The 125,153-nt window shown below is 43.9% G+C and overlaps 4 protein-coding genes and 1 long non-coding RNA gene across 8 annotated transcripts; all 5 read right to left on the minus strand.

The window, feature by feature from the left end:
- Positions 1 to 758: 758 nt before the first annotated feature.
- Positions 759 to 27,607, minus strand: SLC9A2 (solute carrier family 9 member A2). Its single transcript, XM_035116120.3, has 12 exons — positions 26,856 to 27,607; positions 21,227 to 21,690; positions 17,004 to 17,254; positions 14,192 to 14,409; positions 13,066 to 13,268; positions 11,305 to 11,394; positions 9,871 to 9,941; positions 8,278 to 8,439; positions 7,177 to 7,279; positions 5,274 to 5,399; positions 4,861 to 4,951; positions 759 to 1,986 (listed from the first exon to the last, which is right to left on the minus strand). The coding sequence occupies exons 1-12, from the start codon at positions 27,142 to 27,144 to the stop codon at positions 1,655 to 1,657; spliced, it is 2,400 nt and encodes a 799-aa protein (XP_034972011.2). The 5' UTR covers positions 27,145 to 27,607; the 3' UTR covers positions 759 to 1,654.
- Positions 27,608 to 31,146: 3,539 nt separating this feature from the next.
- LOC148685879 (uncharacterized) lies at positions 31,147 to 36,719 on the minus strand. Its single transcript, XR_015949492.1, has 3 exons — positions 35,754 to 36,719; positions 33,555 to 33,612; positions 31,147 to 32,729 (listed from the first exon to the last, which is right to left on the minus strand). It is a non-coding gene; the product is annotated as an uncharacterized LOC148685879 (long non-coding RNA).
- Positions 36,720 to 44,603: 7,884 nt separating this feature from the next.
- On the minus strand, positions 44,604 to 69,943 carry SLC9A4 (solute carrier family 9 member A4). Of its 2 annotated transcripts, none has more exons than XM_035116541.3 (12): positions 69,284 to 69,942; positions 67,697 to 68,160; positions 65,966 to 66,225; positions 64,615 to 64,832; positions 62,672 to 62,874; positions 61,975 to 62,061; positions 60,070 to 60,140; positions 57,470 to 57,631; positions 54,314 to 54,410; positions 52,595 to 52,726; positions 49,246 to 49,327; positions 44,604 to 46,299 (listed from the first exon to the last, which is right to left on the minus strand). In XM_035116541.3, exons 1-12 carry the CDS (start codon positions 69,573 to 69,575, stop codon positions 45,923 to 45,925), a joined length of 2,445 nt encoding a protein of 814 aa, XP_034972432.3. In that variant the 5' UTR covers positions 69,576 to 69,942; the 3' UTR covers positions 44,604 to 45,922. The 2 variants fall into 2 exon arrangements, with proteins under 2 accessions (XP_034972432.3, XP_088523718.1); XM_088667592.1 differs by lacking the exon at positions 44,604 to 46,299 and adding an exon at positions 46,330 to 47,482 and having other exon boundaries at positions 69,284 to 69,943.
- Positions 69,944 to 72,863: 2,920 nt separating this feature from the next.
- On the minus strand, positions 72,864 to 92,616 carry IL18RAP (interleukin 18 receptor accessory protein). The gene is made up of 10 exons (XM_035116818.3): positions 92,475 to 92,616; positions 91,454 to 91,724; positions 89,508 to 89,679; positions 87,964 to 88,141; positions 87,084 to 87,152; positions 85,322 to 85,436; positions 83,971 to 84,128; positions 83,447 to 83,587; positions 74,864 to 75,034; positions 72,864 to 73,772 (listed from the first exon to the last, which is right to left on the minus strand). Exons 1-10 carry the CDS (start codon positions 92,536 to 92,538, stop codon positions 73,330 to 73,332), a joined length of 1,782 nt encoding a protein of 593 aa, XP_034972709.3. The 5' UTR covers positions 92,539 to 92,616; the 3' UTR covers positions 72,864 to 73,329.
- Positions 92,617 to 102,008: 9,392 nt separating this feature from the next.
- Positions 102,009 to 124,479, minus strand: IL18R1 (interleukin 18 receptor 1). Of its 3 annotated transcripts, XM_060273407.2 has the most exons (12): positions 123,849 to 124,349; positions 123,561 to 123,643; positions 121,697 to 121,785; positions 118,960 to 119,188; positions 114,534 to 114,711; positions 113,532 to 113,682; positions 112,483 to 112,548; positions 110,885 to 111,029; positions 107,612 to 107,748; positions 106,103 to 106,264; positions 105,640 to 105,798; positions 102,009 to 103,028 (listed from the first exon to the last, which is right to left on the minus strand). In XM_060273407.2, the coding sequence occupies exons 3-12, from the start codon at positions 121,752 to 121,754 to the stop codon at positions 102,697 to 102,699; spliced, it is 1,617 nt and encodes a 538-aa protein (XP_060129390.2). In that variant the 5' UTR covers positions 121,755 to 121,785; positions 123,561 to 123,643; positions 123,849 to 124,349; the 3' UTR covers positions 102,009 to 102,696. The 3 variants fall into 3 exon arrangements, with proteins under 3 accessions (XP_060129390.2, XP_060129391.2, XP_088523739.1); XM_060273408.2 differs by lacking the exon at positions 123,561 to 123,643 and having other exon boundaries at positions 123,849 to 124,479; XM_088667613.1 differs by lacking the exons at positions 123,561 to 123,643; positions 123,849 to 124,349 and adding an exon at positions 123,346 to 123,485.
- Positions 124,480 to 125,153: the final 674 nt, after the last annotated feature.

Raw genomic sequence — 125,153 nt, forward strand, 5'->3', positions numbered from 1 at the left:
CACGTTACTCTGCAATCTTCAGTGGGGCTTACTCCAGGGTAAATATGTCTAGGACTGGGTCTCCAAACGATCAGCTCTTCTCACAGAGCTTTTAATCACCGTTAGCTGATGATTGATATTTTTGTATAAACATGGAGTATTCTGTGTTGGTAGAGAGCAAACTGAAAAGAAATTTGTGTTTTATACCTTCCAACAGATGGCACTAGAGATTAGGCATTACGGTACTTTGGCAGTTCTGCTTTCAAAGCATCCGTAAACTTACTGCAGCACAAACCCAGAAAAGAAACTAGCCATTTTACCGCCCAATAAAGATGTATTGTGCTATTAGAACTGCTTGGGAAATGTTAGTCAAAATCATATATTTTTTCATAAAGGTAATGGGTAAAGGGACCCCTGACCATTAGGCCCAGTCGCGGACGACTCGGGTTGCGGCGCTCCTCTCGCTTTACTGGCCGAGGGAGCGGGCGTACAGCTTCCGGGTCATGCGGCCAGCATGACTAAGCCGCTTCTGGCAAACCAGAGCAGCACATGGAAACGCCGTTTACCTTCCCACCGGAGCAGTACCTATTTATCTACTTGCACTTCGTGCTTTCAAACCACTAGGTTGGCAGGAGCAGGGACCGAGCAACGGGAGCTCACCCCGTCACGGGGATTTGAACCGCCGACCTGATCGGCAAGCCCTAGGCTCTGTGGTTTAACCCACAGGGCCACCCGTGTCATATCCCAATCCAATTTATGCTTCATTTCACACTTTGCCATTCTGTATATGTATCTTTTTCATTTATTAAGCAAATGTAACTCTGTATTTTCCATGAAATAAAACCCAGATCCATAAAACCTACTGACAGGATCGAATTCAATTTTGAAGTCAATAAATGAAACAGTTTTGGACTGAAAACAACGTATTGAGGTGACTATCCAATCATAAGCTCATTTACTTATTTGTTCAAACTTCGTAGGTTTAAGACAAAAATGGCAAAATGCTCCTGAAAAGTGCATATATATTTATAAATTAATATATTTCAAGTGATAAGTTTCAACAACTAAATCCAAAGAGTTATTGGAATTATCAAGTAGAGGGGCATTTCTGACAATGCAGAAGAGCAGCAAGCATGGCAATAGAAACGAGCTTTTCTATTTACATCTTCACATAGTACAGTAATAGAATTTCGGTTTCAGAAGCAACTTCCATATTACATGGGCAAAAGGCTGTACTGTGGCCTTAATCTCTTGCATTTGTTCAGTTTCACAGTTTGCAACACCTAATTTTGTTTCAGTGCATCAGGCACTCTTAGAATTGCTTTCTGAGGATGAATTCTTTTTAAAAGAAGTGCATTGTGCAATTTCTCAGTGCAACTTATAACTGCAAACCTGCCATTGGCAAACACGCAAAACACAATTTACATTCAAAAGTACAGTATCTAACTGATAAAACTTATCTTCATCACAGAAGTTTAAAAACAAAATATAAAACAAAATAGTTGCATTGTTTGGTTCTGCAGAAGGTGAAGAGTTCTTTTCTCCACGTAGTGAAAGAACATGATTTCTTTCCCTCCCATCCCCAACCAGTACCCATGACCCTTAAATGGCTTGATCTGTCCCTTTAAAGTACCTCCCTCTGCTGTTCATTGTTAATGGCTCCACTTAGCAGCTTTCAATATGGTTTATTTTCGGATTTATCACTAGGCCTTTTTGAAGCCTGTCGGATTAAACGAGGCGGTGGCAGTGGTTTGGCGGGTCCGTCATCTTCCGCTGACTCTTCCTCATTCAGTGCGCCAAATGCTGGTCTTGGCAAAAGTGGTTGCCTGAAGCCTCTGTTTCCCTGGGGGTGGCTTGCCGTCTCTCTGTTGCTCCTGTCCGTTTCGTTTTTCCATTCCACCCTACACTGCTGCTGTCGAAGCCTCTGGTCTCTCAGAATTTTCCCTGCTTGGGATTTCAAATTCAGCACTGTGCTTTGATCAGATTCAGAATCGCTGTCGTCCGTTACTGTAAATTAAAGTATACATTAATATATGCATCACAGGAAGGAGAAGAAATGGAGACAAACAAAATCTCAGCATGCCCAGTGCTTCACTACGCAAAGTACAATGATGTAACGATGGCCCTATTCGGGTGGTTTCTCTAACACCATTAACAATTATATGAATCAGGAGAGCAGTGTTATGCTTTCTGGTGCAATTGCGGTTCCACACCATGAGGTAGGGGGAAATCATACTTGCATAAAGCAAGTGCCCTCCTACACATGTCTGCTTCCCCATATGTAGATCGGGGGCAGCAACGAAGTGAGTTCTCCCTACCTCCCCCCCCCCCACATGTATTTAATCATGCCCAGGTGCTAATGCATTACTAGTTTCCTAAATCTGTGGTGCATTTCGTTACCTAAGGTCCAGCTTCCTGCCATCGCCAAACGCACTGGCTATTCCTTACACTCTCATTTTTTGCCAGTTTTTATTCGGAATTTAAGGTTTGCTGCTGCCAGGGGGGGGCATGTCTAATGAAAACCAAAGTTCACGCTGGCACTGCTAATACCAAGTCTTACCACATGAGGGCACAGTCAGTCTCAGTACAGAAAAATGATGGGAGAAGGATATTTTGCAGAGGATTTTTAACAGTGCTTATTCACTTTTAAGTAAGAGTTACATAATTTTTAAAGCTATCTGTAAGGAATTCTCTGCAGGAGAAGCAGTTGCAAGGTTACACCTGCAAACAGGAGATATTAAATTAAAGGCACAGAAGCCCTGAGGTGTATATTTGCCTGCCCACACTGGACAGGCTGGGTGCTGCAATTACATTGTGCAGAAAAAGAATTGCCACACTTCAGGTCTGAGAAAAAACACAGAAAACATTGGCTAGTGGTGATTGTATAGGGAAGTTTTAAATGTTTGATGTTTTACTGTGTTTGATGTTTTAATTTGTTGGAAGTCACCTAGAGTGGCTGGGGCAACCCAGTCAGATGGGTGGCATAAAAATAAATACATGATGGTGATAATGATGACGCTTGGGAAATCACAACAGGCAGATAAACAACAACACTGTCGTTATTTTCCTGTTCCAGAGAGAACATGACATCTGAGGACAGACTTTTGAGATGAAAAAAAAAAGCTGTTTTGCAAAGGCATGTAACTAACAAGCAAGGTCTTAAGCACGGGTCAGCAAACCTTTTCAGCAGGGGGCCGGTCCACTGTCCCTCAGACTTTGTGGGGGGCCGGACTATATTTTTATGGGGGGGGGAATGAACGAATTCCTATGCCCCAAAAATAACCTAAGGGACCCAGGCGGCGCTGTGGGTTAAACCACAGAGTCTAGGGCTTGCTGATCAGAAGGTCGGCGGTTCGAATCCCTGTGACGGGGTGAGCTCCCGTTGCTTGGTCCCAGCTCCTGCCAACCTAGCAGTTCGAAAGCACGTTAAGTGCAAGTAGATAAATAGGGACCGCTCCGGCGGGAAGGTAAACAGCGTTTCCATGTGCTGCTCTGGTTCGCCAGAAGCAGCTTTGTCATGCTGGCCACATGACCTGGAAGCTGTCTGCGGACAAACGCTGGCTCCCTCGGCCTTTAGAGCGAGATGAGCGCCGCAACCCCAGAGTTGGACATGACTGGACCTGATGGTCAGGGGCCCCTTTACCCTTACCTTTACCTTTAAAAATAACTCAGAGATGCATTTTAAATAAAAGCACACATTCTACTCATGTAAAAACACGCTGATTCCCAGAGCGTCTGAGGGCAGGATTGAGAAGGCGATTGGGCTGCATCCGGCCCCCGGGACTTACTTTGCCTACCCATGGTCTTAAGAGTCTAAGACATTAGACACAGTTGCAAGAATTTGGTGAAAATCTGGCTAAGTGTCCTAGTCACCACAGCAACCATTCAAAAGTTGTTGCCATTTGCTTGAAGCTGATGTTCACATAACAATTTATTTGTTTATTATTTTTCCTTCCCATGCGTGTGCTGAGTAAGATATGTTCCGTTTAAAGTAGAGGGTATGAAAGGAACAGGTGAATACACAACAGAGTGCTATTGGGAGCTCAACATTGTGGTGAATCTATGACTGAGATCCAAAGAATCACACAACTAGCTCCTCACACCCCGGGGCCTTAGGGCTTGTGGTTCTACAAGCAGGCACCTCCCTTACTGCTTTGGCAACAATGAAGCCGTTCCAAAGCAGTTCATGGGTGGAAATCTGCAGCTCAAAGGAGGAAAGCCAAGAATGGTACTGTACGTTCAACCCTTTGGGTGTGTCTAAAGTAGCTTTGGATCCTGGCCTAGGGCTATAAAGTCAGAGGCAGACAATAAGTTTTTCTTTTCCCCCTCCTTGAAAATTAAAGGTGCAGTGATAGAGCCACTCCATCCCGTGCTCCACTTTTGTCCCTGGCCAAACAAGTTTGGTAGGTTTTTGTGGAGATAAGATCTACAATATAAGGCCTAAGGGATGGGTATGTGCCACAGAGGCAAATATGGCTCCATCATACCTCTTTCCAGGACTGGGGCTTCAGCCAGATAATGTCCTTTCCTCCTAGGTGCACCACCCTGCTAGAGACTCCTTCCTTCCTCTCCCTTTTTCTCTAGATAGAATGCAGGCAGCAACAGTTGCTGCTCCTTGCCACTGTTGGTCACTCATCTGAGCAGGTAAGCTCATCCCAATGGCTAGCATGCTACCCCCTGAATAAATACAAACATACTATATACACAAAGCATACATGCAATTGCATGCACCAACACACACAAAATCACCAAGAGCGCCTCCTCGGCATATGCTGCAAGTGAAAGAAATGGACCTGCTTGTTTTCCAGGTAACCATTTCATTAAAACAAAACAAAACAAAAGCCAAATTCACTCTTCTTTTTTACTCAAAAACTGTATTACCTTTATAAGAAGACTGATTTCTTTTCCGTACTCTCTCAGGGAGTTTGGTGTTTTTAGGCAGCGACAAATAACGGGGCGGTTTGGCTGCCACCTGCAGAAAGAAACATGAAATGTGTTCTGTACAAGCAAAGTGAAATATACACATGATTAGTATTACGGCAACTTCTGATATGTTTTGTACCTGGGGACAAATGCAAGAGGATAAAATACATATTACACTGTGAGTTGTGATGGGGCCACTATTTTTTTCAACTCCCTTGTGCAGTTGGTAGAGCATGAGACTCTTAATCTCAGGGTTGTGGGTTTGAGCTCCACATTGGGCAATAGAGTCCTGCATTGCAGGGGGCTAGACTACACGGCTCCCGTGGTCCCTTCCAACTCTACAATTCTACGGTTCTGTGTTATACAAGTACCTGTCTTGACAAGCTGCTGCCCCTCTTCACGGTCTCCCTCAGGCTGTGTCGGCGACGAATCAAAATTTCTTTTGCCTGCTTTTCGCTTGCATCTTCAGCGAGACTGTATCTGTTGTATGATGGGGTCTGAAACAAGAATAAAAGCAATGGCCATATTAATGTCATGAGTGGTACAGGGCTGCAAACTGAAGCTACGGTATAATTCAGTGCTTTAAGAAATCTCACAAACAACACTCAAACTAGCATAATGTTTACAATCAATAACAGTATATGCAACCAAGGTGTGTAATTTAATGCTTGTTCAGCCTTTGGACCTTTGGTTGTTGTTTGGTTGTTATGCATACAAGAAATAAGAATTGTAAGCATTGCAAGTCGTGTTCATAACATTTATGCAACTGCAATATCCCTCTACCCCCATTCTGAGTGATTTCCCTCTTGCCCTAGAGCCCCATAGGACTCCCTGTTCAGGAGGATCCCCAATCCTCTGGAGAAGGCTTTCAGAGGTTGCAAGGATGGTAAGAAAGAGGAGGAGGAGGATAAGCTGAACAGGTTACTTTTCACTTGCACTAACCATTTGCTCGCCTTCAAAAATATAAATTCCCTGCTTTGATGGGATCTATGTCTATAAAGATTTTAAGGACAGATGCCATTATGGGCTTCGTACAAACAGAAATGTGAAGGGGATGGCCCATTTAGACATTTCTATATTATCACACAGGGAGCCGGGGGCGCTGTGGTCTAAACCACAGAGCCTAGGGCTTGCCGATCGGAAGGTCGGCAGTTCAAATCCCTGCAATGGGGTGAGCTCCTGTTGTTTGGTCCCAGCACCTGCCCACCTAGCAGTTCGAAAGCATGTCAAGTGCAAGTAGATATATAGATACGACTCCGGCGGGAAGGTAAACGGCATTTCCATGCACTGCTCTGGTTCGCCAGAAGCGGCTTAGTCATGCTGGCCACATGACCCAGAAGCTGTCTGTGGACAAACGCCGGCTCCCTCAGCCTATAGAGCAAGATGAGCACCGCAACCCCAGAGTCGTCTGCGACTGGACCTAATGGTCAGGGGTACCTTTACCTTTATTAGCACACTGTACAGTGGACCCTCTAGTTACGTACCACTCTGGATACATAACTTTCAGGTTATGAACGCAGCAAACCTAGAAGTGTATACTTCTGGGTTTCGCCCTGCGCGCATGCGCAGAAGTGCTCAATCGTGCCGTGCGCGTGCGCAGAAGCAGCACCTCTGCCTATAGCAGACTTTTCGGGGTGCAGATGGACCCCAGGAACAAATTTAATTTGTATCCAGGGGGGTCCACTGTAAAATGCAGGGGAATCCATTATGTGGAGTTCTATTTAATAATCAGAAACCCTGGGTGATCAAATTCCAGCTTAAACAATAGGATCGTGAACATTAACAGCCACAATAACCTTCAACATCCTATTTACATAGAGGTCGGCCACACAGGGTTCTCTTAATGACCAGTGGATAAGGAACTATTTTAAGCTACTGTGAAACTTACCTATGCACAGCACCTTAAATTAAGTGTGTGTTTGTGTGTAGCTCAGAATATTAAGAATTTATGCTCGTGCCTAGTGTTGAGTGGCACATCTTTGTGTTCTAGAAAACTGCCACAAACTCCTCTTCTTAAGACATTTTATAAAGCCTGGAGTACAACTTCTCATACTTCTTTTTCTATACCCTGTTTATTTATCAGCTTTCCCATACACTAATCCTAAATACATTTTCCCAGAGGCGAGTCCCACTAATGGAAATGGCTTCCAAGTAAGTTTGCTTAGGATGGTGTCCTGGCGATTTTATTAAGGGAGGAAAAAAGATTGCCAGCTGAGAAACTAGATACATTCACCAGGGGGGTGTTCCATTAATGCTGTACAGTATTCTACTTACTCTTTGTCGTATCTGATAGAGATTTTTTGTTAAAATGTATCTTATATCATCCATCTTGGCAGGATAGGAAGGCCTTATTTCTTCTTCTTCTTCTTTAAGTTCACTGTAAGAAGGTGAAACAAAATATAAAGGAAAATATGTAATAACTTGCAATACTATAAATAAGGCCACCAGGGCCGGCTCTATGGCCAGGCTGGGTGGCGCAGGGCGCCACGGTGCTGGCCCGCCGGGGGGGGGCACGCAGCTGCGCCCGCCCAACGTGCAGCAGCGCCTGCGGCAGCCGCACTACACACTGCGCCCGCCCGCCCGCCCAGCTGGGAAATGGGGTGGGGGGCACCGGAGGGATCTGTCGCACCAGGGCGCCAGAGGTGCTTAAGACGGCCGTCTTAAGGCCACAGCTACCTGGAAGTAATTGCCACTGAATTCAGCAGGGCCTACTTCTGAGTATACAGAATTTCACTGCTACTCACATTTCTCCATAAATGGGGTAGCGGGGTGGGGGTGGGGAATGCGTATCCTTACAATTTCTATAACAAAAGTCCTAGCTGGTCTAACTCGCCCGAGCAGGAAGAAGCAGAGCACGACACGGAGCAGTTTGCCAACGCCACCCAACAACCCGCTCCGTAGCACGCTCTGCTTCAGAGCGCGCCGGCCGAGCAGAGCAGCAGCGCCAACCTGGACGGACTGAGCATGTGCGGACATGTGCAGTCTGTCCTGGCTCATCCTGGCACACACACCCCCCCAGGGGGTGCAGCCCCGGGCAGCCAAGCGGCACCGTTCACCCCTGGATGTCAGTTTCCATTCCATATTACAGTAGCACATGTTGTTTGTGGAAGGGCTGTAATTTACTGGTAGAGTATCTGCTATGCTTGCATTAGGACTGTTTTTTCTTCTATTGCAAGCCATCTGGGTTTTTTAAATGTTTTGGACACAACATAATTCTTTGAAATAAATATACAGATTAGTTAATCCTAAACACAGAAAATACTGTTTAATTCACTTTTGGCTATGATTTGGCAACTGTAGAATGCACACTTCAAAATGCAACATAGTCAAGATCCAAACTAGCAATGATATTGCACCCTACTGCCCTCAACTTACCTTATAGAAGCCAGCGATGGTACTGTGCTTATCATTCCACACTCTGCCATCTCTATCGCATGCTTTATTTCAAGTTTCTTGTACAGGGAAACTATACTTGATTTAGGCTCACTTTCCCTAATCAGAAGCCTTCGCAAGTATTTCTTGTCAAACTTTATAAACCTGTGAGGAGCAGAAGCAATGCTGCAGATTAAATTCTAAAATGCTGCAGTGTCTTCTAAACACTGTTACGAGATCAACTTTCAGTTTTTGATATGGATTGCCTGCACAGGGAATGGCAGCTAAAATTCTGCTCACAGGCAGGACTAGGAGCGGCTTGAGCTATAACCAAAATGCAGGTGGGAGACATACTCTGAAATGCTTCCTAAGTGACACACACAGTCAGCACCCCGAGTTATGCCCACTGTTATAGTTTCCAGCTTAATCCTTTTGCTTCCTCTGCTCCTTTTTGGAACTGCCTGGAAAATTGGAAAATTCCCAGCTTAGAAGTAACCAAAGGGGATGGTGCCAGTTACTGTTAATTTTCACCTTCCGTTTTTTAGCCCAGGAAGGGACAAGACCTTTAACCAATACTGTAACCTCTTAATCTAAGTGTAGTACCCATCCTGATTTCAATGAGAAAGGAAAGGGGGGTTGTTAGTCTTTGTTAGTCTCTCTCTTTCTTATGCCTCCAGCTATTTTTCCTGGTGTTGAAGGGCCTCCATGCCATTTTCCTTCCATCGAACTCCAGCTTCACAGAACTAAAGGGTGGGTATCAAATACTCTGTCTCCTCGCAAGTCCTTCAGCTGTCAGACTTTTCATTCCCTTCTAGTCTCCTTTATAAGCCACCTTTTCTCAGGTATTAAGCCAACCCCTCCCCCTTTCACATTCCCAGGCAGCTTACTGCTTGGTCTTGTCTCCATGCCTCTGTCGTCCAGCCCACAAGCTTCTTCTAGCCTCAGCTACCTTACACACGGGAGACATTCTCTGACCAACTTTCCCACATCTTAACTTTCCGATGTACCTGTATGGATGCTGACTGAATGGGCAGCTTGAATCATTAGGGGTTAAGGCTACTGATACCGTGCTGTTCGAATCCTGCTTAACACCTTTTTAAAGAAATATGCTAATTCCTTATTATTCCAATAAGATGCTTGAATGATACTCAGTGGTATTCTTTGACTCCATGAAGTACCACTTTCAAGACACACTTGGGCCACAAAGTCAAAAGATTTTTTTTTAAAAAAAAAAGGAGTGTCAGGTTTGCATGGAAGAACAGCAGGTTTGGACACAAGTTATACCCTTCATAACAACACATTTGAACTAGAATGGTCCAATAGCTAAACTGAAGTCCCAGCAGATTACCTCATGAATATTAACAAACACTTGTATTTTGAATGTAGGATTTTTGTTTCATGTAGTTTGATAAGTGCAAATCCTTAAACTAATTAATTATCTTCAGGTTTGCTAAAATCATCTCATCCACAAAGCCACACAAAACAATGCTTTATAGAAATCATTGGCAGATTTCAGAATGTAATTATTAAACTGAGGAATCAAGCTGGGCTTCTCACTTTCTCCCCACTCCAGTAACGTTTCAGTACACTACTTACTTATCTCTCCAAAAGTTGTGACTCCAGTGTCCACACACATCTTCAATTCCAGCTTTCACGTGATCAAAGAACTAAAATGCGGAAAGAGACTCATTACTTGCTTTTGTAGGTGCACAGACTTAAGACACATGCAAACACTGGGGAAAATTTCAGCTAATATAAATACTGTTTATCTAAGCTTCTCTTGAAGTCATTCCACGTTTGTAACCTAATGACCCATTGGCTGAGAGTAAATGGCATTTCTTTCTTCTCTCTAAATCTATATTCGCACCGTACATTAAAAGCATATGGCTTACCCCAAAGAATTCTGGGAACTATAGTCTGTTAAAGGTGCTGAGAGGTATAAGCTACAGTTCCCAGGAGTCTTTTGAGGAAGTCATGTACTTTAAATGTATGGTGTGCATGCAACCATATCACCCTAGTTAACCCTTGGCCACTATCACACAGGGGAGCAGGTGGCGCTATGGTCTAAACCACTGAGCCTCTTGGGCTTGCCGGTTGAAAGGTCGGCAGTTCGAATCCGTGAGCTCCCATTGCTCTGTCCTAGCTCCTGCCAACCTTGCAGTTTGAAAGCACGCCAAAAAGTGCAAGTAGATAAATAGGTATTGCTGCAGCAGGAAGGTAAACAGCATTTCCGTGCGCTCTGGTTTCCACCAGGGTGTTCCATTGTGCCAGAAGCAGTTAAGTCATGCTGGCCACATGACCTAGGACAAACGCCGGCTCCCTCGGCCTGAAAGCGAGATGAGCGCCACAACCCCATAGTCGCCTTTGACTGGACTTAACCATCCAGGGGTCCTTTATATTTTACCATTACTATCGCACACTGCACCTAACCAGCCATTAGTTTCAAAGGGTGGCTCGTCTATGGTATGTATCAGAAGCCATAGTGTCTCGTCTATATATCAGAAGCCATACTTCTATTCTCCAGCATCCTGGTGGCTCCAGGGGAAAGAGGGAAGCAAAGTAAACAGCTTGCCCTGAGCCACATGTGCACAGCTGTGTCTATAGAGGGTAGATCAAACCCCTGCTTTCATTATGTGCTGAATTTAACTGATTTTCAATACTTACTTGGGAGTTAACAACCAGTGAGCTCAGTTGAAACGTACTTCCAAGCAAACAACGAAGAACTGAGCTATAAAGGTTAAACCGAATTTAATTGTTGTGTCTAACTAGAGTGTTTTAAAGTCACGATCTTAAGATTGTCAGTGGGGGGGGGGGAATGTGATACGAGACACTAGGCCAGAACTGCAGGCTGAAAAGGTGTTCACGAACTCAAAGACACACTGGTATGTGACACATGCAGTACCAAAATGAATTAATTCATGTAACAAGCACATGTTATAAATGGCACATTATTTCCCACCAAAGAAGAAACATTGAGCCACATTAAAACCACATTTCAGTACATGTTGTTCACCCCAAACTCCAACATACCCGACAATAAATTTCCTCGCTAACAGCTGGTTGCTTCTTATTTGCTCTTTTAACATCCAGAAATTCCACCAGTGGACGAATTGTTGTTCCCTGTTTTCAGGAAACACAAAAACATGCCTGAAAATCACAAAATTTCCTTTCCACTGTGTCACTCTCATATTCTGTCCAGCGTGCAGTTCGGTAAATGAATGTTCAGAAACAGTAGGAGAGTTGCATGTTGCCTCAGATAACAGCACAATAAAGTCCCCCAAAATGTACCTGGCTTTCTTTCTTTTTCTTATTTTCGAAACCAGACAGCACAGACTTTAAAGATCTACTGCTGATGCCTGAATCTAGATGCCCAAGAAATATAGGTTGTAGGTGATTGTGGAAAACTGTCCGTGGCCCTAGAAATCTGTTGTCTTTCACAGGAAACCATGCTGGACTAGGTGGAGAACCAGTCTGACCTGGGGCTGGATATACGTAAACACACACACCCCAAGAATCCTGGGAACTGTCTTTTGTTAAGGGTGCTGAGAATTATAGCTCTATGAGGAATAAACAACAGTGGCCAGGATTCTAATGGGAGGTACTTGAAATGTGTGGTGTATACACAGCTCTGGAATAAGCTAGCTTCCTAGATTTCTATCTGTGACACTAACAGGGCAAAAATCAAAGTATGTTCTCTGTGAGCCACTACATTTCTGGATAAAATGAGGCTGGTAGTCAACAAGCTGTAAAATGCATTGGGTCAAATTTATAAATGACTTCAGGCTGCCACCCCGGCTCGTTCCGATTCCTCCACACCTGGCCAACCCCTTCTTCCTTTACACTTCACCCACCTCCTCGCAGCTCAGCCAAACCTCCCCTCCCCGTCCTCTCTCAGGTTGCCCCACCTTTTGTGAGTGAAGCACCTCCCTTCTCCATTACACGTTGCTGCAGCCATGTTTAACAGAGGGAGACAGCCAATTTACAAAGCGGTTTGTCAAAAAGCTCTGTGAAGTTGTCGCCTTCATGAAACAGTTCACCTGAGTCACCTGCCAACCACACTGTGGCTTCACCTGACAGACTGCCACCACACTGGAGCTGGTGTGGCCTCCTACTGGCAGCCACATGGACTGCAGCATAATGAAAGCCTCACATTTTTATGTACCGGGTATATAGGAAGATATTACTGCCAAGTCACAAATTGCAATTTTTGTTTTTAAAACTGATTTTGCAATTTGCCTGTAAAGCTGGAGACAAGATGTGTTAACTAGTTCAGAATATGATTTACTAAGTTGTGTATACGTCCTTCTTGTGAGATATCTCTTCCAAATTAAAAAATATTCCTTACAGAATTAAAATATGATCATATAAGACATTAAGAGGACAAGAGGAGGAAATTACTCTTGGGAGTAAATTTGCTTAGTAGAAGTTTCAGGTGACATTTGTCCTGGGCTACTTGCAGACTGTCATTGCCAATACTATATTAGTCCCATGGCCAAAAATAAGTAGTAGGAACATTGACTGGACTCTTTGCAGGTTTGTGTGCAAATAACTATTTACAGCAGCGGAGCTTCATGCTCCGCCACCGGGGGCAGGGCACGGCGTGCGCAGGGGCAGGGTGCACATTTTGGGGGCGGGGCACGCCGCACGCAGGGGCGCGTGTTTTGGGGGTGGGGCGGGCAGCCGCGATGGCACCCCTGGGATTGTGCCGCCCAGGGGGCCCCCGCCCCCACCGCTCCCATCTTACTATGCCCCTGACTATTTAGTCCCAGCACAAAAGAGGAATATTCTTACCTGAATGAAGACTGTGAAGAATATCACCACAATAACAGCAGTAATGAAAAGCTTCTTTCTAGGGAAGTCGGCAGAAGGAAGCAAGAAAACAAGAGAGAAACATATGGCTCCCCGGAGGCCTCCATAGGCAATAATAAACTGGTCCTTAAATGTTATAGGAATTGTCCGGAATACATTAATGATTTGAGTCAATGCAAAAACTCCTAAGGAAAATATAGAAAGACAAGCATGGTTCAGAACCTTAAATTTAAGACAAATATAATAATGTTTCCAAAATAAATGTAAGAATGTTATCTTCCATTTTATGTCATATGAAAAAAGAGGTGCATAAGTTTTATATACATGTGACACTTTCCCAAGGGCTTCTGATGCACAAAAACCTGAATGTCCCTCCCTGCACTTCTCCCCCCACTTCCTACACAGCGCTCTCTCTCTCTCGCTCTCTCTCTCTCACACACACACACACACACAGAGAGAGAGAGAGAGAGAGAGAGAGAGAGAGACCGACAGACCGACAGACCGACAGACCGACAGACCGACAGACCGACTTTTCTGTAGTTGGTGGGGGATTGAACCAAGGACACTTTCTTAATGGAAGTATCATGATGACCGAAATCAAGAGGAAGAATTTTAAAAGGGTCCCCTACCAGGGCCAGCCCAAAACATTTCACTGCCTGAAATGAACAGCAACATTCCCACCACCGAAAGCAGATTGACGGGAGTCCAATTGATTTGGTCACACTGGAAGCAAAGCTTCAGGGGCGCTGCAACTGTAATGTAGAATGGAAGCTGAGAAGTGGAAGGAGGCCCTGGATTTTGGTGTTGCAGACTGGCTGCCGTTGAAATGTGAGACACCACACTACTCCCAAGCACAGAAGCCAACCAAATTGACTCAGCTTATAGACTAGGGGACTGATTTACTTTAGCACTCGAAATAACATTGAAGGATCATCTGGAAAGACCCACAGTCTTCCGTGTCCAGAACATGTCTTTCTTTCAAGCAGTTTTTGCTTTTTCTCTTGAGGGCAGCTTTCTTTTCTTTCTTTCTTGGTTCCATAAAAGGTAAGCATGTTTCAGGTGTACAGTATGTTGAAGTGCAATCTATACCGTTTTAAGTGTCTCTTACCTAGCGCACGCCAAATCAAACAAAACAGGAGGGTAAAGCAAACAAAGGCCCAGTTCCACTCATGGTTTTTTCCAACTGTGGACACTCCCATGAAAATAAAGATCAGGGTCTCGCTGACACTGCTCAGCATCTTCATGAAGTACTTTATTGTGGTGTAGGACTTTTGAGAAACATTCGCCTCCACGTATTTACTCATGGTCATAGCACAAGCTGTAATCCTGCAGAAGAAAGCAACTTTTAATTCAGCTTCCAAAATGCTTACATTAAAGTTTACACAGCCCAATGCGAAAAGCATAGGAAGGTTTTAAGGCAGTTCCTCAGATTAGCAAAATTCTGCTTGAGTTTTCATTTCAGCAATCCAGCTGCTGTTGAAGCATTAAATACACGGAGAGGTTCGAAAAGCAACTGACTGAAAGATGGAACCAACTTTAGCTAGAACAAGAAGGAAGACCTCTGAGAATTTAGGCTGCAATCCTATACACATGCTGGAGTACATCCAATTGAACTCGTTGGGGCTTACTTCCAACCAGACATTTGATAGGATCACACTGTCAGTTGATTGTGCAGGTCAGGGTTAGTAAATACAAGGGAACTGCATGGACTTCAATGGGACTGAGAGAGCTGTGTGCGTCACGGGACATTGTTTCACTGTTCCCGAACAGCAAGTCTCTTGCATAACTTCATATTACAAACTGATGTTTAAATGCAAGGAAGCTTAAAAACCTGTTCAGTGCCAGGGAGTCATGTTAAATTAACATGCACACATTGCTTCATTCCTAACCTTTTTTTAAAGGGAAGGTTTCGATTTACTTGCAGAAAACGAAGTGATCATTCTTTGAGGAAACTCTCCTTCCTTTGCTGTTCTGTAAGGACATTACATGCTGCCACAGTGCACCAGCTGACTGCTATAATTAAGTGTCTCTTTTTTAGTTACTCAGCGTTGGGGGATTCAGCGTGTCATGATTTCACTTTTCACAAGATGCCATTTCATGACAGAGGATGAACTTCAAACAGATATCTTGTGTGGGTGGACCTAGGGCCATGCTTCCTGTTTTAATTCTGAACTCTAAGGTATTTTCCATGATCTTGAACAGCCGCACCTATCAAATGTCTTCCATTGCCAACCAAGGCCAGATTCACACACGAATCAGCCATTTAAAACATCATGTACTGTAGAAGCAAACCTGTATGAAGCAAACCTCTATGGTTACATTTATATGCCACATTTTGGGGGTGCATACTTAAATCAGCCAGGTAACTTAAAAAAACATAAAGGGTGAGATACAAATAATGCTTTGAGTGAGTGGAAGGCACATTTGTTGGGGACAGGCGGCAAACAGGAAGTTTATATGGTTTTCAATTATTTCTGCTTCAGCTACAGTTGCACGCACCATAAACCTGCAGAGGACACATGAGTCTGCAAGCTCGATTGTGTGGCACGGCCGTGGGCCTATGCTCCACACACTCTGGTTCCCAACTCAAGTGTGAAGAGCGCAACAGACAGCACTGTGACTGCAGGTCTAGTAAACGGCATGGAGGTTGCTCCACTGGGGGAGGACAGTGATGTGAAGCAATTCACCAAGCAGTTCTGGGAGAATTCATCACATCACCACCCATTCATGTTTGCAGTTTTCAATGGAATGTTGAAAGTCAGCCATGCACACGAAAGCTCATACCAAAATAAAAACTTAGTTGGTCTTTAAGGTGCTACTGAAGGAATTTTTTTATTTTACTTCGATCCAGACCAACACGGCTACCTACCTGTAACCAGAAAGTCAGCCACATAGCCAATGGGCATCAGCAGAAGTTGCAGGGCAACTGGTCATGCACATGCCCCATATCCCAAGGATGTGTGGTATCTGACCGTGGTAATGCTAGCTAGTCATGGTATAACTGTGAACTGCAGGTATAATGGCTAGAATATATCATTATTACTCAAGATTTGCGCCAGATTCAGAGCATTTAATAATATCATATGTCCAAGAAGATGCCACTTCTCTCCTATTTTTTATTTTATTTCTCTACCCACTTATCAAACAAAGAGTCGGGCATACTTTATTCTATTGATTTCAGTTGGGTTAAGCACACTCAAAGCAATAATATTCACTTATCTAAAACCATCTTTACAGCAGGAAAGGGAAAGAAAAAAGTTTGATGATAATACAAACTGCATTTCATCATGGTTATACCAGTACTGCAAGTCACCTTGCACAAACAAGGCAGTTTCTGTCTGGTGACTGGAAAAATCTAGATCGCTGGATGCAGTCATCAAGTTTCGTTGACCTACTACTAAACTTTGCAAAAGTTTCAATGTGCTTCTAAATTTCACTTCACTAGAGTCACTTTACTAGAGATCAAAATGAAAAATAAATTAAATGGGAAATTTTTAACATGAGTAAATGGGGGAGGGGGGACGGGGACGGAATGTTCTTCTTGTTCCATACAGTGAGTGCATACAAAATGTTGTTTTCAAAAGCAAAAAAGGTTCGTGTGCTGACCAATTCTCATTGCTTTATCAGTAAACATTAGGCACTAGAAGTTCAGATACTGATCTGGATAGAAAGATGCTCAAACACACAGCTTTGAATTTGAACTTGGGCATGAGCCTACCCCCTCCAGTTGCAATCTTGACTAATGACAAGTTGTTAGTCAACCAACAGTGAAATTATATGCATGTCTATGCAGAATAAAGCTCTATCATTGTCTTCTTCCCATTGAGTCAGCATAGGACTATGGTCTTATAAGAGCAGAGGCTAATGTTTCTAATATATCCACAGTATTCTTAGTGCAGTATATTTTCATGGATACTTACGCCATAATGCTTGAGAGATGAAACATTTCAGCTGTTATGTATGCCAGGTAACTGTATAAGAAGACAAACAGGGGTTCAATCACTCGAATTTTATGGGTGTAACGTGTCGTAAAAGCTGCTACAAAGCCCATAACAATTCCAATCAAAACTCCGCCGATGCCAACTACAAAGAAATTAGCAATTCCAGCAAATATGCTAACAGCCGCAACTGTACGCATCTTGCAGAAAGACTTGAAGAGGTTGTACAGGACCTATGAAAGGGAGAAAAAAAGTTAACTTCTTTTAGAATCCTCACTATAGCTTTAGTTGGAAAATTTAAATTATGTAATATTGCTACTATGTAATTTTAAACAATAGTACAGTTTGATGTAACTGAAGACCATGATACTATTCCCAGTGAAAATGATCTGTCGCTCATCGCATTAGACAAGCAATTGCCCTGAAATAATGCAAAGTATGTTTGCGTTCTTTCCAGCCATATACAAGGTATTACACCAGACATCTCTGTTTACAGACTAGATTATCTTCATCTAGTCAGCACAGTGTAGCACAGTAGCTGCTTAAAAAACGTGCCTGACGATGCTGCTTCATATAGGAAAAATGTGCATACATCAGACTCTTATTCCATTCATTTTTTTATCTTGCCGGCCCAACCTAGTTTCAGAACTAGGACAAACTGTGGTTAGCGTTAACTGTAGTTTATCCCAACAGGATAATTAGCCATGGTTGAAGTTGGCTTGTTCAGACAAACCATAGTTAAAACTACCCACAATTTGTCCTCATTCAGACATGATGAACCACATGCAGTCAACTGAAAACAGAAGCTATCACTTCTGATCTCCCCCTCATGACCACACCAGAGGATAGAGGAATGCATGAGCCCAAGGACCATGCTACAGGTAGGGTAAGCTATGGCTCATTGCATGGAACAATGTCCACGTTGCTGCTTTAAAAAAAAAAAAAACAGTAATCACAGTACTGTGAATTGGGACACAGAAAAAGCAGAAAGCCTGGAAAGGATGCAACAGCAGGATGCATTCACCTGAACAGATTTAATTTGATAGACGCTTGCATAATTGAAAGACTGCCCACCACATTTCAGCCCCAGAACAGCATTCCTTTTGAAATATATTAGCATGCAATGTAAATTTACAATATAGAAGATAGGAATGGAACTCTCAGCAGTGCATTCCCATCTCACATTAAAGCAGCTAGCTCACTTCCTTGTTCCATTCCCCGGGCGTTCCTTGATGCTATCAAATGACATCCATTAAACCTAGGCATCAGTCCAGTTTATACTCAGCAGAATGAAGCAGCAAGGCTTTTCCTGGACAGTAGCACTTTAGTTCGCAGAAGGTAGACCTTGCATGTTTGAATACCTACACTTTAAAGGCAATTTTATCAGTCTTGTACTTTCCAAAACAATATGAGGACCAAAACACAGCCATCCTCAAAATTCACAGTTATCTAAATTTAGTTTAGCGGTAGTTCTCTATCCAATGTTTACAGAAATGCATGTATTAGGGGGAAATGTGTAAAAAAAATGAATATATTAGTGAAAATAGCACAAACGTGCATCATAATGAGAGAGGCAATCCCATCTCAAAAAGGATACAACAGAAAACATGGAGAAAAGGGCACCCACAATGATCAAGGGGATGGAGGAATTGCCTGAAGCATGGGTGGCGCATCACATTGTGCTGCCTGAGGTGAAACAGGAATGTACCACTGTGACCCATGCTGCCACACTGCCCTGCCGCCACCACAGCTTCCCTTGCTTGGGTTGCATGGTAGCACCTGTGGAGCAGTGGCAATGATGGCAGCTTCTGGCAGAGGCAGTGGGATGCCCAAGGAAGCGCCACCTCTTGGCCTTCTGCTACCTGAGGCAGCTGCCTCGCCCTGTCTCATGTGTGAGCCGGCCCTGGCCTGAAGCAAATGACATTTCAGGAGGGGGGGGAGAAAACTGGGGGTGGAGGATGACAGGCCGATAAGATTATGTCTGATTAATTTATGGAATTCATAACCATGAATTTATATGCATTCAGAAAGAGTTCAGATCAAATTAATCACTGGTAGGTTTGTCAGCAGCTATTGGTCATGATACTTAGATGGAATCTTCCAAATCCATAAGGAGCATGTTTCCAAACAGGCAAACATTGGGGAAGGGCAACTGCCTGGTTACTGTAGGAAACAGAAGGTTGGATTAGACAAATTTATGGTCTTATCTTGCACAGCTCATTTTATGCTCTTATGTCCCTGTAATAATACTAGCACATTTTATAAATATTCCGTAAATCTCCAGAGCTTGGCTGGTGAAATATGCTTTTCATATTATTAGATCAGATTCATTATATGGGGGAGAAGGGAACCAAGTTTTTTTTAGTCCTTTTCATTTATTTTATTTATTTTACTTTGAAGAAAGTACAGTCAAGAAGGACTCACATTAGCATGCTACATTGGTCTGAAACGTAGTAAGGCACCACAGGGTGTTGATTTTACAGAATGCCTGGACCAAACAGGTTTTATTGATCATCTCCAATACCGCCAATATTGCCATGGCCACAGCAATTTCACTCAGCAACATGAAGAAGGTGAGGTAATTTCGTGTTAAACATAGAAAAAAAGGATCGGCTTGGAGTGTATTTGTTGCTGGGGTGGGTAAACTTTTCACCAACACTGAAAAAGCCCCATAGGTGGGATTACCTCATGATGTCTTCCCCTGGGCCTTGACTGAAGCCTGGGCACCCAGGAAGGCCTCAGAGCGCAGACCACTGGTTAGAATAATAGAATTGTAGAATTGGAAGGGACCACGAGGGTCATCTAGTCCAACTCCCTGCAATGCAGGTTAGATCATTTGTAGAATGAAAAACACCCCTCGGCCATCTCAAATTTAAGACAATTGCATCAAACAAAAACCTGTACCTCACCACTGAGAACTTTGTCAAAGTTTTCTCTTCCCTTTGATTATTTTCAGATGCAATTTCTTATCTCACTTATTGGTAGAGAACGGTCTGGAAAACGTATGAGAAATTTCCAGAACAGCACCGCTTCAGACTGTTGAATCCAGCTGAATGCTGGAGCCTTCAATATCTTGGGAGACCAGTTGTAAGCACTTTAAGGGCAAAGTTACTCAGATTCACTCTGAAGTAGACTTCACTATCGGGGCAGTTCTAGGGGAGCGTCCAGTGCACTGTCTAGTTAAAACCATTTTGGAGCCGTTTCCATTACTGTGGTGTCAGGATGTGGACAAGATGCTTCACAACATTCAGTCTGCCACATGTGCTCTCAGTAGTTGTGTATCTTGGGTTGTAAGAGCTAGCTGGAAAGAGGTTGACCAAACTGGGCCTCAGAGGGCTAAGGTGGCCTGTGAGGGGGTGCGCTAGGGACTGGCTTGCTTTGTTTTGTTTTGTTTATAACAAGACTCCCACCCCAGGCCTCAGACAAGCTCTGCATGAGCCTGCCCTGAGGTATACGACAACTACCACCCATTCACACACATCCCCTTCTTATGTGTGCCTGTTCAGGTGTGTGAATGCATGCATTGTTTGTGGTGTGCATGCGCTTATATAGGTGCGAGTCATTACACTACCCATTGGCAATTAAAACAATTATCGCAGGAAGCGATCAGTGCAGCAATACTTTTCCTAAAGAAAACTGAGGTAAGTACAAAGTCTAGCAATGTTCCTGGTGTGATTATTCATTCATATGGAAATAGATAGCTTGGGGAATTGGTAGATGGATGAGGTCTATGATCGTTTAAAAAACCAATCCAGTTAATGATTAAACATTGCTCCCATGTGACGGCTACAAAGTGTGCTGCATAAAATAAACTGGCAATCTCAGTCCACCTACAAGCAGGTAGGCATATCCACAACGAGGTAGTGCAAACCGAATCATCTGTTTGTAAAAGCCATTCGATTAGCAGACCTACTCGTCCTATTACTCATTCAGTGCTCAAGACCTCTTCTGGACCCTTTCATGAAGACACTTGTGCTTCCTGATTAAAATGACCCAAAATGTTATAAAGTGCACAAATCACTTAAAAGATCCAATACTAAATCCATTAGCGTGTATCGCAGGCATTTTTCTGCTCTAATTGGTTTTCCCCTAAAACACAATAGAGCCCCAGCTTCTTCACTTTCACTCTGTTATATAGCTGAAAGAAATGTGGGAAGTCGGAAGAGTTTGAAACAATGGGAAAACACTTAAGCCAAGTGACTTACCACCGTTACAGCATCGTTCAACAGCGACTCCCCAAAAACTAGGATGTACAGCTGCTCGTTGACATGAATGTTTTCAAAAACCGCCAGCACTGCCACGGGATCCACGGCCGAAATCAAGCTGCCGAAAAGCAGGCTCTGCAGCAGAGTGATATCGCGCAGGCCGAATACTTCAATCTGGCAAATGGCAAAGAGGGAAATGCCGATGCCAAACGAGTTCCACAGAGTCCCTACAACCGCGTACCAGAAAATGGTGCCGAAGTTCTCAAAGAAGAGGCGCGTTGGCATGAAGTAGCCGGCATCGAGGACAATTGGGGGCAGAAGGTACAAGAAAAAAGCATCGCTGTTCATCACCGTTATAGACTTTTCTTGTACTCCAAACATAATCCCACCTAGAATCAATCCAACCAGGATAAGGAGGCAGCTCTCTGGCACTACATGGGGCAGCTTGTGGTATAGGTGGAAACCTTCAAAATGGAAGCACAGAGGGGAGGTTGGGAGAGAGAGAGAGATGGTTAACTTGTGCACAGAATGAAAGCCAGTGCCAGGCTGTCCTTAAATTATCTACTTATGCATCTATTGGTAACCCACCCCTCCCACGAATTTACACCTCCGTGGAGGGATGCTGAAGGCACCTAACAACATACAGGTGAGAGAAAAAAGCATTATACAATAAACCAAGAGCGAAAATCCAGATAACATGGTATGCAATGGGGCTTGGGTGTAGTCAGGGTTTTTGTTGTAGTCAAGGGGATGGAGCAGGACTTTTCTTAGGAGGGGCAGAACCAACATGATTGGTCAGTTAGTTAAGTATTTCTATTGTTTTACTTGATCGGGGGGGGGGGAGCTGCCCCCGTTGCTACGCCCATGCAGTGGAGTGATGTTCACCAGCAAAATTTAAGTGCCAAACCAAAACCATGACTGTCAAAAATGGAGAAAAATGGTCCTGTATCTGAAGGACACAAAGAAAGGGAACAGTCTGATCTTCCACAACAGTGAGTTCTGCAGACCCTCTCCCAGATCCCCACCACCAACCAATCCTCAGAAACACAGCAGACCCCCCCCCCCCAGCTTCTGTGAGTAGATGGACAGGATAATGTTGAAGGAAATGGTCCTTCAGATATCTCTGTCCCAAGCAACTGTAATGGATGTAAATGGATGTAAGATTGCACTGAACATTATCTATTTAAGAAAGCTTTATCACAATCTTCACAATTCCTGTCCCCTGGGCAAGGTAAAAATGATAGAAAACCAATAAAATACATGTTACAAGAGGAACAGATAAAACCGATATGAATCAAGTTAATATTCATAAAACCAGCAAATACTGAGGCCTTTAAATGTAGTGACTAGCTTGGTATTTGTCCAGTAACTTAGTTCCACCCCCCTTGTTTTAATACAAATGTGCTGAGGAACTAGGAGATGCAGGCTTTAATATTTTGCAAAATACAACATTGGCTAAGGTACAATATTTTGGGGACACTGTAGATTGAGCAGCAGTAGGGGATTATCTGTACCATAGCTATGAATGTGTCATGGCCTTAGTTCAATGTCAGATTCAGAAGAGGATAGTCAGCTAATATTCCTGTACCACCAACTGAGATACAGTCATACCTCGGGTTAAGTATGCTTCAAGTTGAGTACTTTCAATTTAAGTACTCCGCGGACCTGTCTGGAACGGATTAATCCACATTCCATTACTTTCAATGGGAAAGTTCGCTTCAGGTTAAGTACGGACTTCCAAAACCAATTAAGTACTTAACCTGAGGTATCACTGTAATGGACTAAGAACCTAATACTGAACCAGAGGCCAGAAGTGGACAGGTCAGGAGCCTGCAGAACTCTCACCTTCCATCCCATCACAATTCACCTGAACACTCATAACTCCCCTGTCCAACAGCATGTTGAGTGTGCCAGGTTGAAGGCTACATAGAGAAGGAGAAGCGTTCATCTTAAGGCCAGAAGGTTTCCTCTATAGGATTCACACACTTTAGGCAAAAGGATGAGAGTTTAGGAGGGGTAAACTGGATACAAGGACTCATAAGGCCCACTCGTTGCTTTTTATTGCTTGTGTCCTAACAAAGGAAGAAGTTGGTTCACAGGCAGTCATTGTTTCTTAGACTCTGAAGGACCTTGGTTAAATTTTCTAAAACATAATCCTATCCATGTCTGCATCCAGGTAAAACTCATTGTGTCAAATGGGGCTTGCTCCCAAGTCAATGTGCTCTTAGTCCTAAGAGCACTTTACTAGGGTGCTGGCCCCATTGAACCCAATGGGATTAAGTCCTGAGCAAACATGCTTAGGAGAATGTTGCCCAATGGTGAATCCCATTGCAGTATTTCTTGTATGGCTCATTTTCTTTTTCCATGTCGAAATGGTTCCCCCCCAGGCACCAAAGGTCACATTTCACATTTGACCCATACCTCTCCTTTTCTATATATAACCCATATAATTACACAGCTTGATGAACTGAAAACACAGCTACCCAATGGAAAAAGAAAATAAACCGCTCCCAAATAGCTTTATGGTTCTTGTTCACGGAAGGAGAATCAGCCATTGGCAGTTCACCACTGAATTCAACTAAAAGTCATAAGTTGCTATGTTCTGAAGTACATCCTACAATGACACTTAAGTGCCCTTGACTTTTGGCAAGCTCCTAAATTTCACAGCAGCCTTTCCTGGGTGACTAGGAAGAAAAGTTAAAAATGTAGCTTTCCTTGTCTTGTGAACTGCTTTTTACAACTCTTCTGCACTTTTATAGCTTACAATGATGAGTGAAATGCAGTACTTATAAAAATTCTTTGGAAGAGCAATTGAAACTGATCAGGTGCATGTATCGGGAAACTTTCAATGTCTGATGTTTTACAATCTTTTATGTGCTTTAAGCTGCCCAGAGTGGCTGGGGAAACCCAGCCAGATGAGCGGGGTATAAATAATGAAATAATAATAATAATAATAATAATAATAATAATAATAATAATAATAATTGGAATCTACATAGTGCTGCTCAAACTTTAATTCCACATACAGTATAATTACTTTCAAACCATAATCTTTTATATTTTTAAGCTATGTATGTTTTCAAGAAGAAGGGGATGACACAGGGCAAGATGGTTGAACAGTGTTCTCGAAGCTACGCACATGAGTTTGACCAAGCTGCGGGAGGCAGTGGAAGAAAAGAGTGCCTCTGATCCATGGGGTCACGAAGAGTCGGACACAACTAAACAACTAAACAACTACAACAAATGTTTTATCTGGGACATGGGTGGCACTATGGTCTAAACTACTGAGCCTTGGGCTTGCTGATCGGAAGGTTGGTGGTTCAAATCCCCGCGATGGGGTGAGCTCCCGTTGCTCGGTCCCAGCTCCTCCCAACCTAGCAGTTCGAAAGCACGTCAAAGTGCAAGTAGATAAATAGGTACTGCTCCATCGGGAAGGTAAACGGCGTTTCCATGCGCTGTTCTGGTTCCGCCAGAAGCGGCTTAGTCATGCTGGCCACATGACCCGGAAAAACTGTCTGCGGACAAATGCTGGCTCCCTTGGCCAGTAAAGCGAGATGAGCACCACAACCCCAGAGTCGTTCGCGACTGAACTTAACTGTCAGGGGTCCTTTACCTTTATGTTTTATCTGCATTTCTTTTATTTTCTGTGAGCCTCCTTGAGTCCTGGTTCTAAGTGAAATAAATAAAAAAGCAAGCCAGCATTTGAGAGCCATCCCACTCATTCTGCTGAGTGAGGTTCTGGATCTCTGCCCCCAAAATCCTATCCTGGTGAGGCCACTGTCACCGTCAATTCAATGAGATTACTCCCAAGTAAGTGCAACACCCTTTGTACTTTAAAACAGTTGTGGGATGGCATTCAAAATTATGCACTTTTAAATCTCATTTAAATTTCATTGGGAGAATTAAACACATTCTGAGCTTGGACAGTTACAGGTAGGTAGCCGTGTTGGTCTGCCGTAGTCGAAAAATCTTTTAAAAATTCATTCCAGCAGCACCTTAGAGACCAACTAACTTTGTCATTGGTATGAGCTTTCGTGTGCATGCACAACTAAGAGAATAATGCCGCCATGGGATTACACTGGAACTGGACTACTAAAGGGGCTATATCAAAACTGTTGAAATGCTGCAAGGATTTCTACTGATTATGGAATAAGGAATATTGCACATACATTCACTGCAAGATGGCATGCCCTTCCCTCTGCCACATGTGAAGAATCACATATTATATCACAAAGACGAAAAGATCCATCAGTATCAACAATGAAAGAATGGTTGTTGAAATTAAGATTTAGCTGAGATAGCAAAACTGACGTTTACTAAAGATTGGAAAACTCTCATAGACTTTTTGCGTGAAAAAGAAATAACAACATTTGGGTTTGAAGGCTGAAGATTTTTGTTTATAGAAAGTGGTTTTGTTAGGTGTTATAGTAGAGTCGAGGACGTGATTATTGTTTACATATAGTGGGCAGACGAAGAATGAGAAGTTCTTAAATCTCTGAATTTTATCTTTTCTATTTCCTCTTGAACGCTCTTTTCTATTTCTTCTTTCTTATCTTTCCTCTCTCTTTCATTGTGTTTTTATCTTACTTAGCTTAATGCTGGACGAAAAAAGATATTTGAGATTAAGTTTTGTATTTCTCTTTATAAACTCTGATGAAATTTATTTTAAAACAATATATATTTTACCTCCCTCTCCCTCCACCTTTCTCTTTCTTTCTCTCATTTTGTTTGAAGAAACACAAACAGAACCTGCCAGCAAAAATGCATAAAGGCTTCAGGTTACACACACCATCAAGTTATTATGCAAGAATCCTCCCAAGAGATGCTTATCTCTACTCTAGACCTTTGTCAGGTCAGGAAAGCAAAGAGATGCCTGTTACTTCACTGCTTCTTCAGTGACAGGCATCCACCTTGATTCCCTTATGCATAACAACTGCAGCGCAAAGACATCTTCACCACAAGAAGAAGCACTGGAGGAGGCAGCAAAGTTGAGCCAGCTCAGGATTTCCTTCTCCTGCTTCTTGTATTATTCCTGCTTCAATATTCCATTATTACATCCATCAAAACTTTTTAACACTGTTGAATTTATCTTAATGCTGCCAGCATTTTCAGCCCATATAAACCTTTCCAATCTAAAAGTATGTTCTTCTCGTTCTCTTATTCTACAGTATATGCTAAGTCTGCAAGTTGTGCATATTCTGCCAATTTAAGTTGCCATTCTTCTTTGGTTGGGACCTCACTAGTTTTCCATTTTTTTGGCTAAGGAAACATGGAATGCCACAGTAGTGGCATACATAAATAACCTTTTTTGACACCTGGGAATTTCAACCTGAATTCAGATTTCCTTGGAGGTTTCTAAGCAGAGAATGGGGTAGCCACCAGCTTTAGTGAAGCTTCCTGCATTGATGGGGTTGGACTGGATGACCCCCCCCCGGGACGCTTTCCAACTCTACAATTCTATTATTCTGTCTCCCCCACAGAACAGAGCTTGGGCTGAAAAAAGGGGGACTACTTGGAGATCAACCGCAAGCTGGATGGGGGCAACACGCCTGTTCCTCTTCCCCTCTTTAACCAAGCAAGAAAAACTCGAAATCGACCTGGTGGGGTGTCCCCTTCTCCCGCCACTTACCGATCTTAGCCAAAGAAGCCAGCAGGATCCACAGGGTGATCTCGAAGGGTACCCTCACGTGCAGGTAATCCAAGGTGAAGACGTGCAGCCTGGTCTCCTCGAAGGGGGTCCCGCTCGGCGGCGCAGGCGACGGGGTCTCCGCCCCGGGAGTGGGGCTGACGCCCAGCATCGCCGCCGGCTCGGGCGCTCCGCTTTCCGACAGGGCGGAGACGTCGCCTGGCAGCAGCAGAAGCCAAGCCAGCAGCGCCAGCGACGGGGCCAGCCAGCGGGGACCCCGAGAAGCGCCCATCCCGTGGAGCTGTCAGTGCCACCGCTTTCTCTCCCTCAGGCGCGGCTAGAAAATGGAGCGGAGGAGCGCGCGGCTGCCGGCTCGCCTCAGCTGCGCCATGACCGGCGCTGCGTGCCGTCGGGGGGTCCTGCCCTCGCCGCCTGCAGAGGGAGACAGGAGTCACGCGGCCGGGAGGCGGGCAGCTCGCGCGCACCTGCTGCTTGCTGGCCCCGCCCCTTTCTCGAGGGTCCGCCTCGCCCAACCCCTCTCGCCTGGCGAGGCGCTTTTCAGTGCCCGGCAGGGCGCGCGCGAGGCTGGTTGCTCCGGCGCAAGGAGAAAGCAGGGCCGGGCAGGGTCCAAGGAGAGACGCGGCCGGTGGTGGCTCCCAGCTTTGCCTCAGAGTGTTCCCCAGAGTGTTCCTCGCTCTTTCCCCTCCCTCAGCCGGGACAGGTGGTGCCGCGAGCAGACCCGCCTCGGGTTCATCGAAGGTCACCCGCCACCCACACAAGGCAGGCAGGGCTGCAAATAGACACGCGCCCGCCCAGCCGGTCGGAAACACACCGGCGACTGCTGCTGTTGCTTTCCCGGCGCGCGCCAAATCTCTGGGGCGAAGGAGGAATGGAGCGCCTGGCACGTCACCCCCTCCCTCAGTTGCCGTTTCCTGGGGAGGCAGGCAAAGCACCCGAGGTGTGAGGAGCAGGCACGATAGCGAGGAAAGCCCGCGCGAGGCCACATGGCAGACTCCACATCTTGATTTCCTGGAGCTAAGCTTACCTGGAAGCTGGCGCCTATTAGGCTGGGACAGTCCCTCTGGTGCGTTCCTCAGCCTTGCCCATTAAATGTTGGCAGCTTTGTGCCAATAAAAGCATGCAGATCTGTGACATTTGAAGAGAAACCTTCGTGCTTACGTGATGCAAAAGGTAAAGGTAAAGAACCCCTGGACGGTTAAGTCCAGTCCAAGGCGACTATGGGGTGCAGTGCTCATCTCGATTTGGGCCAAGGGAGCCGGCGTTCGTCCACAGACAGCTTTTCCAGGTCATGTGGCTAGCATGACTAAACCGTTTCTGGTGCAACAGGACACTGTGACAGAAACCAGAGCGCAAGGAAACACCGTTTACCTTCCTGTCACAGCGGTACCTATTTATCTACTCACACTGGCATGCTTTCCAACTGCTAGGTTGGCAGGTGCTGGGACAGAGCAACGGGAGCTCATCCCGTTGCAGGGATTCGAACTGCCTGTAACCATCTGATCGGCAAGCCCAAGAGTTTCAGTGGTTTAGACCACAGTGCCACTTGCGTCCTACCAGTCAACAGTGTGATGCAGCAGCAAAAAAGCTAATGCTATTCTAGACTACATTAACGGAAGTTTAGTGTCCAGATCAAGGGAAGTCATAGTACCACTCCATTATGTCTTGGTCAGACCCCACCTGGAATACTGTGTCCAATTCTGGGCCACAATTTAAGAAGAACATATTTAAGAAGGACACAAGCTGGGACATATGCAGAGGAGGGCAACCAAGATGATCAAGGGTCTGGAAACCAAACCTTATGAGGAACAGTTGAAGGAGCTGGGTATGTTTAGCTTGGAAAAGTGGAGACTGAGAAGAGAGATGATAGCCATCTTCAAATATCTCAAGGGTCGTCACATGGAAGCTTGTTTTCTCCTGCTCCACAGGCTAGGACCCGAGACAATGGCTTCAAGTTACAAGAAAGGAGATTCTGACTGAACATTTAGAAGAACTTTCTGACAGCAAGAGCTGTTCAACAGTGGAACGGACTCCCTCAGGAGATTGCAAGCTCTGCTTCCGGGGAGGTTTTTAAGAAGAGGTTGGATGGCATAAATACTTTAGCTGACATTCCTGCATTGCAGGGGTTGGACTAGATGATGCTTGGGGTCCCTTCCAACTCTACAATTCTATGATTCTATGAAGTGAGTGACAGCCTACCAAAGCTTGTGCCACTATACAGTGAGGGGGGAAAGTTCAGCTGTGGAGGCAGCTGAAGGTTCAAGTAGCTACACATCAGCCTCAAAATCTTACTGACTTGGAGAGGATCTGCAAAGAGCAGTGGGACAAAATACTGTATATTCCTGCGTACAAGACTACTTTTTAACCCAGGAAAACCTTCTGAAAAGTCGGGGGTCGTCTTATGCGCCGGGTCGTATTTCTTATATGGCGAGTATATCCCAAACTCTATACAATATTTTAACTGGAAAAGTTGGGGGTCATCTTATATGCCCAGTCGTCTTATACGCCGGGAGATGTGTGCAAACCTGTTGGCCACCTACAAGAAATGTCTGACCTCTGTAACTGCCACCAAGGGTTTTGCCACCAAGTACTAAGTCGTCTTTTGCAAAGGGATCAAATACGTATTTCACTCATTAGAATGGACATCAATCTCTGACTTTTGTCTCCTGGGTTTCTAGGGGTTTTCCTGTTGTTATTCTGTCTCTCACAGCTACAATAAACCTACCATTAAAATTATGGACTGGTCATTTCTTCGAAGTCAGAGGGCAAACTGCCAAATTTAGCAGGGGATCAAATACTCCCCCCCTCACTGTAAGTGTAAATAACTGTGGCTATTCTTGCTGCAACAGAATAAGAAGGCTAGCCCCTCTGTAGGGTGTGGGGAAGCTGCACTTTGCCAGGTGTTGTTGAACTCCAGCTCCCATCAGCCCATCAGGGAGCATGGTCAGTGGTCAGGGATGATGGGAGTTGTAGTCCAGCAACAGCTAGAAGGTCACATGTTCGGGAATATAGGACGCTGCCTTGTAGAGCCAGAACACTGGTCCATCCAGGCTCCAGCCCAGAATGGTTGGCAATGGCTGCCCAGGATGTCAGTCAGGGACTCTTTCCCAGCCCTATACTTTGAGATGGTGGAAATTGAACATGGGGTGCTTTGCATGAAAATCATGGGCTTTACGACTGAGCTATGGATCTCTCACTCAGCAGCATGCATGCACACATATATCTCAAGCTTAATATTTCAAAAGTCCTTGGAAAGGACATGTCACTGATTCCCTTGAGAGCTTTGTACTTGTTTGCACTTACGATCATATTAGTGTTTCCGTCTTGGATGCTGCCAACCCCAGGGTTCTGTGAATAAATAGAATTCTGCTTCCAATAATATCCATGACTAGGTGCCTATAGTTTTGTGTCAGTGCAAAATTAGATACTAGGAGGCCAAGCTTCTCATAACCTGGATAATTGAGGCTGGATTACTCTGATTAATTGGAAGCACTGGAACAGTCCTGTGGAATCAGGTCTTTTTCTATCATGGCACTCGATTATTCATGGCTTTTTATTTATTTTGATCTTTTAGAAAAAGTGGTATGGAGTTGCCACTTATGGAATAATATTAGGCTATCCCATAAACTTTGTACACAGACAGGCTATCATGTTGTTTCTGTGGCCAATTAACTCTTTGTGGCAAATAATATAATAAGAGCTGCTGAATGGGCTGTGAGACAAATCAGGAAGCCCCAGGTTTTAACAGTGAATTTGCTGGGTGGTATTAAGGAAAGCTCTTATTCTAACACCCAGCTCCACATCTTTGAAATGGGTATAACAGTGTCCTGCCCTTCAGAGTTGTTCTAAGAATTGTAACAAGATAATGTGTGATTTGAACACTCAAAAGAAGGGAACAAGAAATTCCAGTTAAAACCCAACTCATAATCAATGATTAAATGACCATGTGTGACAGCATGACATTAATGAAGGCACATAAATAAATAAAACTCTCCCTCTCCATTTGAAACAGTCACTTGCCTCGCCCTCGGTACTTGTTCTCATGACAATTGTCTCATGAGCATCAGTCCACACCCTTGTAGAACTTGGGTAGGCAAACTAAGACCCGGGGGCCAGATCTGGTCCAATCACCTTCTAAATCTGGCCCATGGACGGTCTGGGAATCAGCGTGTTTTTACATGAGTAGAATGTGTGCTTTTATTTAAAATGCATCTCTGAGTTATTTGTGGGGCATAAGAATTCACACACACCCCTCAAAATATAGTCTGCCCCCCCAAGGTCTGAGGGACAGTGGACCAGCCCCCTGCTGAAAAAGTTTGTTGACCCTTGTTGTAGAAGGTAAGCCTCCTAGGCATGGAGATTCTATGTGGATTCGAGAACTGTAGCAACATTCCACTGAATGAATAGAAAACCTCACGCCCAAGAAGTGTGGGTGTGTTTGAAGTTCTGGCTATTGCCACAATGTATTTTCTTAGCCACAGAAATAACTAGGAATTCATCATTCTTTCCCCTTTGGGGCACTAATGTGTTTTATTAATGGACTTGTTGGATGTTCCCCATTTGGAACACTGATGTGTGGTAAAAGGCGATCACAGATAATGTGACAATGTAGAGCCAAATTAGAGAAGGCACAGGCATCTCGACCACGTTTAATAACCTTTTAGGCTCATACAGAAGTACCTGCTTAATATTTAAACAAAGGTTATTTCAAAATGGAAAAGCAAACGCCAAATTGCAGCACAACAATCGATTGGACTCTAAAATCAACATCAGACAATGTAGCATAAAAAAATGTTTTTATTTTCGTTTGGTTTAAGAAACACGACTTTGGGTTTCTATATACACTATGTAAAGCAGGCATGTCCAACAGGTAGATCATGATCTACCAGTAGATCACAGGACATCTGCAGTAGATCACTGGTAGATCTTTGGCTCCCCCCAATGAAGCTGGAACAACTGTGGCTCCCCTAAAAAAAGCTCTATATTTTACCTCCTCCCTGAAAAAACTCAACAACTTTGACCCAAGCCCCCCAAAATGGGCCTTCCTCCTTCCTAAAAAAAAGCTCAACAACTTTCACCTGAACCCCCCAAAAGGGGGTAGATCACTGCCAGTTTTTAACTCTGTGAGTAGATCGCAGTCTCTTGGGAGTTGGCCACCCCTGATGTAAAGGATGCATTCAAAATCACATTGGGGCACAATAGGGCATTTTCCAAATGTGAGCATAATTTTCATAAATATTTAAAACCCACTCTGGAGATTTCCGAGACTGAAACTGCATTAGGGAAGCAGTTGCGTTTATCTTTCCCCTGTTTCATTTTAAACGAAAAGCCGGCTCAGGAGGCTGCACTATTGAGTGGTCCAACTGCGGAAAGAAAGGGACTGCTTACAGGCATGTCCAAAGTCCGTTTCGGGGGCCTAACCTGGCCCTCTGGTTTGGACACCGCTCCTTTCCCTTATGCCATTTTCCTGGTTGAGATTGGCCATCCCAACCTGCCTTTCCTTCTGGAAAGCAGGAAAATGCAGGTACTGAGATATTTTCCACTATAGGTACAAAAGGCAGAGTGAGATGGTTAACTTGGGCCACAGGTCCTGAGGGGCAGTAGCAGCTTCCCTGTGGCTGTGGGCATCTGAAGTATTCAACCAACTCTCTCTGTTGGAAGAATGTGCCGCACCAGCTTGGTCCAAGCTCCCTAAACTAGCATGATGTTCCAGGTAAGCGCAGCATGCAATCCTGTCACCAGTATCGGAGTAAGATTCAGCTCTCCATGCAGTCAGCTTCTGTACATGGAATGGGGAGGGTTGTCAACTTGACCTCAGGCAGCCATGCATGCAGCCAGTGTTACAAATAATTTACTCCCCTAGGAAAGAAGAAAAGTATCAGCAGTAACATTAACAATATTTACCATTCTTTACACAAACCAGTTCAATCCTATGCAAACATGTCAGTTTAAGAGGATTGTTGGCCACAATGTTTAATACGCAGTAGTAGACTTCTTGCAGGCTTTTGTTACATGTACTAAATATATTTGAGCTAGGCTGCAATCCAGTGCAGAATTAAACAAGAAAGAGAATTGCCCCCAAGTGGCATTTACACTCAGCAGCTGCCCACAGATGGAACTGATGTGCCATCGTAGCAAGATGCATAGACCATCTTACTTTGGTTAAACAATACTTAACAAGTGAATGTGGCACTGAAAAATCAAGGCTTGCTTGATTCCGAGCATGTCCACACAACACATTTAATCCAATTCAAGGCCTGTTGAACTATTGCTATGGCTCCTTAGGAAGGAAGGAACCCTAAAGGAACCCTAAAAATGATACTTCTGTGGTGGTTCTTTGATATGCACCAAAAGGGCAAAGGGACCAGGAAGTATTAAGGTTCAGCAGTTGGGATTTGAAGCTGAGTTCCCCCGGCTGCAGAGTGGGACCTTAACATGGGCGTAGCTAGGATTTGTGTTAGAGGGGGCAGACTTTGTTTTTTGGGGGGGCAGATCCTCTGATTTGTATTGGTTTTGATTGATTTAGGGGGTCAGCTTCCCCTCCCCTGATCCCCTTGGCTATGCCCATGGACCCTAACCATTGTAGAACACTGCCTCATTTGATTTCAAAGGTGTGTTTTTTTAACATGGTCTCTGTGGACAGCTTATACTGAAGCAGGACAGATCTGTAACGGGTAACGTCACCTTGTTGAATTTGTAGCAGCTGGAACAGATTCATTTCTTCTGGGGAACATTGTATCTCCTGTATTGAAACAATCCAATTGGTTAAACAAGAAATCTTGGACTGAGCATATCTCATTACACAATCTTATTTGTCTACGTCAGTCGTGGAATTAATCTTGAGTAGGGTTCGCAGTACGATAGAATACATTGTTCATGGATATAACTGGAGGACAGAAGTGATCTTGGAGATTGTGCCACTCCATTCTGAGTCCTTTGTCTTTAGGAGCAAATGCACAGCTGATTATTCTGTGTGTTTGCTTCCTAGCAAGGGTGAGGCCTAAGCATATGCATTATTTATTCAATTGCCCTGAATTCTGCAAAAAAGAAAAAAGAAAAGTTCATAAAATGGACCAGAAAGATGTGATTGCTTTCCAGAAATTACAACAGTCTTCAGTCCCTTAGATCAATATTGTTGCAAGTAGAATATTATTTTAAGTGGGGAAAGCAATACTGAAGGAAATAGTAGGGCAATAGTTGTGTGTGGGGGAGAGAGCAGTGTGATAATATATGTAAAGACAACCTTACAACTTCAAATAACTGTATATTCCTCACATCCTTTTTTAAAGAAATGAGACCACTTGTTTTGGCGAAACCTTATCTTTCTTAGGAGGTACATCTATGTGAAAAACATGTCAAGGACATATTGTGATTGTGCAAAAGTAATGGCTGTTTTTGAAACCTATTCAGCCCATGATTGGGTTTACCATAAAAGATCATTATTAAAAAACATAAAATGATAAGCCTCTATAAATAACAAAGCAAAACTGATTTATTGAAATATTTATAGGCTGTGCTTTCATAAAAATACAGTAAGGCGGCATAGAGCTGTAATTCTATACTTCTGCAGTTCCCTCACAGTCCAGTAGCCATTTTTATGCTATGAAACGAATATTTTTCTATTTAACCCATTTATGTGAATAAGCAGGATCTCCAGAAGCTGGATGTCATAGGAATATGATGGGATGAGGCACAAATCTGTTCCCAAGTAGAAACAGCTTTGAATTTTGATGCCTATAACCAATTAAAGGATTTGCATTTTGATCCAAAGTATGGCTAAGCTGCCCATTTGGAAGTGCATCAAGTTCTTTCAAGAGATATCTAGCATTATGTAATGTTACCACAAGCTTGATATGACTATTCATTCTACTGTCATGCATTTGCTAACAACAACAACAACAATGTTGGTGGTCTGGTTGAATGGGTATTCATAATTCTTTCCTTCCCTTCTTTATCATTGATCACAATACCTCTGCCTGATGAATTTTTTGTAAAACAGATATGTACCTTCCCACATTTTTTTATCCCTGCAAACCAGCCACATTTGTGCTCAGATAAGGGGGGAATTTGTGCTCAGATAAGGGGGGATGAGTCCTGGCAGTCAAGTCCACAAATGAAACACATGACATCTCATATTTTCTTCTGTGGGAACTTCTGGACTTCCTGTTTTGCACTACAGATATAAACAAGGGACAAGGGACTCTTGTTGGACGAATGATAAAGCTCCCTTTTAAGGTGAGATCTCTACTGTACCATGTGTCAAAGGCAGCTGGGCGAGGGGTAAACTGGGTTCCCATGGGCAAAAATCTTGAACAAAATCTTGCCTGCCTTCATTAGTTGGGAAAGTGTCATATTTGGAAGTAAAGGCTTGTTTCTCTTTGTTCATGACTTACATTTGTGTATTTCCAATGCAGTGTTCATATCATGTATTAAGTAGAATTCTCTACTCCAGTTGTAATGAAAACTGCTTCACAGAGAAATCAGAAAAGGTCTCACCTCTAAATTTACATCCTTTATCTTAATGAAACATACACTGCCCCATGGCCTGCACTTCATTTCAGCCATCTTTTCCGAAAGTGACTGATCACTCAGTGATAAGGCAAAATACAACCTGCTCAAAACAGATCACAAAATGTACATGCAAAACAGCAAGCTTGAAATCACCCCCAAGCAGTAAAGCCTTAGTGAAAGTTTCTGCCTCACATGCTCATTAATCCCAAGAGTTTGTAGTTTCGAAGTGACACACTGCCTATGAATTTAGCTTTTCAGGTGAATCTTTTCAGCAATAGCTTTTAGAGAGCAAGGTGGCTTTAAAGACTAAAGCAGGCTTTGTGAGCACATTCAGCATAGCCCTCTGTAAGTAACGAAACAAAGTATACTCACTGATGGCTTACTGAGGCTGAATTCACTTTACTTCTAAGTGCCCGACTAGAAGGGACCCAGGTGGTGCTGTGGGTTAAACCACAGAGCCTAGGGCTTGCTGATCAGAAGGTCGGCGGTTCGAATCCCTGCAACGGGGTGAGCTCCCCTTCCTCGGTCCCAGCTCCTGCCCACCTAGCAGTTCGAAAGCACATCAAAGTGCAAGTAGATAAATAGGGATCGCTCCGGCAGGAAGGTAAACAGCATTTCCGTGTGCTGCTCTGGTTCGCCAGAAGCAGCTTTGTCATGCTGCCCACATGACCCAGAAGCTGTCTGCGGACAAACACCAGCTCCCTTGGCCTATAGAGCGAGATGAGCGCCGCAACCCCAGAATCGGACACGACTGGACCTGATGGTCAGGGGCCCCTTTACCTTTTATAAGGTGGAATAAGCAGAAATGGTCTGCACAGCTCGTAATCTCTCCAAGCTGAGTGTGCCCTCCAGCAGACCTGCTGGCTGCTTGACAACTTACCCCATGCTGTTTAGGCAATTCAAGACAAGCAGTAAAAACAGGTGGTTCATCATATTGCTGACGATGGCTGCAGGCTGCACAATCACTTTTGTGCATGCAGGCCTGAGGCAGGAAAGCTCAGGTCTTCAAAAGCTCTGGGTCTTTCCACGCTTGCCATTTAAAGTGGCATAATCACTGATTGATCTGACATTTGTAAGAGTGGGTTTGAGGCTGATTGTGGGCACCTTCGGTCACACGTTGCTGCTATTAGAGAGAGAGTAAGGTTTTAATTCCCACACTAACAGTGGGTTGTGCCTGAATTGAAAAAAGTCCCATGGTTATAGTCACACCCTCAATGTTCCTTCAGCCAGTAAATGTCAGAGTTAAGTGCATGTGTACGGGGAGAGTCCATATAGGACCCTGACCATTAGGTCCAGTTGTGACCGACTCTGGGGTTGCGCGCTCATCTCTCATTATTGGCCGAGGGAGCCAGTGTACAGCTTCCAGGTCATGTGGCCAGCATGACAAAGCCGCTTCTGGCGAACCAGAGCAGCACATGGAAACGCCGTTTGCCTTCCCGCTGTAGCGGTTCCTATTTATCTACTTGCATTTTGACGTGCTTTCAAACTGCTAGGTTGGCAGGAGCTGGGACCAAGCAATGGGAGCTCACCCCATCACAGGGATTCGAACCGCCGACCTTCTGATCAGCAAGCCCTAGGCTCAGTGGTTTAACCCATAGCGCCACCTGGGTACACACACACACACACACATACACATACAGAGAGAGTATTCCAGAAATCTCACCTTGTGGATTTATAGGAGGTAAGAAGAGGTTAGCTGTAGTTCTCATCCCAGAACACCCATTGCAATCAGGCATTTTCTTCTCAGACACTGTCATGCGGGGATTAGTTGCGGGGGGGGGGGGGGGAGAAGAGAGCCAGTGTGGTGTAGTGGTTAAGAGCGGTAGACTCATAATCTGGGGAACCGGGTTCGCGTCCCCGCTCCTCCACATGCAGCTGCTGGGTGACCTTGGGCTAGTCACACTTCTCTGAAGTCTCTCAGCCCCACCCAACTCACAGGGAGTCTGTTGTGGGGGAGGAGGGGAAAGGAGATAGTTAGCCGCTTTGAGACTCCTTCGGGTAGTGACAAAGCGGGATATCAAATCCAAACTCCTCCTCCTCCCCCTCCTCCTCCTCCTCCTCCTCCTCCTCCTCCTCCTCCTCCTCCTCCTCTTCTTCTTCTTCTGACCACAGTAATTCTTGCAGGATGCAATTGCTGAGACGATAAATTTATTGACTCTAATGTAATTCAAGAATACTACATATTAATTAAAAGAAATCGAAAGGAATGACGCTGCATGTTTAGGTAACTACTGATGCCAACTTAACCTCTGGAATGTATCTCCTGAAATCTCCATGAAGCCTTATGGAGGTTTCATTTTGTCTGATGATCTTGCAGGTCAACAAGTCAGAGGCCCAATCACCTTCTAAATCTGGCCTGTGGACGGTCCGGGAATCAGCATGTTTTTACATGAGTAGAATGTGTCCATTTATTTAAAATGCATTGCTGGGTTATTTGTTCTCCCCCCCCAAAAAAAAATGTCTGGCCCCCTACAAGGTCTGAGGGACAGTGGACCGGCCCCCTGCTGAAAACATTTGTTGACCCCTGAAACTGTCCCACTAAGCTGTAAATTAGGATTTGCTAAGTTTTCTCCGCACATCTAAATGGTAATATATAGTGTTCATAATTTCCACAAAATTGATGCAGAGCAAAGAGGTCATTGCCCAATCAATTTATAAACCTATCAAATTGGTTGGTCCACAGGTATTGCCCACCTGTGGGTTTTGGAGTTCATTACAACCTGTTATCAACAGAGGTCACTGCTGCACTTTGAGAGTATACTAAAAAACATTCCATTACAAACAGATGGAATGAGAATCATTACACACAGAGAGAAAGAGAGAGAGAAGCAATTGGAAATTGGAATGGTTTTGTTTGAAAGCTCAGGATTTGGGGGTTTATAGGTGGAGGAGATTACAGAGTGCAAAAAGCGGCACATTTTCCTATCCCTGCATTTAGCCTCCAGAGAGTGGACTCTATGGGTGGAATCCATAGGAGTGGAATCTATAGGAAGGGATAGTGTAGGAAGAGAGAAAACGTCTATGTGATTCCCCCCCCCCCCAGTGACACGTTCAATTTAATTTCAGTGATGCATGGTTCCTATTAGGAACTTTAAGCGCTCCTGCCTGCTATTTCTTCTGTGTATGCAGAGAGAAAGCATCTGAGAGCAAGGCAAACCCCTAGACGATCATCTGTCTTTCTGGCAAGGAATAAACATCACATTAGATTTTGCGGGAGGCAGGCATATGAAACGCATCAGTCAGAGTGTTATCTCATTTTGAAGCTAAGGATGAATGGGGGGGGGATTACTTTCATTACATTTTTAATGAAGGAATGACTCAGACTTGGATTCAAACATTTAAAAGTTGAGGGTGAACTATGAATTGGTACTGGTGTCGAGAAAATTGTCTTATTTGTGATGAATAGGAAGGAGATGAATTACAGTAGATATTGATAAATAATAGAATAATCCAAGGGTTGGTAAACTTTTTCAGCAGGGGGCCAGTCCACTGTCCCTCAGACCTTGTGGGGGGGGGCTAGACTATATTTTTTTTGGAGGGGGGAAGGAACGAATTCCTATGCACACTGAATTTTAAATAAAAGGACACAGCATGCAAGAGCACCAGGCAGGCCCCACAAATAACCCAGAGATGCATTTTAAATAAAAGGACACAGCACACAAGAGCACCAGGTAGGCCCCACAAATAACCCAGAGATGGATTTTACATAAAAGGACACATTCTACTCAGGTAAGCTACCCCCCGACTCTCCCTTCCCTTCTTCACAGCACAGGACAAGCCCCGGTGACTGCTTAGCTGTGTCTTGTGAGCGGCAGAGGCTGGCAGCAGCGGGACGATGAGAGGCACGCACGAAAGGGCTCCAGAGAGGGGCTGGCAGCAACAAAGCCCGAATTGAGCCTGCTTAAAATGGCGGCCGCTTGAGCGATCATGTTGCTGCTGCTGGCACCAGCAAAGCCCAGCCCCCTTCCTCTCGGCTCTAGGCAGGGTGGGGAGAAGCCAGGAGGAGGAGCCGCCAAACGTGCGCACTGGCGATCCACGCGGCAATTCCCGGACCGTCCGTGGGCCAGATCCAGAAGCCAACTGGGCCGGATCCAGCCCCCGGGCCTTAGTTTGCAGACCCATGGAATAATCATACTGCAGGATGGTTATACATTTCAGCTCCCTGCCATAATTTAAGGGTCTTTACACACAAGAGCAAAATTTGTAGGAGGGTTTTTTTTTTTGGTACAAGTTAGAAATAAGAGAGCAGGTAGGTCCACCATCACTATGATCCACATGTGTTCACTCAACCCAAGTCGGTTGTTAGCACCAGTCACAAAATGTACATTTTGGTAAACCCCAAAGAACCATAGCCTTGCTGTTCAGAGGCTAACGAATTGAATCATCGTTTAAAAAGAAATAGATGCTGGTACTCTTTAAAATAGCCTGACGTCCACCACCACCACCCCTGAAAGTGAATAGGCAGGCACTTCTAGAATACACGCCTAAAGAGGGAGAGTGTTGCCAGAAGGAGGAGTATCTTCTTCTCTGGTTTATCTCCATTGAAAATATGGCACTAAGGACAGGGCCTTCTTAGTGGTGACACCACAACTATGGAACATGCTCCTAGGTCAGACCTCTCAGGTTCCATTTCTTCCTGTTTTCAGATGGTCTTTAAAGACATTGATGACAGGCATCACATCAATAACTTGTTTTATGCTGCTTTTGACTGCTTTTGCACATTGCTACTGCTGTAATTTTAAAATAAAAATAAAAAAATTGTTTTAAATATTTGTATTTCATAATTCTATTGTGTACTGCGTTTCTTTTCATTTCCCCTGTATTAGAGTTTCTGCTGGGTGGTGGCTGTTTGCACGACATATATGGTGGTGCATGGTATCTCAGTTAATCACAGATAAGAGTAGACACCTTTCTTAAAATTCAAAGGAAATCCATTACCTCAAATGTACTTTGACTCATTTGATTACTTTGACTCACTAGCTCTCCAAACATGCAGCATGCAAGAAAGGCCATTAATATATAAACAGTATTATTTCAGCCAACTGATCATTTAAAAGTGCCACCTTCCTCTCTAGATCTACAGTACAAATAATAGGAGGACCCTGTTCTGCCACATTAGCAGGTTGGAAAGGGTTGTTTTTTTTCTACTCCAAGCTAAAATTCCAATGTAAAATGTCCAAAACCTGCAGTGCAGGTGACAATGAAGACTTCTGTTTAAATTCTGCAATGAAAAGTGAACCAGGGATATAATTTTACCCACTTGTTTTGCACCAGAAGAAGAGTATTTAGGTTTGTTTCCCTGGTTCAGGTTTCGTTTGAAAAATCCAGGGACATTTTTATTATTATTATTCCAACACTTTAACATGGGTTAGAACAAGGAGAACCCAAGTGACAAAAATCAACAGATTTCTCAGTTGTTGTTGTTGTTGTTTTGTCCCAGGCTATTTTTCATTTTCGAAAAGAAAACTCTGGGTACTTAAAACCTATATAACTTAGATCCATTTTTTGTTGGGATGAAATTACCAGAACAAAATGATCTATCATTCTTTCTAACAGTGGAACTCACCTAGCTGGACTGTAGTGGTGTCAGAAAGCTTGAGGGAAACCCAAAGCTTTCAGAACTACCAAAATATATACTTAGGAAACGAAAACCTAATGGGAAAAACCTTCACAAACCGAAACAGGCAAAGAAGAACTGAATGGCCACACAAGGCTGAGTTGGGTGGAAAGCAGGAGGCATGGTATGTGTTATCCTGAAAGTGGCCATGACTGACTAGCTGGAACCCTGAACAGGACCACTCCACACTGCAACATTTTGTTGTGGTAGTACCTCCACTTCTCAACACCTGATAGATATTAAATATATATATAAACTAGATACCGGAGTCATACAACAGAGAAATACCATTGCTTGTTTAGTGCCTGATTTTGAATATCTATAGGTTTCTGGCTGACTGTTGTTGGAAGAAGAATGAAGGGTTAATAACATAGACCTGCTGGTTAAGACCTCCTTGTCCAGCATCCTATTATCGCAGTGGCCGGGACACAGGTGACGCTGTGGTCTAAACCATTGAGCCTCTTGAGCTTGCTGATTGGAAGGTCGGCAGTTCGAATCCCTGTGACAGGGTGAGCTCCCGTTGCTCTGCCCCAGCTCCTGCCAGGCTAGCAGTTCAAAAGCACGCCAGTGCAAGTAGATAAATAGGTACCACTGTGGCGGGAAGGTAAATGGTGTTTCCATGCGCTCTGGCTTCCGTCACGGTGTTCCGAAGTGGTTTAGTCATGCTGGCCAGATGACCCGGAAAGCTGTCTGTGGGCAAACGCCGGCTCCCTTGGCCTGAAGCGAGATGAGTGCAGCACCCCTTAGTCCCCTTTGACTGGACTTAACAGTCCAGGGGTCCTTTACCTTTACCTTACCTATCACTGTGGCCAACCAGATGTTCACGAGAAGCCTGCAAACAGGATATATTAGGTGGATCTTGCCCTGATCCAGGAAGGCAATTGTTACTTTCTTTCTTTCTTTTTTAAATCAACCACATAACCTTTACTTTAATGCATAAGTTGTAAACAGATCCCAAAGGAGGCAAAGCCCTCATAAAAAGCAGACCTGGAGGTGTGTTTGCCTAACTCAGAATTAACTTTCTGTTCAAGTTCTTCCACTTTCACTGCCTCGAGAGTTCAAGTTTCAACCTTTTTTCTCTGCTTTACTTGAAAGGAAGTTTCAGGTACGTAACCTGTTTGCTCAGTTGGGAAAAGAAAGAATGATGTCAAATGAGGGTGGGTGTCAAAGCGCAGGCATCTCACTCACAAGAGAATTTGCTGGATTCAGCCTGGTCCAGCACAAAGCCTAAGCCTCAGAAACGCAAGTTAAAACCACAGTTTACCTGGAGACTCTTGTGCTAGGCAGCTGAGGCCGATTCCTAACTCTACAGTCATGCTGATCTCAGCATGATTATGAATGACCTGCTTCACACTATTGAAGATATGAATGAGAACAAAATGGCAAAGCACCCTGCATATTTAAAATAAAATAATAATGGGAACAAAAAAATCCAGATGAATTTAGGACACCCCTGCTGAAAGCAAGAGGATATAAGCGTAGCTGTCAGGTTTTCCCTTTTCTCGTGAGAAAGCCTATTCAGCATGAGGGAATTTCCCTTTTAAAAAGGGAGAACTTGACAGCTATGGATATAAGTGTTTAAATGTATGTCTAGGATGGGATGCCAGGGATGCCTCATGAAAGTTCAAAATCATCATGTTCTCTGAAATCACATGCCCTACTCATACATAAAATACATACACCCTTAATTCACTGATGTGCTAAGGATTTTTTTAAAATATAATGTTGGTACATGGAAGTGCTACCACTATAGTTCTTTGGGCAACGAACTGAGCAATCAGAAACAAACTTGGCCTGCAAACCACGTGGAGAATATTTTCTTTTTGATCAAGCGACTTACAAATGTTTACTTATTACTAAATAAGTAATAAATTAAATAATTAGACTTCTACACACTATGTGCTGGGACTGAGCCCCCAAGACATTTTTGATGCCGAGGGCATAAACCCAAAGTAAGCTCATGTAATAATAACAATGGCATCTGAACACCCCCGGCAAATTGCATCTAGAAAGTGTCACAAAGAGAATGGGTTGCCTGCACACACACACACAAACCCTAACAGATCTATTTGTTAATTGCGAGGTTTATACTTCACAAGTATCAGTAGATATATAAAAAAAGTCTGAGCAAAACAGGGTCGGAGGTGACACATTGTATAACTCTACATATGATAATAATTCTGATAAAGAACTTACACTTACTAAATTATTCCAAAGCAGCTTGGCCACTTGCAAAGCACTTAGCAATATTTAGTGAATCAGTTACAGTTGGTGCAAATTTATACAGGGAACAAAAGAATTCTATGTTGCCACTGACCTCGGCACACTGCTCCAAAATCATTTCCCCACCCACTTGTTTCTCTTTGAAAGAAACAAGGAAACTAGGTGTTCTGTGAGAAGGATCGGCCACAATAAACAAGAGGCAGTGTTGACTCTTGAAACTTTACACGGGTGAAACTGACTGAAAAGTTTCATTTGCAATTAAGGATCAGGAAAAAATGTCTCAGCAGAAAGCAAGGTGTTAGGCCTCCGGGCACTCTCGATTTCCAGCGATTCTAAAGCTGAGAGTCCAAATCTTCTGATTACAAAGCTGCTCACTATACAGAATGTTTTGGAGCAACAAGTATCAGCCCCGGTTCTGCCTTCTCTTTTGTCATCTTTTGATTTAGAACAAGGTTGAGACCCAGCATAGTCCCCAAATGCCAGAATTCTTCCTCACTTTTGAGGTGGGATGTTGGAATATTTATTTGATTGCTGGCGCCAATCTTGGAATCCATTTCTGAATTTGACCCAGTGGTTCTCAAAGGTTCTGTAGGGTTACGGTATCTGCATGAGCAAATTGCCCTTTATTTTTAAAACTTGCATACTGCTGCTGTTAGCATAATGAACCAACCATAAGAAACTGCTCCACATATCATGACTTCTGTGATACAATCGGATTGAATTCCAGGTCTAGCCTGAACAAGAAGTCATTTAACAGAACACCTGACTTGACTTGACTATCAATTATGCTTCATACTGTAGTCTGGGCAAAACGTCTGGCTGGCATATGCCCCTGAAATCATTCAAAATGTGTGGTTTGCCTCTGAGAGGCAGATCTGAAGTATGTGTACAACCACACTAAGCAACAATGAATAGTTAATCCATTATTCGCACATCGGGTATGAGTCTAATTTTCGATGCATGATTAACAATTACACTAACTATTCCGCAAAGCAGGGGTAGGCAGATAGACTGCAGATTTACAGGTTCTACTTGAGGGTTTCTCCTCCTCCTTTTTTGCAAAAAGCCCCAGTGAAAAATTGTGGCCTAAGGGGTACACAAATCATTAGGTACAACTGAAATAAGTTCAGCAAAAATGGATGATTTCACAAGAGTGGTAGCACTGAACACGCAGGGCCCCAAATATTGGCAAACACATACCCTCCAACATTCCTCAGATGAAAATACGGACATGTCTCACTCATTCCTTGACACCCCTCCATTTTTATTTGTCCCCACTACCACAGAGCATTTCCTATCAGAAGAAGGCTGAGTGCCACCACCTCTATGGCAACAGGAGACAGAACACGTGCCCTCCACTGTCCTGAGAAAAACCCTTAATCTCAGTGTTATTTTATTTTATTCTTTTGGCAGATTTACAAAAAGAAAAACATGCCAATAAATACACTTTAGAATGGGGCAAGATTAGACACAGACCCACAGAGCTTTTTTTTTTTAAAAAAAAAAATCAAGACTCCTTATGCTCCGCTCTTTCTTCCCACCCAGGACGGCTCTGCCCTCGGCCTACCCCTCAGAGCCTGTGCATCACCTGCCTTGGCGGAGGCAGCCTCTCCTCGTCACCCACTCTTCAGCAGCCTCTACAAGCTGCCCAAGAGAAGAGGCCAGCAGCAGTGGCCATGGAGGTCTAGACCATGCAGAGGCTACAGGGTGCTCCCTCACAGCTGCCACTGCCATTGCTCAGGACAACTGTTGACTCATCCTCCTCCCCGAGCTCAGTGGTGGCGGCACTGGCGGAGGAAATAGGGACATTCTGGGATCAAATCAGAAGCCGGGGTGGCTTTTGTAATTCCGGGACTGTTGTCTCTGGAAAACAGGGAGACTTGGAGGGTATGCAAACAGACCTATAAGTGGGCCTCCGTGATGGGAAAGAGTTATATCGAAATCAGGTCACAAAAGCTGAGGTCATCCTCGATCCACGTGGCCTCCCAAGTAAGGCCTGTGCATGCTGTATTCTTTACAGGGCAGCCAGTAGTAGGCAATTGCTTGCATAAGCAAATCATTGTGCTTGCACCAACCATGAGGTAGAATGAGACCATTTTTGCGGGTGCCTGGGAGTGATGAATTGGCAGCCCCCTCCAACCTGCCTGTCTCATTTCTCATTTTTCTGGCCATCTCACTTGCCTGCTGGCCCTCCTGCTGGCCCTCCAGCTGGCAAGACACAGCTCTTTCTTGGCCCTCTGCACCTCTTCCCTATCTTTCCCCAAGGAAAAGGCCTTGAGCACGTGACCAAGCCCATTTCATAGCAATGTGTGTAGAATCACACCTAAAGCCAACCCCCAGTGATTATTTGCATTACTGAAACACTTGCCAATACTTCGGTTAACACCGCCTATCCAGCTTTCTCTGTTCATTGTGGACATTTACAACGGCTAGGTTTTTCCACCTCCAAAAGTAGAAACATAAATTAATTTTATAATGAGACTTCCGCATGAACAGCCAGAGCTTTCTGCAGATTTCAGCGCTGGCCAATGGATACCTCGTTGCCAATCAGGTCTCGCACATTTTGTTATGCAGCGACCTCTTCCATCAGTTAAACTGGAATCAGGATGAGTACAGAGGGTGTTTTTTTAAAAAATCAAATTCCAAAACAAATCACGCCATTGCTCAAACGGCAGTTATGCTCCACAAAGAAGAAGAAAAATCACTCTTTTCTTCTAGTAAAGGGGCTTTTTCGCCCATAAAATTCACCTTTCGGTTCTGCTGTCCATTTGTTAGAAGATGCTGATGGTATCGATGCCCTGTTCCCCTCATCCTCCGACTCAAGTTCCTGAATAATATCAGTTTCAGGCACTGCAGTTAGCTGAGGTTTCGACCCTAGCAGTGGCCTTTGTATTCTGGCTCTTTCAACGCATTCATTTGTTCTTCTTCTCTGACCTGTAAAACCTGCTGGCTCGACTCTTGAATGTAGCTGCTTCATTGGAAGTGATTCCTGCTGTTGCCACTTTCTTCGCTGTGACCCTGGCCGAGGTTCTGAATTGAGCCTGATGAACACAGACTCGGAATCGCTGCTACAGTCCCCTGGATTCAGAAACAAGTGAATAATATCAGCAGGGTTCAGTCCCTACATTTCTGCCTCCTTCTGCACCTCCTTCTCCTTTCAGACACAAAGAGATTGTTGATAAATGGACATAACACAGCGTAATATGGAAACTTGTTCTCTCTGAGGGCATTTGCTGAACATGCTGTGCTGCAATCCTATACATGCTTACCTAGGACTCAGCTAGATTGGTAAACAGTACGTTGTATATGCGATATAACATTGTGCCACCAGAAGGTGCTGTGGAGTCCCGTTTTTCTCTACCTGTTTTCTCTGTTTAAATTTACAACGTGTTTAACTGAAACACTTCTTTGGTCTATATCCAGGCTTAGAAGCAGTGCTGTTTTGTGGTGGTTCTCACCAGTACATAAACTCTTGTTCTTTTTTGCTGCCCGTGGCAGCCATTTTGTTCTGACACCCACAGCACTTCTATCACGATACAAGTACCTGCGCTTCATTTTTTTACTCCCCCAAAAGAGCACTGCTTAGGAGTACATCTCATTGAACCTAATGGGACTTAAGCAAACATGGAAAGGATTGAGTGGTTAGAGATGTACATCTTCTGCGAATCCGTGTAGGTCAAGGTCAATATTTGGAGAATAGAGGCCATTTCATAGATTTTGCAAAGGCAAGGCCTGGGTTTTAGACATGCAAGGCTTTAGTCATCATGACTGGGGGAAAGCATATTCACTGTACAAAAATCAGAACTGTTTCTAGACTACTTGATCTCTTCTTCACCTGATTTTTCTAATGCCATTCTCATTCCTATGAGCGGTGTTTTTTCCTAAAAAAAATGTTTAGGGGTACTCTCATTTTGACTCGACAAAAACACCATTTTATAGTTCGAATCAGGAAAAATAAATACAGTAAATGGACAAAAGTACAAAGATTCACAAAATGTTTAGGGGTATGCGAACCCCTGCATTCCCCCAGAAAAAAGCACTGCCTATGAGCATATACTTTATGAGAAATGTCAGCCCAACTTGGCTGCCATGCTTCCCTTCCTGCCCCTGCCTTCACTTATCCTTCTCTAAATTATTTCACCGACACCCACCTCAGCATTTTTCTTTTAGTTCACCAGATCTTCAACCCCCTTTCCTGTGGCTACACAGCTCACATGGCTCCATTGCCACCTATATTCTTTTATGTTGCAATTTCTGCTCACTAAATGACGCAAGACCAAAAAATCCAAGTTAGGCAAGTCTCTAATTATCCTGTATTGAAAAACTGGATGGGGTTCAGGGCACCAGGGTTTAAATGCCCCAGGACCAAAGAATTTTAGCTTCAGGGGCCTTTGATAAGCCTTAGGTTGCAGAGGGCAAGTCTTTCATCGGCATCATATGATCATAACACAGTCCCATAAAGAAGCACAGGCCCTTTGGCACACATTGGGTGCTTTAGGGCTTGAAAGCGTTTGTGGCTACTTATACTATACCTCTTTTTCCCCCAAATCATGATTTGAACTATTGATTATAAAAAAAAATGAGTTCATTGGGGGAGCATATTAGATACAATCTTATAGATGGTGTCACAACCTACTCTAAAGTCGGTCACACCACCAGCACTGCAACCATACATATGTGACTAACAAAAAAAAAAGTTGGTTCCTTAAGATGTGTATGTGTGGGTTATTGTCGGAAAAGGCTGGAGACTGTTTCAGACATAGCACAAGAGCCAGAATGTGCATATAGCTTAAATAGTTAACTTAGATCCTACAGGAGCGTCTCCACCCCCATCATTCAGCCCAGACACTGCAAGGTCCAATTCCAAGGGCCTTCAGGCAGTTCGCTCACTGCGAGAAGTGAAGTTACAGGGAACCAGGCAGAGGGCCTTCTCAGTAGTGGCTCCCGCCCTGTGAAACACCCTCCCATCAGATGTCAAGGAAATAAAGAACTACCTGACTTTTAGAAGACATCTGAAGGCAGCTTTTAAGATTTGATGTTCTATTCTGTTTTAAATATTTTGTTGGAAGCTGCCCAAAGTGACTGGGGAAACACAGTCAGATGGGCGAGGTATAAATAAATAAATAACATAATATAATAATAATAATAATAATAATAATAATAATAATAATAATATATGTAATATTTAATTTGTTATTAAATTTTTTATTATTACTATATTATTATTATTATTATCATCATCATCATCATTACAACAAAATATTAATTGCAATACCCCACATACTCTCAACACTAGCACACTCTTTTGAGATGCATTGTTATTCTCCGGAATGAAAAGTCTTGTTTTTGCACAAGGCACATTAATGGATGATGATCCCAGGCCATAGTTATGAATTAGGGATCTGTAGCTGTGCACCATAAAATAAGCACTGAGCTACCACAAATGAAACATTCACACCACTGGGGGAATGTCCCCTACGACATGCCTTAGCTTTGAGCCCAGCACTAGACTCTGTCAAACACACTGCCCCATGACAGTAACGGCCACAGTTGCCATAAATGAATAAGGAGTCTGCAGCTGTGCACCCCATAACAAGCACTGAACTACCCCAAATGACATCTACAACACCAGGGGAACACCTGCTAGGACATGCCACAGAACTGAGCCCAGCCCACTGCTTTCTTTTTGCACAAGGCGCTGTTGGTTTCTGCATTTTTCTAACCTTTGCAAATGGCGGCATTCCTATCTCCAATCTTGTTTGGTCAGAGGACTAAGTCAAAAAATGATCAATTCTGTTTACTATTCTTTGTGATATCTTTACAGTAATGTCGTCGCAAAGGATGAGTGTGTCTCTCCAAGGGAAAACAAATATTCTGGTGGACACCATTTCATCCATCCTTTGTCCCAACTTCCACTTAGCAGGAATACCGTATGTGGTTTATGGCTAATTGCAAATTCATAAATAATGTGAATTGGCAGCAATTCACCATTTTTCCTGTGTTATTTTAATGAAAGAGAATTACCTGTTAGATCCTCATAATCTCTTCTGGTTGCTTGGGCGTTACCAAAGGGTAATGATAAGTAACGCATACTTCTGCTGGCAGCCTATGGGCAAATAAGTGTGAGACAAGGTGATTCAAATGTGCAGTGTGTGTCATGTGTTATACTTTCAACCGATTTGAATTCTGGTGACTCTGAAAAAAGAGTATGTCAGTGAGAATGGATGGTTACATTTGAAATGAGTGATTAATGTATTGCTCTATTGTAAATGAAAAAAAAATCTTCAAAAAGTAGCTTAAACAAACCTGAAACATCTAGAGCACCAGTTCAAAGCACAATTTACAAGGCAGCAGATAACAGAGGGAACTCATGCTAAACCTTGCAAAGTAGCTCTTTATGCTATCAAATTTATTTATGTCATTTTTATCTGTAAAAGTATTTATATACTGCCCACGCATATAAAATATCAAGGTGGTGCAAAACATAGAATCACATATTTTAGAATATGTTACAGGTAGGTAGCCATGTTGGTCTGACGTAGTCGAAACAAAAAACAAAATAAAAAAATCCTTCCAGTAGCACCTTAGAGACCAACTAAGTTTGTCATAGGTATGAATGAGCTTTCGTGTGCATGCACACTTTATCTTGGTATCTGAAGAAGTGTGCATGCACACGAAAGCTCATACCTATGACAAACTTAGTTGGTCTCTAAGGGGCTACTGGAAGGAATTTTATATATATATATATATATATAATGCTTCCTGTGGGAAGTAGCTTTTCAGAGGTTGGAATATAGCTGTGGTGTTGATGAAATCAGGGCAAATAATTAGTGGGACCTCCAAGAAGAGAAGACAGGAGTGGGAGGTAACTTGTCTGTAGCAGATGAAAGGATTGAGCAGTGGAAATTCTATATAAGTTGCATCCTCATGAAGAGAGGCAGGGGTAGAGAAGAAGCTCCCTAAGGAATGGCAAATGATTGTACCTCGTTGCAGTTCACAGCCAGTGAACATTGAATACCCTAAACATTTCCAAAAAGGGACCAACATTGGTCATGCCAACTTTACAGGTAAGGGTGGTTTTTCCTCTAAATAAATTCCAATTGACTACACAGATACAGCATTAAGGTTTCAAAACTGGACTCTGTTTCAGAGGCAGATTTCCCACAATATTTTCAATACTGCAAATTTGAGGGACCCAATGTTGCCACTATTAACCTTTTTGTGTGTGTGGTGGGGGGGGGGAGGTTTTAACTTTTCTGTCCCTCCAATTCACGTTATGCTGCTCAGCTGAATGAAGAAGAGCTGGGAGTTGTGAAATGGCTGGAGGGCAGAAAACCACTTTATCTAGAGGCCCCACTCCTTTTTCTGCTGCTTAGCTGATCAGTGAGAAGGCATACTGTGGACCATATAAGAATAGGCTGTGGGAAGAAGCCCGGGGAGCGCAGATTACACTCCTATGAACAAAAAAAAGTGGGGATGTGTTTTCTTAGAAACTATGCATACTGCCCTGAGAACATGCCTGCTGTATTGCCTGGAGTATGTACCGATTGCAGTCAAGATATGCACATTGCCATGGGCCCGTTGGGGAATTATACATAAAGGCTGGAAGATGTACAAGATAAAGTGGAGATATGCACATTCCCCAAGGCCTGTTTGGGATTATGCATAATAACTGGAGAACGCATAAAATTCAGTTGATACATGGACATTCCCCAAGGTCTGCTGGAGATTAGGCGTATTGACCAAGAAATGTGCATAATTCCCTCTTTGTGGAAAGCTTATGTACATGAGGCCTGGTGAATGTGCACAATGAGAAGGTCCCAGTGGCACAATGGATCAGTGCGTCTTGCTGTTAATCAGAAGGTTGATAGTTTGAGCCCACCCAGGGACGGCCATGGCATGTTTTAACCAACCAGCATCATAATAAACCACAGTTTTCCCGGCTCAGACATAACAGGAAACTGCAGCTTTTATTTTAAAGTGAGAGTGGATGTTTCAATCCCTTACAGCAGGCATGTCCAACAGGTAGATCGTGATCTACCGGTAGATCACTGGACGTCTGTGGTAGATCACCGGTAGATCAGTGGCTCCCCCAAAGAAGCTAAAAAACTTTGGCTTCCCTAAAAAAAGCTCAACATCTTTGCCCTGCACCCCTAAAATGATCGGAACCACCCAAAACAGGGCTTTCCTTCCTTAAAAAAAAAGCTCAACGTCGCTTTTCTCTTCCCTAAAGAGGTTCAACAACTTTTACGTGAACCCCCCAAAACAGGGCTTTCCTTCCTAAAAAAACTCAACAACTTTGACCTGAACCCACAAAAAGGGGGTAGATCACTGCCAGTTTTTATCTCTGTGAGTAGATCACGGTCTCTTGGAAGTTGGCCATCCCTGCCTTACAGCATGCATTAGGAGGGAGGGAAGGCGGTGTCTACAAGCCTAAGGCTCACTCAGACTGACGCTCATTTTGTTTGTTATGCTTGAAAAATCTGGCCGGCACAACTGTGGGCAAAACAAGCATGTATACATGTCACATGTAATTTATACCGCAGCTCTAGTCTACTAACCCCACTGTAAAACTGGGCTGAGTGAAGTACTCATATGCCAAAATATTTGGAACCTGTAATTAAAGCAGATACTTGTAGATAAAGGAAGCAAATTGTACCATCCTAAATCAGATACAGCAGATAGATTTTTGGCAATAAGCAATGCCTCTAGCTTGGGGAAACAAATGTCAAGGAGGACTACCTACTGGGACCTGCGCACATCTCTATTTAAAAAACAAAACTTGGCAACTACATTTTTTACTGCTTTATTTTCCTGAGCAGCTGTGTTTCTAGCTTCCACACTCTTTTCTTATGGCTGTCTAACCCACAGCCTATCCTTATATGGTCCACAGTATGCCCGCATGGAGATTGTGGCACATGGCCGTTATTGTTTGTTGGTATGCGCCTTTGTAAAACAACAGATACTCTTAGTGAGGAAAAGAGTGCCTGGGCCGCAGCTATTTGTAAACCTTGATTCCACACAAATACCACCTCTTGTGTAAGACCAGGGGTCAGCAACCTTTTTCAGCTGTGGGCCGGTCCACCGTCCCTCAGACCATGTGGTGGGCTGGACTATATTTTTTAAAAAAGAGAGAACAAATTCCTATTTCCCACAAATAACCCAGAGATGCATTTTCAATAAAAGCACGCATTCTACTTATGTAAAAACACCTGGCAGGCCCCACAAATAACCCAGAGATGCATTTTAAGGACACATTCTACGCATGTAAAAACGCACTGATTCCCGGACCATCCACGGGCCGGATTGAGAAGGCGATTGGGCCGCATCTGGCCCCCGGGGCTTAGGTTGCCTACCCCTGTGTAAGACGTACCTGCCCTCCCCAAGGAAGGCTGTATCCTTTCCTCACGGTCTGCTTCAGGCTCTGCTGGCGACGAATGAGGATTTCTTTGGCTTGCTCCTCATTTGCGTCTGCGGCAAGGCTGTACCTGTTGTATGACAGCGTCTGAAAACAAGCAAATCACAACTCAATATTCTTTCCATGTGATTTTCTAGAGCAGGTGGCTTTTGGGTTTTGACCCAAGTCAACGCACTTCGTCCTGCCTTCATTTCCACCAACATAGATCAAACAACGCACATTTAAACATAGACTGTATGCCATGGGTAGGAACAATGGTTTAGCCTGAGGACCATTTTGCTTGTGGACAAATGTTCAGAGCCTACATGCCAGTGGTGGGTGAGGACACAACAACAAGTGAACAGAATGACAAATGTGACTCTGACTTTCTTTTTTACAGTGCATTCCAGCTATGCAGAAGTGAGAGCTACATGCAATCTCTCCATCCTCAAGGACACAAACCAGTCCAAAGTACTTGAGAGGGGAACAGAGGAGGGCCAGTGAGGGGCTGTGGTCTGAGGGAGAGCCATCACTGGGGAAGAGTCTTGCAGGCTGGGTAGAAAGGCCACATTTTGGGTCCCATCCAACTCTACAATTCTATGAGTCTATGATTTGGTCCCTAGGCTTGAGATTTCCCACCCCTGCCTAAAGGGGCTACAGTTATGTAACAACAGTATTAAGCAACTCTAGATTTAATAAAGCAACAATGGAGACTTCTGGTGCTGTATTTACGGTGGCATACACTTTCATGAATTTTGGCCCACTAATCCGTGAAAGCTTGTAACATTAAAATACAAAACTGTTTGTCTTCAAGGTGTCGCAAGATTCCTTGCTGTTTTGCTGCAGCAGACAACTGCTACTATCCCTCTGGAAATTGTTTTGCAAAGATAAATTTTAGTCCATGAAAGCTTTTGCGATAATAAATGTGTTAGTCTTTAGAGTGCCACAGAGCCTTTGGTGGCTTGGCTACAACAGATTAAGACAATTACCCCTTTGTTTAGAAACAACCAGAGAGATGCTTTTACTATTTGCGTTGTTAAAGCAAGGGATGTCTGCCCCCTGGTGCCAGTCTCTGGAATCTCCTGCTATCTGGCAGCGTTGATGGCAACCAAAAGTGAATATTCGCAAAGAAAAAGACAGGGGTTTCTTTTCTTTTGTGTTTTGGGGAAACAGCACAGTGAGTGAAGATACTGAGTTTCCAGGAAACACCATAGCCTTAGCGAAACGCAAACACACAAAACAAGTACATAGGAACATAAGAAGATGGGTGCAGGATCAGGCCAAAGGCCCAAATAGCATTCCTGTTCTCATAGCGGCCAACCAGATGCCTATGGAAAGCCAAAAAATTAAAACCTGAGTGCAGCTGTTTCCCCTCTACTTGTGATTTCCAACAACGTGGCTATCATAGATATTAAGCCATTGTATCTAACCTTCTGTGAATTTGTCTAATCTCCTTTTAAAGCCATCCACATTGGAGACCATCATTGCATCCTGAAGCAGGGAATTCCACTGTTTAACTACATATTAGCTGCGGGTCTGAATCTATATTTTCCATAACGTTGTCCCGTGGCTCAGCTGCAACCAGTAACGCTAACATTTCTGCTCTTGCTGACTGTTGCTAAGGCTTCAAAGACTGTGCAAACATGATCTTTTGTTCTATAGATATGAAACATGCTACCAGAAAGGGAAACGGACCCTTTGCCTCACTTGATACAGATTGTGAGCCAGTATATTCTGTATGGAATCCACCTCTGCGGGCGAAAGTCTCTGCATCCTTCGATTTCTAAACCTCCTGCAAAGAAGGAAAGCAAACATTAGAATGACTAAGTCAAAGGGCCAACCGTTACTCCTACATAGTGCTTGTATGTACACACTAATATTGGCATGCATTAGTTACGCTCGGGCTGTTTTGCTAAGAAGGGATAGCAAAGGATCTCTCATAAATCAAAGATCCTTTCAATGTGCGCATGAATGAGTGAGCATACATTCATGTTATTTTATTGCCTTTGGCGTTTCAATCTGCAAGTCCAAAAGGAAAGCAAGTTAAAAACAATTGTAACCACACACAAAAACCGTAAAGAAATCCACATAAAATCTCTAGTCTTTGGCCTACGCAGAAAGTGTCGCTTTGTCGAAAACTGATGGAAGTTGAGTAATGATGGACTAAAGTTAGTTGAACTTACTCAATTTTAAAAATCTTCAAAACTATAAAATAGAATAATAGAATTCCAACTACCCCATAGCTGTGTGGCTCTGCCTGTTAGGAGCTAATCCAAATAAAAGCATCTTCCAGTTCTTTTAGAAATTCAGATTCAGATCCTGGGGTGTCTCCAGGGAAAGGATGCTCTCCCCATTGTGGGAGCTACAAAGGTTCTCCCATTTTTATTTACAGATTGTCTGTAAGCCACTGGGCGGTAGCTGAGGGGTAAAAGATAAGCTTTGCAAGCAGAAAGTCCCAGGTTTAATCCCTGACACCACTAGTTAAGTATAGGATCCAAGAACTGTAGAGATGGAGGGGACCCAAGGGTCATCTAGTCCAACCCCCTGCAATGCAGGAATCTCAGCTAAAGCATCCATGACAGATGGCCCTCCCTGGCCTTAAACCCTGGAGATCTGCTGTCAGTCCTGGTAGGTCATACTTAGATAGATGGACCAGCAGGTTTTACTCAGTATTAAGCAACCTTCTATATACCGGTACTCCTATCTTTAAAACTATGATACTGCTGGGTGGGGGGACAGTCTCTACAGATCTCCTCTCATGTCGCTTCAACCTTCTGGAAGCTGCAGTAACCGCCTGCTTACTGGAGATCACATGTCATTGCAGCAACCACCTCTGCATTGCAACCCCATTTTTCTGTTTGTTTTTTACTGGCTCATGCCATTGCTACATGCACACATTCCAACCAGCATTCCAAGGCTGGGGGCAAGGAAGGAAAGGAGGCTGCTGGTGCTGTTGCTGCTCTTGGAAATCGCTTCTTCCTGAACCTAGTGGTACCTTGGTTCTCAAACACCTTGGTACTCAAACACTTTGGAACCCGAGCACTGCAAACCCGGAAATCAGTGTTGCGGTTTGCGAACTTTTTCTGGAAGCCGAATGTGCTCCGTTTTGAGTGTTACGCTTCCGATCTGAGTGCCACTCTTCCATTTTGAGTGTTACACTGAGGTCTGTCTATTTATTTTGCCCTTTTGTTTTTGTGGCTCTCTTTTTAAAAATTTTGTGACTGTGTGGAACCCAGTTCAGCAACTGGCTAATTGATTGTGTGACTGCAGTACATTGTTTATTGCTTTCATTTTATGGATCAATGGTCTCGTTAGATAGTAAAATTCATGTTAAATTGCTGTTTTAGGGGTTGTTTTTTAAAGTCTGGAACGGATTAATCCATTTTGCATTACTTTCTATGGGAAAGCGCGCCTTGGTTTTGGAGCGCTTTGGTTTTGGAACGGACTTTCAGAACGGATTAAGTCTGAGAACCAAGGTACCACTGTGATGGCTTATTCTTTAATGCTGGTTTAAGTTCCCTTGTCATTCTGACCACCCTATCCCTTTTTTTCTCCAAAATGACATAGCAACGCCTTTGAGCCACGTAGCCAGTTTCTTATGTGAAAGCAGTTGGATGAAAGCAAATCATCACAAGTTGCAAAACACATTGCAATAGTGACTTTATGTTAATATCATTTGGTTCTTTCCTTTATAGCCCACCTTCCTCCTTCATCGGCTTAGCTTGAGCCTTGTGCACTTTCAAGTCATATGATATTCGCACAGATGTGCCAAGCACCCAATAGCAATTATTGCCACTGACACTTTTTCTAACTGGGATCTTGGGAAATGCTGTAGGATACAGTCAGGATTGGCTAGTCAACTATATCGCTGCAAACCTGTTCCAGGCTTAGTCCAGAGTTAGGACTACTCGTGCGTAGAAGAAATCATTGTGTGTAAATGGTTAGCTAATCTAGTTCTCTAGATGTTTCAATTAAAATACCCTTAGTTTCAAGCGAACAATGAGCAACTCCACAAGCATTATGAAAGCAATTTGTCATACACCTAGAACTCAAATATAAAAATGGAAAACTCTTTTCATGAAGTTAGCTATTAACCAAGCAACTTGATAATGGTAGGCATATCTGCTTCAGGGAGAAGCAGGAAGCTTTCTGTTTAATAAACCCACTTCCTTTTACATTTGCGCTTCAACTTATGATACAAATCTGTTTTCAGGTGAAGCAAAGGAGACCTGTTAACCGCTCAATAAAATGTTTATTTTATTGAAGGCTTTCCTGGTTTGTTACATTTTGTACTTAAATAGTAGGGTTAGTGCAGGTATTATAGTTGCACGGAGAAAAATGGCTTCAGTGGTAACATCCTTGTTTTCTTTAAAAGCAGACTGTAACTTTCTTCTAATGTTCTACTCTTACTGTGATTGTATTCCAGCATCTTGTACATCAGGCTTCACCCACCTGGTTCCTTCCAGGTGTTTTGGACTACAACTCCCATCAGCTCCAGTCGACATGGGGCTCATGGGAATTGGAGTCCAAAACATCAGGTTTATTCCTTAACACAGGATAGTAATATAAACAGGAAGCCACCATACACCAAGGGGTGACTGGACAAAATCAAATCTGGTTCCTACATAATCTCAGTTGTGTTTTATATGTATCACAGAATTACAAAGTAATGAGTTTGGATCCAAAGAAAATTAGTTGCCCTTAGGTCTCATTGAAATCAGCAGTGCACAAGTTAGTCATCTAGGGCATTTCATATTAATTTTCATGGGGCTTTAGTGCGACTTACTCTCAATGCTTATTTTCAAGTATGCGTCTATATCCCACTTATCTGAGCTGAAAGAAGATACTCACAAAGAAGATGATTTGGAAGAAGGTGGCTTCATCTCTCCACGCTCTACCATCTCAATGACTTGTTTTATTTCCAGTTTCTTGTACAGCGAGAAAATGCTAGATTTAGGTTGGTGCTTGTGTAACAAAATCTTCTTGAGGACTCTGTTGTCAAATTTCTTAAATCTGGTGAGAGCAACAACAAGAAAACCAACAACAAAACATTATTTCAATCTTCACTCAAGAATTAAATAATGGACAAGCCTAAGGCATCTTCTTGAGCTTCTTAAGGATCAAACAGCAAAGAGGTGTAGTTCAACAAAGAAAGTGTGTTGAACTGATGGGAGAAAGAGGGTGGAGCACCTAAACATATTCATGGCTGTAAAGGGAAAGGGAAATCCTGATTTGCTTTGTACAAATCAAGGGCGTACCCACCATGCGGCAAGTTAGGGCAGCTGCCCTACTCTAGAAGCAGGGCTGGTGGGCAGAGGCGGAGCACAGCCCGGCGGAGCGCGAGTTCGCCATTCCCGCCGCACCGCGCCGCACCCTCCCTCCAGCTCCCCGTCGCGCCCTCTGGCAAGGCCAAGCGCGGCGGGGAACCAGAGAGCGCGGCGCGGCGGGCAGGAACGCTGAACTCGCGCTCCGCTGGGCTGGGCTCCGCCTCCGCCCACCAGCCCTGCTGCTAGGGAGGGGCACAGCCCGGCGGAGCGCGAGTTCGCTGTTCCCGCCCACTTTGTGGCCCCCCCTTCCGTGCCTTGGCCCCTCCCCTTGCCCCCCCCTAGTTTTGATCCTGGGTACGCCCATGGTACAAATGGTATATTCTAGTTACAGGTAAGTAGCCATGTTGGTCTGACGCCTATGACGAACTTAGTTGGTCTCTAAGGTGCTACTGGAAGGATTTTTTTATTTTGTTTTGGAATATTCTAATAAGGCATAAGAGTAATATCCGCCCTCACCCCTCCCCTCAGGTGGGCGAGGTTTGCGACACCGTGCGGGGCTTACCTGGCTGGTGACGCCTACCTGGCTGCGTTGGGCCTATGACCTGCCACCCGGCCAGCGAAGACAAAGGGCACCTGGCCGGTGGGGGCGGGAGTAAGGCCAAAGAAAAGGGACAGGAGCACCGTGGCGAAGCCTCTTTGTCCTTCTTCCTGCTCCAGTCAAGAGTAATAGCTCTGCTTAAAGTCAAAATGTGCCACAGCAAAGTTCTAAATGATCTATTCATTTGGGTCTGCTGTGCCCATCAGCATTTCAAAAGGTAGCAATAAAAACAAAAAGTTTATGTAAATAATGGACAATTTGGAGGAAGAGCAACCAAACAGAGGCTGCCTTAGCTCCAATCAGCATTGCTTACCCCAGGGGTCAGCAAACTTTTTCAGCAGGGGGCCGGTCCACTGTCCCTCAGACCTTGTGGGGGGCCGGACTATATTTTGAAAAAATATATGAATGAATTCCTATGCCCCGCAAATAACCCAGAGATGCATTTTAAATAAAAGGACACATTCTACTCATGTAAAAACATGCTGATTCCCGGACTGCCCGTGGGCTGGATTTAGAAGAAGAAGAGAGTTTGGATTTGATATCTCGCTTTATCACTACCCGAAGGAGTCTCAAAGCGGCTAACAATCTCCTTTCCCCTCCTCCCCTACAACAGACACCCTGTGAGGTGGGTGGGGCTGAGAGACTTCAGAGAAGTGTGACTAGCCCAAGGTCACCCAGCAGCTGCATGTGGAGGAGCGGGGACGCGAACCCGGTTCCCCAGATTACGAGTCTACCGCTCTTAACCACTACACCACACTGGCTCTCAAGAAGGTGATTGGGCCGCATCCGGCCCCCGGGCCTTAGTTTGTGCACCCCTGGCTGACCCTTTTCTTTTAGCAGGGAACAGAGAGACTGAGGTTGCAATGCTATGCACACTTACATCTGTTAGCGCCACTGCTACCATTTGCTACCTTGGCAAATATAGCGCCACTAAACAATAAGCAAATGGTCAAGATGTGATGTACTGAAGGTGCTCTGGAAAAAGCCCGCAAACGCTGGGCAGGATTGGCAAGGGACACATTCACATACAATGTGTTCATGTGCCACACACACTTAACATTTCAGAATTTGCCATGCTACCACCTTCAAGCATTGCCACTGATGTATGTGGTATTTTTTATCCCCAGCCCCCGTTTCCTCTTTTAAACATTGCATGAAAAGAAGCTCAGATGAACACATGCAAGCCAGAAGCAGGGGGCCCAGTTGTGCACTGGTAGTGTGAATAGGGCTAAACACAGCACCTCAGTAATAAATTCAATATTTAGGGAAGCTTTTAGTGTTTGATGGATTTCTGTGTTTTGTTGTTTTTCTGTGTTTTGATGTTTTGTTGGAAGCCGCCCAGAGTGGCTGGGGGAACCCGGCCAGATGGGCAGGGTATAAATAATATATTATTATTATTATTATTATTATTATTATTATTATTATTATTATTATTATTTTATTATCAATGAGAACACCTGGCTCTCAGACTTACAGTGGTAAGCTGAAGAGGACACAAAGAAGTGGAAGTCAACAACCATTTTAGTATATTAGAGTAACACTTTAATTATTTTCTTTTACCTGACCCATGACAGACATAATCTTACTTGTCTCTCAGTTGATAATGACTCCATTGTCCGCATATATCTTCAATTCCCGCCTTTAAATGGTCCATCAGCTGCAGACATACAGGAAGTTGGAGAAAGGTGTGAACAAAGTTTTAAAGCCATTGCTGCTGTAACAATGTTTACGTGCAAAGAAGATGACAACACAATTTTAAACAGCCATACTTGAGAATATATATTAAAAAACCTGAGCCAGACCATTGGCTCTTCTAAGCTCTGTACTGTCCACACTGACTGAAAGTGACTCTCCTGGGTTTCAGTCAGGGAACATCTCAGCCCTTCCTTGAGAGGCCAAGGACTTAACCTAGGGAATTACAGTATGCATTCAAAACAGGTGCTTACCACTGAGCTATGGCACAGAACTAACACAGCACCACCATTAAGAATAACACTATCAGAAAGTTCTTCTGCCCAAAGGCAGGATTCTTCAAGCATCAAGTTATGCCATCCTGAGAGAAGATATTAGAAGACTGATTTTAATTGTCCCAGGCAGCAATAAAAATAATTCCTTTATCTAACCAATGTCATAGCTAGGTATATGTGTTTACATAGGAGTAGGGATGGGTGAATGTGTCAATTTCAGTTTCTCTCAGTTTCCTAGTTTTCCAGTCTTAACTCCAGCTCTCCACATTCCGACGTCTGTTTACAAGTGTTTCCTTTAAGAAGTCATTGTGAAAATTCACCACCATTTGAGTGCTAATTTCTCCTATCATACGTATTTTGTTTGAGAATTTGATTACTATACACATTTTTACAAAGCAATTTGCCCAGCTATAATGCATTTTTGCTTTTTTTATTTTCACCACTACGTGCATTTTAATGCATGTTGACCCTAAAATATTCATTCTTCTGCACGTTGCTTGGCTGGAAAACTGCTTTCCAAAATTGGGAGAAGTGGAAATTTCAGAAGGTGGCTATGTTTCAGTTCATAGCTGGTTTCAGAAACCGAAAATTAGGTTGATATGCCTATTAATAGAATCAATGGAGCTTAATCCTATGCATAGGACTGCAGCTTTAACACAAACCACAGCCCTACTTGGAAATGATGGGATTTAACCTGGGACCTTCTGCATGCTTCACACCTGAGCTATGACTCTTCCCCAGTTTATTAAGGCCCAACACATTTTAAGGTGGAAAGCTTATAACAGTAGCAGAGCACATGCTTAGACGGCATGCAGGCTCCCAGGTTCGAATCCTGAGGTGATAGTCAACTAAGTTTCTATCAGAGTAGACCCATTGGAACCAAGCAACATGACTAAGTAAGGTAAATTAAATTCAGGGGGTTTACTCTGAGTAATACCACCCCCCCCATTTTAAAAGAATCAATTGGAAGGAGGCAATGTGAAATATCTCTGCCTAGAACTCTGGAAACCTACTCCCGGACAGAATAGACCAGGGGTCCGCAGACTTACCGCGCAGTGGGCCAGTGCCCGCCGCGCCGACCGCGCGGCGGGCCGGAGGGCAGGGGAGTGCGCGCGCAGTGGGCCGGAGGGCGGGGGAGTGCACGCCCGTGCGCATGCGCACACGCACACGGGCAGGAACAAAATCGCCGAAAATCGCTTGTGCGCATGCGTATGGGCCTCCCCCAACCCGGAAGTGCATCGGAAATGACCTCTTCTGGGTCAGGAGAGGCCCATACGCATGCGCACAAAGGATTTCCAGCGATTTTTTGCCGATTCTCAAGATCGTCGCCGCGCCGCGCGCTGTAAGAGCGGGCGGCGGCAGCGGGTGGCGGGGGTCGTCGCGGGCCGGATTGGGAGGCCGATTGGGCCGCATCCGGCCCGGGGGCCGTAGTTTGGGGACCCCTGGAATAGACCATGGACAAATAGTTTTCCAACATTCAATTAAAATTATAAATTTTAAGATAAATTTAAAACTTCATCTTACTCGTATGTGAATTTCCTCATTGACAGACTCTTTTTTATTGGTCTTCTTAACGTCCAGGTATTTGACAAGTGGTCTAATGGTGATTCCCTTCATTTGGAACAAAGAAAGCGAGTTAACTTTTGATACAATATTCATTTTCCCATGAAATTGTGAAGCATGCTTAATCCTCATTGAACTGAGACGGCCAAATTGGACAGCACCTCTCTTCCAATCTGGACTATCAGGTGAAGGAAGAGTGAAAGAGTCCCCTCTCTCACCAGAGGCAGGGGGATGAGGAAGTGAGGGTCTCCACACAGTTTGATTTGGCCCGAGCTCCACACCTCCTTAGAGACAGCCCTGTCAGCACTAATACCATGATATGGCAGCATACCTGCCAAGTTCCTGCCGGAAAAATAAGGGATCAGCAGACCGGAAGTAGCGGTGCCGCCATTTTGGAACTGGGTAGAGCAGCACCGGAAGTCGCTTCTGAGCATGCTCTGCCCAGTTCCAAAATGGCTGCTGCGACAGAAATCACTTCTGCGCATGTCCAGAGACTCCAGACATGTGCAGAAGGAGACTCCCCCGGCCGGTAAGTAAACCAGGAAAAAACAAAAAAAATCTGTTTTTCCAGCTGGGAACGGCTAGAAAAACGGGGGTTTCCCGGGGAATACGGGGGACTTGGCAGCTACGTATAATGGTAGATAACTCATCTTCTTACCTGGATGAAGACAGTAAAATACGTAACCACAATAGTAGACGTTATAAACATCTTCTTTCTAGGAAAGAGAGCTGCAGGCAGCAAGAATGCCAGGGAGAAACTGCTGGCCCCTCGCAAGCCACTGTAGATGATAATGAGTTGATCTTTAAGAGTGAACCTGTGAGTCCGGAACTTGTTGATGATGCAGAACAAGAAAAGCACACCTAAGGAACGAACAAAAATCCCAAACTAACAAAGAGAAGTCACGGAATGGAAACTTCCACAAAACTAGGATGCAAACTTGTGCTTTCATACAGGCCGGCCCCAAATCACAGTGTGTTCTATTGCATTGTAGCAGCTGAAATGTAGGAAGTCCATGTTCAAAACACCTCTATAATATTGTCAATAACAGCCTCCACTAATGTAGAGCTCTTCAGATGTTGATGGACTACAACTCCCACCAGCCCTTGCTAGCACAGCCCAGGGTCTTGAATGATGTAATCCAACATCATCTGGGAGCCACCACACTGGGGAAGACTGATACATAAACTTGCGCCCGATTAAATCCACACGCATTGCGTACTCTGAGAATTGTAGCCCTGTGAGATAGCTAGGGATCTTGAAGAACACTGGGCATCATGATTGGAGGTTAAAGATACATCAGTATGCAATGCAGACACGACCAGCCCCTGCTGTGTTGTGTATCTACATTACACAAAACGGGGCATTCCTTGTACGTACAGGCATTTGCATGTGTAGACTGGCATGTAGTTCTCCTCCTTTATTGACAGATTGGCCATTTCATTTATACACAGTGGAAAATAAATATCGAAAAGAATTAACAAGGTCTGAAGAGACAACCCTGATATTGAGATGATATAAAATTATATTAAGCATGGAGAAGAAAGAAATGGGGAGGGGGGTGTTATGAAAAAATAGTTACCAAACATTGAAAAATATTACAGTCTCCCTGCACATTTTTAGAGCAATGGGGAGATGATTATGCACACTGTCCTCATGGGGAAATGAGGCCAAATGGTCTTCTACATGACCTTTACATGTGTGTCTGGAGATCAGAAGAGGTGTGTGTGTGTGTGTGTGTGTGTGTCCATGCACAACTGCAAATCCTTCCGTTTCAGGGTTCCCACCTTACATGGAGAGCCCTAGATATCCATGCAACTGGCTTTTTTAGGTTAGATATAAAAGTAGGATAAAGGTAAAGGTAAAAGGACCCCTGACCATTAGGTCCAGTCGTGACCGACTCTGGGTTTGCACACTCATCTCGCATTATTGGCCGAGGGAGCCGGCGTATAGCTTCCAGGTCATGTGGCCAGCATGACAAAGCCGCTTCTGGCAAACCAGAGCAGCACATGGAAACGCCGTTTACCTTCCCGCTGTAGCGGTTCCTATTTATCTACTTGCATTTTGATGTGCTTTCGAACTGCTAGGTTGGCAGGAGCTGGGACCAAGCAACGGGAGCTCACCCTGTCACAGGGATTCCAACCGCCGACCTTCTGATCAGCAAGCCCTAGGCTCGGTGGTTTAACCCACAGCGCCACCTGGGTCCCATAGGCAAGCAAATATGTTCCCACCCAGCCTCCCAAATCATCCTGGAAGTGCTTTTAAAAAAATGTCAATGGTACTAAGATTTTGTACTAAGTGTCTTATATGGTTGTCTGAATGATGATGAAAAGTAATTATACTTGTGGTATAATTTCCTTCAACAATATGTCCAGGGTTGCTCTTCTATAGATATTTCTTTCTCTCAGCAAAGTTCAGTTTTGTATGAAGTGACCTGACCCGTTGAACACAACACACCTGAGGAACAGACAGTCTTTGCTAAACTGGTTATACCAGTCAGCTCTGAACTTCCTAGCCTTTCTCTGCACTGCACGGTGCTTTCAGTGACGCAAGGCCTTTCGTCCACCTGGTTTAGCTCAATTATTAAAGCATTTGTTTCTTACTTAGCGCCCGCCAAACCGCACAGAAGACCAGCGTGAAGCAAACAAAGGCCCAGTTCCACTCGTGGTTCCGCCCGACCGTTGACACTCCCATGAACACAAAGATCAGGGTCTCGCTGACGCTGCTCAGCATTTTCATGAAGTATTTTATTGTCGTGTAGGAATTCTGGGAAACATTTGCCTCCACATATTTCTTCATGGTCACTGCGCATGCCGTTATCCTGTTGGCTCACAAAGGGAAGGAAGCATGAGCCATTGGAAACAGCAAAGGGAAGGAAGGAAGGAAGGAAGGAAGGAAGGAAGGAAGGAAGGAAGGAAGGAAGGAAGGAAGGAAGGAAGACATCTTTCCCACTGAAGGGATGATTATTCCCACAGTCACCTTGAGATGTCTTTTGTTGTCATTTGGCTCAGTATTGCTTATCCGTCATGGATGAGGACCTCATTTCCTCCCAGATGCAAGGGGACTTCGACTCTCATCCGCCCTGACCATTGGCCATGCTGGCTGGAGCTGGTGAGGGTAGGGATCCAGCAACATCTGAAGGGAATCCCCAGGCTCTACACTTCCTGGAAGTGGCTTTTACAGCCCTGCTTAAGCTATTTACAGCTTATAGCAGGCACAGCACATCAAGATGGACAGACCTGTCACTTTCAGTTCTCAAACTTTTTCGTATTTCCAACCTTGAAGTCACTTCTCGAAACTTCTGCAACAATTTCTCACGATTCCCCCCCCCCCAATTCTGGTTTTGGTTAAGCTGGCTGTTTGGCCATGATAATAAACATTCGTTCATTTCCCCCTCTTAATAGATACAATTATGTTTCAGTCTGTGCATTAGTTCAATAAACTGCCAATCAGGCATCTTCACATTAAAATGTGAACAAAACTGAAAAGTTTTCTGCAACCCTAAAGGCAGGTTGATTAAAAACTTGAACTATTTGTTGCAGGTCCATCTTTGAATGTGCAATTCCATCCTCTCTTTAGTATTCAGTGGCATTTCAAAAATTTGTTTACGTCAACTTGGGTTCATGGAGTGCCAAATTAAATCTACATTGGCAATAAAAATCAACCCATTTTGGAAATATGCCCCATGTACTAGCCTTAACATCTACAGCACTTAGCAAACATATAAAACAGTATGATGTGCTGAGCACATTACTATTAAATACAAGCAAAAAATTATAGCAGAGCTGCTGTTTATATTGCTTATTGCATACTTCCTTAAGCACCCTTGTTATTTGAACCTTGTTTCTTATCACCTGAGTCAATTAGCCGAGTGTATAAAAGATGGGACATGTGAAACCTTTTGAGCCAATGCTGGCTGGTCTGAAAATAAACAGAACTTGCTGCCGTACTCACGCCAAGATGCCAGAGATGTACAGTGTTTCTGCAGCTAAGTATGACAGATAGCTGAACATGAAGACCAGGAGAGGTTCGATCGCAGAAAAGTTCTGCGTGAAGCGAGTCATGAAGGCTGCCACAAACCCAAAGGCGATGCCGAACAGCAGCCCGCCAAGACTCACGACAAAAAAGCGAGCAAATCCAGCCAGGATGTCCACAGGTTCAATCTCTTCGTATTTATGCATGTGGGTAAAGTCAATGAGGATGCTGTATAAGACCTGAGCGGGGAAGCAAAGCAAAACAAAACAGGTTATTCCAAGATGAATATTACCATCATCACCTGTACACACTACACATTCAAACGCACTTAAAGCAAACTCCTCCTCACCCCCAGGAATCCTGGGAACTGTCGTTTACACCCACACAGAACCCCAAATTCCCAGCACCTTAAACAAACTACAGTTCCCAGGATTCTTGGGGTGTGTGTACATTAAATGCATGGTGTACACAGGCGTAGGCAGCCTCATTCACATTGGCTTTGGAACAAACCACACAGGCACTGACCATCACACAACATGGTCAGGCAAACCCATACCCTCAAGGACTGCCTCTTTCCATATGAACCTACCCGGACCCTGAGATCATCTTCTGAGGCCCTCCTTCGTGTGCTCCCTCCTCAAGAGGTTCAGAAGGTGGCAACACAAGAACAGGCCTTCTCTGCAGTGGCTCCCCATCTGTGGAATGCTCTCCCCAAGGAAGTTCGCTTGGCACCTTCATACACCGTTAAGCACCAGGCAAAAACGTTCCTTTTTAACCAGACCTTTGGTTGACCTGATGGACATCCTCTACCTTTTTAAAATGTGGCTCTTTTTTGGGGGGGTGTTATTGGGTTATTGTTCTTATTTTGGTTTTATGTATTGTGATCTTTTCTGTGAAATGCCCTGAGACCTCCAGGTATAGGGCGGTATATAAATGCAATGAATAAATGAATGAATAAAATACCCTCCAAGTGTCCCGATTTTCCAGGGACAGTCCCAGAATTATGAAAGCCACTCCAGCTTCTGATCTGATCCTGGAATGTCCCTATTTCCCCTGCCAGTGCCACTACCGCCAAGCTCAGGGCGGAGGGTGAAATGACACTTGTCCCAAGAGGCTGCAGCTTGGGCCCAGAAGAAGCATCTTGTTGTCTTTCCATGACTGCCACTGCCAGCCTCCTCCATTGGGCAGCTTCTAGCAGCTGCTAGACCAGGGGTCCCCAGACTACAGCCCAGGGGCCACATACGGCCCCTGAGGCTCTTTTATGCAGCCCCCAGGGACCCCCGCCACCCGCTGCCACCGCCCGCTCTTACCGGCGTGGCGCGGCTGCCGACTTCCAACCCAGAAAAGCGACTGAAATAGCTTGTGCGCATGCACAAGTGTCATTTCCGGTGTACTTCCGGGTCGGAGGAGGCTTCTGCACATGCACACAAGCTATTTCCGGTGCTTTCCAGGTCATGGGTGTGCCAGAAATAGCGTTTGCGCATGGGCACGCACAGCCACATGCCCACCACGCAATCAGTGCGGCGGGCATCCAGCCCAAAGCTGGGTAAGTTTGGGGACCCTTGTGCTAGACAGTGGGTGAATAGCTCGGCCCCCATGATTTGGCACCCCTTCTTCCCTGGCCTCCTTAGAGGAAGGGCAGGATAAACTAAATAAATTGCATACCCCCCCCCCAGATCCCAATTTCTAGAAGCGCTGGGATGTACTTACGACAGTGATCCCATCATTTAGCAAAGATTCTCCAAAGATCATCATGTAAAGCTGCTCGTTCACAGACATCTCCTCGAACACGGCCAAGACAGCTGCAGGATCCACGGCCGAGACCATGCTGCCAAACAGCAGGCTGTCAAGTAGGTTGACGTCCTCGAGGCCGAAGGGTGCGATCCGGCAGATCCCGTAAAGTGAGACTCCAATGCCGAAGGCATTGATGAGAGACCCCATGGAAGACCACCAAAGAATGGACCCAAAGTTTTCGAAAAAGGGACGAGTAGGCATAAAATAGCCTCCCTCCAGGATAATGGGCGGGAGCAGATACAGGAAATAAATGCTTGTGGTCATGACTGGGGGGGATTTATGATCAGTGGCAAAAATAATCCCGCCAACCAAGACTCCCATGGCAATGTGCAGGCAGCTTTCTGGCATAAAGTGTGGCAGTTTATGGTAGAGATGGAATCCTTGAATAGGAATAAAACAACAACAACAGGAAAATAATCACAGCAGTGTTGTTTTTGGATTTTTTAAATTAATTTTCCAAATACCAAAAAATTTACAGAAAAAAGAGTAAAAAAAACAAAAATAAAAAACCAGAAATATCAAAAAAAATCACAGATCAAAGCAAACATTACCCCCCCTTTCCCATCCACCACCCTGACTTATAGCAAAATTTTAAAACTAAAATATGACTTCCTTCCATTGATGCTTAAATAAAAAAAATTACAAAACAAAACACAACAACACAACAATAAAGATAAGAGTGTACTGTCCCTCATCTCATATATTGGCTAAGTGCAAAGCCTTCACCATTTCTAAGCAACCAAAATGTGTTACAATGCCGAGAATTGTTTCAACGGAGTCAAGTCAAATTTAAGCACTCGCTGAACTCGCTCATTGCCATCTGTGGGATTTAGAAGTGCTTTTTTCTATTTGTTCCAAAGATTTCTAAACCCTGCTTCATTGAAACTGATCCCAGGCTGCGGTATAAGCACAACAGATTCATCCACTTAAAACAATAAATGTATCAGTTCCTACCACCATCACACATCACCAGGAATAAACACACTGTGAATGTTAGTGACCAAAACCACCTCACAAAGGATGCTACTGAAACTCCTCATGCACGAAGCCTTTCCACAGCATCCACACAAGGTTGTTCGCATCAAAATGCAAGCCTGCATCACCCTCCCACTTGACCCATGCTTTCTGAAGGGAAATCCAATGAGTTTAAATCTAAAAAACCTGTTGCCGACAACTCATTTGTGGCATCTAAATGTTGCATTTGCAATGATAAGCTCCTGTTTGGAAGCACCTCAGTTGTTCGCTTGATGCGTGTGATTTTGATGGTAATTTTATTGCTGGATCGCTTCTCTCTTTGTAGAAAATATAGCAAAGGAGCTCCCCAGAGGCTTATATTGTGGGCTGGATGCTCTGCATTCATTTTTTTTCTTTCTCTTTTTTGCAGTGCCCACAACAAGTTTAAAAACAAAAGCAAAGCCTGTTGCCAGAGACTAATTTGTGATAAATGAAACAACTTACAAAATCAAGCTCCCATCTGGAATTCACAAAGGAATTTTCACTCACCTATTTTTGCAAGGGAAGCCAAGAGTATCCAAAGGGTGACCTCATAGGGTATTTGGACGTATTCATAATCCACAGTGAAAACATGCAACCTCTCGTCTCGCCCCGATTCTGTAGCATCAAATGGGTCAGGCTCATGCAACGAGCTCGAATTCCTGTGAGGCAATTTCACATACAACGTGGCAACAGAACTCTCCGGGGCTGAGAGAAATACCAGCCAGCTCAGGCACACAAATCTCTCAATCCCCATGGCGAGGAGCAAAACTCTGTCTCCTGTTTGAAAAGTGTGTGGCATCTATGTTGCACATTTATTAAATGCCCATTTTAGTCCTGGGTGTTTCAGTTGGATCCAGCAATATGCCTATGTCGTGACTGGATGCTTTAGTAGTCTAGAATTAACAATCTTCTTCAGATGTTGACCGGAAACTAAGATTCACCTGTAAAGCCCAGGACTTTTCAAACTTCTGCAACCCGCTGCCTGCAACTGTAGTCTCTCACTCCAATTGTGAGGAAAGTAACACAGCTTTTTGTCTGCTGAGAAGGTAATGAGCTGGTGTGATGGACTCACTCAGATCCTGGGAACCAGAAGACACGAGACTGCTCCACAGGTTCTCCTTCTCCTCTACTTACCTGAGCTGAAACATTTATGACCTTGTAGAAAACTAGTTCTCATATGTAACTGTGTCAACCAACTACTGTGCTAGAGACATCTAGTGGTTACTAGCCAGAACTGAAGTGAAGTGATGCCAGGTGCCCAACCCTGTAACACTCAGCAAGGTGAAATTATGACTGGATGTGAGGAGCAGGTTACCTGTAGCAACTAGCCAGGTACTGAAATCAATATTGCAGTGTCTCTACTGACGCACAGTTATCTGCTGTCATATTAGCTTTACTGCACTGATGAGTCTCAGACCCAGAGCTGAGGTTTAACCACGCAGTGACACAGTGGAAACAGGGCAGTCTCGAGCAGGTCGCACGCCCTGGTGCTGAGGGGCGGAGATCGCTCCAGTGCCCCCGCCCTCGCAGGGTGCAGCATGGTTTTCGTGCGGTTTTGCCGCGCGGTGCCCTGCCTACCGGCCCAGTGCCCTGGCACACCGCGCCACCGGGGGTCTACCTAGAGCCGGCCCTGAGTGGAAACAACATCTTCGTGATCATTCTCTTACTTTCATACCTGTGAAATAACTCTAAATATCCAGTGTCATGATTAGGACCTAGGAGATTGACATTCAAGTCCTGACTCAACTATGAATCCCAATAGCTGTCCTTAGACCAGTCACTATATCTCTCTGATTGACCTACTTCACAAGGTGTTTTTTTTTATTAAAAAAAAAACTGCAGGTGAGGGATTGTGCTCCCTGGAAGAAAGGTGGGATAATGATGAAACCTGGACACAATTGTCATATTTGAATTGAGAGTGAGCATATTTGAATGTGCAGAGTGAATTCCTCTCATGTGCATTCATCAGTTCAATGATGGTTTCTGAAAAGGACTAAGCAAAGATTTCCACAGTATACACATAACACCATGTGTTCAACGCTTCACTATGTGACCATGCATACCAGGGTCAATGAAATTTCCTGCAAGAAAGCAATATTCACAACATGGGATAATTTCTCTTATGTGAAAACACCCTGTAAATTTGCATGGTCAACTTAATTTCAGGAAACCTTACAGCACATCCCATTTTCCAACTGCTCCTATTGCATTTCCTTGCTTATAATCATGTCTTCTCTGTACTGTGGGCTGTTCATAAAATGTGCCACCACTCATGGAGAGAAGAGAAAGGGAAGCAAAAATTGCGATAGGCAGCATTGGTTAAAACAAAGATGTGTGACTTGCAGGACTAGGCACTGAACCTCCCATACCCCATCCATACTTCTGTTTCATTCATGACTTCTGGGCTCGGGGCGGAGCGGTTTTTCTTTTGTCCCACTGCTTTGCCTGGAAAAACTTGGTGCTTACTGCTGAATCAGAGCAAGGCCAATTGGGATATATATATATGGAAAGAAGATACCAAGTTCACCGTATGTTATAATTTGAAAGAAAATGTGATGAAAATGTTTTATCGATGGTACCTGACCCTGGCCAAATTGGCCAAAATATGTGTGTGTGTGTGTGTGTGTGTGTGTGTGTGTGTGTGTGTGTGTGTATATATATATATATATATATATATATATATATATATATAATATTTGTTGGAGATGTAAAGAAGGGGAGGATACCCTAATGCACATGTGGTGGGACTGTGTGATGATATGAGAATTTTGGGATATAATATATAACGAACTTAAAAAGATTCTTAAATTCTCCTTCCAGAAAAACAAAACAAACCAGAAGCCTTTCCGCTAGGCATCATGTCCACTGAAATTCCAAAAAACGTAAGAAATATATTTATGTACTGTACACATCCATGGCGGCTAGAATTCTAGTAGCAAAAAACTGGAAGGGTGAATCAATTCCTACAAAGCTTGACTGGCAGGCGAAGATGATAGAATACTTAGAACTTGTGAAAATGACTGGGAGAATAAGAGGAAACTCAAACCAGAAAGTGTGTAAAGTGTAAAGAGTGGACAATATTTAAAGAATATTTAAAACAATATTGTGGAAATGTAAATCTTCTGACAGGTCTAGATTGAATCTTGAAGATTAAAAAGAAAGTGATAAATGTAGATAATTTCAGATATGTAATAGATACAACAGGAAGTGTGTATAGGCTAAGAACACGCTGAAAGCACAAAGAGGTGAATCGTAAGTCAAAAGAGTGTGTGATGTTAGTTGATGTGTTGTTAGTTAAGGTCTAGTGTTGTTATTGTGGTCTTGCCCTTTTTCTCTGTTTGTCCCAATTCTTCTTCTTCTTTTCTTTGATCTCTTATGTAAATGGTTTTGCAATAAAAAATATCTCAATAATTTTTTTAAAATAGGCCATTTGGGGGGTTTTTTGTGCTTGCAAATATATTGAGGGAGCTTATAGGCAATTTAATGTTGGATTTCTCAAAGAATGCAAGTTGAGAAAGAAAAATGAGAGAATGGTGATGGAATGCCTAGGGCATGAGAATGTACAGCCATGTTTTGCTGCATGTCACGTTTCTATACTAAATTCCCATTTTACACATATACTGAAGTCTGGGGATGAATTTAGGAGAACAGGCCTCTGATCCCACTTTACCTTGGTAATTGGGGTCATTCTGGAAAATGGTATTGAGAAAGCCAATTGGTTGTTTTTTTTTTCCAGTAAACAGAGAGTCTTCTTGGGGAAATATGCGGGAGAAAAGAAAAAAAACCTATTGGATGCATGCTTAGAAGTCACAGACCAAATGGAAGAAACTGTGGGGCAAAGGAAAGTGTAGATGAGTCCTAGAGAATGTAGGGCATGTTCAAAGGTCTTTACTCAAAATTCTAGTCCTTTCCATGAAACCAAATGCCAAGGGTGCCAGGGCACAATGTGGTGTTGAATTTGCCAACAATGGAAAGGTGCCCACAATAAGGGGTTACACATATCATATTTAGCCTCTGACTAAGCACGGATATAACTGGAGATTATACAAACCACTATCTTGAAACTACTGAAGTCACATTTCCGCCATTGAGACTTACCAATGAATACACTTTTATTAGGGAGTAAGTTGAACACAGCCTGTAAGTTGGGAACCACAATCTCATTCCAGTAACAGAGACGGTACAAAAACACTTATTTGTCCAAAGTTTATTCCAGCAAGTGGGCATTACCCCCGATGCCTGTAATAATTATCAATAAATAGTTGTGTTATGAAAGCATGGCACAGCTCAACTGCACTCAGCACCTTTTACTACTACAAAATACTGACTTCTATAAGGATATTTCCATTTATGAGTGAATGACAACCACACTTTAACATATGATGTTTGACCATTGGGCCACAAAGTCTGTTCAAACCGCCAATGGCTCTCTGTGGTTTCAGGTCAAGGTTTCTCTCAGCTCCACAGCCCAACATCCTTTTAAGGCTAAGGAAGGTTCTGTATTTGATACATGTTCTCTAAAACTGAGCTACAGCCCCTCTCCTGACAAGTCTTCAGTTCAGGGAAGTTCTTTCCCAAATCTTCCTCCATTTTTTTGTCCAATTTGTCCTCCCTGCAGTGGCATTTTTCTTATCCGTGCCCAATAACCAAAGGGGGGGAAACCGACGCCACTTGTCTTCCGCTCCATTGGGATGTTTCGCTGGCATGTGACGCAGCAGTTTCCTCCAGAATTGCTTATTCACAGTGGGAGAGGTAGATGTTTTCCAGGTAACCCTGGGCAAAACCCTGAGAGCTATCTTCACATTGTGAGGTAATGACTGTGGCTGCTGGAAAGACTTGAACTGAATTAGGATGAGTTTTATTGCCTTGTCTTCCAGCACAGTGTTGACGGCTGTTTCGAGCTCAAAGAGGGCCGGGCCGTTGACATAGCTTGGGCTTAACACCACAATTGCCCGTCTGCTCTTCTTGATAGCGTTTACAATGTCATCAGTGTATGCTGGGGAAAGGGACAAAAATATTCTTACCAACTTATTATACAAAACACGCTGCCTCCCTGCAGATATTCTTATACCCTGGCACAGAGTGGTGAATGCAAGGATGATGGAAAGCATCTGTGGTGAAGAATGGCAGAAACTGGAAGGTGCCTTTATGGTTACTGGCTCGAATGTGCTTTAAACCTGATGGACAAGGGAATGTTGAAGAGTTCCATTCCTCATTCCAGTCCTACTTCCGACTGACATTCTAGCCACATATACCACACTCCAATCCATCACAAAAGCTGTTTCTAAGGGTTGTGTAAGGGGCAGAGCAAGAGTTTCTTTTCCAAACCCACCATGGCCCAGAACCAGCTGTAGTCTTTGAGCCTTGAGAAGGAGAAAGAGGAACACCCCTTCCAAGCTGAAAACCTGCAATTCGTCTCCCAAACCCAGCCTTGTTTTGCTTTCTTAAAGCATGAAATAAAATGTTTCACAACTTTTTTAGGAAGAGGGAGGAATTGTGCTTGCAAACCATTTGTTCCATCCCATAGGAACTAAGAATAAGCATGTCTGTGAGTTAGAAGTATTAGTTATCTTATTTCGTAAAAATTATATACCTGGTTGTTGTTGTTGTTGTTGTTGTTGTTTACACACACACACACACACACACACACACACAACCCTCAAAGCTATTTACAAAAAAAAAATTAAAAAGGTAAATCTCACTGAGTTTAATGAGGCTCACTTCCAGGTAAATAAAAGTATAGGATTGTAACCTGAGGCACAAATTCAGTGGCTGCTTCCTTGTCCTATTTTCTCATTGAAAATCACCCTCCCCAAAGCAGGACAGGAGCACTGGCAGATTTTAGGGCAGTGCAAGTGGTTTCTGCTGCACTGGGCGTCAAGCCTAGGGGGCGCTGTAGGGCGCCACAACTATGGCATAGTGAAGCGAGCAGAACAGAAAGTGAGAGGTGAAGGGACGCCAGTTTTGCTGTACTGTATATGCAAATCTACATGTGGACATTAGGGGCAGATAAAGTTTCCTAACAAAAATATACAGTAAGTGTTTGACGAGTTGGTTTTATTATTACGCAGTTATGTGAGATGTTACCTCCTCCTGGAAGGATGTCCCGTTCAGTGAGGCATAGCTTATATTCATATTTGTTTTCTAAAACTTGAGGGAGAATCTCCAAGGCAAACGTTTCCTCATCGAGTAGCGTGTGATATGCTTCAGGGAGATCTGGTTTTGCACAGGACACAAATGCATCAAATTCCTTGCCATCTAAAAATTTAAAAGGACAAAGTTAAATGAAGCAGCGAAGAAGCAAACATCCTTTAAAGAAAGATGAGATGTGAGAAAAGGCGGGAGGCAACAACATTTTTTCTGAAATAGTGGGGTGTGACGATGGAAGAGGAGTCTTTGCTGAATCCCCCCCCCATTTTTCCACTTAAAGGAGACCAGCCGTAGAGATGGTAAAAAATACTACTGAAAGTGCAATGGAAAATGTTAAAAAGTGAAAGGCAAATTAAATTTCCCCCCTCGTTTCTTAGCAGGCACATCTCACTTTCAAATCTCACTTTCAGCCATAACCTCTTTGAGTCAAACCACCATCTCTGGTATTCTGGGCAAACTGTACCTTAGGTGCAAATATGCCTTGCCAAAACAGCTAGTTATTCCATATTGAACAGAGCAGGGACATTCATCAAGATAAAGTGCTTTATTTGCGTTATAACACTGTGACACCAGATGGCATTGTAGAGTGCCATCTTTTGCCAACGGGATTCCCCTGTATGAAGTTTACAACACATTTAACTGAATTGCCTTTTTTATGTTTCTAGATCCACCCCAGGGATTCTTAGTATATTGGTGTCACAACAGGGGGCGGGGGGGGGCGGTGCACCCCGGGTGCCATGTCTGGGGGTGTGTGACAAGAAGGCACCCTGCGGGGCTCAAGGCAACGTGAGCAGGCATCGCGCCGCCACAGCTGCATGTGCAGGATCCTCCGTTCGCGGCTGCAGCCACGAGCAGAGGATCTCGGGACCGCCTGCACAGTGCTGGAACAGCGGTGGCAGAAAAACCGCTATGTACAGCGCATATGCGGTGTCGCTACGTACAGCGCATGCACTGTATGTAGCGACACTGCATATGCGCTGTACATAGCGGTTTGTCGCCCCGAATGTCACGATGTCTTTGTTCTCCCATGGCCAGGCTTTTCAATGCCTTTTCCCCCCTTTGCTCTCCTCTCTTCCTCTTCTGTTTTTTCAACAAAGTTTCTCCCTTTGGATATCTAATACTCAGGGTTGTATTGTATCCTGATAAAGCTTGTGGTGGCTGATCTCCATTGGAACTCTTAGGGCACAAAGGTCCATGGTAGGCAGAGGCAGAGCCAATGACAAGGCGGAGCCAACTGGTCCTATTTTTGTTCTCCATCTCTTCTTGGCCAAGTTCTAGAAGGGCATCCCTGGGACAGAGGAGGAGGAGGATGAGGATGAGGAGGAGGAGGAGGAGGAGGAGGAGGAGGAGGAGGAGGAGGCTGATGCTCCTCCCTGGATTGTTTATAAGACAGATGGCATTCTCTGTTCCCCCATGTCCCACCTGAAGGCTGGTGCCAGTATTTTCTCAGCACAGTCCAGATCTCTGCTCTTGGACATTTTGAATATTAAATATGGGTTTGTTTTTGTTTTTTGTAAAAGCGGAGTATTTTTTTTAATCAATATATTTGTATGGTTTCATTGCATGCATTGCTTTGATTGGCGTACGCTGCCCTGTTGTTGGCAGGTGGCAAATGAATTTAATGAATAAATTACGTTTTAAAATTACTTGCCAATTTTCATGCAAATATTTGTTACACAGTTGCCAATAAACCTTGAGCAGCTCAATGTAACAAAATAAGAGCATCTCATATGCTATTTCATGCATCCTGATATATATCATTGTTGTTGCTGCTGCTGTTCTGTTCTGTTTTGTTTTCTACATGGGTACTATTTCTTGTTTCTTCCTGTTTATCATGTCTTATTACACTTGTAATCTTTTACTTTCCCTTTTTCAATAAAGGATATATGAAAAAGAAAAAGAAACAAGAAAGAAAGGTAGGAGGAAGGCAGAGGGCAGATTGAGGCTGGTGGGGCAATGCCTCATTTACCCTAATGGAGCAGATTCCATAGGCTATTGTTTTGTCCATGACAGGGAATCATGGAACACGGTGATGTGTGTATAAAGACGTTTTTTGTTAGAAGTACAGGACTCCAAAATGTAACAGTGAAGCTGATATTATTAAATAGGATAAAGAAGAGAGTAAAGCACCCGCTACCCTGCTAGGCATAGCGTGAAGAGCCACACCGAGGGTAAAAATATCACCCTCTTCTCCCTTCATATGCATGCAAAGAGAGACGGCTGTCCGTCTGCCGCACAAAAGTACAAAAATTGCCACTGCTGTTCTCAAAATGATGCGCTCACTCCTTGCCTGGCTTGTGAAAGGCCCCTGGGCAAACTGTGTCTTTTGGCTCGCGCAGGAGTGCAGGGCCAAAAGATGGGACATTTCGGGATCCAATCAGAAGCCAGGATTCTGGGGTGTCCCAGTAAAATCAGGGGTACGGCATCTTCATCTTTCATAAATTAATCCTTAAAAACACCAAACAATAGTCGGTTCTTAATCTGACCAGCAGAGGCCACTACAAGACAACAGAGTGTTAACTGCCGGTTTCTTACACTACAAAGGTACCTTTGCTGGGGCCAAGAAACTGAGGTAACTTTCATCTGTTAACAAATTCTCACATGAAAGTCACTCTCTTGTAGACAACTGAGTGAACCCCATGTGCAGACACATGTGTGTGTGTGTGTGTGTACATATGGTGCACACATTCTGGGAAACTGCGGTCAACCACAATATTCCAGAACATGTACATACCACACATATAGTATCTTCTTCATAGGTCATGACCTATTTTCTGGAAACTATGCTGTGCCCCAAACGGAAACGATTTCTATTTTAATAATGTGCCTTGCAACCTTAAGTAGAACATGTTGTCTCTCGAAATCCCTTTGAACCCACCCCTTTTGTACATAATCTGGGGCACTAGCAAGTGACCTTTCTAGTCTTCCAGAGAGTATTTTTAGATACTTTAAAGTATCTTCAATATCTTTCATAAATACAAGCTGCCTGTGCAAGAATTTTGGAGAAGTAAGTGAGCGAGGCACTCATATGGTCCAAGCCACGATTAGGAATGGGTGAGAAAAATCAATTCAGTCCACATTTAAAGATGAACCTATCAAGTTTGCACTTATCCAAAACAACATAAGGAGCCTCCCTCTGAAATTCACACTTATTTGAATTTAGTGGTGCAGCTCTCCAACCAGAAAATACATATATTATGAGAAAGTATGCAATAAAATTAATACATCAGTGAAAATGGGATTCTTTAGATTAGGGGAAATTGCTAGCAGCAATGCATACATTAGTCAAAACTGCATACAAAAATGTGTTTACTAAAAGAAATTGGCACTAAAATGCTAAATAATTTCCATGAGGATTCGGGGGAGAAATTTGACAAATTGATGTCCAGATGTGGGGAACTGGATTTAAGATTGGAAAAATGAGAACCTGACAAAACTTAAACTGACAGGTCCTTGTATCCATACTCCCTGTGCGGTATCTACAATGCAGGATGAAACTACAGCATTCCTGACCATCCAGCTTCTGCTTAAATATCTACAGCAAAGGACAGCTCATCACTTTCCAATGCCATCAGAAGTTTCTCCTAACATTTAACCACAATCAGCTTCTTTTCAGCACCCACCCCTTAGTTCTGGTCCCACCTTTGGAGCAATGTTATGTACTGAGCTTGGATCCTAGAACAATAGGCAAGTAGAATCCTAGAAGGCAGCATCCCGATTGATCTTTAGGAGCTGCCCAATCCGGCTCCAGGAGGGGAGTTAAATCAGTCAATCACGCGGGACCCATTGTGTAAATAATGTAAATATAGCCAGAGGTTTTTGGGAAGACTCACTCCCTGTTTGCCATGAGCTGAAATAAAGAGCATGAAATCAACACTCGACTCCAAGTTTATTTCAAGCAATGACAACAGATTTGTTCCATCTTCTGCAGGAAAAGCCTTCTCCACACACAGTATCTGAAGATGGCTATGTCTGCTCTTCATCTTAGCTTCTCCGGACTAGACTAAACATAACCAGGAAGGCAGAGCAAAATACAGTGGTACCTTGGAAGTCGAACGGAATCAGTTCCAGAAATCCGTTCGAATTCCAAAATGTTCAGAAACCAAGGCACGGCTTCTGATTGGCTACAGGAAGCTCCTGCAGCCAATCAGAAGCTGTGCCAGATGTTCAGGTTCCAAGGAACATCTGAAAACCGAGCAATCACTTCTGGTTTTCGATCATTCGGGAGCCAAAATGTTAGACTCCCAAGGCTTTTGAAAACCAAGGTACAACTGTATTTAAAATAAAAACAGATTCCCAACTGTTCTTTCTTCTTCAGAATTTCAGGGTTTTTTGTTTTACAAATCTTCCAGCTTTTTGACCTCATTTTATTTCATGAGGTTTTGTTTTTTCACCTGCCTTGTCCTTGAGCTTAATTGTCTCTTCACTCAGCTTTCTTTATGCTGGGCTAAACAGGCCTTTCTATACTAACAAGATCTTGCTCTAGTTACAGGTAGGTAGCCGTGTTGGTCTGAGTCGAAACAAAATAAAAAAATTCCTTCAGTAGCACCTTAAAGACCAACTAAGTTTTTATTTTGGTATGAGATCTTGCTCATCATGGACTTCCGGTCTGCCGCCATCAGCCGCCGGCGGGGTTCGTTTCGGTCTCCGAGACACCCGCCGCTACCGGGGAGGGGGAGAGTCGCGCGGGCGCCGCGACCTCCCGGAGAATCCCCAGATTGTGCGTTCTGGGGGCTGATACCCAGCAGCGCTCCAAAAAAGCCATGGAAACCGCCCGGAGAGCCCCCGTTGGAGCCTCCGAGAGCAGGCTGTACATGGCGGAGCCTTGGGTCCATTGCTACCCCGGTAGCGGGAAGCTCTGAGCCGGAGACAGAGGAGCGGCAGATACCTTCAAATTAAGATCTGGACTGTGAGTAAGATAATTCAATTTGATTTTAAAAGAAGAATTTGGACTTGGGAGGGGAATAAAAAACGGAGGTCGTTCCCCCCCCCTACCCGGAAGGCTGTGCCACAACTAACTTGCCTGCAGCCGATTGAAGAGAAGGGGCGCGGATCCCCCTGAAAATTGAACTTGTATCCCCCCTTAGAAGGCAGAACTAAGGGGGGGGGGAATATATATATTTTAGACTGTGTTGGTAAATTTGATATCGTGATCAAGAACCCCCCTCCCGGAAACCGGGGGCAGGAGCCTAAAGCCGCGACCAGTTGACAACATAAGGATTTATAAAGAGTAATTGCTGCGATTCTGTGATCTTTCTTTTTTGGATTATATTTTGGACTATATTTAAGTTGATTGACGTGACAAAGTGGAGAATTGGAAAATTTGAGTTAAGAATTTGAATTATAAATGACAAATATGGTTGGAAACAAACAAAGGAATTAGTTTGGTCATTACAGTACCATCTCTGGCGGATCAGGTTATAATTCCCACGGGAACACAGAAGGACAAGGAAGGCTGCCAGCCAAAACAACCCGCTTACAAATGAGGAGGTTGAGCTGCAACATATTTTAGACTTTATTAGAGAAATGACAGAGGAAGTACGTTATGGCAAAGTTAACATCCAGACTTTAAAAGAAGACCAACAACAGATATCCCCAACGGAAATTTTAGAAATGGAAGAAGAAGAAGAAATCATTGAACAACGGACTGAAAATAAGGAGCAATGGACTGAGAAATCAATGCAACCTGTGAGAGAGGAAGCATTGACCACCTACGTGACTTTGGATGCTAAGGAACAAGATGGACTCTGGGACCTGGTCTGCCCAGTGAGAGAGGGCGACCAGATCCCAGATAGAAACAAAGAAACTGAGGAGGGAGGAAAGAGTCTGGCCATTGCCCCCCCAGTGAGAGTGAGGGGACGCAGACCAGACAGAGGATTGGAAATAGGGGATACTGGAAATAAAGATGAGGGTGGGAGGCTGGTGGAAGAATTAAAACAACAGAAGGGGAAGAAGGAGGAATGGGGTGGTTTAGAATGGCTAAGAGTGGGTGTGGGGTAAAGAAGGAATATAAAGTAGATGAATGGATGGATCAAAAGGCTTGAAATTGGACAGTATGAAGACGCTGGCCGGGGAAAAGGGGAAACTGCTACCTGGGGAGGGAGGGGGTGGGATTTGAGGTTTAGCTATAAGATTGGATAGAATTTGAATCAGGAAATAGTTTATCTTTTTAGGGGGAAATTATAGGCTAAAGGAAATTATTAGAAATAGTTAAAAGTAATGTAGTTTAAAATTTAATAGAAATTGTTGTGTGGGGTAAAAAAAGAAGTTGTGAAATTTGATACGGAATAGACCCGGGAGGGGAGGGACGGGGAAGTCGGGGACAAGATATTGTTAGAGATATTACTTTTCCTTTTTCTCTTTTTTTTTCCTTTTGTGCTTTTTCTTTTGTTTTTCTTAATATTTCTTTTCTACTTTTTAAGCTTTTGTATTTTTGTGTGGTATTTTTTTTATTGCAAAAATTTCAATAAATATAATTATAAAAAAAAGAGATCTTGCTCATCATTCTGGTATGTCTCCACCCACACCGTACAAAATTAGGAGTCCGCCTTGAGCAGTATTCCTTGAGAGGTCATGCTGCCTGATTCATACTGAAACACAACTCTTTCTGAGGACTTTCCCTTTCTTTCTTTCCTCCCTGCCACTTCCAAATGATGAGCCATGAGGTGACAGCAAAGGTATTATCACCGAGTCCCCAATTGCGTGACCTTAACATGTAGTATTTTTCAAATCCCCCTGGAGCATGCACTCCATAATTTATAATTGCCCAGTTCTTCAACTGTGCACATAATGTCGTTTATAATTATATATTCAGGAAATGTCATAAATAAATGCAGAGTGATTTCTAAGAAAGTAAGCACAAAAGCAGAGGCCAAGAGTTAAATACATGGTACAAACCCACAAATTGTGTCCCGCCCACTCAACACTCTGCTGTACACATCCTCTCAAACCTTGCATTAGTGCACAGCTAATCAAACTTATCTAGTAATTTTGCATGACCTCTCAGGGTCCCTACAATTAGGCAGAGTGAGATCATCACATCAGGCAGTTGAATTAGGGCGTCATAGAAGAGCAGAAAATTAATAGTATTTAATTCATTGTTGTTTTGGCATATGTGGATTTTTCTACCTCACCTGCCAGAATAAGTGACCTGGCCCTGGGTGCTGTGTACAAAACTGTAGCCTTTTCTCAATCCATAATTGTTCACCCCAACATTCTGCTTTCACTCTAATGATTCTAGATCCTGCTGTCCACAAAGTTTTTTGCTTTATCCAGCTGAGTTCACCTTTTACCCGATGCTTTTAATGTCTCCGTTCTAAATCATCCCTTCCCAAATCTGCATTTATTTTTTTATTTATTTTTAACTCACAGCATATGAGGTTTTATGTTAAAGGTAAAAAGGTAAAGGACCCCTGGATGGTTAACATAGCTGCCAAGTCTCCCGTATTCCCCGGGAAACCCCCATTTTTCTAGCTGTTCTCAGCTGAAAAAACAGATTTTTTTTTTGTTTTCCCCCCGGTTTATTCTGGCACAGCGGCCATTTTGGAACTGGGCGGAGCATGCTCAGAAGCGACTTTTGATGCAGCTCTGCCCAGTTCCAAAATGGCTGCAGTGCGACTTCTGGCGCGGCGGCCATTTTGGAACTGGGCAAAGCAGCATCAAAAGTCGCTTCTGAGCATGCTCCGCCCAGTTCCAAAATGGCGGCAGCGCTGCTTCCGGTCTGCTACGTCCGGTCCGGTCCCTTATTTCTCCCACAGAAACTTGGTAGGTATGTTGGTTAAGTCCAGTCAAAGGCCACTATGGGGTTATGGCACTCATCTTGCTTTCAGGCCGAGGGAGCCGGCGTTTGTCCACAGAAAGCTTTCTGGGTCATGTGGCCAGCATGACTAAACCGCTTCCGGCGCAACGTGACACCGTGACGGAAACCAGAGCACACGGAAATGCTGTTTACCTTCCTGTCCCAGCGGTAGGTACCTATTTATCTACTTGCACTCACTGGCCTGCTTTTGAACTGCTAGGTTGGCAGGAGCTGGGACAGATCAATGGAAGCTCACCACCGTTGCGGGGATTTGAACCGCCAACCTTCTGATCAGCAAGCCCAAGAGGCTCAGTGGTTTAGACCACAGCGCCACCTGTGTGCACCTTGTTTCCCAAAGCCAAGCACCACTGTTGGATGCTTAGAGTGAGAGAAGTGAGGAAGCAGGCAGCAGCAGAGCTCATCCTGCAGTCCTGTCGCTATTCCCATATCATGTGCATTTCCCTGATGCCTCAACCCTCTACCTCTTGGCTCTGGGAAGCCAGGTGAGCAGCACAAACTGCTACTGGCGATCTTGTCCCGGTCACTAACCTCTCCATCTTACCTACCTCACAGGGTTGCTGTGAGGAAATAAGGGAACCTCGTACACCACCGTGCGTTTCCTGGAGCAAACACGGGGTACATGTGTCATAAATAAACAGAGAAGAGACCGTTCGCCGAAAAGATAATTGCCAAGGTAAGAAAAGTAGAACGCAAGCTCTTACCGCTGACAGTTTCATCTTTGGCCACATAATTCCGATATAACAGCACTATTTCAATCCAGTGCCGGTAAACCACCATACTTCCCAAAAAGATTAGAAATACAGTTGTCATGGAACAGCACAAAGTGAGCAGGAAGTGAAGAGCTAGAAGGAAGCAAAAATAAGAGAAGCATTTGTTTATTTTCGGTGGGGTTTGGTTTGTTCCCTTCTTAAATTTGGTTTGTAAGAAGATCAAGAGATGCTGGAGTAGGGCATGTGAAGACCGAGCTGCCAAATGGCTTCCCCAGGTAAAATAAAAAAATTAAAATTAAAATGATACCATCGTTTTCAGGTTTAGAATCTCAGAGCTTGTACTCTTTTCCCCTCTCCCTGCTGTCACAATTTAAAGAACCTCTCTGACTATCAGGAAACGGAAAGGCAATTTTAATCAAGGCCCAGGAGCATACCTGGGATATTATCCCAAATGTAACTTGTAAAATAAATAAAAAATAAAAGAACACCGCAAGCTAGGTGGTTTGCCAGTTTACCTCTTTCTGTTCTCTTCTTAAATCTGAACACCCCCGTGGTGTTCCCAATGGAGTTTTGAGCCAGGCAGACGAATTGGCTGCTTAAATCCTCTTCAGTTAAATTGGTCAGGTTGAAAGCAAGATCAAAGCAGCTGCCCTCTAGTTCCTTTGGATTGACCCTAAATAGAATAATGCTTTCGTCAGCCACTTGTAGCATTCATTCTCAAAGACTTACAGTAGTCCATGGTGCCACCAAACTCATATTTGTTTTCATATAGCATGGAGGTGATGGCTCTGATTTCTATAAAGGCAATGATGATGACCCAAATTGCAAAAATCAGGGCAGTTGCATAACTAGCAACCTCACGGAAACACAGGATTACAACGTCTCCCCTGGAGCCTGGCCAACGAACCCCTGTAGGAGCCATAGCCCATGAACACACTCTTTAGATTGAAAATATCCATTTGTTGCTTCCATTTATTTACTCTTACTAGCTATATAATCACAACCACAATAGTGTCATCAAATACAAAAACGCAAGATAAAAAATAGAATCTAATACCAGCAATGGTAAATAGGCCAGGACAGCAAATCTAAAAAGTACTTTGAAACATTGAAAATTCTTCAGAATATTTTTCTTTAAAGGTCTTCATTTGGTATGAAAAAGAACCATAACATCGGCTCCAGGAAAGCCTCTCTGGGGAAGGTATTCCATAACCAGGCTACCAACACTGAAAAGGCTACCTCTTCAGTAGCCACTCTATGGACCTCATTTGGTGAGGCCACCCAGAGAAAGATCATGGCTTACCCTCAAAGAATCCTGGGAACTGTAGACCTGTAATTTGTTAAGGGCACTGGGAATTGTTAGGAGACAATCCTCTCACACAGCTACAAATCCTAGAGTGCTTTAACAACAACCCCTCTTCCCAGGGAATTCATATCCTTAAACATTCTGCTGCCTTAAACATTACTGCTGATCTCCAGCCAAAGCTTGGACTGCATTATGCTTCCCATTCAGTTTACTGTATCCTCTTCCCTGTATCCTTTTCCCAAAAAGAGGACTTAAAGATTCACAGTTATGGAACTACTACCAAGACCAAGGTTGGAGTCACATGGAAAGAGAGAAATCCCATCTGTGTACGGGAGGAGAGGAAAACATGGAAGAACCTTCACTAATCCTCTTCCAGTTATATTAGCATTTTGATCACGTGCTACAACAGATTTCCCCAAACTATCATTCTCTATCGTTGGCCATGCTGGCATAGGCTGAAGGGAACTATAGTATGAAACTAAACAAGAATACTGTTTTGGCTCTACTGTTCTTTTGCTAGCTGCTTACATTCTACAAATACATGTATCCAATTTACATACCATTTTTGCTTTAGCAGTTGCTTCCTTTCACCGGTTTCTCTGTACCACTGAATCAAAGAGGAAGCATTTAGTTCAAAACCAAACTGCGCTCGGCATTTGAGCTCAAGCGGTTGCCCTGAGGAAAAACCACACGTAAAAATCGGTATGGACGCACATTTTTTAGATCTGAAGTAGAAGCATGGGGATGTGGGCTATTGGTTTGTGTTGTCGTTGATTATTGTGCATTTTGTGTTTTCTCCTGTATTTTTATGTTGTGAACCGCCCTGAGATCTACGGGTGAAGGGCGATATTGTTGGTTGTTGTTGGCCATCTGTCCAGTGGATGGAGTACGCCTCTGGGGTGAAGTCAAACCACTGCGCTAGCAGCACCAAAATGACCTTCCCAAGGCACAAACCTAGCCAGTGTGTATGGCGGTCCTGGGCTGCTCAAACAACAAGACCCCCTCTTAGCCTTGCTGATGTGGTCCAAAGGAAAGCAGAGTGATATGTTTGGCACCAGCTTGGCTGCAGGGGTTGCTGGAAGGAGGCATACAAGACACCATCCAACCGTCTTAGGGACTCCACTATGGATTTGTGTAGGGTTTATACCAGGCATCCCCAAACTTCGGCCCTCCAGATGTTTTGGACTACAATTCCCATCTTCCCCGACCACTGGTCCTGTTAGCTAGGGATCATGGGAGTTGTAGGCCAAAACATCTGGAGGGCCACAGTTTGGGGATGCCTGGTTTATACCTTAGCCTTTTCTCCTCCAGGGGTTTAGGATCAGAGTTATCCTTCTTCTAAATGGGCTACCTTCTCAGTTTTTTTACAAGCCCCATTTGCCCCTCTATAGTGCATGCAGAAACCGCCTTTTTGACCATTGGGCCTAATATTCGTTTCATCTACTCAATCCGCCAGAGCCTGTCTTTGCATGCAAGAAAAGTCCCCTAACTCACTGGAAGGTGTGTCCCTGCCACTTATCGGGAGGTAGAGGGGAGAGGCTGGAGAAACATTGCCATGGAGACAATCTGGTGCTCCCATTGGTGTGCCAATGTGCCTGTTACTGCAAACCCTCCCCTACCCCACCCCAATAAGTAGGAACAAAATGCCTCCTGAGAAGCTAGCATTGCAGCTCTGCCTCACCAGGAGAGTTGCTTCAACTTCATCCTTTTTCACCTTTTGGAAATGGAGCCCAGAGGCTTTATCTAACTCCCTACCCATCCACACAAAGCATCAGCTTCCTCGCGTGAGAAAAAATGGGAAGATGGCATCATGGTTTTTGCCTTTGACGTGCTGGAGGGATGGATGCCTCACTTTGTCCAATCGCTATGCCAGGCCTGAGCTAACCAAATGCTTAGGAGGAACCCATAAGCAGAACATGAGCTCCATAGTAGTCATATATAATAATATTTGATATAATAATCATCAGAACTTCTTTTTCATCCTGAACTCACCAGAACTCAGTTCCAGCACCTCTCAGGTGGGCGCCTTTGCTAGTCTAAAACAACGAGGGAGGTGTTCCTTGTGAGTTCCAGCACCTCTTTTTCTAGAAAGATAGCACTAATAATAGCACTGGATTATTGTTTCCGTGCGCTGCTCTGGTTTGCCAGAAGCGGCTTAGTCATGCTGGCCACATGACCCGGAAGCTGTACGCCGGCTCCCTCGGCCAGTAAAGCGAGATGAGCGCCGCAACCCCAGAGTCATCCGCAACTGGACCTAATGGTCAGGGATCCCTTTACCTATTGCCAACATTACAAAACAAATTAAGAACGTAGTCAGCTTACCAAGTTCTACTTCAAGGATTCTCACACCACTGGGATCCAGAACCTCTGGGCGATTGAGAGTGTCTTGTGCTACAATATGAAAAAAGGGGTCTATTAGGGAATTTCCAATGAGCCTTTTGCATGTAGAATTAATAACCAGATTAAACATGATGTGATAAAATCAATGGCTAAATCGCAGGCAATACTTTTTTGTTTGTGGAGAGAGAGAAGGGCATCAAATAGCCATAAATGGATATACTGTGCAATTAGGCATGTCATGTTATTTCCATGGAGACTCAAAGAAGCTTTCTATGGCTCCTGGAAGCAACTTAAAATCAAATACATAGGTCACAGGGTGATTCATTAGCATACACATCGTATTTTTAAAGCTCTATATATCCTAAACAGCAAAGGCAGCTGTGTCAGCTTTTAAGGGGAGGGGGGAATCCAAAGCCTTTATTAGGACTTGCGAACTATTTTGTAACCTTTTAGTTGGCCAAATTAAAGGTATTGCATTAATAAGGATTTAGGAATTTTTTTATGATGCAGTATATTGTAGAATACATACAAAGCACATTGTTACTTCCCAGGAAAATTATTTAATGTAATCTTGTATTTACAGTAGTCTGATATGACAGGTTCAGTCAACCTACACAAATAGCATTTATAGATATTAGTTTTTTCCCTTTAAAGATATAAATGGAAGAGACCAAATGGAAATCATAGGAGACAATGTAATATAATACAAGTGCCAGAATATAAAGCATTAGATCAGAACCATTTATTAAGCTGGATGTAAAGTGACTTGGCAGTGGAAGACAGGAGTGCCTGGCGTGCTATGGTCCATGGGGTCACGAAGAGTCAGACACAACTAAACAACAACAACAACAAAGTGACTTACCAATGATAGTTACGTTTACTACTGTTCTCATTGTCCACTGGGTATTGTTGTCAGTCAGTGTATAATCACATACATAAGTACCATTATCTGCATCGTAGACATGATATAATACTATACTATCATCCTCAAATCTCAGGTGTGGTCTTTTATCCTTTTGAAGTCTCACTTTTAATCCATTCTAAGGAGCGAGAGAAACAAGCAAACATTGCAATGTCCTGTAAAACAGGAATTGGCAGCTGACATAGGCTGAATCTATTGAGCTGATCTATACTCCTCCTTCCTCCAAGTTACCAACCCCCTCCCTTTATCTTCCATAATTTTTAAAATGGCTAGGAGAATCAATGTGAGAGACAGAAGCACCCCTCTTCCTCTTGTTGGTATAGCTCCATCTCTTTCTCCTACATCTCGGGGGGGGGGGGAATGGCTCAGGAAAATAAAAGAGGCACAGCTAAATGAGTTTGAGGATGAAGAGCAGGATTGGAGAACCTGCAGCCCTTCAGATGTCCCTGGACTGCAACTCACATCAGCTCTGTGTCTGATGGTAGTTGGAATTCAACAATGCCTGGAAAGCTAGATGTTCCCCATCCGGGATGCAGGGAGATTCTTCTTTTCCTGTTTCAGTGTTGCTCCCTCCCTTCACAAACCCATCTCACTCCCTCTCCCACCATTCCTGAACCAGTCTAAACATCTGGTCATGGGGGTGATGTTTCAAGAGTAACTTTACATTCCCTCCCCATGTCCAGTAATCTTCAGCTTTGGATCTCCAGAAGCTGTTGAAATTAATCTCCCCTTCTCCCTAGCAGCCTAGCCAATTGTCAAGGGTGGTGGGACCTGTAGTCCAAGCATGACTGAGGATACATGGTTGAACAACACAGCCCTAGTCCTGTCATAAGGGCTACCATGCATTTTGCAAGTGTAAACAACCCAGATGGAAAGGAAACTTGTTGGAAAGCCATTCAGTCTGCCCACCATTTCTTGACTTCAAATCCCTTCCCATGTTCTCTTCCCTGCCACAGGGTTTCAAACAGAGCATTTTGAGGGGTTGTGCATGGGTTCAAAAGTGACATAGAATGGGAATCGTGAGGACAGGGTAGCCACCTCAAATATTGACTTGAAAAAACCATACAGATCTATAGTGCCAAATTTCATGTGTAGCCTGTGACTCAAAGGTCTTTTAACAGCACATTAACTTTGGAGCAAGATCTATAAAGCAAACCATTACAAAATTGAAATAGGCTTTAAAAAATATTTACAAAAATGACTCCGGTGAATTTTGACATCCACACTTCACCAAACGCCCTTGGCTATGTCTTTTCAAGTTTATTATACCTGTGCTCTCTCAACATGTCATCATTTACCAAGATACTAATCCAGGCAACAGAGTGATTCATTTATTAAATAACTGTATGTGGAAATAGTTTTAACCCATTACAGTACCAGAGAGCAACTTTCCCTCACCCACACTCACCACAAGTATGTTTGTCGCAAGTAAGTGTGACTCAGATTGATAAAACAAAGTGCTCTAAAGATAGTGGCGCCCTTACCTTGTACCAGTTAACTTCTGACGGCTGAAAATCACTGTAACAGCTTTTTCCTGGACAAGGAATAGATCCTTTTCTGAGAACAAGTAGGTTCAAGTTACTCACGCTACTACCTGAACAATTGGCCATCTTCCTTGTTTGAACATCTATGAAAATACTGGCACACTTGCTTTTCCTGTGTGACACGAAAAGAAAACACATGTAAAATCATAAAGAGAAACCTAGATTGTGAAAAGTGATACAAACTGGACTAGATATATTGATACTGATATATCAATTTATTGATATATATTGGACTAGATATATTCAATCAATCAGGCTTCCCCAGTCTGATGCCTTCCATATGGTTTGGACTTCAACTCCCATTAGCCATAGTCAGCATAGCCTTGCTGGCTAGGACTGGTGGGAGCAGTAGTTATTTATTTACATGCCACTAAACCTCTACAAAGTTTACCAAAAATATACATTAAAATGACTGATAACATCCAACGTTAAAAAACAAGTTAGCCCAACAATTTTCAAAATAAAATCAGCAGTTTAAAAACATACATTAAAAAATAAAAGTACATGTTAATATATGTAATAAATTTACATGTCTGGGTAGGCTTGCTCAAACAAAAAAATCTTTTTGGCAGGTGCTGAAAATGATTGCCTAAGGTCAACGGGCAGTGAGTTCCAAAGGGTCAATTTATTTCAAGGGTAGAAAGAGCATTACATCGAGTGTGCCAGGCTGGGGAAAAGCTGCTTTAGTCACCATGTGGCAATGCATTCTAAGATCCGTAAGTGATTCCTGTCCCTTCTCCACACTGCTACTTCCAGTACACACACACACACACACACACACACACACACACTAAAAATGCTAGATCCTGAGAATAAGGAAAGCCTTGGGGATGGTGTGGGTTATGGTGCAGAGAAGAGCAAAATGGAGATGAAGTTGGCAGGAATCACAAAAACTCCTTTGTGTGAGTGGAATTGCCTTTCCAACTGGGACAAGACATCGTTGGATCCTAGCCTATCAATTTAGCACTAACTATCATTTCAAAGATACTATTAACATAATTTGTCCAGGACACGGGTGGCACTGTGGGTTAAACCACAGAGCCTAGGGCTTGCCGATCAGAAGGTTGGTGGTTCGAATCCCCGCGACGGGGTGAGCTCCCATTGCTCGGTCCCTGCTCCTGCCAACCTAGCAGTTCGAAAGCACCTCAAAGTGCAAGTAGATGAATAGGTACTGTTCTGGCGGGAAGGTAAACAGCGTTTCCATGCGCTGCTTCTGGTTCGCCAGCTGTACGCCTGCTTCCTCGGCCAATAAAGCGAGATGAGCGCCACAACCCCAGAGTTGGTCAGGACTGGACCTAACGGTCAGGGGTCGCTTTACCTATACCTATCATTTCAAGGATACTATTAACGTATTTTGTCACGATGAGATAATAAGGTACTAAGGTGATATGTAACATTTAGGTTTAAAAAAAAGTCTGAATAGTGAACATTTGTAAAATGTTGTTTTAAATAACAATGGTGGTTTTTTTAATAGAACTTGTCCAGAGAATGTATCAAGATATAAACAACAAAGTCAAGTGCTATTTGATTTGGAATGTGTTTAAGTGGACAGAGTTCATATTTTTTTTGTACAGTACTTAATAACATAATACCCTGAGAGGCTCCTGAAAGCACAAAGATGAGATATAAGCCTTTTAAAATGAATGATCCGGCTTCATTAAGCACAATTAATTCTCTCTCTTTTTTTCCAAACATGAAGTTGATGCTTACATTTCTTCCCCTTTAACAAATGAGACTTAAAAGTGTTTAACTGGGTGGACCACACTGAATGTAATTAAGAAATAAATAGTAATAATGATGAAGAAAATAAGCACTCCGTAGAATTCTCAAAACAGTAGTGCACACATCCACAAAAGGTCCGACTGAGATGTGTCATGGCAACTGACCTATTCTTGCAGACATATGTTCCAGAATGTTGAACTGTTATTGGATTAAACCAAAGGGCATTTCCCTGCAGTCTGGGGTTGGTGGTTTCTTTTCTGACAAGCACTGGGTCTCCCCCATCTCTTGATCGCCAGATCCACTGAAGCTGGCTTTCATGAAGACGAGAAAAGTTAAAAATTGAGGCAGAGTTCTCTGGTGGTACGTCACATGACACAACAAATGCCTGGCCACTAATGGCCCGGTACTTCACATCAGGTTGTTTGCGAAGACATTCTGAAAAGATAAAGAGATCTGTGCAATCAGGTAAAAGTTCCATTCTTGGGTCACTTCCAGACAACCTGTTCAAGCATTTGACTGTGGGGAGATTAAATGATGCTGCAGCAAGTATTTTCCTTCTTTTTCCCATCACTTATCACAAAAAAGAGAAACTATTCTGGGTTTGTTTCGTAACAGCTCCAAATCAGCTTTAACTGTGCAGCCTAAATTGGACAAGAAGTGATCGAATCCCACCAGTAAATAGTGGGGGGTGTCCTGTAAGTTCCCTGAGATTTTAATTCTTCTCGTCCCTTTAGAAAACTTTGCAGAATTTTATCTGAATATTCTCCACTGGTACCTAGGCAATGTGAAGGATGCAGAATTGTGGAGGCAACCAACAGACTTCCTGCTCCTGTGAAAAGGGGCTTTAGGGGGAAAATACAGAAGCTGTGCTACTGCCACTGCTAATTGTAGAATTCTGTATGTCAAAGAAAATACATTGAGTTGTCATTTACTTGAAGGCCTCCCCATGCAGAAATCGGGTACCATATCAAAACCTGTCACTGCAAAGATGACAGTTTTCAAACTTTTCAATGCAGGCATAAAACATGCAATGGTCTGTAAGCATTGCAGGGGGTTGGACTAGACGACCCTTGGGGACCCTCCCAGCTCTATGATTCTATGAAAATGTGGGCTGAGAGGGCTGTATCACCTTTATAAAAAAAGCATTTAATGCATGTTAAGGAAGAGTATAACACGGTGTCTTACCTCTAAAACCTCTGGCTTCTGCTCTTTCCATTAATGTCAGAAAAAGATAACAGAGTATTAGCATTGCTTTCTACCACTGCGTTTCTTCATTTGGCAATGAACCTTTGTGGCAGAGATAGCCTGATGTATTTCCCTGGGATTATTTTCTATAGCCATAAAACATAACAAAACAAAACAATAAGTGGCCAGCTCTCCTTGAAACTAACTCATTCCAGACAGCTGCTAGGTGGAAAGATAGTCCAGGCAAGCAGAGTATTTTATAGCCAATGGGAAAGGGCTTTGTAGTGGGAAAGTCAGGGGGTAGGAACCCTGAGGTCTAACAGATATTATTGGATTTCAACTCCCATCCAGGGCCGTCTCGCCCATTGACTCTAGTGGTGCAGGGTGCCGGGGCGCTCTGGGGGCTCTGAGGGGCGCCCCAGCAAGTGGGAGAGATGCGTGGCGGCCTCCCTTTTCCTTCCGCCAGCCGCGCCGCTCAGGGGAGAGCAGGGAGATAAGCGAGCGGAGCAGGGGCTCTAGGACCCTCACCCTGGCGCTGCGTTTCATTGGTAGAGCCGACGCCACATGGCAGCAGCTCTACCAATGAAACGCAGCGCCAGGGTCATCCCTGTTGGCGGGAAGGCTCGGATGCCTTCGCACAATCTGGGGCTCTCTCCGCTGGCTCCGTGGCGCCCATGGCCTCCGCTGCCGGACTGCAGGAGTGGGGCTGTCCCTGCTGGCTCCATGGGGGGGGAGAGCCATGAGGGGAAAGGGCTGTCCTTTCCCCTCTCTTAAAACTATGGAGTGGCCGGGATGCTGGGCCTCTCCGCAGGCCGCGCTCTTCCCTTCCCGACCCTGTGGCTCTCCGCTCAGCCGAGGCGGATCCCCGAGGCCTTCCAGCGCGGGGGAGACGGCAAGCGCCTCCAGGGAAGGGAAGAGCTTTCCTTTTAAAAAAAATGGAGGGGAAGAGCTGGAGGTCGAGATTTATTTATTTTTTAAGAGTGGGGGTGGGGGGCGCCCGAGGGATCCCTGCACCAGGGTGCCCAATGAGCTTAAGATGGCCCTGCTCCCATCGGAGGGTGATGGAGTTGCAGGGCAGGAACATTTGGAGGGCCGTAGGTTCTGCACCTCTTCTGTAAAGAAAGTATTATATCTGCAGCAGCTTAGTTCTATAACCTCCCCATCATATCAGGTTGGACCTGCTCAGCTAAGCAGAATCTCTGGCTCTCAGCCTTGGCTCCCGCACATGAGTCCTCCTTCCCAGAAGCTGCTTTCTATTTTGCAAAAACCTCTAGAGATTTTTGTTTTCGAAAGGCAAGGTAAGGAGCCACACCTCCCAGCAATTCACCAATTCTGGCCACCTTGAAAAATATCTAGAATGTCCCAAAGTAGGGCTGCTGTTTTTGCTCAAGCCCAGGAGTCACTGAAATCCCCCCCCGGGGGGGTAGCTGCACTTTACAGGAGAAGGTGGGCATCAGTGGCTGTTGGGCGGTCTGCCTTTCAAGGAAACATCAGCCATTACCGATAAGCTTCCAAGAAATCTCAGGGTTCTCCAGAGTAAACCTTGAAGAACATTGTTGTAGAACCACCTATAGTGCCTGAGCTCAGGGATAGAGCAGCTAGCTGTTCTTCAGGTCCCAACAAAGAAAGCTGGCAAGGAAGTGTATTGCCACATATCTGACCTGCCCTTGGCTACATCACTGGGCTTTACTGGCAGAGTTGGGAGGAAGGGTGTGGTGGTTGGAAGGTCAATGCAAGGCAGGAGCAGCAGTGGCTCTTGCTTCAACCCTCTCCCTCCCTGTAAGCATAGCATTGCAGCTGATAGGAGGCTAGGTGCCTGTTCCCAAGTTCGATCCCTGGCATCTCCAGTTAGGACTGTGAAAAGCTTTTGTCGAAAACCCCAGAGACAGGTTTAAGTAAAAGTAGGGGCTTATGCAAAGCGTTCAGTCTAGGCAGTTGTATTTTTATTTATTTAAAAACCAAATAAAATTTGTTTTTTTAAAAATAAATAAATGAAACTACTGAGCAAGGTGAACCATTGTTCCCATAATATGTACAAGTTTGGTGTGGTTATTAAGAGCACCATCTATAAACCTGGAAGTTCCGGGTTCTGAGTTTGGTTTAGCCATTGGATTTTCTGGGTTCTGCTATCAATTGGCTCTCACCATATAATATGGGAAAATAACCACGGATGCAATGTTGCCTTTGGGATTGCTGAGAAAGACAATGTTTATTACTTTGGCGGGGTGGTACAAAATACTAAGGTAAGTAATTGCTCTTCATATATTGCAAGGAAATGTTTCACTGTCGAGCCCAGTGGCATCCTTATCTGTCATTTAAGATTATATATCTAAATCTAATAAATATACTGAAGGGTGGTATATAAATCTAATAAATAAAATGAAATAATAAATAATTGTCTTCTGAAATAGGATGGTATTATAGCTTTCATTCAAAATACTAAAACAGGTATTGCAGAAATCTTAGGTTGCAACCCTATGTACACTTCCTGCCCCCTTGCATGCAAGTAAGTCCCTCTGAACTTCAGACAGACATGCATCAAATCGCTCTATTAGGGTATTGCGGTGCAATGAACATATGTGTCTGGCATATTGGAACACCAAGCCAGTATTTCAGTTTCAGAATATTTATTGCAAGACAGCGTTAGAGTAGAATATTAAAAGGGGGAGGTAAATTTGATTATAATTTAAATTCCCCACTAAACAACTCAGATAGCGTTTACATCACCCATAACATTTTACAGAGAGCCTTACTTTTACTTCACATTTTGTAATAAATGATGCCAACACATAAATCAGCTATTATAAAGAGGCTTTTAACACTATGTGATAGTCCCTCTGCAAAAACCCCATAGATTTCTTTCCATTCACTTACGGAAAGCGGGGGATCACGATCACCCCTGAAATATAATGATCAGTGGCAAAACGGGAAAGAGAAATAGACATTCAGAAAATAAACCTCTTCAGCTTAAGTAAACAGAAAGGTTTGCTGAAAAGTGATCAGAACAATAATATTAAAAGTTTTGCATTCTGAAAAGAGACTGTTATCTGAGGAGGCTATCTTACCTCTGTATCTACGCAGTTGTGTCAAGAGCTGTGGTTAGCTCTCAAACGGATATAGCGTGTGAGTTTCCTTTCAATCAGAATTTCCTTTGCCTCGTCACCTCTTCTTTCTTTTTCTTTTTTTCACCAAGTACACATTACCAGCAACTTTTCTTGTAAAAAGGGCAGGAGGAAACAGCGTTACAAACATGGTTACAACACATTGCTACTATTTGAAAAGTGTTCACGTTTGCAACAACATTGCTTCCCCTTACACTTCCTAAATTTGCAATTGGTAATGAAGGGTGTAGAGACCATTATAGGCTTCCTTTCCCGTGTTTTCTCTCTCCTGCCCCACTTTCCCCCTCCCTTTCCTTCTCCCTTCAGTTCAACCTCCCAGGTCACCAACGGGCATCTAGTTCTGGGCCTCTGAAGTGACACACAATGTGAGTCGGTCATTTCTGACAGTTGGGAGAGGCACTGACTGAATCCTCTCTTGCCCTTTTACACTTGAGCAATAGATTCTTGCGAGTCTGCCCTGGAACGAAAAGCATATTACCCAGTTATTTTTATTTTAATGTACGGCCGTACCTTGGAAGTCGAACAGAATCCGTTCCGGAAGTCCATTTGACTTCCAAAACGTTCGGAAACCAAAGCGCGGCTTCCAGTTGGCTACAGGAAGCTCCTGCAACCAATTGGAAGCCACAAAAGCCCTGTCGGACATTCGGGTTCCAAAGAACGTTCGCAAACTGAACAGTCACTTCTGGGTTTTGATCGTTCGGGAGCCAAACCGTCCGAGTACCAAGGTGTTTGCGATCCAAGGTACGACCGTATAAGGGTGGGAAAAGTTGAAGGTATTGAGCATTCCTTTCCCTCTTGCCTTTTCATACTTGTACAATAAATTATCAAATTGATCGCAGGCAGGCTTCTGAGAATGGCCAGACTGGGCCTCTGAGGGAGCCTCAATATTGATAAAAAGAGTCTGTGGGCATGACCTCAACAGTGATCATTCTCACTTTGCAAGTGAAAGAGGGAGTCTGAAAGACTGAAGATCCACAGCCTACATTTGAAGCACATGATTTCCTCCCAAAGAATCATGGGAACGGGAGGTTATTAAAGGCACTGGGCACTGTAGCTCTGTGGGTAGAAACTACAGTTCTCCTCCATATATCTACCCAAATTTTAAGATACTCTCTGGATGCGCAGCTCAATTTGCCATCAAGTCAATGAAATTGGTGGTTACAACAGAGAGGGTCTTTTCAGTGGTGGCACCCTGGTAATAGAACAGCTTTCCCATAGAGGCTAATCTGGCACCTTCTTTACAGCACCAGCTGAAGACTTTTAAATTTGTATTTTAAGCCAAACTAAAAAGTATTTATTCTGTCCCCACTAGGGAAAGTTTTATGTTGTTACTTTTACTGACATAAAAATGTATTGAGGACTGGTCATATGGAAATTAGGGATGGGGGAGAAATCTGATTCAGCTTGCATTCAAAGGCAAACTAAAATTCACACTTGTCCAAATTTTGAAACGCGGTTCCTTCAGTCAAGCAATGCCTAGAGAAATCTATATAATGGAGTAAAAATGCTACATATTGGTGAAAATAGCACACAAAAATTCATTATTTGGGGGGAAACCGCTTTGCAAGAATATTGCATATTAGGCAAAATTGCTTACAAACATGTTGAATAGCAGAAATGTGGATGAACATGCTGATGAATTTTCACGAGGATTTCTTTTTATTAAAAAATGCAAACAGCTGTGGAAATGTGGAGAATTTAGGAATGGAAAAAAGGGAAACAGAGAATCCAAAATGACATATTAGCTCATCCATTATGAACAATACCTATTGGCAGCTGCCACTTCCAGAATATAAAAAATGCACTACAAACAAAAGCATTTTAGCCCCTTCAATATTATTTTGCATCATTATTATTTATTAGATTTGTATACTGCCCTATACCTGCAGGTCTCAGGGCAGTTCACAAGATAAAAATAACAAGCTAAAACCAGAAAACACATAAAACAAAAACAAAAACTTATTTATCAAACCTTTATTAGGCATTTTACAAGTAAAACCATAAAAGAGAAAATCACATATAAGAGCCTTGAAGTATATATAAAAAAGGCAGTAGCTGGCTACATAGACTGATTGTGTGTGTGTGTGTGTGTGTGTGTGTGTGTGTGTGTAGTATCATGAAGCCCGTTAAATTAATGGGTGCTAGAACATGTGATTCCCCCCAGCCATTCCCGCTATCTCTCTCCCCCTCCCTTCTTTTCTCCACCCACACGCGCCGGGACTCTCCTGTCGCTCCTCCGCCTCCTCCGCCGCTGCCGCGGTCCATGCCTAGGCAGGGGAGGGGGGAAGGTAGCCAGGCTAGCCAGGGCCCTCTTTCCTTCCTGCCCTCCCCCTGGGCTTGAGCCCCCTCCTTGTCCGCCACCACCGCCTCAGGACCAGGCCTAGGCCCCGCCGCTCCAGCAGCTGCTCCCACTGACGCTCTCCCTGTTGTTCGGCCCCCCCTCGGCGGCCGCCGCCGCAGTGCTACGTGGCCCCGCCGTAGCCAACCAAAGTCAGTCAGACACTCAGCCTCGCGATTGCACTGCAAGGGAAATGGTAGGCAGAGGGGGGAGCATGTGTGTGTGACGCCCGCTTGCTGCTGGTCGCTGGGGGGGAGCATGGGGGGGAAGGAAAAGAAAGCAGCCTCATCCTCGCACTTTAGCGCAAGCGCAGTGAGGCACTTTCCGGCCGGGAGCGGCGGTTGGCGGCCGCAGGGAAACGGGAGGCAGGGGGGAAGAGCGTGTGTGTGTGTGTGTGTGTGTGTGCGTCCAGTCTCTGCGTCCAATCCCTGTGTCCCTGGGGCACATGCGCAGTAGCGCAAACCCAGGGACACAGGGACTGGACGCAGAGACACTTGGACTTTATTATATAGGATGTAGACTCTGGGGTTTTCCCTGTTAACCTGCTCCTTGAAGGACTGCTACCAAAAACTCGGCTACCCCCACCATTACCCTTTGGTCAACGTCAGATAGGCAAAATCCCACACTTTCACCTTGCTGGGGTTCCAGACCACCCAAAAGAGGGGACAGCACACGTTGACGGAGTGTACTGTAGAGTGGACAATGAAAGAAAATATGCTCTATAGTGTCCGGGACATTCATAGAACATCTGCAGAATCTCTTGTTTCTAGGAATGTTTTGATATCTTCCCCTGACAAATGCCGAGGGAAAAACATTCAGACGGGCCAACATAAAAGCCCTACGTTCGGCTGGGATTATTAATTTAGTGACGTAATTGGCTCTGCTTTCTAGGATATTTAAATCATAGAATAAATTTTGTTTGCAGCTGCCACAATATTTTGTCTCTCGACATCCTTTAGTCTAGTTAGGATAAAAAACAAAAACAACCCAATAACACCCCCACCCACACAAATGTGGTATATGGTTGATGCCAGTCTGGCACCGGAATATACAGATTGTTTACATCTGTGGTTTATCTGTCATTGTAGTATCTAGTGAATATGAAAAGAATGAACTTCTGTCCAGTTGAAGCAACTCTAAAGTTTAAACTACCAGATGGCATGTAGTCATGGTAAGCATTCCTCGTGAAAACAATACTCTGGTGAGAAGCCGATTGTGTGGTCTCCGAAAGCCGATCGATTGTCAAATGATTTATATCTGTGGAATGCAAACATATGCCTAACATCAGACACAGATTTGGACAACAGCCTGGAGGGGAATAACTTAACAACTTAATAATAGGGGAGTTGCTGCGTCATTAAACTTCAAAAGAAGATTTGGATAACAGCCTGGATCAGAGTTTGGAATGAGGAAGGAGAAGCTGCGCTGCCAAACAAGTTGGAAAAATAGACATTTTTAAATAAAGCTGTGCTCGATGGATGTAAGGATATATGATTTTGGACATGATTGAGAATCGCAGAGCCAGGAACGGAGAACTTTAATCGGAATGTGGAAAACACGAAAACAACAAGAGCAGCAGGAATGGAACATTGGAAATATGCTTCAGAGGTCCAGACTATGGGGAGCCCGGAAAAAAATTAAGAATTAAGAATTTGGATTACAATTTGGTGTTGTTTTCTTTACTTTATTGTTTTTAATTGGAATATTGTATTTGGAATATTATAATTGGCTGTTTGTATTGGAAAACTAATAAAAATATTTTTTAAAAAAATACTCTGGTGAGAAAAAGAAGAAGCGAGCATCTGCCCTACGGAGGCTGTGGTTAATGAATCAGAAGCCCACTTCCTGCGCACCAAGCATAAAACCACAAGGCCCAGCATTTATATGATTGTGGTCAGGTAAAATGTTGTGTGCTTGGCCCTTGTAGACTGCTGTTGAAGCTGGAAATGGGTGCAATGGGAATACAACAATCTCTCATCAATAGGCAAGTTAAACTGCTTGCTATAGAGAGCAGGGAAACTAATTGACTTGTTTCATACCAAACAATGGATTATAATCCCATCCTTGAACCTTGCCCCAGCTATTCAGACTCCTGTTCCCTGCACCAACCTCCAATTTCTTTTTTTCCAATGGCAGGGTTGCGATGTGTCCTCTTTTTCTAGGAGAGGTCCTCTTTCTCATGGGTATGCAACATTAGGGATGCCATAGCAACCCATGTAGAAGTAGAAAATGTTGTAACAAAATAAAATAAAAATTCCTTCCAGTAGCACCTTAGAGAAATGTGTCCCCTTTTTTGCTCTTCAAAATATGGTGACCCTACCAACGAGGATTGCACATTCACTTGTTGTGCACCAGAGTCCTGCAACTTCTCTGTTTTGGCATTTCGACTTGCTCCTCTTGCATCTCATTGAACTTCTTTGCTCTTGTGCTTTCTTCAGGAGTGCTGTAGTACATACCGTGTTTCCCCTTTTTTAAGACACCGTCTTATAACATTTTTTCATCAAAAAAACACACGGTGTCTTATTTTCAGGGGATGTCTTAATTTTTTAATTATGTTTTTATGGTACCTTAAGGCCTCCTTGGCCGGGCCGGGCCGAGGGCTCGGGGTGCTGCTGGGTGCTCTGCATGGTGCTGCTGGGCGCTCTGCGCAGCAGCAGCAGGTTCCAGGCACTGAGGTGACAGGTCGCTGGCTCTTTGCTCTGCCCAGCGCTGCCGGGCGCTCGGCGCTGCGGAGCGCTCCGCCCTGCAGCCGCCGATTCCAGCGGCGGGGCGGCAGGTCTCCTTGGCCGGGCCAGGAAGAGGCCAGGCCGCTGGCTCGGCGCTCCGCCCGCTGCAAGACGCTCCGAGCGCTCGGCGCTGCAGAGCGCTCCGCCCTGCAGAGCGCTCCGCCCTGCAGCCGCCGATTCCAATGGCGGGGTGGCAGGTCTCCTCGGCCGGGCCAGGAAGAGGCCAGGCCGCTGGCTCGGCGCTCCGCCAGCTGCAGGGCGCTCCGCGCACTCGGCGCTGCGGAGCGCTCCGCGCATTCGGCGCTGCGGAGCGCTCCGCTCTGCAGCCGCCGATTCTGACGGCGGGGCGGCAGACCACCTCGGCTGGGGCAGGAAGAGGCCAGGCTGTTGGCTCGGCGCTCCGCCCGCTGCAAGGCTCTCCCAGCGCTCGGCGCTGCGGAGCGCTCCGCCCTGCAGCCGCAGATTCCGGCGGCGGGGCTGCAGGCCTCCTCAGCTGGGCAAAAAAAGAGAAAGAGGCTAGGCCGCTGGCTCGGTGCTCCGGTCTGCAGCCGCGGCAGGCCGATCCTATGCGGAGCGAACCTTTATCTGCCCGCGCTTCAGCATGCGGGACCCGGGAGACGCTGCAGCGGGGAGAAACTAACTAAAACAACAACAGGGGGACGAAGAGCGTGCGGGGTGGCAGCAGTAGCGGAGGTGGCGATAGCGAGGCTGGCCACCCTCAGGAGCTCTATCCAGGGCCGTCTTAGGTATGGCTTATTTTCGGGGTGTGGCTTATATTTCTCAAATGCTTGAAAATCCTGCTACGTCTTATATTATGACTACGTCTTAAAAAGGGGGAAACACGGTATATGTACAGAGAGCAAAAATGGGCAGGTGAAAAAGGCTTGCGGCTTGAAATGGCAAAACAGACTACCTCCTAGCGAGTAAACCCAGTCAGGAGGCACCTTGCTACTTGAAAATCAGATTGTGGACAGTTGGTACAGTACCAGATAATTGCAGGAAGTTTAGCCATTCTCTGCATGCTTGATACAGCACCAAGGTATTATTGCAACCAAGTATAATACTATTGACATTTCCTTTTTATTATTCAATAAACCTGAAGACAGACCGCTAATCCATCGTGGTTTATTGTAGCTCCTTATCAGATTCAGCAACCTCTGGTTTTAAAAGTGAGATAACAAACCAAGGCAACATATATTATATTTCTACAAATATCTTGTTCCCACCCAGCGTGCCTTTTGAAAGTAAAGATACCACCACAGTTGGCGTGTGTGCACACATGTGCAGACATTTATTTTTTGGAAATCTCTATAGACTGCAGTTTCATAAAAAATACAGCAAGACAATATACAGCATACAAAACTACTATAAGATTTATTTATTTAAGCATTATAAACACCATTTAAAAAAAAATCAATAAATACAGGTTGGTAAAAATAATTTCACATTGCAAAGGCTTGTCTGAATATTACAATTTTAGGAGAATGTATAAAAGAAGGCAGGAGCATTTCCTGCTGATCCTCTCTTGGCAAGGAGTTTCACAGGACAGGGTCTGCAACACTGAAGGCAGCAAACCTATGAATGACATCTGTCCATATAAGGAGACAAAACATTCTCTATTGAGTCCTATGTTGAGTCGGCTTCCAGAGAGTGCTGCATCTACTTAAACAGGCATCCCCAAACTGCGGCCCTCCAGATGTTTTGGCCTACAACTCCCATGATCCCTAGCTAACAGGACCAGTGGTCGGGGATGATGGGAATTGTAGTCCAAAACATCTGGAGGGCCGAAGTTTGGGGATGCCTGTACTTAAAGGTCACACCCTACATTTTCTGACACATTTTGTTTTGGGGAGATTAGAGACAAATCTCCCCAAATATAGCCACTCTAATTACAAACAGTCAACAGCCTGTAGCAATATCTTGTTCTAAAAGGGACTCTGATATATAGCTAGCAGCCTTACTAAGATGAAACCTGAGTGAAGCCCATCAGGGGTGGCTGAATTGGTCATGCTCTGTCCTGGAATGTACGGTACATCTCACAAAATAGCTGGTTCCTTCATTGAGGAGGGCTTAGCAGGCATTGCATAGCGGAGCTTCTTCCAAAACCTGGAATTTAAAGCAAGTGACTTCTCTTCTTTCCATTTCACCACATGGCTCGGTGAAAGAAGTTTCAAAGACTTGGGCAAGAAATCAAAGTCACGTATAGGCATATATTCTATTAGTATCACTTTAATGTTCTTTTCAACCAAGGCCTTGTGAAGCCCAGTTTCAAGTTCAAACATGACTTTGTCAGAGATGTAGTTCTTACTCAGTATAATGATTAATCTTCTACTTCTGTCAATATATGACTGGACGTCATCGACAGCAGCTGCAGGCAGAAGAAGGAGCAGTTATAATGGAAAAATCTGAAATAGCATTGTTCTATTAATACATTACATGAATTGCGAACATGAGAAGCCTGTGGAAATGTGCTAATGCTGTCTCTTCCACCACAAAGCAGCATGGAAATGTTTAAAATGAATTATTTCTAAGTTTAGAATACAGATTTTTGTGTGTGTGTGTGTGTGTGTGTGTGTGTGTGTGTAACAATACAGTGGTACCTCTACTTACGAATAACTCTACGGTACTTACGAATGTTTCTACTTACGAATGGAGCTCCGTCCGCCATCTTGGATGCGGTTTAGATAGGATTTTTTCTACTTATGAATTTTTAGATAGGGTTGCTTCGACTTACGATTTTTTTCTCTCAATGCATTCCTATGGGATTCGACTTACAATTTTTTTCTACTTACGAATGTGCATTCGGAACGCATTAAATTTGTAAGTAGAGGTACAACTGTATACCTATATCACATTTTACAGCTGGAGAATTCACTGAGGCACAATAATAAGTGACTAGCCCACAATTAGTCAGCGAGTTCATGACAAAGAATTCTTAAGCAAAAATTCCAGTAAACAGCAAATAGTGAGTGATTCTGGGCATGTGCAGAATGCCTTTCACTCACAACCAAGCAATTCCAGCCTCCCCCCCCCACAAATCCCATACTTAGAATTAAAAAATTAAAGTCAGAAGTCAATTTTCAACTAAGAAGTCTATTTTCAGCATCAGGACAGAGTCCTGGAGTCAAAGAAGAAAAGGGCAGGTTGCAAATGACACCGGACATTTTCTTTTGCCCTTGATGAACTGCACAACTCTAATGTGACGTTCTGAGGTTTCTGAGAAACTGCGAGGAAATGACTTCTACAAAGGCAGGAAGGCATGTGGGCATGTAAACTGCAGAACTCCATACCAGGTCTGCGATATTATCAGAAGCAACTCATTCTTCCTTTAAATCAAGACCACTTGTTAACCAAACTAAAAAAACGTCAACTACTATGGTCACAGATTCTTGTAATAAACCATCAGCACCATAGCTGCCAAGTTTTCCCTTTTCTCACGAGGAAGCCTATTCAGCATAAGGGAATTTCCCTTAAAAAAAGGGATAACTTGGCAGCTATGATCAGCACCGCTCTCCAGCAAAACAAACATCTATGTCACCCTTAAAGGTAAGCAGGGGCAAGGACTCCCCCAGCTCTGGTAGGCTTCCCTCCCCTTCCGTTACAGAAGGACAAGATATTACATCTCCCCCCCCCCCACTAACAAACATGTGTAATGTCCTGCTGGCTGCCAGGGCATGCGTGCAACCAATGCCCTTTCAGACAACCAGGCCCTGCCCACCGCCCTCCAAGAGGAGGTCATCCATTGGCCAATTTGAATTGAAGCAGCTGGCGGGAGCTTGAGCCAGGCGGCCAAGGCCAGCCACCCGGTAAAAGGGGTAAGCGTCCATTTTTCCTCAAAATCTGAAAAGCGCCGTAGAATAATGCAGCAGAAAGAAAAGGCATTCCTCTTCTCCAAAATCTTAATATATCCGCCAGATCTAATGTAGCAGGGGACTCTTGTCTGTCAAAATTGGTAGTACTGGGTGGTCCAGCTCATTATAAGGCGGTTTCATATATCCAACGTTCTCTCTGGACCTCAAGGACGATGGGGGAAGTAATGTCAATCAAAGCCCAAGAGCAGATAGTTGAAAAGATACAAGCTGATGAGGCTATTTCTTCCAGCAAGAAATAGTTCTTGTCCAGACTTCTGAAACGATTGGTTCCCTTGGCAAAACATGACTAAAGGGGACACAGCTGTGCAGTGCGAATGGTATTGTTTTTATTCCTTTGTAGATGCAATCTGTTTGTTTCCAAACAACTCAGCATGCACAAAGATGAGTTAGAAAAAATATAAATTAATGGTTTGAATTATGAAAATATCGAAGTCAGTTGGATCCAAGTCAGAGTTCATTAAATATCTGAAAATTATGAGATCTTTTTCTTTCTTCTAATGAGCAACTAGATTTGACTTGAGTAACAGATTTCTTCTAACATAGCTCCTAACTGCTCAAGTACACCTTGCATGGCTAAATTCTGCTACAAAACACCCCTCATTTTGGTATGCATTTTCAAAAAAGAATCAGGGTTAACACCCATGATAAGGGGTTATTGGTGGACCTTTAAAGCCCTAAATGGCTTCAGCCCTGTATACCTGAAGGAGCATCTCTACCCCCATTGATCATCCTTGACACTGAGGTCCAGCTTCAAGGGCCTTCTGGTGGTTCCCTCACTATGAGAAGTGAAGCTACAGGGAACCAGGCAGAGGGCCTTCTCAGTAGTGGCGCCCGCCCTGTGGAACATCCTCTCATCAGATGTCAAGGAAATAAACAACTATGTGACTTAGAAGACATCTGAAGGCAGCCCTGTATCGGGAAGTTTTTAATGTTTGTCATTCACTGTGTTTCATGCTTTAATGTGTTGGAAGCTGCCCAGAGTGGCGGGGCAACCCAGTCAGTTGGGCAGCATGTAAATATATTATTATTATTATTATTATTATTATTGGAAATTTTTGCATGTTGTCAAAAACTACTCAGTCAGACAGTAAGAGCACATCCACCTACCTCCTCCAGGAGAGATATCCCGTTCAAAGATACACAGTTTGTATCCAAAATATTTTTCTAAAATTGTGGGCAATATGTCCAGTGCAAATTTTCTCTCTTCATCACATATGGGTATACAGTCTTTCAGGTAAGACACAAATGCATCATATATTTTCCCATCTGGAAAAAATTAATTCACCCGTGAAGTATTTATGTGTTCTGTGTATTTTTTAAAAGACATTCCTTGTGCAATTACTGGAACTAATTGTGCACCTTCTGCATTTTTTGAAGGTAGCCACTTATCTTTCATTCCATGCAGCCTAATAAAATGAAAGCTCCTTCCCTTTGCAACTGGGGAATGGTGCAGCAGAAAAGCTTAAAGAGCAAATACAACCCTGTCTACCTCCCCAACCAAGTTCATTTTTGTTCAGGCAAAACAGCTTTCCACCCACCCCACCCTAAGCCAAACCTTACTGTGTTTTACCTCCGATTGTTTCATCCTTTCCTGTGACATCTCTGTACAATAAAACAAGGTCAACTTTGAATATCACAGACAGAATGGCCACAAGAACAGAAACAAGGGAAAGCAACATCACTGCGATAATTCCAGGGGTAAAGATGCGCAAGGGTAAGTCTCGATTCGTTTCTGGAAAACAAAAGGAGGCAACACATGATTGAGACAGAGCCCTCCAAAGAAGTACTCTTCTCAAGAAAAACTTCAATAAGTCTATCCCAAGGGTAGCCAACATACCCCTGCCGCCACAGTATTACTTCACTATACTTCCCATAACCCCCCTGGCTGAAGCTGATGGGAACTGGAGTTCAACAACATCTGCAGGGCACCACATTGGGGAACCCTGGTCTATATTGAGGCTGGAACACTCTGCTATTAAGTGTTTGTTTGCCCAGTATGTTTTTAGGCAGAAAAAGGGATAACGCATGTTGTCGAGCCTCTTGCTTCTGCCCCAAGGTGTAAGCAGGATCCTATGATCTAAGCCCTGTTTCGGGAAGTTTTTAATGTTTGATCTTTTATTGTGTTTTTAATGTTCTGTTGGGAGTCGATCAGAGTGGGGTATAAATAGTATATTATTATCATCATCATCATCATCTATCCTCAGTTCATGAGCTCATGCTTCGTTTGCTCTCAAACTCTAACAAACTGAGCCTCATGAAATCCATTTGTTCTTGTTCATTTATAAACAAAGCGCCCCCCTCCCAAAAAACCCCAATGTTTGTTGAGATAATGTGATTCTGAGGAGGAGCATTTGAAAGAGAGAACTGGTGGGTGCTTAACACTTTTTCCCCTCCCCACCAATTCTTCCTGACAAGCTGTCTCCACAACAAGACTGCATGAGTCAAAAGCATGTCTGAGGGAAAAGCATGTCTATTACAATCTCAGACCAAGATCGCCAAGAAAAAGTAGCAGCCCTGTATGTGTTTGCTACTACAAATGTTTGCCTGTGCTGAGAGATCTGGCACTAGTCTTTTTCCTGGATTACGCCAACACCAGAATGCTAGATCCAGCTAGGGAACTATCACTTAATTTTGTCAGCTAAGAGAAAAAGCCGCAGGCAGAAACATAGAATCATAGAATTGAACAGCTGGATGGAACCACAAAGGTCATCCAGTCCAACCCCCTGCAATGTGGGAATCTTTTGCCCAAAACGGGGCTTGAACCCACAACCCTGAGATTAAGAGTCTCATGCTCTGCTGACTGAGCTACCCTTGCCGTTGCTATTTCCCACTTCCTTTCAAATAAGGTAAACTAATTCTGAAAGAAGGGAGCACTCAATTGAAACAGAAATACCAAGTACGATACTGTAGTATTGCACAAATTGTTGTACTATCCAGAGGACTACTTTTTAGGCTTCCACACAAAAGCTCTGATTTTCCTTGCATGAGTGCTTTGCACTTCCGTTGTATCTGGTCCACAGACGGGCCCCAGTTAATATTCTTAGTGGGTGCCAGGCATTAGATTAAAACCATACAGTACCTTTCTGCAGTGTAACTATTTGCCTTTCAGAGTAACCAGCTGCCAAAAAATTGCAGGTGTATGAAAAATTGATGTCCGCCTCTTTAACGCTCTTGATCCACAACTGCTTCAAAGAATAGTTTTTCCCTTCTTCTTGACTGTTAGAAGAAAAGAAAAGAATGGGAGACGTCTTTCATTGTAATATAATTCCAGGAGACAAATCTTCAACGGCAGATCACTGAAGAAAATCTGAGAATCACAGAATCATCGTCCAACCCCCTGCAATGTAGGAATCTCAGATCGAGAATCCATAACAGAAGAAGTGCCCTTTGTGACTGAAGAACACAAGGAATGCAGTGTGCTACAGTAATTATTTGAGAAATAAACCACCCTCTCCAACTAAATAAATCTTCTCATTGCAGCTTCATTGGGTACTTCCAAACTAGAGGCTGTGCCCAATATTAGCAATGCTCAGAGTAGACAGATTGAAACGAATGGACCTGATTAACTTGGGTCCATTAATTTCAAGGGGCACGCTCTCAATTTGATTAATGTTGGCTACAACCCTAGATATTTAGTGTGGCATTTCTATGTTTCCTTCAGTCACTGTTTATGGGGGAAGTTCTGTCATGCACAGGGATGATCCTACCATAGTTCACACAATCTTTGCAAGGCACTAAAAAAACCTATATACCACCTGTTTTGGACTGCTTACCCACTATACATTTAAAGGGAGAATCCTGGGAATTGTTAATGGTACTGGGAATTGCAGCTCTGTAAGGGAGTAAACTACAGTTCCCAGGATTCTTTGCAGGGTAGATATTTGATTTATATGTGCTTTAAATGTACGGTGTGTATGCCACTTACAGGCAAAATGGAAAGAAAGAATATGACATGCAAAGTCCAAAGTAAAACAAAAACACTTAAAACCCACAATGGTTAACATCACAAGCCAGCAAATGCCAAGCTGAAGTGAGAGAGGTTTAGTGAATCCCCATGCAGGGATAGCTAATACGGTAGCCTCAAGATGTGGTTTGACTACAACTCCCATCATTCCTTATCATTGGCCATGCTGGCCCAAGACTGATGGGAGTTGTAGTCCAATAACATCTGGATGGGACCACATTAGCTACCCTAGCAGCAATGCAATACTGTATTGATTTAAAAAACCCTTTTCAGTATTGTTGCTGTTCGCTTTTATTATTATTTTATTGTTTAATCTTTTTGTAAACTGCTTTGAGGTTTTTTGGTTTGTTTTTATAATCAAGCAGATATAATGCACAGATAATGCAGACAATATGAACATTAAAGAAAGGCGGAAGAGACAGTGAGAGGAATGCAATGAACGTAAATAGGCAGATAGTTGCAGAGAAGAGTGCAAAATTGAAAGCGATAACTTTGTTGTATTGTGCACCTTCCCGATTCTCTAGACACTAGGTTGAATCCAGGCTCAGGGCATCTACACACTAACCCATTTATAGCACCAAAAATGTAGTTTTTCCTCAAACTGGAACAATCCATGTGAACGTCCTGCTTTCAGTCTAAACTGATTCTAGATCCTGCCGTGGACAAGGATCGATACACATTTGAAAACCTTCCTATTGTTCTAGGATTCAGCTCAGTACATAACACTTCCCCTTGCTTAGGCAATTCACACCTTTTTCTCCCTGCACCTTCCCCAGGTAAATGGAAAGGCAAGTGGTGATTGTAATGGTGGTGTGGACACACTTTCCATTGCCAGGAATGCCTTGCCTACCTCTGCTTTCAAATGGACACTCTGAGGGGTAATGCCGAATCAATCAGCAAAGAGCTTTTATTTTCGGAATGAAACCAGTTTCTTCAAGAGCAATAGATCAGTGATTCCCAAACGTGGGGGGGGGGCTTATCAAAATCTCAAGATGGAGTGGTGTTTTTTATTATTTAAAGAGTCCAATATAAGTAAAATACTAACAGTCGCAAAATTTCAACCCTAAACTCATTTCCTATTCTTATCCTTTCACTTTTTCCTAAGCCATCTCTTCCTGACATCTTAAACACAGCATCCTTAAGTATCCTTCTTGGAAATTATTGGAAACAACCGTCTATTTCCTGCCTTTAGAGTTCATTTTAGGATTCATGGCCAAGTCTTGAGAAGTAAAAGGAAGCGTTACTTATTGTTAACCAACATATGTGACAAAACAAAGATTCCTGCCATAAGAGGGATCTTGAGAATCCAGGGGCAGAGGAGGGGGGGCAGTGGGGCGGCGACCATGGGTGGCACTACTGGGGCGTGACAAAATGTAGGCTCCGTGCTGCCCCAAACGGTCTGCCCGCCGTCTCCCCCTCAGCTATAAGGCGGCTGAGCGGCTGAGCGGGAGAGGCAAGCAGAGTCCTTGGAGGCCCTGTGGAGCATCCTGCCCCAGCTCGCCCCGCCCCGCAGGTGAATGGTCCCGCCCCCCGGGCAGCTGGCCCCGCCCCTGGGCACAGGGCACAAGCAACACCCCAGGCGCCCGATCGGCTTCCTCCGCCGCTGTGAGAATCTAATTCTACTATCGCCTCAAATGCTTCTACAAGGATAAAATAAAAGGTGTGTCCTGAGAGCAAGAACAGGAAGAGAAAATCTAACATTTAAGCTTCAGTCTGAGGCTTGTAGCATCATCAATTCATAGAGATAAAACTAGGAATGAATGGGACAGATTGTTCAGAAAAGAGAAGTGGGCTTTTTCCTTATTATTTCTAAGTGAATCGGATGGAAAAGGGGTCAGTCTCACGCATCCCTGCTTTTTACAGCTCTGGGGGGTGATGCGTGAGACTGACCCCTTTCTCATCCGAAGCTGGTGTCTGAGTTTGCTTCTTTCCTCTTCCTTCCCCATCCCTGTTTTCCTTTTGTGTTGTGTCTTTTTAGATTTCAAGTCTAAAGGCACAGACTGTTATTTTTACTAATAGGTTAGTCACTGTAGGAACCTTTCTAACTGAAGACTGGGATATAAATGCTTTGAATGGATGGATGAATGAATGAATGTCAAGCCTCCTCAAAAAGAGTTAGCATGGTCAAGGACACAGAGATTCTCTGTTCCAAAATGTACAGCCACATTCTCCTTCAAGAAGTATAGCTCCCATTGCTATGGTTCTGAGAGAACAAGGCTGGCTATTAAACACCAGTTTGTGTCTGCTGTACAAATAAGCCCTATGGTTATATTTTATTTTAGCTGGTTAGGTAAGAATGCAAGACAGAGAGCACAGGAAATCACAACATGCCAAGGATTGCACTATATAAACATTGATATACAGTATTTTTCTACCAACATTACTTACTAATGGTATTCCATTTCATATGGCAAGTCGTTGTCCTCATAGCGACCTATCGTGTCATCTTGGTGTGCCCAATAAAGCAGAAAGTCTCCAACTACAGTGTTAGAGTAACCCAAAAAAGCTGTGCAGTTGAGGATTTCCTTTTTACCTAAGCAGAACATGTTTCAAAATTAATAATTTAGGGGGCCTTTATTAAATACACCCAAATGCTATTAGAGAGGAAATGATTGCCTGATTTGTTTTTATTTATTTGTGAAATTTCTAGCCCACCTTCCACTATGTAGGCCCAGGGCAGGAATACAAACATTCCTAAAACTATATAACCAAAACCCCGCCGGGTGGTATCTAGCTAAGTCATACTCAGAGCAGTATTCCCTCGATTATAGTGGTTTAAGTTCAAGCACATTTTCCTCACAGCAGACCCATTGAAATTAGTGGACTTAAGTTTGTCATGTCCACCGAATTCAATGGGTCTACTCTGAATATAACTAACAACCCACACCTTAAAACAGGCATCCCCAAACTTCTGCCCTCCAGATGTTTTGGACTACAATTCCCATCTTCCCCAACCACTGGTCCTGTTAGCTAGGGACCATGGGAGTTGTAGGCCAAAACATCTGGAGGGCCGCGGTTTGGGGATGCCTGCCTTAAAAGTAAAAAGTCCTCCAGCTGCATCAAAACAGGCAATAAACAATACTAGTTGAATGGCTCTGTTAAAATCCTCACCCTTTCCCAAAGGTCTGGGAGCAGTTGCTTTCCTTCCAACTACTATGATTTTGTAGTCCTGTATATTAAGTTTTTAAGGGTGTTTGCTCAAGTTTTTTCAAGATTTCAGAAGGATACTGCCTCGTGAGGAAACCACCATGGGTTGCCATCTACCACAGAGATGGAATGGTTCAATTAAATACAGTGGTACCTCGGGTTACAAATGCTTCGTGTTACAAACGTTTCAGGTTACGGACTCCGCTAACCCAGAAACAGTACCTCGGTTTAAGAACTTTGCTTCAGGATGAGAACAGAAATCGTGCGGCGGCAGTGGGAGGCCTCCGTTAGCTAAAGTGGTACCTCAGGTTAAGAACAGTTTCAGGTTAAGAACTCTGGAACGAATTAAGTTCTTAACCCGAGGTACCACTGTATGCAGTTAAAATGTCTCCCATAAGCTTCTTGTGCAGATAACGGCTATGAAAACTTGCACTCTACAGGGCCAACCAAAATGATGAATGGATTGTAAATAAATAATAATGGTTTGTTTGGGTTACGGCAGTTTTGTGTTTCAAATCATCATAAGCCACTTTAAATTTATTTTGTTATATATATATATATATATATATATATATATATATATATATATATATATATAACCTGTAATACATGCATGCATGATCTGCAATAGGCAGTCCACATGGTTCATGAAATACCTCTACTCTGTCCCCACAGAGTATCTCAGGATGTAGTGTCTTACCCATCTACATATTTTGGGACAAATGTGGCAATGCCTGCTGTCTTCACTTGCACGCCACACAACCAGCCCATACAACCACACACACTTACACAACTAGCCTTACAAAACGTTCTCTCATTTTAGAGAAAGGAAGAGGTACCTATTTCTGTTAGGATAGTATAACTTTCAGGTCCAATTAGCCCAGGCTTTGCGATTTCCTCAAGACCTTGGGGATGCAAAACAGCACGTTACTTAAGCCAGCCTTTCCCCTAACAGTTCAGTCTAATGTTGACATATTTGAAATTGGGTGTTTAATTGTTGTTACATAATTTGAAAGTGACATTATTATTATTATTATTATTATTATTATTATTATTAAACAAGTGCATAGCGATTAAGGCTAGATGCCTTTAAACAGTCAATCAATGTCCTGCAAAAAAAGCGGTGACGGTTGCACCAGCAGAAAACAGAAGAACAGTTTTTCCGGATACACACACAGTTTCAAAGATGAATCTTCAACAACGATTGAAATATCCACATAGGTACATCAAATAACAAAGGATCAGCAGACACTGATAAGTGTAAAGGATGCTGATCCTTTGTTATTTGATGCACCTATGTGGCCTTAATCGCTATGCGCTTGTTTAAAGGCATCGGACCTTAATCGCGATGTTCTGTTACAGTGAGTGGTTACGCTTACTATTTTGATTTAATGTACTTTGAAACATCACGTACGTACTATTTGTTATTGTGAAACACTACATTATTATTGATTATTCTTTATTAGCCATGTGTTGTTACCGAATGTTGATGGCAGCTGAGCCTACAGAGAGAGGAGGCAGAGGGTCTCCAGAAACCAAAAGTTAGGCAGACTGTAGGCCCCTTCCATGTATTATCCGCCTATAGCCACGAGCCCCAGCTCCCTTGCTGTTTTTACACATGGGAGACCCATTCATGTGGAAAACACCTGAAGGTGCTTGTGTGAAGCCTGCACCCCAGTATCATGTCTTAAAAAAAAACACCCTAAAAATCAAATACTGAGTAAACAGCAGCATTGCTAAGTCCTTAAAAGATTCAGAGCACAGCCTCGTGCCACAAATGGGCATAAAATTGACACCTGCTAATATGTATAGGGCCTCCTGGTAAATTGAGATTAAAAGGGTTTAATGCAAAGCAAACTATTGCCCTATTTTTCGCTCCGCCTCTCACCTTCTTTCACTGTTAGTCCTATTGTCTTGGTAGCATTGTATCTCTTTCCTGCATGAACAAATGACTTCACGCATGTGAAGTTTCCAGAATCTCCCATTGTTAGCATATCGATAGACCACTCCTCCTTTGTTTGAGGGAGCTTCCTGCAGTCCTGTTTAAAGTGGAGATGTTCCAAAAGGTCTTAGAAGCGGCATAAAACTATGAAACACAGTACATGAACAAGTACGCAAACAATGTGGCGAGCCATCCCTCCCCTTCCATTCTACCTTCATTATCTTGCTCTAAACTGCTCGTCTTGATAAATATTTCGTCACAACCTTGTAGTTAGTTGCATGCAGTGCTTTTTTTTCTGGAAAAGGGAGGGGAAACTCACCACAAAGTTTGTTTGTTTCTTCGTTTGTTTGTTGCAGACCCAGTCACAGTTCTAATACACCCCAATCCCCAGGAAGTGGCTAAATGTAAGATGTGATTAATAAACGGGATTAGAAATGGCCACAACTTTATTGATTACAGATATAGGTGGATTTTTGGGTGCATATCCGTTCCAGCCCCCCCCCCTGGGACAAAAAATAATAATAATTTATTTTTTTAAAAGGTAAAGGTAAAGGACCCCTGACAGTTAAGTCCAGTTGCAGACGACTCTGGGGTTGCGGCGCTCATCTCGCTTTACATGTCGAGGGAGCCGGCGTTTGTCCAAGGACAGTTTTTCCAGGTCATGTGGCCAGCATGACTAAGCCACTTCTGGAGCAACCAGAGCAGCGCATGGAAAATCCGTTTACCTTCCCACCGGAGCAGTACCTATTTATCTACTTGCACTTTTTGGCATGCTTTCGAACTGCTAGGTGGGCAGGAGCTGGGACTGAACAACAGGAGCTCAACCCCTCGTGGGGATTCGGATCGGCAAGCCCAAGAGGCTCAGTGGTTTAGACCACAGCGCCACCCGCGTCCCTTTTAAAAAGGTAAGGGAACTCAATTTCAAGAGAAAGTTGTGTTAATAAATACCTTGTACCATGTTATATTGGCAACATTTGCCTTGTGGTATATATCATTGCATTTCAGGTGATAGGCTCTTCCAAGAATTCCATGTATAGCAGATGACACGTGGTTGGCATTGAAGCAACTTGTTCTACTTCTTTGGAGGACAGTCAAAGACCATTTATGGGCAACGTGTGTTCCATTGCTGAGAGGAAGGAAGAAGCACGTGTGTGTATGTTAAGGTGGCTTCCTTTATTTTCTTACATCGCTTTCCTTCCATGAGAGAACCCATCGAGGCCAGCCCAAGGCATATTTTGACACCTGAGGCAAACCACAAAATGGCGGCCCTCCCCGGCTAGCAGAAAAGGGGTGAGTGAAGCGCTACATCAGGAACAAGGGTGGGAGGAGACCAGCGGCACCTCCTATTTGCCAAGAACCTGCTGGGGAGGACACCAAGAAGGTGGCAGATCTGGGCTCCAAGGAGCACACCACAGGCAGCGCAAGTGGGAAATGTATTCCTTGAAGGCTGGGTCAGCTGCCCCTGTAGATCCTGCTCCCTAGGTCATCTCATCATGCCACATGGGGTGGGTGGGCCAGCCCTAGAACCCATGACACATTAAAAGCCATTTACACAGACCAGTTCTCTCACAAGGACAAAACCACATTCACATATTTTGCATCTGTAGTGGTATATTTGAAAATGGTTTTTTGGGCAGAATTCCCAGGAATTTAAGCCATTGAAAGTAGGAAACCAAAAGCAACGAACCAAAGCAAACAAAATAATTCATACATTATGTGTTGGGGTGGGTGGGTAATTTGTTTATTATTATTATTATTATTATTATTATTATTATTATTAGTTTTTAGGTTGTTAACAGTCCTGCAATTTCAGGTGAAGGGTGGTATATAAATGCAATAATGATTGTGATAGCTCATCATTATCACAATACAGTGGTACCTCGAGAAGGTATCCACTCCAGAAGTCCGTTTGACTTCCAAAACGTTTGGAAACCAAGGCATGACTTCCGATTGGCTTCTGGAAGCTCCTGCAGCCAATCGGAAGCCGCGTAAACTATGTTGGACATTTGGGTTCCAAAGAATGTTGACAAACTGGAACACTCACTGACTTCATTTCAAGGCATAGAATCACATACTCAAGTGAGGTCTCTGTGACCTAATTTGTGACAGCCACAAGAACCAAGGTGTCAGTAAAAGGGGCAGGAAGAAAACAACAAGCAGCAGCCCAACCCAAGATCTTTGGATAACAGTTACCTATCTTGACTTTAGCTCGTGGGTCATTTTTAGATTTAAAAAAGCCATCTGAAAACTGAATTGATAGATGCCACTGAGAAAGTTACGTGGGACTCCAGATGGCCAAATAAAGCATTTTCTATAAGGCAAGGGTAGCCAAAAATGCCTCCCGTCTCAGCCCTTCACAGTTGCTCAAAACAACCCAGATCTCTGGCTCCTTAAACTCAGACTTAGGACTCAGCTATACAGCTGCAAACAAAATGTATTAAGTGTGTTTTAAGTGCAATATGCAATGTGACACTAGATGGGGATGGTGAGCCTTATGGAAAATTCAATGTATTTTTAAGAACGCTTTATTACAAAAAGCATTTTCAGAGCAGTTTTTTAAGTGTGTAGAGATTCCATCTTAGTCTCCCTGCAACTCACCAGGACTCCCTTCATTACCGACCCTGCATTTGGATTATGTTTGGACCTGGACTGATTCCCTAGACCGATTCAACCTCAGTATGTTCCGGTCACTGCTGTACCATAATCCCAGCTCTCATTGGCCAAGAATTTTGGAGAGGAAACATGCCTCTCTGGAGTGGCACCCAAGCCCTTGAGAGCACCCCTAGACAATAACATCTACAGTCACACCTCGGGTTAAGTACGCTTCAGGTTGAGTACTTTCAGGTTAAGTACTCCGTGGACCAGGAAGTGTTTACTTCTGGGTTCCGCCACGCACACATGCGCAGAAGCGATCTGTGTGCTTCGCGCATGCGCAGAAGCGCTCTATCAGTGCCTCGTGCACGTGCGCTATCACCACTCGGGTTAAGTACTTTTCGGGGTGCGCATGGCATCCCGGAACCAGTTAAGTACTTAACCCGAGGTACCACTATAGAAAAAAATTCCTTCAGTAGCACCTTAAAGACCAACTAAGTTTTTATTTTGGTATGAGCTTTCGTGTGCATGCACACTTGTACATGCACACGAAAGCTCATACCAAAATAAAAACTTAGTTGGTCTTTAAGGTGCTACCGAAGGAATTTTTTTCTATTTTGCTTCGACTCAGACCAACACGGCTACCTACCTGTAACCCAAGGTACCACTGTAAATGTTAATTCTTTTCATCTATAATACTGTCTTATTTATTTTATAGTACAGTACATTGATTATTGCCTTCATTTTATGGATCAATGGTCTCGTTAGATAGTAAAATTTGTGTTAAATTGCTGTTTTAGGGGATGTTTTTTATCGTCTGGAACGGATTAACCCACTTTCCATTACTTTCAATGGGAAAGTTCGCTTCAGGTTAAGTATGGATTTCCGGAACCAATTAAGTACTTAACCTGAGGTACCACTGTATTTGCTTCCAAGTCCTATCATTCACACAGGAGAGTGTTCCGTGTTGTTGCTAGGCAGCAACATCATCTGTGTGTGTATGTGGTACAAAAGCAATATCGTTTGCTCTGCACATTCAGGACCAAAGGGACATAGCGCTGGACTTCCCACGGTATGGATTTGGGTGAGGGAGCATCAATCACAAAAACTCAGAGCAATAAAGAAATAAGATCCAAGATCCAAAATTCATGCCACAGTAAACTGATGGGTCACCATGCCATGTAAATTTGGGTTTGTGGGTTGCCATCCCAAAAAGGTTGGGAACTAACATTAAGCGGTATATAAATAAATAAATAAATAAAACAACTGGTTCCAGAATGGCATCCAGATGGACGCTTCTTGCATTGAGAGTAGCACTAAACCAGAAATCCCCATCTAGCTTTGTTTGGAAGCAGCCCAGAGGCCCCTGTTTGGCCCCTGCTGGAGCTCACTATGCTGCATTAGTTCTGGTCCTGGATCCAACCATTCCAGGCACTTCTTACTGCTAGAGTCCTCATGTGGTTTGTGAGTGCCCAAAGCCAGCTCTCCTATTGGAAACCATGCAGCTGCTGTCACCCATGGTTCGCCGAAGGGGTGCCGCCATGCTGGCTACATGAGCAATCTGCAACACTCTCAGTCCGGTATTTTGCAGCATGTGTCTCTGCCACGCTCACGTTAAGGTTCAAACGGGGTCATCCCCTTGATGATCCAGGAAACATATTGCTTCAAGGAGTTGCCTAATCCAGAATGCATAACAGGAAATGGCCCGCTTTCAGAAGAGGGGAAGCTGGTAGTGCTTTATTAACTGAGAAGGAAGTCAAGGAACTCACTGTGAGGGCTCTCCTTACATAGTTGCCTTTCTCTGTGTTGAATGTCACATTGTTGACATTCACAGTGTAGCAACCTGGGGGGGGAGCCTTCTTGGTAGTGGCGCCCGTGCTTTGAAACCCGCTCCACACTAAGATAGCTAGTACCAATGTTGCTGAACTGTCAGCACCACTTAAAAAAACTGTTCCATTCCGGCTAAAGGGTGGGAAGGCAGTGTGCATGTGTGACAGCCGGGGACCCCCCAAGCCTTGCCCTGTTGCGGGGGTGGGAAGGGCAAGGGGATAAAAGCACTGATGTCTGCCTTTCTACTTAATCAAATGAAAAGATTCCAAGAGCTCTGGCCAGGTAGTAGATTAATTTTTAGAAAGTTTTAAATTGAGAATAATGAGACAAATTCCAGTAGCAATCCAGGACAGCTCTAGTTTCATAGTTTCAAGGTCAAAGCGTACCATACATGAATGGTACCTTGAAACTATGAAACTAGAGCTGATGAAGAATAAACTGAAACAGGGCCTTGTACTGGATTTCTAAAAACTGGATTGCTACTGGAATTTGTCTCATTATTCTCAACTTAAAACTTTCTATCTACTACCTGGCCAGAGCTCTTGGAATTTTTTCATTTGGTTTTCTCAACTCTCCAAGGACTCCAATTTATTTAGTATTTCTACTTAATCAGCCTTTTCTTGGGAACTGGGTGTGGAGGGTGGGAGAGGGAATAGTAGAATCGTAGAACTGGAAGGGACCACAAGGGTCATTGCAAGATTTGGAGGGGGGGAATGTGACGGCAAAACAAAACAAAAAGCCCTGAGAAGGTTCAAACCCTGGTGTTTCCAGGTAGAGCAGGGAGAAAACCCAGCCTGAAAGTTTGGAAAGCCACTGAGCTAGAGGAAAGGCAGCTTCCTATGCAGATATGGACTGCTGTACATCTTCTTTACGTGAAAGGAAGACCTGGCAAAAAAGGGCAAGTCCTCCAAACATCTCTGTATATACTCCTCTTGATACATATCCCACCTACCTGGCATGACACTTATAGTTTCCAGTGTCATTCAGCACAGCTGGCCAAAATTCCAAGTAAATCCCGCTCAACTCAGTTCTGTTGTCTCCTTGAATTAATGTCCAATCTCCTCCTTTTTCCTTATACCAGTGTACAGCATAGCCTCTATCTTGTTCCACCCCGGGACAGCATTTTGAAAAATATTCTCCTTCCAGAATGTTAATGATTGAGCGTATCCGGCAAAGCTGACCTTCAGAGTGTACACAAAGAAACAAATAAATGTGGCCTTTCTAGAAAATTGGGGGTGGGTGGGTGGCAAAAGAGCACATCTCATTCTTGGAGCTATGCTAATGCTAGCCCTGATTTTAAAAAATTCCTTCTAGCTTCATGAAACACAGACTATCTTTCCACTTCTTTGGTCTGACTACTGAGACAGAAAACAGAGTATGCTGCAGAGCAGTGGCACTATTCAAACAAAACAAGAAGGCAATGGCAATGCAGCTCTGTAAAGGGATGGGCCTATGTCCCTGTTTTTGTTTGTAGAGGATCCACAATATCTTGCATGTTTGTGCAATGCAGCATGAAGCTTCTAAGGAAGAAAAATATGCCCTAGTGCAGGCACAGGCAACCTTGGCTCTCCAGATGTTTTGGAACTACAACCCCCATAATCCCTAGCTAACAGGGCCAGTGGTCAGGGATCATGGGAGTTGTAGTTCCAAAACATTTGGAGAGCCAAGGTTGCCTATGCCTGCCCTGGTGTATGGAAGATATGGTTAGCAGGGAGAGGTGAAGCTGTGTAGGTGCTTGACCAGTATTTGGAGGCTGTAATGGTCTAGATGAGGACCAATAAACAGAAACTAAATTCCAACAGAACAGAGGTGCTGTGAATCAGTGGCACCACATCCAGGAATTAGGTAGAAGGTGACCTGTTCTAGATGCACTTGCACTTCCCCTGAAAGAACAGCTTCATAGTCATAGCTGCCAAGTTTTCCCTTTTCTTGCGAGGAAGCCTATTCAGCATAAGGGAGTTTCCCTTAAAAAAAGGGGAAAACTTGGCAGCTATGTTCATAGTCTGCAGGTAGGGATGCAGGTGGCGCTGTGATCTAATCCACTGAGCCTCTCGGGCTTGCCAATCAGAAGGTCAGCGGTTCGAATCCCCGTGACGGGGTGAACTTCCGTTGCTCTGTCCCATCTCCTGCCAACCTAGCAGTTTGAAAGCATGCCAGTGCAAGTAGATAAATAGGTACGGCGGCGGCCAGAAGGTAATCGGCATTTCCATGCGCTCTAGCTTACGTCATGGTGTTCCGTTGTGCCAGAAGCGTTTAGTCCTGCTGGCCACATGACCCGGAAAGCTGTCTGTGGACAATCAGAGTGCTTTCTAACTGAGGAGGATGGGAAGATAGTCGTGGCTATTTATGTGCAGGAAGAGAGGGACAGCAGGCATGGAAAGCAGCTCAACACAAGTTACAGGGGTAGCCTGGTTATTGTGATCCACTCTCAAATAACCTCCAGTTTAGCTACTGCAGTGCACTCTACGAGGGGCTGCCCTTGAAGAGGGTTCAGAATTTGCAGCTAGTGCAACATGTTAGCCACCTGGGTCTGATGTTTCAAGACTTCATGGCACCGGTCCTCAAAGATCTGTGCTGGCTGCCAATTAACTACCAAACCCAGTTCACGTTTTTGGTCCTGACATGTAACTCCCTAAACTGCTAATACTGTACCACTGCTAATAAACTCCCTAAACCCAAATACCAGAGGGACCCACCTTTCCATATATCAACCTGCCCATGGCTTGAGACCTGCTTGGTAGGGCCAGCTGGTAGTTCCAGGCTTGAGGTAAGCCCAGGAGGTCTCTAACACACCAAAGGGACTTCTTGGTAACAAGCCTCACAGTTGTGGAATGCACAGCCCCAAGAGGGTTGGGTTGCTGCCAAAACTCTTTAAGCATCTTCTCATCGGTGTTTCCCAAAGTTGGGTCTCCAGCTGGTTTTGGACTACAACTCCCATCATCCCGAGCTAGCCAAGACCAGTGGTCAGGGATGATGGGAATTGTAGTCCGAAAACAGTTGGAGAGCCAGGTTTGGGAAACACTGTTCTAATCATTGCCTTCTTCATAGGGCATCTTTAGGTAGAAGTAGATAGCTTACAGAAATAGGTTTTATTTTACTGCATTGTTTGTTTGTTTGTTTGTTTGTTTATTGGTTTATATATTGTTGAACTCTGTCCCGAAGATCCTAGGACGAAGGGTGGGATACAAGGTTTTTTAAAAATAAAGTTCGAACTACGCAGGGTGCTTGGCGGGACAAGCGCACTCAACTCAATATCAAAGGTTAGTCATACCCAGAGAAACCCATTGACTTCAAGTTATTTAAATCCACTTATTTCAAGGGTTCTGCTCTAAGTATCACACCACCCAACACTGTAATTCCTGAGAAATAAAAATGTGTGCTTTCAGTGAAAATGACATTTACCAATAATAGAACCAATACACTGAAGGACAGTGAGATTACTGAGTAACCACTTAGCATTTACAGTTGGTTTTTTAATTAACGTCTGGAAATGTTTCTGGGGGAGTTTATATGAAGATCCAGAAACAGTGACTTATCGTCTATTCTTGATTTTATATATATATATATATATATATATATATATATATATATATATATGTGTGTGTGTGTGTGTGTGTGTGTGTGTGTGTGTGTGTGTGTGTGGCTTGCTAAACCTTGTCTAAAGAGAGGAAAAACTTAGTTATACTTACCTAGACTGGCACAGCTAAGAACCATCAGCAGAAGAACAGACAGATTTCCAACATACATTTCAAAATTAATTTGAGTTGCACCTTCTTTTCTGGAAGAAAAGAAAAGAAAAAGCTTGAGTCTTTGATTTTAAAAAGCAGAGACTGGATTTGCAGGCTGTCTGATTCGCCAGTAGAGGTTTTTATGTAAGGATATGAGTAATGTGAGAAACAACTAAAACTGGAGTTTTTTTTAAAAAAATGGGAAAGTTATTACTACATAAAAAGGAAATTTTTGCATATTTGGGTATGACTCATTCCGTATTGCTCATGGCTTAATGATTTTGCTGAATATTGAGAATTACAATCACATTCTAGATATGCCTTCTAGACTTTAGAGATTAAGCACACTGACTTGGAAGGCAGTTGGGTCCTAAAGCTGCAATACTATACTAAGCATCAAGTGTAGCCACACTGAGGGTTTTTAACAATGCTTTATTCTCCTGCTTTAAGCTAAATAATCTTCCTTTCCGCAGAAGTTTACATCCTCCCATCTTCTGTCATATCAATGTCCACACACTTTTTTTTTTACACTGCACTTTTTACTCCACATTAAACTCCTTGTGTGGGTGCAACTTTGGATCCATTGTGCTCAGTGTAATTTACTTCCAAACTGGAGATTAAACATACCTATGACAGGCCATGTGGTGCAGAGGTTAGAGTGTTGGACTAGGGTCCTGGGAGACCCCGCTCAGGCAGGAAGCTCAATGGGTAACTTTGGGCCAGTCACTGTCTCTTAGCCTAATCTACCTCACATGATTGCTTTGAGGATGAAATGGGGAGGTGGAGAATTACCTCCGAGCTCCTTGATGGAAAGGTGGGGGGGGGGAATAAAAGAAGGAACCATGCGGAATTAGATCCGAGCACAATCCCAAGGGTTGGTGCTGACCTTTAAAGCCCTAAACGGCCTCGGTCCTGTATACCTGAAGGAGCATCTCCACCTCCATCGTTCAGCCCAGACACTGAGGTCCAGCACTGAGGGCCTTCTGGTGGTTCCCTCACTGCGAGAAGCCAAGTTACAGGGAACCAGGTAGAGGGCTTTCTCGGTAGTGGCGACCGCCCTGTGGAACACCCTCCCATCAGAGGTCAGAGAGATAAACAACTACCTGACTTTTAGAAGACATCTGAAGGCAGCCCTGTTTAGGGAAGCTTTTAATGTTTAATAGATTATTGTATTTTAATATTCTGTTGGAAGCCACTCAGAGTGGCTGGGGAAACCCAGCCAGAGGGCAGGGTATAAATAAAAAATTATTATTATTATTATTATTATTATTATTATTATTATTATTATTTGCAGACATGTGCCTGGATCCCACTGACCCGACAGCAACAGTCTAGAATGGGGTCCCCAAAGGCCTGGGGGCTGGATGCGGCCCAATCGCCTTCTCAATTCGGCCCGCAGGCGGTCCGGGAATCAGCATGCTTTTACATGAGTAGAATGTGTCCTTTTATTTAAAATGCATCTCTGGGTTATTTGTGGGGCATAGGAATTCGTTCATTATTTTTTTTCAAAATATAGTCCAGCCCCCCACAAGGTCTGAGGGACAGTGGACCGGCCCCCTGCTGAAAAAGTGTGCTGACCCCTGGTCTAGAAGTACCGTTAGCCCCTCTACCTGCTAACTTGGGCTGCTTTCAGATGGTCTCGCTGTTTTGTGAGTGAGCGTCAAGGAGAGAGCAGCAAAAATCAGGCTGCTCAACTAAAGAGGATTTGTCTGGTATCTCAACACACTGTCCCCTATCCCAGTTGACACAACGTCATATCATTTCCCCGCAAAAAAAAAAGAGAGAAAAGAAACAGTCAGTAAATATCAGGAGCCTTGTAACCTACCTGGAAACTCTGTGCAAAAGCAAAATCAGGAGAAATGCTCAAACTAACAAGTTGTCTGGAAGCAACAGCAATGCAAATCTTTCCTGTTTAAGCAGAAGAAAAGTCCTACTGAGCGCATGTTTAGGATTGGGGCCTCAGATTTCAATGGGTCTTAATCCCCACCCTCCAAAAAAAAACCACACAAAACTGTACAGCATTTTGATTGCAAAGCACACAACACGTCAACTACTACCACTTGCGCGACCATATAACCGAGATTGCAAGAGGGGCGAACTGCGTGCGCCTTACCTTATGGAAACCAAGCGGACTGGAGAATCGGAGTGAACGAGGGAGACGCGGCCAGCTCCTTCCTACCGAAAACTTAGCGCGTCGCTTGGAAGGCAGATACAGTATAGCAACAGAAAACAAAACCCCAGCAGCAAAGGGAAAACATTCTCTTCCAAACCGTGAATTTGGGTACCTAGGCGATGCAAGCCGGCAGGGGGCTCCGTGACCAAGGCGGAAGAGGGAAAAGAAAGGATCGGGGGGGGGGCGGTTCTTCTTTTAGAAAGAAAGAAAGAAAGAAAGAAAGAAAGAAAGAAAGAAAGAAAGAAAGAAAGAAAGAAAGAAAGAAAGAAAGAAAGAAAGAAAGAAAGAAAGAAAGAAAGAAAGAAAGAAAGAAAGAAAGAAAGAAAGAAAGAAAGAAAGAAAGAAAGAAAGAAAGAAAGAAAGAAAGAAAGAAAGAAAAGAAAGAAAGAAGCGGCAGTGTTGAGGTTTAGGCTTGCTTGGAAGTCCCGCCCTGTGACCCAGATGCGCGCGCGTGTGCGCAGCAACCGCAGCTAGTTACGCGCTAAGGAAAGTACAGTACTGTACTGTATTCGGGTTCCCCCCTGCCAAGCGAGGAAATTCCCAGGACGAAAGGTTCAACTGCTGCTGCTGCTGCAATGGAAGAGAAGCGCGCGGCACCTTGCTCTCCTATGCTTGGGGTGGCGTGGGGGCCGGGGGGGGGGAAACAAATGCATTTCCCTTCAGTTTCTAGTTAATGCAGGTGTTGCTTTAAACCACACGACGGCGCTGTTCTCTTGCAATCTAGCCATCAGTTGCTTGTAAATCTCTTTGAAGAAGTTAACTCCCCCCCCCGCCCCCTTAGCGGTTGCAGACTTTAAATAAAATAAAATAAAATAACTTTTTTTGTGGGGGATAGTAAACCCTGCCCCACGTAATCAATCACATGATGCAGCACACACAGACTATTTGAATGGCAATATCCCTAAATTTTGGGGGTGATCCCTTCAAATATTTTATTGGGGGGAGGCAAAAGAACCTCAGCCCCTAGGAGTTGGCTCCTATGCCCCCCCCAGTCGGATTTAGGGGAGCACGGCTAGTTCAGTCGCACAGGGGAGCCACATCTATTATTTAGAATGGAGTCTTAAAAGCAAAAATCTGCCCTTGTTCCCTTATGGGGTACACAAGGGCCTTATTGGGTTCTCCATCGGTCGGAGAATATATAACAGAGGTCAACCAGAGAAGTTTGAGAAGCAAAGCCTTTATTTTTGCCGTTGCAACAGGGTCCTTCCCCTCATGCAGGAGAACAAGGAAGGAACCCAGAACAAA

This window comes from Zootoca vivipara, chromosome 4 (genome assembly GCF_965207765.1).
Source record: "Zootoca vivipara chromosome 4, rZooViv2.hap1.1, whole genome shotgun sequence".
NCBI lineage: Eukaryota > Metazoa > Chordata > Lepidosauria > Squamata > Lacertidae > Zootoca > Zootoca vivipara.

Coding starts and splice junctions, on each gene's coding strand:
- SLC9A2 (XM_035116120.3), bottom strand. CDS start 27,144: ATGGGCGCTTCTCGGGGTCCCCGCTGGCTGGCCCCGTCGCTGGCGCTG. Junction 21,691..26,855: donor GGCTTCTTTGGCTAAGATCG/GTAAGTGGCGGG, acceptor TCCATTTTGAAG/GTTTCCACCTATACCACAAG. Junction 13,269..14,191: donor TTTGATTTGGCGTGCGCTAG/GTAAGAGACACT, acceptor TATTTTCCTTAG/GAGTTTTTGCATTGACTCAA.
- SLC9A4 (XM_035116541.3), bottom strand. CDS start 69,575: ATGCCACACACTTTTCAAACAGGAGACAGAGTTTTGCTCCTCGCCATG. Junction 57,632..60,069: donor CATTATCAACTGAGAGACAA/GTAAGATTATGT, acceptor TGCTCTCACCAG/ATTTAAGAAATTTGACAACA. Junction 49,328..52,594: donor GCCTTCCTTGGGGAGGGCAG/GTACGTCTTACA, acceptor ATTTGCCCATAG/GCTGCCAGCAGAAGTATGCG.
- IL18RAP (XM_035116818.3), bottom strand. CDS start 92,538: ATGCTAATACTCTGTTATCTTTTTCTGACATTAATGGAAAGAGCAGAA. Junction 89,680..91,453: donor ACATATGTCTGCAAGAATAG/GTCAGTTGCCAT, acceptor CGTGTCACACAG/GAAAAGCAAGTGTGCCAGTA. Junction 87,153..87,963: donor AGTAAACGTAACTATCATTG/GTAAGTCACTTT, acceptor TTCATATTGTAG/CACAAGACACTCTCAATCGC.
- IL18R1 (XM_060273408.2), bottom strand. CDS start 121,754: ATGTATGTTGGAAATCTGTCTGTTCTTCTGCTGATGGTTCTTAGCTGT. Junction 113,683..114,533: donor CCAATATAACATGGTACAAG/GTATTTATTAAC, acceptor CACTTTAAACAG/GACTGCAGGAAGCTCCCTCA. Junction 106,265..107,611: donor AATAGTTACACTGCAGAAAG/GTACTGTATGGT, acceptor TTTGTTTTCCAG/AAACGAATCGAGACTTACCC.